The sequence below is a fragment of the Netta rufina genome, assembly GCF_964035555.1.
Source record: "Netta rufina genome assembly, chromosome: 28".
Classification (NCBI taxonomy): domain Eukaryota; kingdom Metazoa; phylum Chordata; class Aves; order Anseriformes; family Anatidae; genus Netta; species Netta rufina.
Window position 1 is genome coordinate 469983 of NC_140152.1, and position 140145 is coordinate 610127.

At 51.9% G+C, this 140145-nt stretch overlaps 5 protein-coding genes across 7 annotated transcripts; 2 read left to right on the forward strand and 3 right to left on the reverse strand.

Annotated features, from left to right (window-relative positions):
• The first annotated feature begins 9889 nt into the window (after positions 1 to 9889).
• LOC311219362 (acidic leucine-rich nuclear phosphoprotein 32 family member B) lies at positions 9890 to 18931 on the forward strand. 2 transcript variants are annotated; one of them, XM_084302468.1, is made up of 7 exons: positions 9890 to 10045; positions 13176 to 13325; positions 13785 to 13907; positions 15026 to 15224; positions 15558 to 15679; positions 16145 to 16199; positions 17058 to 18931. In XM_084302468.1, exons 1-7 carry the CDS (start codon positions 9992 to 9994, stop codon positions 17144 to 17146), a joined length of 792 nt encoding a protein of 263 aa, XP_084158594.1. In that variant the 5' UTR covers positions 9890 to 9991; the 3' UTR covers positions 17147 to 18931. The 2 variants fall into 2 exon arrangements, with proteins under 2 accessions (XP_084158594.1, XP_084158595.1); XM_084302469.1 differs by having other exon boundaries at positions 15561 to 15679.
• Positions 18932 to 20878: 1947 nt separating this feature from the next.
• Positions 20879 to 27229, reverse strand: ZNF414 (zinc finger protein 414). 2 transcript variants are annotated; one of them, XM_084302556.1, is made up of 9 exons: positions 27134 to 27229; positions 24801 to 24934; positions 24192 to 24293; positions 24005 to 24112; positions 23629 to 23734; positions 22798 to 23327; positions 22313 to 22363; positions 21574 to 21732; positions 20879 to 21266 (listed from the first exon to the last, which is right to left on the reverse strand). In XM_084302556.1, the coding sequence occupies exons 2-9, from the start codon at positions 24868 to 24870 to the stop codon at positions 21190 to 21192; spliced, it is 1203 nt and encodes a 400-aa protein (XP_084158682.1). In that variant the 5' UTR covers positions 24871 to 24934; positions 27134 to 27229; the 3' UTR covers positions 20879 to 21189. The 2 variants fall into 2 exon arrangements, with proteins under 2 accessions (XP_084158682.1, XP_084158683.1); XM_084302557.1 differs by lacking the exon at positions 22313 to 22363.
• A 1040-nt stretch (positions 27230 to 28269) lies between these two features.
• Positions 28270 to 42581, reverse strand: MYO1F (myosin IF). Its single transcript, XM_084302495.1, has 28 exons — positions 42486 to 42581; positions 38760 to 38897; positions 37332 to 37421; positions 36839 to 36933; positions 36246 to 36333; positions 35978 to 36067; positions 35704 to 35835; positions 35499 to 35633; positions 35283 to 35415; positions 34738 to 34934; positions 34531 to 34611; positions 34241 to 34327; positions 34001 to 34087; positions 33591 to 33758; positions 33437 to 33522; positions 33216 to 33297; positions 33020 to 33126; positions 32698 to 32796; positions 32483 to 32627; positions 32282 to 32396; positions 31543 to 31712; positions 31272 to 31417; positions 30904 to 31050; positions 30674 to 30822; positions 30324 to 30407; positions 30008 to 30209; positions 29639 to 29805; positions 28270 to 29558 (listed from the first exon to the last, which is right to left on the reverse strand). Exons 1-28 carry the CDS (start codon positions 42486 to 42488, stop codon positions 29482 to 29484), a joined length of 3300 nt encoding a protein of 1099 aa, XP_084158621.1. The 5' UTR covers positions 42489 to 42581; the 3' UTR covers positions 28270 to 29481.
• Positions 42582 to 46033: 3452 nt separating this feature from the next.
• ADAMTS10 (ADAM metallopeptidase with thrombospondin type 1 motif 10) lies at positions 46034 to 89901 on the reverse strand (the record flags this gene model as incomplete). The annotated part of the gene is made up of 24 exons (XM_084302940.1): positions 46034 to 46167; positions 46579 to 46735; positions 47840 to 48016; positions 48243 to 48447; positions 48652 to 48781; positions 49407 to 49533; positions 49962 to 50125; positions 51469 to 51549; positions 51960 to 52083; positions 52313 to 52446; positions 56493 to 56595; positions 57443 to 57506; positions 57941 to 58086; positions 63080 to 63187; positions 66033 to 66174; positions 67936 to 68082; positions 68249 to 68354; positions 69612 to 69655; positions 72486 to 72631; positions 73012 to 73095; positions 74319 to 74536; positions 76351 to 76510; positions 82352 to 82716; positions 89814 to 89901. 24 exons carry the CDS (start codon positions 89899 to 89901, stop codon positions 46058 to 46060), a joined length of 3330 nt encoding a protein of 1109 aa, XP_084159066.1. The 3' UTR covers positions 46034 to 46057.
• Positions 89902 to 125344: 35443 nt separating this feature from the next.
• Positions 125345 to 135538, forward strand: ZAP70 (zeta chain of T cell receptor associated protein kinase 70; the record flags this gene model as incomplete). Its single annotated transcript, XM_084302676.1, has 12 exons — positions 125345 to 125746; positions 127109 to 127269; positions 127889 to 128027; positions 129628 to 129706; positions 130337 to 130377; positions 131582 to 131630; positions 132145 to 132352; positions 133022 to 133228; positions 133499 to 133691; positions 134009 to 134149; positions 134966 to 135078; positions 135415 to 135538. The coding sequence occupies 12 exons, from the start codon at positions 125345 to 125347 to the stop codon at positions 135536 to 135538; spliced, it is 1857 nt and encodes a 618-aa protein (XP_084158802.1).
• Between the last annotated feature and the right edge of the window lie 4607 nt (positions 135539 to 140145).

Below are 140145 nucleotides of genomic sequence, written 5' to 3' on the forward strand. Positions count from 1 at the left end.
TTCCACCTGGACTACTGGTGGTGGGGAATTTGGCTTTAAAAAGCCCATCTGGAGAACCTGTGGCTCACAGACATATGCCTGCCTTCATTGCCCTGGTCAGTGTGGGGCTGGGACTGCCAGCAGAGGGGCCGGCAGGGTGAGGTGGGAGTGCTGGCGTCCCTTGTCCCAGCTGCTGTTTGCTCAGCACGCGTGAGTCAGAGCCCTGGGGGGGAAGGAGACAAAATAACTTAGCCCAATTCTCACAGCAAGGCAGCATGCGAGTCGGGAAGGGAACCCAGGCACTTTGGCTCCCTGGCACCCTGCTCCATCACTCTGCCTGTGTCCAGGAAGGGCCTGAAGCAGCCCAGACAGGCTCCGTCCTGCTGCCGGCTGCTTTGCTCTGAGTACATGTCTTTAGCTCCAGGGCTGCAATTTCTTGCTGTCGGGTACAAAAAACACAGGGAGGTGACCTGGGAGCCTTGCTAATGCTGAACAATTAGATAATCCCTGTCATCCACAGCTCCACGGGGCAGGAATTGCAGCTTCTGCTTGTTTTGGAAGCTGTTTAGCAAATCATGGTCTGGAAGAAATAACAGCAGCAGGAGACATGCTAAAGCTGGATGAGGTTTGCACAGCCAAATGAAAGCATTTGTCTCCATTGCTGCTGCACAGCCTAGCGGGAGCAATGTACCCACTCTTATTCACATCTGCAGAGCTGTAAATATCTGTGTTTCTTCACCACACAGGGCAGGGGCTCCAGGCAACCAAAAAGCATCAGTAGTGACAGCAAAGATGAATCGCACCCCACGTGAGGTGTGGCTTCCAAGTCTCAAATGTCTGCAACACCTGCTCTTTACAACATCGTGGTCCTGTCCTTGTGCAAGCCAGTCTCTGGAGGAGCAGGGCACAAGCCTTGTCAGGCTCTAGAGGGTTGTTCTCAGGGTCCAAGAGCAATTCCCCACCAATCCATCATCATTGAGCAATCTCCAAGGCACTCTATTATCTTCACTCCAGGCAGGATGCCATACCAGTCAACCCAATAGTCTTTGACAAGCTGACCACCCTGTGCTTGTTTTGAAATCCAGGCAGGTTTAGAACAAATGGTTTAATTGCTAATAGTAACAGCAATAATAGTAATAATTAAAGGAAGTTCTCCCAGTGCTGTCATCTGTCACATGCACCTCTCGGGGCAGCCATGTATGTGCTGCAGACTTCAGCTTGCGTAACTCAGCGGGAGGTGTGGGGTGTGTGGGTGCTAAGCTGGGGCTTTTCTCTTTCTTCCCTTCTTGTAGATGAAAGTACAGTCTATCTACATCAGGAGAGAGAAAATCCTCTTATTCTCAGCAACACTAACAGCTCCAGCAGGGCTCTCCCCACTCAGCTGCAGGACATGAGAGCAGCAAGGGCTGCTCAAGTCCTGGAAAGTTTCAAATTTAGCAGAATCTGAGCAGGGCAGCGCCTCTCACCAAATCAAGCCCCTGCGTTCTGCAACCTCTCATCCTTTCTTGGTTGGAGGAATCCCGACTCTAAAGAGACCTGAAAATGGAAAGAGATGAAGAGAAAACTCCTTTTTGCTCAGGCTGAGCCTGTAGCTTTACATCACAGCTGGCAGAAGCTTGGCAGGGCTTTGCACCCAGGTAGTTGTGTTTATCCAACGCTGCAATACTTTCTCAGAATGGTGCAAAGCTTTGGCAGGAGCAGACAGTGATGATCTGTGCAGGTCCTGTGAGACTGAATAGCAGAGTTGGCAACAGGCCTTGGGAACCAGGGGCTTCCTCATCCAGGGCCATCTCTGAGGGCTCAAGGGGAGACCCCCGGCCCCTTTACTGTTTACTGGGCAGAAAGTGGGAGCTGCTGTCTCTATTTCAGGCAGAAAGAATTCCCAGGGACCCCCTCCCCACGCACTGCACCTGAAGAATGACAGAGAATTTGTGCCTTTGTTAAAAATCCACAAGCCCCTAAGAAGGCAGATCAAAGGCTTGCCTCTGACCCTGTTGGTGGCAGGATCCATCTTCTTAAAGGACTATAAGGAAGAAGGCAGCACTGCTGGAAAAACCTCTTTGAAGAGTTTGTCACCTTAAATAGCAAAGCTTGAGAAGGGCATGGAAGTGCCACCAGTGCCCACAGAGCAGATCTGCTGGGAGTACTGGAGGGGCTATGTCCAGCTCTTGTAATTCCCAGTTTGTTGCCTGGCCTCTGAGACCATGAGGGAGACCATCTCCATCTTCTTGCAACCACTGCCTGGCACAAACTGCCCTCTTCTTTCCTAAAGCAGATGAGTTACTCTCATAGCAGAGAGAATCCTTTGCGGTTCCAACTCAGTCTTGACGGATAACAAGCAATGCCTGTGTCTTCCTATGAGTTATTTAACAGCCTTTGCCTGTGTTCCCATGTGCAGGCAGTGGTTTGAGTGCAACTGCCTGCACAATAAAACACATTCACATCAGGACCACTCCAGTCTCTTGTAGCCCTTCTTCTTGGTGGCCTTAATACCGAGATGGATGCATAACTGGAGGTGGCTCCAAATCCATGCACAAGGATCTGACACCATCCCATCGTGCAGCCGCACCTGGGGGGCACAAAGGAGAGAGTGGTGTGAAGGAGGGAGCCCACAGGGTCCTGCAGCTCTGGTACTGGTGCATGGCTGCTTCCTAAGCTCAGCTGTACCCCAAGCAGCACCCACATGAGCAGGTTTCTGCACACACCCTCTGCAGGGAGGGTGAGGGTTGCACAATGCCAGGTGACAGCGGAGGAGGCTGCTCTGGGAACCCAGCCCCCAGGCTAGGTCCTTGCCTATCTCCGCAGCGCAGCCCCACTGAGATTTGGCATTGCGATGAGAACAGGGAGATGGAGCCATCCCACCTCTCCCCGTGGCACCTGTGGGACTATTACCCAATGAGCAGAGTTTCCCAAATCCTCTTTGCATGTCTTGAAAACTCATGGCAGCCAACGTGCAGAACACAGCAGCCCCCATCACGCTTGGGGCTTTGCGGAGGTGATGAGGACAAGCTCCAGCACATCTGGAGATGCTCTTGTTGTGGTGTTGCTCCTGAGAATAAAAAGAACATTAGCACAAACTGCAAATCTGGGGCACAGGCAGCTTTGGCTGAGCTGTGCTGTGATAGTGGAGAAGTTCTGATTTTTCCTAACTGTCTGTAGAGGCCTGAAATTCAGACAAGCCAAATAGGTGGAGGGGCAGGATGCTTTTAAGCCTGAAAGCAGGACTTTTTGTGGTGTCAGAGACGAGGCATAGTGAGGGCTGTAAAGCCTGACCCAGGGAAGGGGATTTCTGCTGGAAAGACCCCAGGGTTCACACATCAGTGGCCACACTGCACAGAAATGGCACGAGCTGGCAGAGTCTGAATGCAGTCAAAGCACAGCCCAGGTAGTAGGAAAATGGTGCAGGGGCAGGGATGCAGTGGGTGTTACTAATATTTCAAAGGGTATTGTTTCAACTGTATTTTTTAGATACAAAGAAATGATCAGAGACATTTGAGAATCCTATATGTGGACTTTGTGTCTGTTTGTTTGCATGTGTCCTAAGTCTTCTGGGCTGAAGTGTCCAACATAGCTCCTGGGGGACAAGGGGTGTTTCACAGGGCAGTCCTTGAGGTGTCCGTGCCAGCAGACCCAGTCACACTTAATCCCAGCATTAGTGGTGCATCTCAGTGCCTGAGGCACCTGAAGTTTATTTCCTGTCTGTGTTGCGTGCTTTCTGTAAGCTCCTTGGGACAGGTTTTCTCTGTGGTCTCCCTGGATGTTGACTCCTCACAGGGGATCTAAAATCCTGTGGTGCACACAGCAGTAATAGCTATAATGATAGTTCCTAGTGCTGTTGCTGTTTGGTCAGGCTGAGCTGGGAGACATTACAGAGCTGGCAAAAACAGTAATTATCTGTTACCTTTTTTTTTAAGACAAGTATTGCAAACAGCCCGGGAGCGCCAGGGCAGCATGGAGGTGATAACTGCACGTGTAGGGTGAGGTGGGTGCTGCAGCTGGTCTGCAGAAAGCCCCATCTCCCCAAATCCCACCCCAGGCACTTCCCTGCTGCCTCTCCCCATTCTCCCTGCAGCTGTAGTGGAACACGTTCCCACCTGTTTCCAGGCGCTGATGGGGTGGTAATGATGCTGAGCTGTTTCCAGGCGCTGATGGGGTGGTAATGATGCTGAGCATAGCTGCTGGGAGAAGCTGGCCCGAAAGGCACTGGATCCCTGCAGGGTGGTGGAGGACAAACAGCTTCCCCACTATGGGGCTCAGCTTCCCTATCAGAAAGTTTGAACAGTGGTTGGCAAGGTGCCTCCAGATCTGCTTTGAGATAGGAGCTGGGTGATGTTATATGGTTACACTGGCATAACGATGCCAGTATCCACAGCTAATTACTGCAAGGCAAAGCTAATTAGTGCAGAGTAGAGAGAATAAACCATCCTGGGCTGAGCAACCCTCAGACTGTGATAAAAAAATAGTGTATGGAGAGAGTCCGAAGGAACCAGCAGGTGACTGCCACCTGCGTGTTTCAAACGATACAGCCTCTGTTGGGAGTTGCGGGGCAGGACAAATAATTTCCACAGAGAATGGCTGGATTTTCTTTTACACTCAGGGATTGGCAGACAAGGCACGAACTGCAAAGCTTTCAAGGCCCGTGCTGTGCAAAGAGCTCAGGGCAGACAGGCTGATGTCCCTGGAGCTCCATTAAGAGAATCACCAATAAAAGAGTAATGCTGCAAATATGAGAGAATTGTGACTTTATCTCACACCAGGGAAATACTATGCATAGGCTGGAGTGTCAGCCCCATGCCTCTATCTCTGCCTGGGGATGAATCCTACCTGCTTTTGGAGGCACAGTGTTCAGGTCACAGCCAGCTCAGGCTGAATCTTACTCTGGATGTGCCCTCTTCTCCCTTCTAGCTTTGGGAGCCCCCAGACAACAACTGTTTCAGGCACTTCAGCCCAGTGCCTGGAGTAAGGCTGGAGGGAGGCATCTAAATGCTTTGGGCTTGGATGTTGTGCTCCAAAAACCTTAGGGCTGCCTGGTGGGCATAGAAACATGGAATGGTTTGGGTTGGAAGGGACCTCAAAGCCCACCCTTTCCCACCCCTGCCATGGGCACGACCTCCCCAGCAGCCCAGGCTGCCCCCAAGGCCTGCCTGGCCTTGGGCACTGCCAGGGATGGGGCACCCACAGCAACTCGGGGCAGACTCGGCCAGGGCCTCACTGCCCTCAGAGGGAAGAATTTCTTCCTTCTATCTGTGATGTATGGAGTAATAATTCTTGTCAAGAAGATGGTTGATACTAATAAAGTAGGGGGAGATGTGGGACCGTGGCCACAGGGGTCGGCAAGCACCGTGGTTGGTGATAACATCAGACTCTTAACGATGAGGCCATCAGGACTGTAAAGAGTTTAGAGGGAACAAAGAAGGGTGATTCAGGAGACGCCATGCAGTCTCCAGTTGCTGTTCTCCAGCCATTAAGGCAGGGAAGTTTCTGTGTGTTTCCTGTTGCTGTTATATGCAAAGTTGTTTGACCAATGAAGAGCTGTTTTTGAAAAGGACTGCTGTGGGGAGAAGGGTATAAGAGGGGAGCCTGCCCTCAAGATGAAAAAGGCAACACGATGTAATCAAGTCATGTCACCAATAAAGAAGCAGGAAAAAGGAATGAATAGGGACCGGCTAGCAGAACGGAGACCAGGACGGGAACAGGCACATTGATCTCCTCATGAAGATAGGTTCGGCCAAACTCAGCAAACCACCCAAAGAAGCTCGTACAGAAAGTCACTGGAAATGGGCGCACCGGAGCTGGAGAGAAGCTCGAGCTGAGAGAAGCAGAGCCGCGCACACAACTGCCCCTCGCTGGTAAGCAGTTGCGCATTATGGGGATTATGGGGAATCATACGTCCTGAGGAACAAAGACTGCCCTGGTTAACCTTACAGCATATTCCCTTTATTAACAATCAGTTTATGATCCTGAAATATGGGACCAAACGGAGGTCGAGGTGTGGGATTCTGCTACTAAAAATGACAAGTTTGCGGTGGGATTGTTCGGCACCTGGTGAGCAGTCTCTGAGGCCTTAAAGAGCCATGTGGGGCCACAGTCAGACGTGTGGTTTGCCAGACAGTGAGGGAGCTGCGGGCTCATCCACTGATCCTTCTGCTACACCATTGCCCTACTGCCATCGCAGGCCTTTGCTGTTACGCCCCCTGGTGACCTGGACAAGCCTTTTGACCCAGGCCCTACTGGCCTTGAAGAGGAGACGGATGTTTCCCTTCGATCCGGGAAGAATAGGATACATAAGGCCTGAAGGCCTAGTTGCTTAACAACTTAAAGTGAGACATATTGTTCCCACGACTAGCCCTGGAATTCTCCGGTGTTTGTAATCAAGAAAAGGAATGGAAAATGGAGACTGTTATATGATCTGAGAAAAATTAATGAAGTCATGGAAGATATGGGAGCACTTCAACCAGGATTCCCAACTCCAACTATGCTCCCCCAGTCATGGACATTAATAGTAATAGACTTAAAGGATTGTTTGTTACCTTTTCTGATTGTACATATGTATAGGCATACTCGGGTTTAATATGTACAAGAAAAGGAATGGAAAATTGAGACTGTTCTGTATATTTAGAAAGTTCGATGTTCATCTACGTGGGTAGAGCAGACTCCCCGTGCACCCAGCGCTGTTTACTTGTCTTTCATAAATAGTACTAAATTCAGATTGAGTTGTATCTTCATTTATAACATATCTGATCTAGATCTCCCCTCTTCATTTCAAGCCACCCTCCTGCCCCCCTTGTCCTATCCCTACACCCCCTGACACAGGGTCCCTCCTCTCCCCATCTCTCCTGCAGCCCCTTCAGGCACTGGCAGGCCGCTGTGAGGTCTCCCCAGAGCCTTCTCTTTCCATCCTGTCCTCGTAGCAGAGCTGATCCAGCCCTGGAGCCACTGACCGCAGGACGAGGGTTGCAGAGGGTGGGCTGGAGGCACCAGCTCGGGCTGTATGCCACATCAGGACCGCTTTGCGGCTGCCCCACGGGGATGGCAGGGGCTCTTCCCACACAGAAGTGTTCGCTCTCGCTCCCACCTTCCTGGATTTTTCCAGGGCAGCCCCAGGCCCCTTTGGGGCCGGGGTTTAGCCTGCATAGGACCGCGGCCGGGCGCCCGTACCCGTAGCGCCGGGGGGATGCTTCCCTCTGCCGGCACCGCCGTGTCTCTGCAGCGAGGAGAGGACAGCGCCGGCCGGGGGCAGCACCTCGATCCCTGCAAGAGTCAGGGCCCCAGGTCCCATCTGGGAAACAAGAAGAAAAAAAGGAAATATAGCGAATTTCTTCTAAAGGCTGCCGAGGACTGGGTTAGCTTTATTTGCCTCCTTCTTGGGGCACACGGTCTCAGGTTTTCTACTCTCCCAGACCGTGCCTTATTTGCTTGTAAATCTCCAATAAAATTGCTTGATCACATCCTCTAGTTATGGGGGAAGATCCCTGCATCTTCCTGAGATCCCCAGAGGGTCTGAGGAATGAGATGCACTGGCAAACTGGCTGCATGCTTGTTCACACAGGGACCGTCTCTCCATCCGGGGCTGGCATGAAGGTGCCCATAGGAGAAGTTGTTGCAGCTGATTTGGTGTCCCCACAGCTCTCCTGTAGCTGGATACCAGTCCGTCCCAGCAGGACCAGCTGCTGGGAATCTACAGCAGCCGGCAGATCTGGGGGATCTCATTCCTGTTATGAGGTCACAGAAGCGTGATGTGATGTGGAAATCCTCGTGTATGGAGCAGTAATGGCCCAGTTGTACAGGATTCACTCCGTGGAGGCACTAGGCTAGGAATGAAGTAGCTGAAGCAGTGCAAAGCACAGACATAGTATCATGATGTATAATAGATAATATGTCATTCTGAGCATCTGTGCTCCAGCTTGTATGAAAAGTCCCAGACCTGAATTTCAACCCATGTCAGCATTTAAGGTCCAGCCTTTCAGTTGCTGTCACTTGCACAGTAAATTACCAGCTTCATGTAAATGTGCCCAAACACAGAAAGTTTAGATCAGTTTAAATGCTTCTACCAGACATCAAATACCAGACGCAGCTTTAAAATCAATTCAGTTAAATCAGAGCTGGGTTTTTTATTTTAAGACAAACAAAACGCAGCTTCTGAGGAACCCAGTGCAGTGAATCCCAAGGGAGGGGAGATAAAGCCACCCTGGGATGGGCGGAGGGGGGGGGACAGGGAGAGGGAAGCATTGTTTTCTACAAAGAACAGGAAACGAGCCTCAAAGAGTACATGAAAGAGACCTTAAAACAAATGCAGATCAGCAAGGGGGGGGGGGGGGGGGGGGAGAGCCTCTCCCCTCATCTCCCAGCTGCTCTGCCCAGGGGCAGCCTGCAGATCTGCTGCTTTTAGCGAGGGGGCTCCGGTTGGGGAGAGACAAGGGTGCTGGGAGCTGTTGTCCCCTCCCGGGGCAGGGCTCTGTGAAGCTCCAGAGGAGCCAGAGGAGACAGGATTCGCCCAGAGAAAGAGGGCCCCATGCTCTGCTTCACCCACGGGGATGCAATTAACGGAGCTTGGACAACACCGTGCTTCATGCCCTGGGAGGGGGCAACTGGGCAACGCTTGGGCTTTGCCACAAGGCTGTTCTTCCTGCTCGCCCAGTGCATGGGCACTTACAGTCCCCTGCAGCGCTCACATGCCTCTGCGCAGCTCTGGTGACAGGGCAGCTCAAGGAGAGGGGACACCGACATGGTGCCCACGGGCTCCTCGCCTTGTGGCAGAGAGCCTGGAGCTTTCTGGCACGCAGCAGGGCCAGAGAAATGGAGACACAGTCAGCAAAGGGAGATTGCAGAGAGGCCAAAATGTACCATCTTTCAATGCAGCTCTTCATGAAAATGTCCATCGCTTCTCCAAAATAGCCCTGCTTTGGGCCCCTTCAGAGGTTCAAGCCCTCTGCTGAACATGGCTACTTCCTTCTGCTACTCCTAATAAAACATGGTTCATGTTAGAGCCAACTGGCAGAAACTAACAGGAACGCACCAGAAAGCCATTTCCTCACATAGGAGGAGAGCCGGTGGCCCGCTGCCAAAGGGGACAATGAGGGACTCTAGGGCTAGTCCTGCAAGCCCTCGTGTTCCTGTTTACATGGAGCCCAGATAGTCGATCAGAGAGTTTTCCCTGCATATTTTTAAGGTAATGTTTAACAAAGTCACCCACAGCAGTGCCACATCCCAGAGGGATCTGCAGGCAGAGGCTGCGTGTGTGGCAGGCGCAGAGGGCAGTGCTGTGTCCAGGCCAGACATCGCAATCACTGGGACCCCGACTTGTCCCTGAGGCCCTGCTGGTGGTCCCTGGGGGCGGTGGCCAGAGCTGGGAGGTGAAACACCGTGGTGACCCTGTTGGCGACAGAGCGGTCCTGTGGTGACCTTGTGCTGGTTTGAACAGGGCTGGGGCAGAGCCCCACAGGGCCTCATGCACCCTGTGACCAATGCCAGCGGGACCGCCTGAGCTCTCTCGGTCAGACACAACCAGAAACAGCACGGGCGGGTGCCACAGGCCTGGAGGTCAACCCCCTACCCCCAGACACCATGCCTGAAGGACGGGGACAGACCCCGTCCAGCCTTCAAGCCCCGCGGGCCCCTCTCAGCATCCCCGCAACAGGATGGATCCACGAGGGCTGCGTGCGTGTCGCGGCGAGCCGAGATACGGGGACGGGGACGGGGGGGTGAAGGACGAGCCGCCCCGCATCGAACCCCGCTCCCCCCACCCCGTTTGGCCGGGGGCCGCCCCCCCCTGAGCCCCCCTGGCCCCGAGGCGGCCGGGGCCGGGCAGGGGGCGCTGCCGTGCGGCGGGGCCGGGGGCTGCGCGGTGCGGTGCGGAGCGGGGCCGCCAGGGGGCGCGGCGCGGGGACGCCTTTGTTGCCGTTGGCGCCTTCCTCTATATAAGCGGCGGCTGTGCGCGGGCTCGGCTCGGCTCGGTTCGGCTCGGGGCGGGGGTTTTGCGGCTCGGCTCGGCCCGGCACGGTACGGCGGGAGGATGGAGATGAAGAAGCGGCTCACGCTGGAGCTGCGCAACAAGAAGCCGGGCGAGGTACTGCGGCCGCATGGCGGGGAAGGGAGAGGGGAAAGGGACAGGCGCTGGGGCCCGGCCCGGCTCGGCCCCGCTCGGCTCGGCCTGGGGACCGCGCACCGCTGGGGGCGGCGGCGGGGGAGAAGCGGCGGCTGCGGGAGGCCAGAGCGGGGCCCGGGCTGCGCTACCCCGAGCCCCGGGGCCGCCGCTGTGCCCGTGCCCGGCGGCTCGCCCGGCATGGCTGCGGGCGGCGCCAGGCTGAGATGGCTCCCGCCGCTCCGGGGCTGCCTAACATGGCCGGAGCGGCCCCGCGCACGCGGCTCGGCCATGTTAGGGGCGGCCCCGGGGCGCCGCCTGCCCCCTCCGCCCTTCCCGCCGCCCGCGGGCGCCATGGAGGGGCCTGGGCGGGCCGCGGGGGCCCGGGGCGAGGCCTCCGGGCTGAAGGGGGGGGAAGAGGGGGCTGCTGGTGGGTGCTTCCCCGGACTCTCGGCCGCGCGGGGTGCCCGCAGCAGGCTGGATCGCCTCCGTGTGTGTGTGTGTGCGCCTCCGGGCTCGCCCCACGTTCTCCGAGCATGGCCATGCGCTGCTCCTCTGCCAGAGCCTCCTCCAGCTCCGGCCTGCGGTGCTGCCGAGCTCCCGCTGCGGGCTAGGGGACGGGGGAAGGCGCCGTGCCATCTCCTGGGGCTCTTCTGGCTAACGTGAGGGACGTGGGGTGCTTCCAGCCCCCGGGGTGCCGCTTCCAGGACAGCACAACGCTCCAAAGGAGCAGCGCGGGCTGTGCTTTCCCCACCGCTGGTGATTCACGGCTCCTTTGCTCCTGCGCAGAAGCAGCCAGGACTGCGTGGGCTCACTGCACGAGCTCTGCACGGGGTGTCCTGGTAGAGGAGAGAACGTGGCTGTTGACATCAGGGGTGGAAATTCCCGTGCTTGGACCATATGCGTGTGAGTGGAGTTTCTGAAGGTTGCCGGTCAGCTTCTCAGAGGGGAGGAAATTTGGTGCCACGGCAGGGACGTGAGGAATCATGGAGGTGCTGTGCTAAATCCGCCTAACCTTTAAAAAAAAAAAAAAAAAAGAGGTGATAGCTGAGCTGCATTCAATCACTTTGCTGCTCAGTTTCCTTTGCTGTACTTCTCCAATGCCTCCTTGGCTGAACTTTCTGCTTCCCAGTGCCTGCCTGTGGCTAGTATGTCCTTTGCACAGCAGAGGAATGATGTCCCCTCATCTGGTGGGGCCAGTTAATCTGCCTTGCTGCTGGAGTGATTAGATCGAGCTGTACACAGTGGTCAGCTGAGGCTTGAGGGTTGGGTTTTTGCAGCTTTCCAAAGTATTTGTGTTGTCCTTTCAGCCTCTGCTCCTGGGAGCTGGCTCACTGCCACTGTGCTCAGTGGGTAGTGCTTCAGAAACAAGGCCTGCCCTTATCTGAGGCCAGCCTTGTGGCCCCACTGGCATCCTTATAGCAAGATAGCTGTGGCTGTCACCTTGTTTTTGTGACAGATCGGTACGTCTCTGCAGCATGCTGCCATGGGCAGCTTAAAATCAAGCTGGAGCATAAGGAAAAAAAGGCTGTAAATGGAGGTTGTGGTAGAGGTTAAAGCCTTCACAGATGGTAAAGGAACTTGCAGAACAAGAATGGTTTGAGGAGTAGAAGTGTCCCTTCGAGGCTTCCAGCTGCAGGTTTCCTCTTGTTTGACACCAGGAATTTGAGTGAGTGGCATGCTGGGGAAACGAGCAGGCTCAGAGTGTGCGTGCCCTGCAGCCGAGGCTGGTATGAGCCAGTACTGCCACTGGAATAAGCAGTCCTGGCTGATCAGTCCTGTTCTGCTGTTGCACTGCCAGCTGCAGCATTTGTTCTGCCATTCAGGGCAAGGCGCTAGTCCAAGTTAAAGATAGTCTCTTCACAGCTAGGTTGGTTCTTAACTTAGTAATGTTCACTCTCACCTCTGTGGCTGCACCAATGAAGCAGCATCTGTGAAGTGCTGGCTTTGGTCCCCTTTATGTTGGGGGGACTGAGTCTTAGTTTAATCAGAGACTTCTGTCTGAGGAGCAAAATGAGTTCAACTGCAGAACTCCCAGTTGAGCTTGTTTGCCGCTGAGCTTAGAGCCCTGACCAGTACAGCCACTTCTGGAGTGTGTTAACTCATTCTGAGCTTTCAGGGCTGCCCTGGCAACTTCACAGCACAAGAAAGTCTGCTTCTAGTAGGGCAAAGTGAATTTCAAATGACTTCTGGCTGATGTGAGCAGGAGAGTTAAAATTGGAGAGCTGCAGAGGAGGAATTTGGAGAGCATCATGAGCTTTCTGGCCAAGACTAATTTTTGCAATGTGCTGTGAAGAATGTGTGGGGTAAAAGCAAGTTTTGGGAATGGCCCATGAGAACTGGAGCTGGAGCATTCTGTGCTTCAGGGAGAGAGGAGGGTGCCAGGTATGCCTGCCCTTTGGGTACGTGGAGGGGGGGGGAACAGATCACTGCTGTGCTTTATGGTTGTAATGCCACAAGGGATTTTGTGCTGAATTACCAGGAATAGATTACCTCTGTGTGTGTAGTTTGTGCTTGGCAAAATATCATATGCCATCAGTGGCCGCCTCATGAAGGGCCTGGAGGTTTTGGAGAGTAGAGCTTTTGCTCTCTGCTGAGACTTCTACTAGGAATATATGCTTTCAGTGAAACAAACCCTCTGGGGGCAGGTTTTCCAGTGCCCAAAGCAGATCTAGTGTTGTGGGGGGAGCTGAAGAGGACAGAACCAGGTGATGTTTGGCCTATGGTTAGTTCAGCCTAAAGTGCCACTCTGGAAGCTTTTTGAGGCCTTGTGTGTGAGATGCTTTGCAGTTTCATGGTTCAGCCTGTGAAGGTTTCCTAGTAGAGAAGGCAGACCTTGGCTGGAATCATATGATGTGGTACAGTGGTAGCATGCTGCACAGCTTGTGCTTAGAGGGTAAAATCCTTGCCACAGTTACAGATGCTGACTTTGTGCGCTTACAAGAATTATTTGGCTTTTAAGACCTTGGATGCTCCTTAAGGTGAGTAGGGGGGACCTTCAGATGTGCATGCTGCTGTGAAATGTCAGTCACTCCGCCTAATGTCAGCTTCGTAGACTTTAGGTGAGGCTTGACTTGGGAATGCAGTGACAGCTTCTGAGTGTTTCTGTTGGTAGGTGAAGGAGCTGGTTCTTGACAACTGCCGCTCGGATGATGGGAAGATCGTTGGTCTCTCTTCAGATTTTGAGAACCTGGAGTTCCTCAGCATGATAAACATCAACTTGCTGTCTGTCTCCAACCTACCCAAGCTTAACAAACTCCGGAAGGTGAGTCAAACCTGTGGTCCTATCTCTCAGTAGTCCTTGTTCTGAGACCTTGCTGCCCTGGTGAGAACTTCTTTCCCTGCATCAGCCAGGAAAAAGACCATTTGATTCTGCTCTTTCCTTTGAGGCCTGTAAGCTGTGTGAGAGGTTGTTTTCTAATATTTGAGAGTATTTTTGAGCTCATATTTTTAACATCATTTTTCTCTTGCTTTTGGTATGCGGCTGTTAAACTTCAGTAACATATTTCAGGTTTTAGAAATTGCAGTTAGATAGCAAGATATGTAACCCTGCAGTACACAAGTGGCTGGGAGTGCTGTGTTAGCTTGCAGAAAAAGGGTCTCAAAACTGGAACTGCTTCTCTAATGAACAGGGTTCTGTTGTAGTCTGGTTGTCAGGGAATTTTATTCTATGTGTCAGAAGATGAAAAACACTTTGTGACCATATGATGCTTCCTCCTGGCAGCTGGAGCTGAGTGATAACCGGATTTCTGGTGGCCTTGAAGTTCTAGCAGAGAGAACTCCTAACCTGACACACTTGAATCTAAGTGGCAACAAGATCAAAGACATCAATACTCTGGAGCCCTTGGTGAGTGAAAGGCTGTGCTGGGATCTAAGGGATGACGTTTCCTTTGGGGAGCATGTCTGTGCAGCAGAAGTCCAACATCTTGGTAACTGTTCCAACAGCACTTCGTGGTTCTGATGGGAACAGATGAGTGGGTCCAATTTGAGGCTGGGCTAATAGTTAATGGCTCCACTGTCTGGAAAACCAGCAGCCAGTTGCTAAAAGAAGCATGAAATTGGGCTGGATGAGTAAAACTGTGGATGCAGTGCTCAGTGTCCATCTGAGAAAGAAAGGACCGTTAATGGGTCGGATGCAGTTTGAGGTAGGTGGCACCTGGGGTGTCATGGAGATGAGTTGCTTGGACACCAGCGAGGGTTTCCATTGCATCAGTCCAAAGATGCTGTCCTGCTGGGCTGTGACCCTTGCACTCAGGGTGCTGTCACAGCTTGAATCGCAAGGTGTTCCTGTTATAAATGCAGGAAATGCATCCCTGGTGCATCTAAACTGCCCCAAAGGCGGCTCTTGCCTTGTCATCTAGACTCTGTAGTTTTGAAAGGCCTGATCTAGGGTCTTTGCCTCTGTAGCTATTACGTTTTGTCCCTACATCCATTCCAGAAAGAGCTTGCAACTGCTCTCCTGTACTTAGCCTGGTGCACAGTGCGATAGCCTGTTTGGAAGAGCTGCTGTGGCTGTGCTGAAAGGCACATCAGGTTTAGGCTGCAGATACTGCTTTGGTCTGCTGCCTGTATTGTGCTCTCTGGTATTTTGCCTGATGTTTTGGGGCAGAATGAGTCTGGTTCAGTGATCCATCCTGCTTTGTGAGAGCTGGGCACTGTGTGCTTGTTGCCTGCTCTGTCCTAGAGGAATTAAGATTCCCATGTGGCTTCAAAGGGAGCTGTCTTCAAGGAGGGGAAGCTGTAGGACAGGAGATGGATTAAAAAGGAGTTGTATTTTATTGTGAATGTTGTCCTACACTTAGTAAAAGCAGCAACTTATCTCCACCAGAAGAGCACAAGGTGAAAAGAACGCATGCAAAGACTGCTTTGCCATAGGTATGGTTAGGAAACCAGCTGTATTCTGATGGCTGCATGATCCTCTAATACTGTTGATTTGTAAATGATCTACTGATTTGATCTTTGCAGAAAAAGTTGCCAAACCTGCATAGTCTGGACCTCTTCAACTGTGAGGTGACAATGCTCATCAACTACCGGGAGAGTGTGTTCACCCTTCTGCCCCAGCTCACCTACCTAGATGGATTTGATGCTGATGACCAGGAAGCCCCTGACTCAGACCCTGAAGCAGATGGGGATGGACTGGAAGATGAATATGAGAATGGGGAAGGTAAGGATTTTCTCCTCATGGTTTTATTTCTGGGGATCAACTCCTTTTTCCCTTCTGTGTGATTGTGTTGCTAAAAAAAAAAAGCGATTATAACTTGCTGCTTAAGTAGTGGCTGTCTGGACAACCTGTCCCCATTCCTTCCTTTGGCAGGCAGCATGAGAAGTGAGACTTGCTGCAGGCTGACAGGGCTTGTTGCTGGCACTCCCTGTGCAAGCTTGTTTTTTGTGATTTCCGGGCTATTGCTCGTGTAGTGCTGGAGTAGGAGGTGTGAGCATACTGTCTGGGAATAGCAAGTATTTTGAAACTTTAATGCTTACTTTCATCTTTTGATAGAAGGTGAGGAAGAGGAAGATGATGATGAGGAAGATGATTTGGATGAAGAAGTCATTGATGAAGAAGATGATGAAGATGATGACCTTGAAGGTGAAGAGGAGGAGGATGGAGTAGATGATGAGGTGAGACTTTTTGTTGTCAGTGTATATCCACAGCAGTGAGTTGGCATGTTCAATAGTGCATTCATCCCTTAATCTTGTGACCCATCTGACCAGGTGTCAGATGCTTCTTCATGGGCAGATCCAAGGGGTCTGTCCTGCCCTTGGCTCTGGCTATTCCCATCTGGCTACCTTTTGACTCCATCCAATGAGTTTGCCTGTTCAGTATTTGTTTACTGCTTGGATCAATACTTCTGTACTTCAAGTGATAAACTGTGACTTCAAGTGATAAAACTGTACACCCCCTTACTCCTAAGGGGTGCAAGAGGCTATTGAGGAAACAGGAGCTTCTCCATGCTCAGCTTGTACCTGTCACCCTTAGGTTAGAGTAAGGCAGGAGAAGAGGTGAAGAGGAAAGGGTGGTAACAGAATTACACCTTGCTCATGGGATTGTGGCTTGTGTAACAAGGTGTCTTGTTTTGATTCCAGGAGGAAGATGAGGAGGAAGATGGTGAGGATGAAGAAGATGATGAAGCTGATGATGGTAAGTTGAATTCTAACAAACTGTTGGCAAAGCTGCCTTGACAGTCTTGCACATTCTTTGGATTCTAAGAGCTTCCCAAGCTTCTGCGCTGTGCTCTTGTTGCCTTCAGCTCTTCCTTGATAAGTGCAGTGCTCTGACTTGTGGGCACTGCTAAGCTGCTGCTTATGCCTGAGCTAACTAGAGTATAACATCTATAACCTAAGGGTCATGCGCTGCTGATGGGGAAACAAGTTTCAGTGCCTCTTAATGCTTACTGAGCTAAGTAGGTGTGCCAAATAGTAGAGGTAAATTGCCTAGGGAACCAGTTCTGAACAGTTTATCCTGATAGTTCATGCAGGATTAGGGCTTCTGTCATGGAAGCTCATGTTAGCAGTCTTCGTGAGGAGATGCTCTTGAATGCTTGTGTTCCTTTCTCCTATCAGCTATGGAGAGGGTAGTAAAGCTGAACTTGATTTGAGTCCAGACTCCTTTAGTTCTAACAGGGTGTAAGCACCTAAATTAATGTTGATAGAATATAGTGGCTGGCATGACTTTAAATGACCTTGTATCAGTTTGGTTAGAAATGACCAAATTCTACAGATCCTATACTTCTGAGAGTGTTCAACAAAAAAGCCTTTTGAAGCACTTGATGGAATGTGGGATGCTTAGAGGGCATAAAAATACTTAATGTCTCATATGAGTCTGTGCTTCTTAGTAGCATGGGAAGCTGAGCAGGGTGGATCTCTGTTCTGTAATGGTGAGAGTCTAGTCTGTGCTTGTTCACTGGCAAGCTGTGGCTAATGCAGCTTGTAGCCACAGTTTGAGTGCTGTTCCACAAGACTGAACAGGCAGAGCTTCATGCTTCACCTCTTTTTGCAGACCTTCCACGAGGGGAAAAGAGAAAACGAAATCTAGAGGATGAAGGAGAGGAAGATCCAGAAGATGAAGAGGATGATGAGGATGACTGATCCCAGCAAGCCAATCAGTTTTACAGACTATGACTGTGCTTGTCTTAACTTCCCCATTGTGTCTATGTGAGACTGTAAATCCCTGTCTCCCACTCCTCCCCCCTTTGTATGGCTGCAGCGTCCACAATATATTTTTTTAAGATGTAGAATACTGTAGGCATTCAGGGGAATCTTCCATACAAGGCTCTCTTTCTCACAAGTATCTCATGACCAAAGGCTTTCTCCGTTCTGTGGTTTGTGCAGCAGTTTGCAAAAAAAAAAAAATCCTCCTAGGGTATCTTTCATGTCTGAAATCAGCCTTGCCACACAAGAGCTCCAGCTTGCCACCCTGCCTGACAGCAAAGAAGGTGTTTGCTATCTGCATGCCCTCAGACCTGCTTTCTGAAGACGCTTGAGCCATCTTGAGCAGTGGGTGCAAATCTGGTTCATCTGAATGGACTCTAAGCAAATGATCACTGAGGTCTCTCTGATCAGAAAAAAATGGTGATGTGATCTCTGGAGATGCTTGAAGATACTTTAGTGCTGGGGATGTGGGGTGCCTGGGGTCTTGGATGGGGGGGTTGACTGTTGACTGCTTACAAAGACCCTGGTACCTCTGGTGATGCACCTTGCAGTAGCCCTGTACTTGCTTTCCTGTTTTTTTTTATAAACTGGAATATTTTTTTCCTGATGGCCACCTAATACCTTCCACTTGCACACCCAAGTAGGGCTGATTTGTGGCTGTGAGCCTCTGCTGTGATGAAGTTTCTCATCGCCATAGCAGCCTTTAGGAAGAGATAGGAAATAGCAGGTTTAGGGATACTGCACTTCTGTCAAACTCCATTTCGCACTGTACAGAACATGTTCAACCAGTATCACTGTGATGCACCTAACTCGGCGTTCCCCGGGAGACCGTGTTAGCCTATATATTCTCAGGGTCCTTCTGCTAGCCAGTAACAGCTCTGGACAGTTGCCTCAGCGCTAGCCTGGTGTATGCGTCGTCCTCCTTTTTCCTTTTCAGCATGAAGAGAAGTGCATTGATCAGAAGTCCAGCTCATTCCCATTCAGGCTATTTGCGCACTGCAGGAGTGCAGACAGCGCTGCGGACCGTGTCTCCCTCTGACCTGGGGTGTGTAGAGCGGGGAGGGGGGGGGGCTGAAATTGGCCAGGGGTAGCTCTCCACTGCAGGGTCTTTGGCCCTTCCTTCCTCTGCCTTGAGGTGTTCAGACAGCACAGCTGATAGCTTCTGGAGAGACCTGGCCCTGTGGCCTCCAGGGATGGGAACCGGTGGGTGTTGGGTGCTGGGACAGCAGTGCTTGGGCGGGGCAGCTGCTGCTTGGAGGAGCACAGTGCTGGGGCTCCGGGGCACTGGCACTGCGTGGAGCTCCTGGTTGTTGCTTGGGCAATCTGTCAGAACCCAGCACTTGGAGGTGAGGTTCACAGCGGTTCCTTCAGGAGTGGTGTGTGTTGCAGCACATCTGAGTCTCTGTTGCTTTGTTCTGTTCTTGCTGTTGTCTCTTGCATTGTACAGTAGCTGTAACCATTTGGAGAAGAACTACTCCTGTAAAATGCAAACTGAGTAACTTATAAATGTTAAAGGAATTAAAAAAAAAAATCAGAGCAGCAGTTACTTCTAATTTTTCCCTGCATTTTTAGCAGATTGTATGGATTTTATATTAGCCTAGTAACTGTCAGGTTTTGATTGGTCAGACTAGTCCCAGAAATAATGATCTCCGGCCCTTTTGTATCTTTTGTTACAAAATTTGGATAAAACTTTTAATAAAGACTTCAGTTTTTAAAAATCCATTGCAATGAATGTTGTCTTAACTGCCCCTGCTCTATGAACACCAGAGCTGCGAGCAGCCTGTGGAAGCTCTGGGGTGGTTTTTCTTGAGCAGCTGGATCTCATCAGCAGTGGTGACTGTCCTGTTCACCCAGGCATGGCTTTTTTTTTTTTTTTTTTGCTCTGAGCCCCAGCTGAGTGGATTCTTGGTAAGTGCAGCTTGTCTGTTCTTGCTCTGCAGGGCTGGCTTGGGCAGGGCTGTTTACGGGGTGGTGGTGGTGATATGGGGGCTTTGGGGTGGGGAATCACATTGGGGAGGGATGTGGATCAGCCTGATACAGCGGGGTGCTTGCATGAATGTGGGGGCTCTGTGGGGATGATGCAGCCTTCACTCTGTGCTGCTCCTGGAAATGGCCACAGCAAGGTTCATGGGTAGCTGCAAGAGCTGTTTCTTGGGGAACCAGGTTAGTGTGTGTCTGCTCTTCTGGTCTGTATGGAAAGTCTGCTTAAATGCTGAGAAGTCCTAGTTTTAAGACATTTTTAATATTCAATTCTGCTGGATGCTCAGCTCTGCTGAGGACAGGGCTTACAGCTCCAGGGTGGTGCAGGGTGAGGAGGAGGTGGGTGAGCAGCCCCAGCTCTGGGTTTTGGGGGGCTGCCCAAACCCTGCCCTCAAGCAGGAAGCTGCTGGAGGGTTCAGGGAGGCTGATGTGTGAGCTGTGCACAGCTCCCTGGGGGCTGGAGGTGCCTTTGCATTGCTGTGATCCTGGCCTGGCTCTGGTGAGCTGCTGCTGTGCTAGATCTGCACAGCCATGGGTTTTGCCTAGGGGTCTTTGCAAGGTTAGGGCGCCCAGCACTGTGCTCTGGGGCTAGTGTGAGGAGCTACGTGGAGGAACAGAGCTCCAGCTACAGGGCTGGTTGTGCAGAGACCCCCCTTCTGCTGCTGCTCAGCCTCCTCCAGAGTGGGGGCTGCCCCTTTTTACTACAGGCACAACCCCTGCTGGGGCTGCTCCCCTCTCCTCACATGCCTTTCCCTGCTCAGACAGAGGTGGGTGTGCTGGAGCTCTGTCCTGCAGGCAGAGCTGTACAGGGGAAGGTGGGAGCATGCAGCCTCCCGCCCACCCCCCCAACCCCCAACAGACAGGACCTGTGTAATGGGGCCAATGTGACTGGGAAAGCACAGCTCCAGCTGAGCTGCAGGAACTCCTGTGTGCATCCTGCCATGGCTGCTGTGTGTGGTGGGGGGAGCCTGGAGGTCTCCTGCAGGGGGGCAAGCAGGCTGCAGCCATCACTTGCAGCAACTCCAGCCCCTTGGAGCAGAGCTCAGCGGGTGAAGGAGGGACTTGGGCCTCCTAGCAGCCCTCCCTGGGTGGGATGCGTAGGAGCTGACCTAGAGGGAATGGTACAGTGCCATGGGGCTGGGCTGGATGCTCCCCCTGCTCCAGGGCTGGTGCTGGGGCACAGCACTGCTATTTTAGGCTCTTCTTCCCTGTTGTACTTCAGGCACTACATCCCTGGTACCAGCAGCCTAGGGTGGGTGCATGCATCCCCTGGGGCTGCATCCAGACAGTGCTGATGCAAGGGGCAGGGCTACCTTATTCCAGACCAAGGAAATCAAAATCCCTGTGCATCTTCCCCCTCCCAGGGTGCTGCAGGGCTCCCAGCCAGGCAGAAGGGTGGGGGCTGCCCCTAGACCTGCTTTGGTGTAAACCTTCCTGGGATGGTGCTGCCTTACGAGCCCTGTATGGTTTGGACCTGTTCACAAGGGGATACAGAGACCCCCCTGTTCCTCCATGCAAACCCACCCCTTCTCCTCCCTTCCCCTGTCTTGGGACCCACTGAGGGAGCCCTGCCTTCTTGTTCCCCATCTGCTTTTTTTTTTTTTTTTGGGGACTGGCACAACTTTGCCCATTGCCCCCCACCATGTGCCCCCACAGAGGATCCCCCAGCCACTGCTCCTGTATGCTTCCCATTTATTAACTTCCAGACCTCGTTTCAGAGAAGTCCACCACCTCTAGAGCATCCACCAGGCTTCCCCTGAGCCCCTGGGGCAATGAAAAACCTTTAGGAGAGGGAGAGACACGCAGGGTCCAGGGGCTTAGCATTTCCAAAAATAAAAGGGAGAGGGGAGTAGAAAGTCAAGAAAACAAAGGTTGTTCCCCCTCTGCCACCCCACGCTGGAGTGATGCTCCCCGTGCCCCTGTCCCAGTGCGGTGGCATGGGGTCTGCAGTGCCCTTTGCCCAGCCAGGGTGGGGGGATCCCCAACAGGGGCAAGGTCCCTCAGAGCTGCGAGTACAGGGAGTTCTCCATCTCCGGCGTCAGCTTCGAGTGGAAGGAGGCGAGGCCCACCCTGAAATCTGGAAGGAGAGGGAAGAGAGCTGTCAGGGCTGGGGCCGAGCTCCTGGGATATGGCAGGAGACGTGCAGCCTCCCTGGGGCATTGCTGCGGGTCAGGGGCACACCGCACCCCTGGGTGCTGCCCACTGTGGCAGTGACATGGGGGCAGGCACTGGGGCCATTGATGCCTTCTTTCCCCCGAACTGGGGGAAAATCAGCTCAGTTCAGCATCCAGAGTGCACAGAGCTGCTCAATCCCATATAATGAGAGCATGTGGGCACTCGGGAGGGACCCCCTGCATCCTCCCTGTTCTCCCCCAAGGCCGTACCCATGTCTGCGTCCAGGCGCCCGGGTGGCGGCAGGTTCTTGCGGTGGTCCTCGATGTGCAGTGTCATCTCCTCCCGCGAGGCGGTGGAGTAGGGGCACTGCATGCAGGTGTAGCGGCCCCGCGTGTGCTCCCACACGATGCGGCTGTTGGAGGCGTGCCCTGCAAGGGTGGGCAAGGAGGGAAGCACAGCGCTCGCTGGGGAGCCCCCGGGGGTGGGAGCCCCGTGCAGAGCGGGATTTGGGAGTGGAAGCCCATGCTCCTGGCCCTGTATACACACAGGGTACCCTTTGTGCTTGGGGGGGACCCCAAGGCTGGGTGTAGAGCTGGCTGTGGGCATTGTGTGAGGCTGTGCTGCTTGGACCCCCTTTGCCTATCGCCTATGCACCTGCAGAGCAAAAGCAGGTGGTTTCCAGCTTGGCCACAGCCAGGGAAAATGGGGGTCTTTTGAGTCCAAGCAGCAGCTGCACCCCCAGTTTGTGCTGCCAATACAGCCAGGCTCAGCAGTTCCTTGGGGGGGGGTGCAGCCAGTGACCCCCCCAGTCTCCAAGCCTACCTGGGGAGCAGCTCCTCTGTGGAGGGCTCCCAAAAGCAAGGGTGCCCGCCCTCCCCACTGTGCTCCGGGGAACATCACAGCCTCCAAGGGGCCTCTCCCCTCCCCTGTGCCTCCCCCTTCCTTCCCCCCCCACCCCCTCAGTGACAGAAAGCAGCCCCCAAGCAGCCCCAGTAGTGCCAAACTAACCTGCGGTCACTCCTGAGCCAAAGCATGGGAGGAGTGGGCTGACACTCACACCTGCGGAGGGAATCGAGGGGCAAGACAAGCATTAGGTCTTCCCCTCCCTGGTCGGGGGGAAAGTTGGGGGGGCAGGCCTGGCCCGGCCCCGCCCCTGCCTCACACCCCAGCATGCCGGGGAGGAGCAGCAGGGCCGGGTAAATTTGGAGGTTGGTTATTTATTATTATTTTTTTGGTGGTTGCTTTCATTTTTTCCAATCAAGCATCTCTTTAGGTGGGAGAGGAGGGGAGCAGAGGTGGGATGGGGCAGGGGGTGGTTGGGGTGGGGTGAGGGGAGCCCAGAGAGGGACTGGGGCAGCCCTGGGCTGCAGTGGCTCTGGGCTGGGGAGGTGTAGGGGGGGAGGGATCCTCGCTGGCCGTCGGTGGGTCCTCATCCAGGAGCTGCTGGTCAAGGCGGGAGCAGAAGGTTTGCCCTAATGGCTGCCCGCGCTCACCTTGGCTTTTCTTCCAGATGGCGTTGGAGACGGGGGGGCCGTGGCTGGGCACGAAGGGCCGCAAACGGGGCTGCGCCGGGGGTGGAGGTAAACCATAGGGCGACGGGTGCACATAGGACAGGAACGGCACTGAGGAGGGGGGTGGCCCCGAGAACCGAGTCAAGGATGATGGCCCAAAAAGGTTGGGCTCCAGCAGTGGGAAGGGGTGGGGGGCCGGCGAGACGAGCGGCATCGCCTCCAGCGAGCTGGGCAGCTCGGGCAGGCTGGCGGGCAGTGTGGCGGGTGCTGCCGGGGCAGTGTCCGCGCCGGGAATGATGGCTTCTTTCTCTGTGTTCTGGATAATGCTCGGGAGCTTGGGCAGCCCCTCAGCTGCCTTGGCCGGGAGCTCCTTCTCCAGGGTGGAGGTAGCGGGCGGGACAGGCTTCTCGGCTTTTTGGGGTGGTGCAGGGCTGCCGGCGCGGTCAGAGCAGACGTGGAGGTGCTTGAAGAGGGAGCGGTGAGTGCGGAAGCGCAGCAAGCAGTTCTCACACCTGCAGGGTTGGCAGGCAGCATCAGTGCCAGGTCAAGTTCCCACCCACAGCCCCAGGAGCAGCATTCCCCCCGCCGCACAGCACATGAACCACTCCTGGGGGCTACCTGCAATGGGGGGGGGGGGGGAGGGAAGTGAGGCAAGGCTGAAAAGGGGATGTACAGGGTGCTCAGGGTTGTCTGGGTACTGCAGCGTGTCCCCAGATGGGATTTGGTGTGGGGCCATCTGCAATACCTGCGAGGGCTCTGCAGGGAGGTGGCAGAGCTGTGCAGGATGGTGATGGGGACAGGGTGGGGACTCACTTGAAGTAGCGGTTTGGCTTGTAGTGCACCTTCATGTGGGCCATGAGGTCCTGCATGCTGGGGAAGGTCTCCATGCAGCCTAGTGTGGGGCACTGGAAGGTTTTACCTGCAAAAAGAGACGAGGCAGAGTCAGCACAGCCCCAGCCGCACTGCACCCCCCTGTGGCAATGGGAGGACCCACCAACATGTCCCTGTCCCTTCCCATGCTCTCCCCACTGCTGGCTGGGGCAATGCAGCATCTCCCAGGGGCGCAGGCACCTTGAGGACAACTTGTGCAGTGATCCCCAGCTTCAAACCTTGCTTTTCCCCCTCCTATCCAAACAAAGAGCACCCTGGAGCAATCACGGGGTGTCCCGGTGCCCACCATCCCCCTTACCCTCAAGGGACTGCGTTGGTCTGTAGTGGACCTTCAGGTGGTCCATCAGCTCCTGCATGCTGGGGAAGGCCAGCTTGCAGCCGTAGCTGGAGCAGGCGTAGTGCTTCCCTGGAAGGAGAAGACAGCATTGGCCTTGGTCATCGCCCCCTCATCACCCGTGGCATCGCCCCCACCGTACTCAGCTCACCTGAGGCCGGTCTGCGCTTCAGCAGCCGCAGGTCCTGCGTGGGGGCTCCTCCACTCCCCACTGCTGGCATGGGGCCGCCAGGCAGAGCCGCTTCGCTGCAGCCTGTGGGGGAGAGGCTGTCAGGCAGCAGGCACGAGTGCCCTGTGCAGCCGCCATACACCCATGACCCTTGGCCCCCAGCCCCGAGCCTTGGAGCTGGGTGGGATTCAGGTGTTTTGGTGCCGTAACTGTGTGCTGAAATGCAGCTGTGTGGTTGGACCCAGGTTTCTGTTTGCAAAGGGGCCAGTTCCAGTGTGCTCATTCCTACTCTGCACAAATGGATACCTTACATGGCTTGGTCAGCTTGGGGCTTTGGGGGGGGGGGGTGTCTGTCTTCCTGGAGCGTGGTTCCACACAGGAGACATGTTCTCAGAGTGCTCCTTGCTGGATGCTGCCTTCCTGGATCCACCCACTGGGAGCCTCTGGAGGGGAGCATGGGGCGATGGCACCCACATGGAGGCCACCAGCAGCCCCTCTAGTGTCACAGCTGGCCACCACCCCTAGGAGTTGCAGCAAATGGGACCCCCACAGCAGCCAGAGCAAAGGCCTTTCGCCTCCTGAGGGACTCACCTGCCCCCTCTCCAGCGTATTTACCCCCCAGCGAGAAGGCGGGCAGAGCCTCATCCTTCTCTGTCTTCATGGCCTGGCTGGTGGCAGGCACAAGGCCAGGGGTTCGCTGCCGATGGTGTCTTCTCTTGGTGATGCTGCACCCAATGCAAGGGACAGAGGTTAGAGCCCACCAGGGAGCGACAACAACAGCCACCACTTCCTTTTCCCCCTCGGTGCCTGTGGTGCTCCTGCCTCAAAGGGGCTTTGTGGGGAGAGAGGCTACCAACACGGTCCCTCCACAGGCGGGCAGCTGTCGAGCACTGAAGCTAGAGCCATCACCATCCCTCCCCACCTGTCACCCTTGGGTAATACCAAGCCCCTGTCTCTGCTCCCACTGCATGACCAGGAACATGGCGGCAGGGCCCAACGCCTGGCTGATGGATGCCTGGGGGCAATTCCTTCATGAACATTACAGCAGGCGGTCCCCCAAAACTAACTGGCTTGGCCTTACAGACCTGTGGCACCAGCCTTGGCCACACAAGAGCCAAACAATAGCTCTCAGCAAAAGGCATCTCATATCTCCATGACCAAGACCAGCACACCCATATCTGTTCTGCCCTGCTCACAGCTGGATATGCCTACTAGCGTCTGCTCTTACAGGCATTTTCTCAGCTTTTCTGGAGAAAATAATCTTTAAACATATTGTTGGGGTGTTGTGGAATTGCAAGCCCTATTGGGAAGCGCATCCAAGAGGGATGGGAGGAAGGTCACAGCCAAGCTGTAACACCTAAAGATGTTGCTGGGCTTGGTGCTGGAGCCCCCGAGGAGAGCGGGATCCGTGCCCCAGAAGCTGGCAGCCCCGGTACACCACAGCTTCCCCAGAATAATTTCATTATTTCTTGAAAAATGCATTTTTTCAAGGAGCTGTATTTGAGGAGCTGTATGGAGGTGCTGAGCAAGAAGACAGCCCTGCCTCAACAGTTTGAATGCTTTCTCCCCCAAAAGATTCTTGCTATCCTTTTTTCCCAGCAAAACAGTCTCTCCTTAATTAATTAATTAAATTAATAAAAAAAAGCAAGTTAATAAAGATTAATAAAAAAAGCAAGTTAACCCCAAACAAAGCCAAAGGCCTGGGGTGGATGGATGAATAACTGAGCAGAGAGGGATCTCCTCGACATCACACCTCTTGCAGCAGAGGTGGCTCCATGACATTGCTGCACACTTGGCCCCAGGCCCTGGATTTTGGGGAGCTGGTGGCACCTGCATCGTTTTGCTGCCATTTCTCACCTCTTATGGGATGGTGTCTGACACAACAGGGCACTTTTCGCTGTTTTGCAGCCCTGAATGTGATGCCCTGAGCCAAGCACTGCTGACCTGCTGCTGCCTCCATCCCTGATGACCCCACATGGCCACCGCAGCTGTGACCCCCCATCCCATCCCCCCCTGATCCAGTGCAAACCCTGCCCTGGAAACCCAAATCCTGGAGCCACCGCAAACCCAGTGCCACTTTTCACTGGGTTTTCCTGCTGCAGGGTCAGGCCCCCCAAAGCCTGCTGGAACCCACTCCTCCCGCTCCTGTGGGACCCCAAAAAAATCCCTTGTTGGGGGCTAAGGGGGTGAGCAGGGGGTTTGTCATCTGCTTGTGCCGATTCAGTTAATAATTAATAAAGATCATCTCCCTCAAGTGAACACGAGGGTTTATGCATATTGGCAAGAACAGAAGAGGTTCACAAATCCACCCGGGGAGATAAACGGGACAAATACTCCCTTCTGAGCATCTCTGCACGACGGCCAGACTTCCTACAGCAGCTCCTCGGCACGGGAGAGGAGACAAAAGGCTGGGAACAAGGGGCTCACGCGGCCACTCCGCTGGGAGATGACAGCTGAGCGAGCGCAGGGACCCCCTGGTTATGGGGGGGGGCCTCGGCTCCCCGCCCCATGGCCAAGAGCTCCCTGGTGAGCACCCCCACAGCTGGCAGCCCCCCCACGGCTAGTGGCTCCTGTCTGCAATATGCCCGTGGCTACTAGCCCCTGTGGCCGGTAGCACCCCCGCCCCCCCCCAGCAACAGAGCTGTGGCCAGCAGCCCCCGCGGCCAGTAGTCCCACGGGACAACGCAGCCCTAGCATCCCCACGGACTGAGCCCCCTCCCCTCCAAACCTGGTCTCCCCCCTCCTTTGGGGGAGGGCGCACGGCTTCAACCCCCCCCCCCCGCTCCCCCCTCCCGGCCCTTCCTCACCTCCGAGCTCCGCGCACAGCCCCGCTGTCGCCCCCCCCGGAGCCCTGGGGTCGTATGTCCCCCCCCCCCCAAAAAAATAAAAAATTAAAGCGTCACCCCCAGCAGGGCCGCACGTACCGAGGCTGCGGGGGGGCCGGAGCCGCCCGGGGCGCGCATCAGCGGCGGCGCGGCCGCGGGGCCATTTTCTGCGCGGAGCTGTCGCGAGAGCCGGGGGGGACGGGGGGGGAGAAGGGGGAGGGGGGGGAGGAGGAGGAGGAGAAGGAGGAGGAGGAAGAGAGGCGGAAAGGGGAGAGGGGGACGCTTTGGGGGGGGGGGGGGGTGGCGGCCTGGACCCGCCCCGGTGTCGTCGTCGTCCTCCAGATCCCGGTTCCTGAGGTGGGGGGGGGGGGGGGGGGGGGTCGTGGTTCGCGATGCTGGAGCATCCCCGGGGAGGTGGCATCCTGAACCCCCCCTTACAGCATCCTGAGCCTCTTGGGGAACGCTGTGACTTTTGAAGACACCCCCCCCCCCCCCCGGTCGTCTGAGGTTTCCCTCGGAGCACCCCAGGTTCCTTGGAGCACCCCCCCGAAGCACCCCGAGCGCAACACATCACTCATGGGCCCTAAGAGCTGCCCAGGCCCCTTGGAGCATCCCAGGACCCTCACAGCCCCCCTGAGCTGCCCCCCTCCCCCAAAGCCAGCAGGATGTGGTGGCAGCATCCCCCTTGCACAGCCCCAGCTCTTGGGGTGCTGTCCCCCCCTCCCCCCCCAGCCCCAAGGCAGGGTGCAGGAAGGAGATTCCTCCAGCAGCAGTTTCCAGAGCCATTTTTATTCAGTCAGATGAAAGCAGAGGCTCTCGCTGCCCCCACCCACCTCCCCCCCAATGCCCTTCCCAAGCTCAGCAGTGCAAGGACTCTAAAACTGCATTTACAGGAAAAAAAAAAAAAAAAGAAAGAAAAATCCCCCCAAGGACCACGTAGGTTGTGAAAACCCATCATGAGGGAGCAAAGCCACGAGGCTGAGACACCCGGAGCTGCCCCGGCTCCTGTTCCTCCCCCCCCCCAGCTCCGTGTGTGCCCCCCGGCCTCCCAGCCCCACATTTCCCCTTCCCTCCCCAGGCCCGGAACGTGTCGCCACGTGAGGATGCGCAGGACTTCATTTCCCAGCAGCCTTTTGCTTGCCGTCACCCCCACCCATAGGGTCCCCTGAGCCCTCCCCATCTGTGTGTGCCCCCCCCCGCCTCCATCTCCTGGGCAGGGGCTCTGCCCACCCGTGGTCAGCGGGAGCTGCAGGGAGGGAGGAAGAGGAGGGAGAGGCAGCGAGGCCGAGGGCTGCAGCAGGAGAGCGTCACTTCCTCTGGCCATCCTGGGTGGGGGATGACATGGATTGGTGGCGGGGGCGGGGCGGGACACCGACCGCTGCTTATCTCTGCACCCAGAGCATGGCGGTGGTTCCCAGCACCACGGGGCACAGGCAAGGACGGGCCCCGATGTGTTGGTGCCGTTTGTCCCTCTCCCTGCTGCAAACCTCATGCACCCTCAGTGGGAAAAAGCCTTCATTCAAAGCCCCTCTGCCCCCAGGGCAGGGAACATCACCCCAAGGGGGTGTGCTCGGGATCACCTCAGCATGGCCATGGACAGTGGCTTTCAGCCCCAGCACCCCACGGGTGAGACCCCCCTGCTTGTGATGCTGGGGCAACTCCATGTTTGCCACAGCAGGGGACTTGGGCCCGTCTGTGCCGCCCATGGCCCCTTCAGATCAGGATCCAAATACATGGAGCCACAGCTCAGTTCTCCCAGCAAGTCCTGTGGGAAATCAGGCGATGCGCTGACACGCAGGTCCTGCTGCGCCCCGATTCCAGGGCTTTGTCTCCCCGCTGCCCTGCAGCTCCTGGCCAGCACTGCCAGGTGCTCTGGAGCGATGCTGGGATGTGCAAGAGCCTGAGATGGGGTCCGGGGGGGAGCTGGTTCGTGTTCAGTATCTTCTGGAGGATTCGATACAGAGGGGATGGGGCTGCTCTGGTGCGCACCCACCCTCGTCCCTGCATGCAGACTCATCCCCCTGTCATGGGGACAGCCAGCGCTGGGGGCTGGGTCTCAGGGGGATCAGTGGGGAAACACAAACTCCGGGCTTGTTTTTTTGAGTCCAACTCAGATTTGCTGTGTTTGCAATGCGTGAATCATCCAGGAGCAAGGTCAAAAGCCCAAAGCCACCACAAGTAACTTAACTGCTATAATTATTGACGATAAAACTATTCATGCCCCAGAGTCACCTCAGCAGTTCCACAACCACCATACGAATAAGCAGCAAAGAGCCTGACCCTGCTCCACTGTCTGAAGTAGCTGCAGAAACCAGCGGCTGACACCAGGCCGGATCCAGCGGTGGCAAGGGGCTGAGGACAACAGATTGCTCGATGCTGGGGAGAGGATCCGCAGGGTTCCCCATGGCTGGCACCTACTGGGACCACCCTTGTCCGCTGTGCCCAGCTCAGATCTTCTGCACGTAGTTCCCAGGGAAAAGCCCCTCCTTGCCATGCAGCCGTCCCTTCCACCAACCAGAGATATCTGGGAAAGAGAAAAAAGAGCCCGGGTTGAGATGTGGAGCATCCACAGGGCAAGACGGGGAGCCAGGAGCCCGGCGGTACCTTCCAGCAGGATGTCAATGATGTCCCCCACATTGAAGCTGAGCTCGTCCACGTCCTGCCCGATGTACTGGTACAGCGCACGGCAGCGCGGCGTGGCCACCTTGGGCTGTGGCTTGGGGCGCCCGGCTGGGGGTGGCCGTTGGCCCACGCTTCGCCTCCGCTGCATGCTGGGGACCGGTGACACAGTGTGAGAGCCAGGGAAGGGAGGGGGTGTGGGACATCCCATGTCCCCCTCCCCAGCCTGCTCTGCCCTCCCAGGACTGCCAGGTTACAGGGAGCTGGCCGGAGTAGGAAGAGTGTCTCTGGAGCCTGCAGTAGTGGGAGGGGAGACTGGAGGACTCTGGTGGGCACATGGGTGCTGGACCTTACCCGGCCACCCCCTGGTCGGGCACGTTGAGAAACTCCATGTTCTGCTCAGATGGGGGCCGTGTCTTTGGCCGGCGGTTTGTGCTTTGGGTGGGCAGCACTGTGGCCGGTGGTGCCCGCAGCTGCTTCTGGGGTGTCTTGTAGGTGTCCCGCTGAGCCTGGCTGTTCCCACGTGGGAACTGGGGAGCCCCGTTCTTGAAGGTGCCTGGAACAACCCCAGGGACGGTCAGTTATTGCAGGGGGTCATCGCCTGCCTGCCCCCCAGCAGCACAGAGCCGGCTGGACCAGGCTGGGGCCCATTTGGTGCTGCCCTGCTCACCTTGGGGTGCGGGGGGTGCGCTCCGGAAGGGTGCTGGATGCCTGCTGTCACCTCTGCTCTGCGTCACCCCCTTCCTTGTGGGCTCTAGGAGTGGACACAAAACCTCATCAGGTGATGTCCCATGTGAGGGCTGACCGTGGTTTGCATCCCACCACTCTTGAGCACCTGGTGCTGCCCCATCACCTGAGCAGGTCCCTCCTGGGTGAAACACAGACTCCGCAGGGCACAGTGTCTCATCCTGATGTCCCCAAGCCCCCCCACCATTCACCGTGGCCCTGGAGCTCCTGTCTCCCCTCTCCCCCCTCCCCTCCTACGCTGCTCCCCCCAGGTGCCCCGGCACCGGCACTCACTGGAGTTCCTGGGGAGCCCGTCCCCGATGCTGACCGTAAGGGTTTTGCCTCCAGCTTTGAGGATGGCCACGTCGCCCTGTCCTCTCATGAAGGTGACATTGCGGGTGCCGCCACCGCCCCAGCCCTCCTTCTTCACCCGAAACTGTAGTCTAGGATGAGGAGAGGGGCCGTGAGGCTGCGGGGAAGTGGCCTCTTCCTGCTTTGCCACCTCTCCCAGCTTCCATCCTTACGTGTCTTTGAAGGTGAGTTGCAGCTTGGTATGGGTGAGCTCCTCATAGCGCTTGCTCAGCAGGCTGACCAGCTCTGTCTTGAAGATGGACTCGAGGAAGTTGTCGGCATCATTCTCATGGAGGATGAAGAAATCATCCTGCCGGGTGCTGTGGGCAGCCCCAGGGGGCTGTCAGGGGGGCAGGAGACTCTGCCAGGCCTTGGGGACCCCTGAGCAGACCCAGAGAGCACAGGGACCCCTCATCCCCGTGGTGTGATGCTCCAATGGCAGTGCATTGGGGCTGGGCTGGGGGCACCGAAAAGTGGGAAGGGTCTGGGGGGACACGATGGGTGAAGCCCGACCACACTGAGCTGGTACAATGGGACATACCTCAGTGAGACGCCGCTCACTGCCTGGATCTCCACCTTCTTCTTGAGCACCTCCTTGATTTGCCCCTTCTCAGGGCCTTTCTTCACCTTCTCCCGCCCAATCAGGTAAAAGTACTTGGGGGTGAGGATGAAGTCCCGCTTGATGGGCTGCGAAAGGGCAGGTGCAGGGGCTGAGGGGAGTTAGCTGGGGGGGGGGGAAAGAGGGGGGCACAAGCCCCACCCACATCCCACCCAAGGGCAACCACCATGAGCCATGGCTTGGCTTGTCTCACCTTGAACCTCCGGTCATACTTCGTGATGGAGTCGGCGAAGTCAACCCGCTCCCTCTTGGCTAGGAACTGCCGCAGCTCTGGCCGCTCCTCCATGCCCAGGTAATCGCCCACAAAATTCCTGTTGATGCTGTTCCTCCGCCGCTCTTTGCAGTTGTAGAGGATGCTGGAGGCTGCATGGTACCCGAAGTGATGCTGGTCGGGCAGGGCTCTGAGCTGGCACTCAGCCCACAGCCCCACGCAGCAGGAGCTGTGCTGGCCACAAAACCCATTAAGTGTCCCCAAAACCTTGTGTTGTGGTAGGGGGGGAGGGAGGGGCCCAGCTGCTTCCTTTTTTTTTTTTTTTTTTCCCTCTTGATTTTGCACTGTATGCTTGGGAGTATTGGAAATTCCCCATGGCGGGTGTCAGGTGCTGACCACAGGCCTTTCCCATCCCTCTACAAGCGCTGACCCATCTCCATCATTTTTGCAGGCAGTGAAATGCAGACGGACAGCGAGATGCTCTGGGTTCTGTCTGACAGCCCCACCCAGGGCTGAAAACAGGAGCAAGAAACCCACTCCCTCCTTGAAATGTAGGAAAAGCCCTCGAGTATCTTGTCCAGTCCCTCATCACCCTCTTTGTTGCAATTAGGAGCGGGGATGCTGCTCCCCCATTGCTCCAGTGGCTCTGCAGTGAGCAGGGCTGTCCCTGGCCAAGGGCACCCTACAAAGTGCAGGGGTGTCCCCGCCATCGCAGCCTTACCCTCCTCTCTCATCTGCTCGTATTTCCGGATGGCGATGTGCCGGCGCCAGGCCTTCTGGATCACCCGGGCGAAGCCGTCAAATTTCCGCTCCCGCATCTCCTCCAGGAGGAAGAGCTGTGGGGCAGTGGGGTACTGAGCCTGGACAGGCAGGGGCCGACCCTGGTGCAGATGCCCGCAACGTCCCCATGCCCCCAACCTACCGACTCTGGGTTCTTGACGAACACCTTGCTCCGTCCCATCTGGTACTGGTCTGGGTCCATGTTGACGGAGCTCAGCAAGTGCTGCACACCTTGCCGCTCATCCCCACGCCAGCAAGGCCACGTCTCGGGGGTGAGGATGGCATAGCTGCCGGGACAGGGGCCATGAGCGGCGGCCGGGCTGCAGACCCCCTCCTCACAACCCCATGGCCCCTCACCGTTGTAAGAATTTCTGGAAGAGGCGGCGGTAGGCGAAACCAGCCCTGCGTACGCGGATGTTCTCCTTCAGCCCCAGGTACTCGACTTGGTGCTTCACCCTGCGGGATTGGGAGGGATGTGCTCACCGTGGGATGGCAGCATGGTAGCATGGCTCTGCCCATCTCCACCACTTTGCCTGGGGGTGCCCAGGTCAGAGCCCCGGAAGGATGCACATGCAGAGGGATGTGTGTTCCTGCACGCTGCCCCTTCCCATCCCCTGGGTCTGGAGGAAAGGTACCTGGGCTCTGGGGCTCTGTGACCCATTACAGCATCCTCTGTTACCTGCTCTCCTCCCAGTCACGGGGTTTCTTGGTCTCGTTGGGCTTGATGCAGCGGATGTAGTGTGGTGTGCACTTCATTAATGTGTTCACCAAGTCGTTGGCCTGTTTCTATTGCAAGGATTGGCCTCTGTAGCGTTAAAGGTGTTGGTGGGAGCCCAGCAGCCCCCAGCTGCTGTTCTGCAGCCTCCAGAACCTACCTTGATTTTGGAGCCTGCAGTGGTTGGGCGGCCCTTTTTGTCAGAATCAAGCTTCTCCGGGAAAAGCATCCGGATGAAACCGCTGAAAGGCAGGGGAGAGCCCCCGGGTGAGAGCTGCCAGGCAGGGGCAGGACCAGCAAAGGTCCACATTTTGAGGATGCTGCCCATGACCCCAGCTCTTTTGGGATGACCCAGGAGACCACAACACCGCCCATACTCACTATTCGCTGCTCTGCATGAGCTCAATCAGGTCAGTGAAGAGCACGTCCCGGTTGCGCTCACAGAAGCCGTTCACATCGTAGGAGACCTGGGGGCAGGAGGGGTGCTCAGCCCCAGGACACTGGGGCCAGGGCCTCAGGATGCAGGGTGCCGTACCTTGCCCGCATAGTGGTGGATGACAAAGCCTGAGCTCCAGCTGTTGAAGTGCTCATGGGTGCCCACTGCTGCCTGCAGCTTCTGCAGCAGGGTCTGGTCGGCGCCCTCGCCGGTGGCATGCATGGTGGCACAGACGTCGTCCAGAACACTCATGATCCCAGGAGGGTTCTGGGGGATGGAAAGCAAAGCCAGGGGTGACTTAAGGCTGCAGGCAGGAACAATCCTGCATCTGGCTGCGGTAAGGTGCCCCGTGTGGCTCTAAGCTGCTTTGCACTCAAATGCAAGGACATGGAGCTGCAGCTCCCCCAGGGCTGGCTCCTGCCCCCCACCCCAGCAGCACCCAGCCCCACCAAGCCCCCCCAGTGCTTTGGCTCCCAAGGAAGCATCCTGCTGGGGGGACCCCCACTCACCAGCTTGTTCTCTATCAGGTCGCACACCACCTTGTTGTTGAAGTACTGGATCTGGGTCCATTTGATGCCCTCCTGCACGTACTCCTCCTACGGGGTGGGAGAACGACACACAAGAAGAGCTGGTGGGCTCCAGGTCTGCACTCATGGGACGTGCCTTGGCCAGGGTGCCACATCAGTGGGGTGCAGAGCACGGGGATTAGGGTGCTGGTGCAGCCCTATTGGGTTTCAGCTCCCTTGTACCTGTTCTGCCTTCAGGGTCAGCTCTATGAAGATCTGCTGCAGTTTCTCGTTCACAAAGTTAATGCAGAACTGTTCAAAACCATTTTTCTGTAAAATGAGGGAAAAGGAAAGAGAAGATGGGTCTGACTTGGCTTCTACTCAGGTGACCCCTATGGGTGGGACCTTTGGGTGCTGCTCCAGGGACCCTTCTTTGGGCCATTGACCAACAACCCCTTGCTCTGACCACCCTCGCTACTGGAGCAGGGAAGGAGAGCCCCCCAGCTGGGCTCCCACTGCAAACCAGCACCCACCTGGAATATTTCAAAGCCGTAGATGTCCAGCACCCCAATGCTGTACTCCTCATACGGCTTCTGCATGGCCCGGTTGATAGACTGCAGGGAGAGACGGCGGGAGCCGCCTTCATGGGGCATGCGGCTGCACACAGGAGCAGCCAGCCAGCATCCCCATGAGCCTCCCCTCATCCCCCTCCCCACAACCGTACTCCCCAGGGCACCCACCTCCACGAGGAAGTCAAAGACACGAGCGTAGAGCCCCTTGGCCAGGGCATCCCGGGTATAAGCTGCCTGCTCCACGTTGAGGGTGACGGTGATGGACTCGGAGCGTCCACCCCACTTGCTGTCCATCTTGCGGCTGGTGACCTTGCTGTTGAGGCGGTTGCGGTCGATGCCCAGCAGGTAGGCAGGGAAAGCCAGGGCTGGGCAGAAAGAGGGAGGTTAGGGCTGCCCCCCACACACTGCCCACCCAGCCCCAGCCAAACATGAGTGGGGCCATGGCATAGGGAGCAACACAGTCTGGGGGCATGGGATATTGCCCTCCCTCAGCTCCATCATAGCCCCTGTCCCCTGCCAGGCACTTGCTAAGCTCTGGCTGTGCCATTTGCTCACTGCCTCAGTTTCCTCATGTTTAACACAGGGAAGATGCTGATGTTGCCTCTCTCCTCTGCTGGGGGGTTTGTGCTACAGAGATGTTGCGATTCATTGCCAGGGGTCCCTGTAAGCGTGTAAGCTTCATTTGCTGGAACAAGGGGGGTTTGGCTACTCACAGTCGGCATTTTCCACCTGGGCATAGTTGCCCTCCTCCCGAAAGCTGATATTGCCCAGGTGGAGGATCCCTGCCACGATCTGCAGCACCAGCTGCTGGTCCTCGCCCCGGATGCCAATCACCTGCATGGCGTTCTGGGGGAGCCGGGTGCGTTGGGGTCAGCCCCAGTTTGGCCTCAGACAGGTTTCTGGATACCCATACTCCCCCAGACACTCACCATGGTCTCATGGAAGTCGTTGCGATCATCTGTGCCTTCTACCTGGTACGTGTCCGACTGGTTCAAGTAGTAGTAATAATCCGGGCTCATGATGCCAAGGTTCTGCCGCTGCTCCTGGGACGCTCCTTCGATGAGCTGCAAGACACCCAGGGGGCTGCAGTTAGCGGCTCCAGCCCCATGCCCGCCTGGTCCCATGCCCCCGTACCTGGTAGTAGATGTGGAAGTTCCTCTCGTGCTCATTCTGGCTCACCACCCGTGACTTCTCCAGCAGGAAGTTGGAGATCTTCCCCCCGTCGGGCTCGCCACCCCGGCTGAACTGGATCTCGAAGTATTTCCCCTGCCCAGGCACAGTGCCCATCAGCACCCAGCCCCTGGTTGTCCCCTCCAGCCATGTCACAAGCACGGCAGGGATGGATCCTGGCTATGGCACTGCAAGGTACCAACCCTTGGCATGGTCCACGCCTGCCCCAGGGACTTACAAAGCGGCTCGAGTTGTTGTTGCGGACAGTTTTGGCATTGCCGAAGGCTTCCAGCAGTGGGTTGGACTGCAGGATGATGTCCTTCACGTGCTGGTGGCCAGAGGAGGGCACGAGCCTGAGCAGGGCTGCGCACTTGTGCCCACTGCAACTGCCCGCCCCGACTGGGGATGGAGATGTGTCCCCAGCCATGGACTGCTCTGTGCAGGGGCTGGGGGAGCAGAGAGGTTGGGAGGCGAAACTCTAGGTGCTGGGGTGGGGGCAGCCCTACCTGCACCTTGTCGCCACCCCCGGACACTTTGGAGATGTAGCCCATGATGTATTTTGCTGCCACTGTTTTCCCGGCCCCGCTTTCTCCACTGTGTAAATGGCAAAAGGAGGGGAAAGGTGAATCAGGAGCCCCTGGAGTGCTCCTGGTGGGATGCTGGGGAGCCCCTGGTCCCTCAGGGCCTGGGGCAGCTGGAGGGGACAGGAGCTGTAGCTAATGATGTTGGAGAAGGGGCTGCAGGGGCTCTGGGACATGAACGGGACCAGAGCAGGGCTGAGATACAGGAGGAGTTGTTGGATTTCTTGCTGCTGGATTTTGGAGGGGAGAAGGGAGGCTTTGGAGCCTGAAGGGGAAGTCTTTGGCCTTACCCCACATCCTGACCCCTTCCCTTGCAACACTCAGCTGAAAAAGCATGTTGCACAAGGCTTGGTTCTTGCCTGGGACCACAGCCCCAGCACACCCAGATGGTGCACACCCGTGGCCAGCACTGGGCTTCAGCAACCTCTTGCCACTGCCTGGCCACCACATTTGGCCTGGACACCCCAGGGTGCTGGGGAAGGGGTGCCGGGGGCACCCAGCCACTTGCTGCCCTCTACCTGATGATGACGCATTGGTTCTCCCCGTCGATCAGCATGTTTCGGTACATGTTGTCTGTCAGCGCATAGATGTGGGGGGGATTTTCATACTGAGCCTAGAGAGGAGGCAAGGGCAGCAGTGCTGAGCAGGGAGCAGCTGCCAGCCCCCTCTGCAGCCCCCTTTACCCTGCCCATGTGGCACAGCAAGCAGCAGCATGCAGGATGTCTGCTGGAGTCCCCTCTGCCTCAGGAAGGATGTGCAGCAGAGCCAGGCACTTGGGCACTTCACCATGTCTGGGTTGCCCTAATGTGTGTTTATGGGATGAATTTTCCAGGAATGTGGATATGCTTCCAACTCTTGTTGCTGACAACACATTTGGGAACGCTGACCCATGCAATCAGTACCCAAAGGGCACCCTCATGGGACACCCCCCAGACATTTGTATGCAAATGCACCAAATTAAACTTAATTAACCCCTTGCCAGCCTTGCCAGCCTGCACACAGCAGCCTTACCGCCCCCTGGTACAGCTCGATCTCTCGGTCAGTGAAGTACGGCATCTGCTTGAAGGGGTTGACGGAGATGAGCACTGGCCCGATGTAGGTCTGGGCATCAAGTCAAGGTCTAGGCATCCTCTCCCATGTCCCTCCGTCCTGCCCATCATATCAGAGTATCCCTGCCTCCTTGTAAGGCAGCACCGGGAATAGCACGATGGGTTTCAGCTCACGACCTGATGCTGCCTCAGCCATGAGTTTCCCCTACATCCGCACGCAGCATCCCCAAATTACACAGGTGTGATTGGGGGGGGGGTTGGAAAAACAGAGGCCTGTGGCTGGAAATGGTGCATTGGGAGGATGGGGATAAGCCCCAGTGCCCTGGGGAGGATGCTGGGTGGGGAGGACATGGATGGTGCGGGGCCAGGGTCCCGCTTTCAGCCCACCTGTCAGCAGGGAGGGGAAGGCAGCCGAGGGCAGGAAGAGAGGGGCTTTTCTGGGAAATGCGGAAACATGGGGCACTGAGTCATGACTGGATGGGGGCCCTGCATGCAGGGCTGTGAAAAAAGGAAGAAAGAGGCTGCATGGGGTATTTTTTCCTCCTCCTTCAAAAAAAGCCAACCCTAAGCCCAACCCCCAAGCACATTTAAAGCCCTGGGTCTGCTGAAAGAGCGAGGCGGATGGCTGCGTCACTGCCAGCCTGGGACAGAGCATCGCCTTGTAAGGACAGAGCCGCATCTTCAGGGAAACCACAACCACTCACGTCCACGACAGCAAGTGGCTTTGCGCCTGAGCTCCCCACCACGTCCCGCTCTGCAGCTCGGGGAACTTCTCTTCTCCCTCTGGGGCTGGGGCATGGCTGCAGCAGGCATGATGCAGCTGGGTGCTGATCTGGCTGCGAAACTGAGCAGGGGCTGGGGGGGCGAGCTGGGCTCAGAGCCTTGGATGGTAGGAACGGCTTCCCCATCTGCACCAAGGAACCCGAGAGCCATCAAACTTCGTGCTTGGTGCTCAGTGGTGTCATCTCTGTGACAAAGCCAGTGACCACAAAAGCATCTGTGCTGGAGGACGGCACGTAAGGGACAGGGAGTTTTCACCCTGTGCTGGCTCAATGGTGCTCCAGAGTCAGTGCAGAGCACCCAGTGGGCATTGATGGACTGTGGGCAACAGCAGGAGGGGACAATGCCCTATGCAGCTGCAGGGTTTGGTGAGGAGGGGGCTGAACCTCTGGCTATAAACCAGCAGGATCATGCTGCCAACAAGGAGAAGAGGTCCTTCCCCTGGGTAATGCTGAAGCACATGAGCCGTATCAGCTCTGCACTGTGTAACAGGGTGTCATGGCCACCAAACCCATCCCAATATCGTGCAGGGATGGACATGCTGCAGGCTCTTGGAAAGCCTTAGAGTGTGGCCCTGATGCTCCCCATCCTGCTGCCCTGGGAAGGATACGAAGATGTAATCGTCCATAAAGCGCTTCTTGAGGTTCTCCACGATGGCCTCCTCGGAGATCTTGGAGAGCAGGACCATGTCATCCACCCCACTCTGCTTGACATTGTGGCTCTGCCAGTGGAAGCGCTCCTTGCTGCCCTGCAGGGAGAGGGTCACAGCGACTGTGGTGGGAATCTGAAACAGGCACCCTTGGGCGGCACTAAGGGGTATTTCAGCCACTGCTGCACATGGGCTTGATCCATCCCTCTAGCCAGATCCTGCCTCACCACAGGCCCTGCATTCCCAAGAGGCGAAGAATGGGCTTGCAGCCTGTAGGCAGGTTTGTAACATTTCCCCTGCTCTGTAAACATATGAGTAATGAAGCAATCACAGCACAGGCTCTGCATATCAAAGGGGTAGCAAAAACAACCCTGGGGAAAGGCAATAACCATGCCCCATGGGGCACCCCTGGCTGCACCCCCGTGTCTCCACTGCAGCGGGGCAGAGCTGGGAGTGTCACCCCCCTGCCCTGCCTGGGGAAACCCAAGCACCCATTTTCCTGCCACCCCAAATTCATGCTTGCAACATCCTCAGGGGCAGCAGAACAGAAGGAAGACCATGGGCTGCGATTTCAGCGATTGTGGGGCTAAGCACAGCCCCGGGCTGGGTGGGATTCCACTGCCCAAAAAGAAAACATCCTAGAGGGTCCTTGGCCCTGTTGCTGCACAGTAATCTGCCTGAATGTGCCTACGATACCTGGGAGGGGACACCCATGGCTGGAGCTGCCCCTGGCTCCTCTGTGCACTCGTCCTGTAGCCACCGGCCACACAGTTCCGCTTTCAGCCCAGTGCTCCTGGTGCCGATTTCACTTCTCCCCCCCAGCCTCTTACTCTTTCCATTTCCCTTTTCTTCTCTTCCCCTTTTGCTTCATTTTCCTGCCGATTCTCAAGCTTTCAGGCCTCAGGATGCCTCTGCCTTTGCACCCTCCCATCTGCCCCTGACAGTCACAGGCAGCCGCCCTGTCCCCCAGCAGCACCACGAGGGGTGACTGAGGGATGCTCATGGAGCAGGGAGGGGATCAGCAACATCGGGCTGCTCCCCCTGGCCACCCCCCATCCCTGGTGGGCTGCTGAGCTTTGTAACCCTGCTCACAAAATCCCAGCTACCAAATGCAGCTCATGGCCCTATAAGCAGTGAGGGGGCTTTCAGCTTCCTTGCCCCTTTGCAAGCAGTTGGGACGCATGGGTCTGGGTCAGCTCAGGGGCTCTGGATGGGATCGGGGCTGCTCACGGAGCTTCTCTTCTTCCTCCAGTTCATTGCATATGGTCCTTTTTCTTGCTTTCCCCTCCTCTTCTTCCCCTCTATCTTAATGAGCCTACGGATAGGCCACCCAGGTCACCATGCTGTCACCCAGGGTGCTGCTGGTAACCCCAAGGTTGCCACCCTGACCTGGCCAAAACCTCATGCTTTAAGTGGAGGTGAGCAGGTTGGGAGTAGCCCATGGGGACACTGACACCTTGGCTTCCCCGTCAGCCACTTATATCACCCCAAGCCCCCAGGAACAGGCACCCTGAGCTCATGCTTAGTCTTATAGCCCTGAATTAAGGCCAATGTAGGCATTTCCTGTACTGCAAGCTTCGCGCTTTCGAGCTGACACCTGAAGTTTCTCCTTCACTCAAATGACTGCTCAGAGCAGCTGGAAGCCAGCACATGCCTCCTCCTCTTCCTCAGGCACAGATTAGGGGTTTTCCTGGCTCAGCCCGGCACCTGATGCAGCACAGCTGCAGGGAAAGCACCATCTCACTTTAAACGAAGGTTTTGTTCCAGATGTCTGCAGGGTCGTGGGTGTTTCTGCTCTGTTTTGGGGAGCACAAAGGCTGCCCAGCATCCCTGGGAGCATCCTGTGACGTGAAGATTTCATGGGTCATGGCTTGATGTGCTGGGTAAAAGCCTTGCAAGAGGTGAGGGGCAGCAACCCTGTGGGGAGCAGGGGCTCCGTGCAGGGCAGAAGCTGAATTTGCTTTCAGAGGCATGGGTCAGGGGTTCCCAGTCCCTTCCTGCGCTGCTGGCCAAGGCAAGGGGTGAGCTGGAGAGCAGTGGCTTAACAGCCACTGCCACCAGATGGGTCCTGCCAGGAAGGGGACAGACGGATGGCCAGGACTAGACACCTCCACGAGCCATTTTGTCCTAGAGCCGAGTGGCAAGAGGCTTTCAGCAGCCCTTGGGCCGGGCATCCAGGCACAGTTTGCAGCCACTTTGTGCAAAGGGCATTGCTCTGCTGACAGTCCTGTACATGATGGGTGCATGTGTCGTGGCCAGGAGCCCACCAGGAGCCCCCGCGAGGGCTGCAGGACAGGGATTGTCACCACCACAGTCACCACCCATGACCAGGGCTGCGGATGCAAGCAGTGACCTCGGGAGCAGCCCTGCACCAGCAATCGCAAAACATTGTCTGTTTTTCTTCAAAACTCACATCTGAGCCACCAAAAAAACAAAACCCTTGCAAGTGCCAAAGGCGGAGCAGACGCTGCCCAAGGTGGCAGCTCTGTTCTCAAGATAGGGCGAGCCCAGATGCAACCAACACCTTTGAAACCACAGGAAGCCTTGAGAAGAGGAGCACAGGGTGTTGTATTTCTGTCAGCAGCCTGGCTGGCCCCTGATATGGGCACAAACAGCATCTAGGGAGGGGGCGTTCACCCCTGAGTTCTGGGGATGGAGGTTGACCCCGAAGCAGGGTCCCAGGGGGGATGTGCAGCCATGACCCCTTGTGAAACCATGAAACATCATTGGGTCTCAGCTGTCCATGTCTTGTGGGGACAGTGCTGGAGCAGCCTGTTGAAGGTGACAACTGCAACCAGGGGCTGCTGTAGGGAGGAGGAGGCTCTGCTTCAGCCCAGCTGCTGACCCTGCTCCTGGCTGGTGGGAAGCGATGGCCAGGAAAGGCAGCGCTCAGACATGCGGAGGGAGCAGAACTGTGGGCTGGAGGATGTGGCCATGGCCACACCGTGCAGCCCCTCACTCCATGCCTGAGCATCTTCTTCATTTTGAGAGCCTGCATCTTCCTCTTCTTCCTCCAGATCAACCTCCAGCTCCAGCTGCTACCCTTGCAGCAGCCCCGAGCCACCATCCCCATCTCCCTGCATGCACTGGGGTGTGAGGTTCGACCCCGGGTGCCAGCACTTGCAGGTCCCTCCCAGCTTGAGCTGGTCTCAGGGGGCACAAACACCCCTGGCAGCCCCCACCACACCACTGTGCTCTGCCCGCACCCTGCTGGTGCCATGAGCACTGAAATAAGAAGCGCTGGCAGGAAGCTGGGCCAAGAGGAAGACAGGGGTTCCCGTATGGGGACCATGCTGGCAAAATCAAGAGCGCTTTGTGCCCAGCCTGGCTCACCGCCTGCTGCCCTTGATCCTGCTCAGGTCAGTGCTCCCATGTGCAACAACCCTGCGGGATCCTGCACCCAGCACCCTGCGCCCATTCTCAGGCAGCTGCTCCCCAGCACCGTGCCCCACACAGCACCTCGCTCAGCCCCAGCCCTGCTCCTTCACCCTGAGCCTGGGCAGCTCCATCCTCTCTCCATCGGGGACATTGTGGGGGGCTCCTGGCACACCCAGTCCCAGCTGGGTGCAGGAGAGGACAGGGCTAAGATAGCCCCAAGGTGGCAGGAAGACACCCCAAGGTGACATCCAGGGCTCTGGGAGAGGACAGGGCGGGGGGGAGGCCAGCGAGGCCCCTGCTTGCACTCACCATGGTGTCCCTGCGTCCTGCCCCTGGTGATGGGGCGCTCGGGGCTCCTGTCACCGTGGGCACAGGTCCATCCCGAAGGGCTTCGCTTTGGTGTTTCTCCTGCAACTACAACTTGCTATGATATTTTTTTCTCCTCCCACTTCCTCATTTAGTGCCGGTTTGTTGGGGGTTGGGGTGGGGAGGATGAAAGCCTCTTCCCGCTGTCGAGGGGGGAGCCTGGGGTGGCCCTGCCCAGGGTGCCCCCACTGCCAAAGCCAATGGGTGCCAGGGTCACTGTCCTGGGGTTGCAGGTGGTGCTGGTGGGCACAGGATGCAGCTGGGCAGGGATGCTCAGAGCTCTGAACATTTTCCCCCACCCTGGGGGTCACTTTGATGCAGCTGGGGGATGCTCTGCTCTGAGGTGGTTTTACGAGCACGATGGTGTTGGTTGTTGCTTTTTTTCCACATCTTTTGAATTAAGCAGACCATGGTTAAGGAAGTGTTTTGGCTGGAGCTGGTTCAGAGACCATCGAGCTGCAGGAAGATCAGGACTGCCCGACGTCCCAAGGGTACGTGTCTCAAAACCTGGAGGTTTCTGTACATTCCAATTAATATTAAGGTAAAGAGGGCAGAATCAATGAGTGCCTATCCTTTGGGTTTTGAGCACTTACCTGCTGCAGCCCCTGGCCACGCTGCCTCTGCCTCCAACTCTGGCAAAGGCAATGTCAGATGTGGATGGGAGCTGGAGGCATCACTTGGGGTGTGGGGCAGAAATACAACCTGGGGCACCCTCGGCCTTGCAGCACCCATCCCTGTGGGTGCACCCATGGCCACGAGTGCTGAAGCATCCATCATGCAAATGGGCATCTTCCCCACTAGATGCATCGCCGGAGGGGCGCAATGCAGGGAGTGTTTGCCAGGCTGCAGGTGAAGGTTCCCAACGTGGGAGACAGCTGGAGAGGACAGGGAGAAGCATCACTACCACAACACTGCTGCTTAATGAGGCTGAAGGCACCAAGAGCTCAGCAGCCAAAATGCTCGACCTCAGTGGCTGGGAGCAAGGTGCCATGACCCATGCACACACGGGAACTCAGAGAAACCTTACTGTTCATGAGATGTTCATGAGGTGAGTGGCAGAGCCAACTGCTTCAGCTGCCAAAGATGAGGGCAGCAGCGGCTCCATTCAGAGGCCCCTTGGGAAGGGACTCATGCAGGATCCACACCTGGGCTGGGCTTTACTTCTGCATTGCTCAGGCTGAGCATTATGCCCTGCATCTGCCCTGCATGTGCTGCTTCATGCCTCAGGAGACAGGAATGGAAACCAGGAAATGCCATCAAGGAAATTGCCCTTGCAGGGAGGGCAAATGCTGGGGTTGGGGCTGAAATCTCTGCTCAGGTGGGCACAGCATCTGGCTGCTCCATGCCTTCCCTGCATCCTTAACCAGAAAGCTCGTGCTTTCAAGCATTTTTTTTTTTTTTAATATATAAATTCCTCCTTTTCTGGTGGTACATTTGGGGATGAACAGCAAAACTATACTGTGTGCAACAGCAGCTCCTCTGTCAGGACATCCCCTCCTGTAGGAGCTCCCCACATCACCCCATCCCTTGCACCACATATCTCTCAGGCTTCGAGCAAAAGAAACCCCTAAAATCCCAAACCAGCATTAGCAATATGGGGTTTACATGCCCAGGGGTGCACAGCCCACCCACTAGGGGTTTTCAAAGGGGAAGCCAGTTCCTTTGTGTCATGCAGCAGCTCTAGACAAATCCCCCAACCCCTTCTGGTCACTTGGGGTGCAGGGAACCCCACTGCTGCCCAAAATCCTCTTCTAGCATCAGCACAGGCAGCATCATGGCATGGGGCTGTCCAGAGCCAAGGCTCACCAGTTGAGAAACAACACTGGGACCAGAACCTGCACCTGGGATTGTAGCTACTCCTTTATTATAAATCATGCCGTTACGACGCTCCTCCTTAGAGTTAGTATTTTAAACATTTTTCATTATATATATCTATATAAAAAGGTGAAAACACCCCCTCCCAACATGTCAGAATGGAGCATTGCACTGGGAATGAAGACAAATTAATGCCCGCTTGCCAGCCAAAGGGGATTTGCTGAGCACCAGAGAAGCTGCAATCGGCTGATGACTGGGTAAAAATACAGACGGTAGAGTAACACATCAGGGCTGGCAGGGCGGAGAGGCTTGCTCTGGGAAAAGAGGGCTGATCTTGACCCTGCACCCTGAGGATGACCCTCAAGGGGAACAGAACCTGGCCTGGGACAAGGTTTCTCCTCTTTGTGATGCAGAAAGACCCAAAAATAATAATAGTAACAAAAAGCACATGCTTAGTACGTTGCAAATTCAGGTCTCCTCCAGCAGGCTGTGATGGCCCATTGGAGATGTGTGTTGGCCCAGATCTGGCCAGGAGGTGACCTGGAGGAATGTCAAGCCTGCTCTTTTCCCATCACTGGAGGTCTCCTGGGGGCAGTGGCATGGCACTGGGACTGGTACCCTGAGGCCACAGCTGCACGCAGTGAGCCTGCCTTTGGAGGCAGAGCACCATAGGAGGCAGAGCACCATAGGAGGCAGAGCACCATAGGAGGCCATGGCGTTCCCTGGGGAGGGCCCAGCCAGGACTGGGCACAGACTGGTCCCAGTTCATGGCTTGGCAGTGGGGATGCTGTGGGACAGTTCTCCTCCAGCATCCTCCCTAGCTTTGCTTCCTGCGGTCCAGCACAGCCTCAACACCCCGTAAGTGACTGTCAGGGCCGAGCATGCCTCAGCCCTGACCTCATCTCACGCTTTGAGGTGTCTTCAAAAGGAAAAACAGTCATAATAGTGATAAGGGCTTTTAGGAAAAATACAGGGACGCCCCAATCAAAGTAGGTTGTGAAGGGAGTTTGAGTAAGTCCCTCTCCCAGTTAAACTGGTGTCACCGCTCTACTCACTGAGTGACCTGTTCTCCATCACCTGCTGCAGGTCCCAAGGTGGCAGGATGCAAGTGAAGCAAATATCCCTGCTCCCACCCCACTCCTCATGGCAGCTTGTCTTCGTTCATCACCCAGAAGCTGATGGCTACAAACCATGCTCATCACATCACCCATGGCACCTGAAAATTCCTCTCTGTCTCCCTTGGGAAAGGCAGCGGCACCCAGGGATGGCTCGCGCTGCCCTCGGGACGTGAAGCAGTGTAGGATGAGGCAGGAGCAGGGCAAGTGGTACCACCTCAGCGCCTGCAGGACCTGGGTCCACTACTAAATAAATAACAGTATCAGAATTTCAAGTAATGTCCCTGCTGCTGCGCTCTGCCCAGCTTCTCCCTCTCCCACCATGGTGACTGGCTCCTCTCACGCTTGGCCATGGTCTCTGCAGTAGCCGGCAGTGGTTTAACTGGGATCTGCCATTGGGATGCTTGGGGGGCGAAGGGTGCGTGTCTTTGGGGGACAGGTGGGGTGATGCCGGCTCCCACCGGAAGCACGACCAGTGTCTGTGTTGGGCCCAGGGAAGGTTCCCGGGGCGAGAGGAAGAGCCCGGCTCGGCGGCCCTTCGGCGCAGCTCTTGCCTTCCAGTTTTCCCACAGGGTCACCTTGTTCCTAGTGCCCCTGGCATGTTTTACAGCACATCTGTCGGAAGTACGTCCGGCTGCAGAACTTGAACTTCAGGACAAGCGGGCAGTAGGCCACCTTGTTCACATCCTTGCACTCTGGATGGGTGACAGAAGGAAGTGGAGTTAGAGCTGTGCCCCTGGTGAGGAGCTCCAGGGCAGGATTTTAGCCAGTCCCCTTCAAGGCCCTCCCCTGTGGCACCCCGATGCCCAGCTCCTGGGGACCATTTGCCATAGAGGAGCAAGATGTGTTGGTACTGAAGAAACAGCTACTGAGAGCCTCGCTACTAAAAGCCTACATTTACAAAGGTGCAGTTACTTCATTTATCATGGTCACAGTGGACTGTTTTGGCCATGGACAACTGGGGACAGCATCAGGTCTGCCCCCAAAAAGCCTTAACCCACAGCTAGAGCCCAGCGCAGGCTGTGCTGGCTGCACTGCCCTGCCCCTTGTGGTCCCAGATGCTGGCAGGGCTTAGTGCCTCCCACCAATCCCGCTGCCTCCCTTACCTTCAGGGTTGTCCGTGGGTCCTGATTCGCACTTGGTCTCGCACTGCTGCATGCCAGGAGGCTGCAGGGTTTCCAGACAGTCGCCAGATGGCTGCCCGGTGTGAGCCAGGCACTGGACGGATCGCCTCTGCTGGCCAAAGCCGCACTGCGCAGAGCACTGCCGGGAAACAACGCAACACCCAGCTGCAGTGGCTGCAATAGCGTGGAGGCAGATGGCACAGCAGGGCTCAGGAGGCGCAAAATGTGCTTGATGCAATCGTCCCTTCCCACAGCACCCACACAGCTGAGAGCTCCAGCCCTGCTCCCCAGAAGGTTGGTCTGAGACTCCAGGGTCTCCAATCTAGCCCTAAATCACCAGCCCTAGGCAGCCCTCCTGCACCTCCTGCAGTGCAAGGGAGGACTTCCAGCACCACCCTGCTGTGGGCACTGTGCTGGGCAGACCGATGGTGGCCCCGCTTCCAGCCATCCTAGCCCATCACTGCAGCCCAAAGGCGCGTGGGGATGAGCTGTGTCCCACAGAGACACAGCCAAGTAGGGATGGCCGAGATTGTGGTGATCAGCAGGTGTCCCTGAGGCTGCACGCATGCTGTCAGTGCTCAGCTGTGCCCAGCCCTGACTTGGCTGCTGCCATGTCCATGTGCCAATGGAGCAATGGCTCTCTATGACCTGGGATCATGGAGCCTTCCCCGGGCTCCCTCCATCCCCACCAGATGTTGTATAGTCCCTATGTTGTGACTGAGGGGATGGGCACCCGTCCAGCCCCACTGTCCTGGCAGGACACCCCTGCTTGTTGGGCAGCAGAGAGGTTTGAAGTCCTAGATCTAAGGGAGCGTAGGGAAGTCAGGCAGGTTTCCAGAAAAAGTAAAGGTCCAAGTGCTCTGTAGGGACAGCACCTGGCCCCTTTACTTTTTTTTTTTTTTTTTTTAAACCTGTATTTACCTTTTTTGCTGCAGAGCAGCTGCAGTTCTCAGCCTCCATCAGTGGATGAGGCTGGAGGAGAGAGGCCACTGCTGACCAGCAGGGGCTGATCAGAATTTATGGCACATTCTGCAAACATGAGGTTCAGGGCATCCCTCCAGCAGGCTGAGAGCTAGCAGGGCTGGGAGCTGTAGGGACAGCCCTACGTCATGCTAACACAGTGACAGCCACCCCACCAAGAGCCAACACCTTGTGTGTAAAAGACTTGTGTGCACTGGGATTTGAGGCCGTTGGGCAATGGAGCCTTGTCCCGCAGTAAGCCCAGGGGAAAGAGTGTCCGTACCTCTCCCCACTCTCCAGTCACCCAGCGTGGGGGTGGGCAGCGCCGCAGGTTGCACCTCATGCTGGTGGGGGGCTTGGAGCCCTCGGGACACTGGGAGGTGGACAGCGTTGTGCTGTGGTCGCCGCTCTTGCAGAGCACGATGCGGTGGCGGAAACCCGGCCCGCAGCTGGGGGTGCACTGCAGAGAGGAGACGGGCAGTCAAAGACACGCGGCGAAGAGCAGGGACAGGCAGTCCCCAGCTCTCCCCGCCAGGGCTCCTGTCTCACCCATCTCCTGAGCTGTAAGAGGACACCTCCCCATCTTGCACTCTCCATGTGTGACATTACCAGTGCTCTGTCCTAGTGCCTGACACTGTTCTACAGACCAGCATCCTCAGAGATGAGGGCAGCAGATGAGCACGTACCTCGGACCAGTCCAGGGCAACCCACTCTGGAGGGCATGTCTGGTTATTGCAAGGCTCAAGCATCTTTGGCCGTGGCTGGGTGCAGGAGGCATCATCCAAAGTCTTCTCCTCAGTGGGAGAGATCTTACGCTTGCAGAAGACACTGCGCGTGCGGACACCCTCGTTGCAGCTTCGGCTACATTCGGACCAGTTCCCAATCACCCAGCTGGGGACAGGGAGAAAAGCAAAGCTTGCAAGGGACACGAGGGAGACAAATGCAACACCAGTAGAGCTGCCCCAGACAGTGTCACCCCTATGGACTGTAGCAGGGGACTCTTGACTTGAGACTGGCAGAGGGGGAATTACACCCTCTTCCACACCATATCTTCTCCCCACACTCCCTCCACCTGCTCCAAGCTGTGGTACTCACGCCGGGGGGCATGGCTCGGTGTTGCATGGCCTCTGCCGCTCTGGCATTTTGGTTTCAGAGTTGCAGAAATGGCTGGAGACAGTTAAGCTATCGGAGAGTTTCCTGCATACGACGGACTGGATCTGGCTGCCTGCCGAGAAAAAGAAGCAAGGGGGTGGAGCAAGCCTGAGGCAGGTGCTGAGCTAGGCTGCAGGTATAAAACCCATGGCTCTGCTCCCGCACAAGCACATGACAGCGCTGCCACTTGTCACTGCACCTTGTCAGGCATGAACCTGCTTCTCTATTCACAACCAAGGCCTCCTTGGCCTCTCACGTCTCTGAGAGGGCTGGGTGGCATGAAGGCTCACCAGCCAGGGGAGGGCTCAGCAGGGCCTGCAGAGGATCAAAGGGTTCCTGGGATCTCACCCTCAAAAAAAAAACCCGACCTAACCTTTGTCTTGTGAGGCTTTCCAGGCAGCCCTGGGGGGAACAGCCAGCAGAAGAGATGGAAACATCAGCCTCAGCTGAGGCCTAGAACAAGAGCAGGTCAGGGCCCTTAGTTTTAGACAGGAAACTAATGCCTTTCAGTTCCAATCAGACAGGAAATTAGGCCTTTCAAACTGCCTCTCTCTCTCCTTCTAAATGCTGGCTCAGTCTCTTGCAGCCAGGCTCTCCAAGAGCCATGAGAAATGGTGCTAACCCTTGTAACAGCCCATGGGATCCAGGGAAACATCCCTCCTGCATCCCTCCCCAGCTGACATGCAGTCAAACCTCACCTCCTGCACACAGCACTGAGCATTTGGTCCATGGGGTGTAGTGCCAGGAGTACTGGTTGGAGGCATCCCTGCTGATCGGTGCGTTGAACTTGTACCGGATCCCCTGCAGCTCTGTCCGCACGAGGACCTGCAGGGAAATGCATGGCCGAGGGATCAGTGCCGCTGAGTGCAGCATGGCTGAGACTGCATGGATGGTGTCCCATGACCCCAGTGCTTTCTGTGAAACGCAGGGCAGCTGAAATCTCTTCCCTCCCCTTTCCATTCCCTTTAGCACTGACATGAGAGCCACCAGTGGTGACAATGGTGCAGCCATGAAGGTGACATGATCAAAGGACAAGCCTCTGTGCGCTTACAGAATGAACTGTTCCAAAGCCTGGCAAATCAAGGGAGGGAGACGTAGGAATTTAGGGCAATTTACCTCTGATCTCCATGCCCCTTTTACTCTGGGCAGTGAGGACAGAGGCTGGTTAGCTCTAATTCCCATGCAGTCACCACAAGGCGTCTCTAGCCCAGGCAAGGCCTGGTGGGAGCATGCAGAAATGTGCTGTTACCAACCATGACAAAGAGGGTGACGTTGGTGGGTCCCAAGGCCTCCAGGGACTCAGGCTCGTCTGGGGACCTCCTGTAGTGGAATGTGGTGCCTGCGATGTCGAAGCGTCGTGGCGGGTCGATGGAGAGCTTCCCGTTGATGTAGTATTCGCCACCCTCCCCTCTCAGCGCTGCCAGGACAGGGGAGGAAGGGTCAGCAGAAAGGCTGAACATGTGCCCATGTCCAGTGTTGGCCACAGGCTTCTCATCTTCTGGGCTTAAAGCCCTGTTATGTGGGAGGGGAAATATCCTTGGCCTCATTTAACAGGGCAGGAATAGGTGGGGCAAAGAAAACAGATGCCTGAGTCAAAATCATGCAGAAAGTCACAAGCAGAGAGGGGACCAATGCACTCATCCCCTTGGTCTCAGCCTCCCTGTCACCACCTTGCGGAAGGATGATGCTTCAGGGAGCTGTGCCACCTGCGGCAGTGGGGACACCTGGCAGCACGACGAGCTGGTGGCCACAAAGCCAGGCTCAAATCCAGCTGTGCAAACTGGATCTTGGCTGCTGGGGCTATTGGAAAAGGCTGGTCCTCAGCTGCCTGGCTGCGGTTGCTGATGGGAGTCACTAGAGGGAGATCGACTCTTGCTCTCACCCGCTCCCACTCCCATTCCCACGCTTGCCCTGCTTGTGCTGCGCCACCAGCAGCGTCCACATCTGGCTGGCACTGCCATGATGCTCTGGGGCAGGGAGGGTGTTTGGGACTGATGAAGATGGAAGATGCACCTTCCCGTCCCACCTGGAGTACAGGGACAGCTCCTGCAATGGGAGACACTGGTGGCAGCAGTAGAAAGAGAGCCATGAGCTTGAGCTGTGCCTCCAGTACACAGAAATCCAACTCGGACAGCCATGAGGAGTCCCCAGTTTATCCAGAGCATCCCCAAACACAGCAGAAAGGGCCAGCCTGGAGGAACACTGCCAGGACAGCCTTGCTGCCACCTCCCACTGGCTCCTGATCCTGGAGAGTTGCCGCAGAGGCACCCGAGCAAGCTCCCTGCCCACCCCTCCACAATGGCTGCCCATCACACAGACGACAGAAAGGGAAGACGAGGAACGAAAAAAAGCCCGTTAGAAAAACAGTGAGCCAGAGTCTGGCTGGAAAATTGAGCCCAAGGAAAATGTGAGCAGGTCTATTTTTAATCCCCAGCCCAACATGCTGGCGGAGGGGGGAATGCCAAGGAACAACAGGCAGTGCCAGGAACAGCGGGGTGTGAGGTTTGCTCAGGGTTACGCTGCTGAACAGTAAGCGCAGGACAGAGGCAAAGCCATGGTGAGATGGGGCTGTGTGTACCACAGGCGGCCCTGCCAGCATACCCTGTTGCCCTCCTCTGACCCCACACCATGCTGGGACCCCCTAGCCCCATCCCTTGCTGAACAGGAGGTTTTCTGTTCTGGGCCTTTCTCATACCCTGCCAACAGCAGGGCAAAGGGCAGGCCAAGCAGTCTCTGTCTGGGATTTCAATCCCTTCTCACCTAGGTAGTTGATGGAGAGGTTCAGCTCCCGGATGTCAATGTGGACGGAACCCTTGGGAATCTGGATCACCTCCTCGTAACCTGCGATACATCATGAGGTGATGAAAAGAGATGTTGAGCCTCTGAGCCCACCGTCAACCCCATTCTGCACTAGATGGGAGTACGTGCCATCCCGTGACATGTGGGTTAAAACATTAAACAAGGTACTGGCAGTGACAAGGTGTTTGTTTAGCCACCCATCAAAACTAAACAGAATGGGGAGGAGGGCAGGAATTTGACACTTTGTGCCAGTGGTGGCTGGGACATGGCTTGGTCAGCAAAGGGTGATATGCTCCCTGCTTTCAGCCTGGTCCTACCCTTTGGGCTGGTTCCCTGGGATGTCCCTGCCTGTTCCATGTGTCCCTAGAAGCACTGAAGCCAAGATGCCCCTAGTGAGGAGGGGCCCCAGGATGGGTGACACTGGTTGTGCTGGCAGGGCTGCTGCTCCCTACCTCCCTCTGGCAGGGACTGGTTGAAGATGCCCTCGACGGTCTCGCAGGAACTGCCATCTCCCCCGCACACACGGCACTTGTCCTCCTTCACATCAGAGCCCAGGACACGGTCACAGCCCACATGCTGGAAGAAGGAGCAGCGGGCAATTAGTGAACCTGGTGGGGCCCTGTCCTCCCACACCCCAGCTGCAGTGTCCCAGGAGCAGGGAACTCCCTGGGCTCTGTTTTGCTCCCCTCCATTGCCCTGGCATGCCCCGGTCTGCAGACACATGCAGAGCAGAGGCATGCCCACGCTACCTCTACCCACACTGGCTCTGCCCTTGCCTCAAGCCCATCCCAAAGCCCGGCTGCACCTTGCACTCCCCATTGACACAGATGTCATTGGAGTCCTGCCGGCACGGCGTCCCATCCACCACAGCTGCGGCTCTCTCCGTGTAGAAGTTGAAGCCCTCAGCCAAGCAGTTGAGGGAACAGGCTTTCACACCCCCTAGGAAAGAGGTGGAGGTTTAAATGATGCCACCGAGGAGAAAGAGAAAGGATGTGGAGAGACAGACCTTGCTCTCGGTCTCCCCACGGGCTCATCCTGCACCTGGCCTGGCTGCTCAGCTCCAGGTGACCAGGAGGACGTCCCCACCATGAGGAGGGGCTCATGGAGATACCAAGACATCTTCATAGTGATCAGCACCAAGGCATGACCCTTGAACCAGATGCTGACACATGGTGAGACGCTGTCCTTTCTGCACATCCTGGGGAACTATGTGACGGGGAATGAAACAATCTGACCTGCTCTTACGTGGTATCAGTCACTCCTGGGCCACCTGGCACCTTACGAAGGCTGTTGTGGCACTCGTGCTCACTTTACAGGCAGGGAAATTGAGGCAGCAGTTCTAAAGCAACTTGTCTAAGATCAGGCCAAAAGCTAGAACTGAACTGTCTCCTTAGTTCCAGTCCAGTTTCTCAACCACTACACAACACAGCCAGAGAAAGCATTTCTTTCTGTCCAGAACTGGTGGGAACTGAGCCATTCACAGCAGAGAAGGTGACAGAAGTATGAGGAGGAAGGGGAAGGATGCTCAAGTTACAGCTGAAATACCTGCTTCATAGCAGCCTTTGCCAAAGCACCAGCTAAAGAACAAAAAAGCTGGGTATCTGGATATTTGCTTACGGTGCTTGGAAACAGGACTGGTTATGGAGGAAGGAAACTGGAAGGAGAGACCTGAGCACAGCAGTTTCCTCTCTGCTGTCATTGGATTTTAGTGAACAGCCCAAGGAGCACCAACAGCCTGCAGGACCCTGGCAGAGAGCAAGTCCTGGCAGTTTGCTCCTGCAGGCACTGGCTGCAGACACAAGCTGCCTCCCAGAGCTGGGAAGCCCCTAAATTGTAGCAACCGAAATCTTAAAAATCTGCAAGTCGTTATTGCACATCAAAGGGCAGATGGAGGGGAAGGGTGGCCCAGCTGTGCCTGGGAGCACCCGAATGCAGCTAGGGGGAAGGAAGAAGAGTGAAGCTGGGGGAGGGAGGAACAGGAGGAGACATGAGAGGGGAATTCAGCTGCTTGGAGGCATGCTGTCAAGCAGGATGCCTGGGCAAGCCCCTGGAAAAGGTACATCAACCCTTCTTCTGGAGAGCCAAACACTCTGCAGCACCCTGGGCTCTCTCCTGCCTCCGAGGGAGCACCAGAGCCACCAAGAGGGACAGCGCAGCAGGCATGGCCCTGAGAACTCACAGCCATCTGCCATGGCATGCCTGTGTCCCAGGTCTGCCCTGCCAGGCCTCAGGTGTAAAACATCAGTGGCAGGGTTAACAACACGATCCACACACCCGTAGCATCCACAGAGCACAAGCTGGTCCTCAGCACAAGCCTCTGCAGGCGTTCAGCAGTGGATGCGCAGGCTCTGCAGTGCCTGAACTATCTGTGCAGAGGTGGGTGCCCCACGGAAGAAGAGCCTACTTCCAGAAAGTTACTGGGACCTCCTCAGTGTGCCCAGCAAAAGTTACAAATTCACTGGCAACTGAGGAAAAAGCTGCAGACCCAACCATACTGCCCTGAGCAGCACATGATCTGCCACAAGCTCTGTACAAATCCCAGCCTGCTGCCCCCAGGTAGGTGAAACCCCTGGGCACTTCTCAGTGTGCTCCTTGGTTTTGGGATGAGCAGTGTGAGGTCAGTAAGAGCCAGGTCTGCTGCAGGTACTGTCTACCTGCTACACTGTGCCTCAGAGGATGTTTTGTTCCTCCTGCCTGCCCTGTCCCATAGAAGAATTAAAGTGCGTTACAATTTATAATGAGCAATCTCCTGTTTTCTGCAAGCCCCTGCTCCTCCCTATCCCTCTCCCAGCCCCATGAGCCATTTCTCTCTCCCTTGGCTCTTGCATCTGCCAAGAGCAAAATGAATAACTAAGCGAATAAAACAAAATAAACAAACAATTAAAGCTGCATTCCACAAGGTATCTGCTGACTGCTGGGCTCCGAAAGGCTGAGCTCAGCACTTCTCACTGGGGCTGTCTTTCGCTCCTGGGGTCTGGGCTCCAGGGCCGTTATAAATCACCGCCAGGAAAACATGCCGTACTGGCCCCACACAAAACCCAACCTCAGCGTGCCAGTGACCCGGCAGCTGGCGCCAGGCTTCCAGTGGTGGCTTCATCCCTTCCCAAATTCACCGTGGGACTGGTGCCCTCCTCCCCTCCCAGCTGCAGGGTGTGGGTGCTGTGTGGTTGGGAGGTTTCCCATCTAGCAAGGGACATCGCTGTGGGGCTGGCGTCTGATGGCTCTGATGGGTGGTGTACGGCGCGGGCACCCTCGCACTGCCGTGCCTTTTGGCGATGGGGTGGCTGGAGGGTGTAGCACTGAAGGCAGTGGCCAAGCTCAGCGGGGGAAGAGGCCCAGCCAGAGTGGTGAACGTCTCCTGGCACGGGGACACAGGCTCAAAAGCAACCTGCAGAGCACAGTCACTACCAGCTGGAAGGCAGATGAGTGCCCGTGCTGCAAAGTCCTGCCATATCACTCAGACTTGGGCAAATAAATCTGTTGGGAAGGGTGACAGTGTTGATCCTTTAATGCTGCCACAGTCCCAGCTGACCTGAGGGCCCAGCGTGGACAGCCCACACGAAAAGCTGATGCTGCTAATGCTGACAGGGGTCTGAGAGACAGGTGGGGGTCAGGGCACATCTCTATGAAAGCTGGGAGCTGGCACTTGACACCCCCCCCACACCTGACCAGTCTGAGGAGCTGCCACTTCCAGCCCCTTTACTTGTGTGAATGGGGACACATCACTTTCCTGCCTAGTGCTTCAGTTTCCCCCCTTGACACTGCAGGGAAAGACACTGATACCCTTTGACACCAAATAAGTGAAGTTTCAGTGCCAAATAACATATTCCCTCATGACCCTTAGGCAAAGCCAATCTGGATAGCTGACACAGGGAACTCCCAGATCCCTTCTAGACGTGGACACACTCACAGCCTCCTGAGAAGAGGACAGATTTCATCACCTTATTTTATAGGAGAGGAAGCAGGGAGAGGAAGGGGCTTATGTGAGAGCCAAAGCAGAAATCAGTCACCACCAGATTCAAATACAAAGGCCAACATGCAACTGTCCAGCTGTCCCCTGGGCTCAGGCTGGTACTCAGACCACTGGGGATGAGAGAGGTCCAAGCAAGGGCATATCCAGCCTGCGAGGTTATCTTCCACCTTGGCATCCATTGGGGTTTTTGTGTGACTTACTGCTTTGCAATTTTATTACATTTTTATTGATCCATCCCCTGCAGCCTTAGCACATCTGCTCCGGCTGCAGGAGCCCCACTGGGAGGTGTGCTTATTTACACAGCTGTGAAGGATTTCCCCAGTCAAGTTCATTAACTACATGAAGGAGACGCACTGTTCTTTCTCATTATTAAGAGATTTCGGCCACAGAGGCCTCCTCCCGCCCCCTCTCCTTGCTAGACGCTTTGCAGGACACACAAGGACTGACCTCGGAAGAGGGGAGCACTGCTCTCTGCAGGATCCCCCAGTTCAGATCCCCTCCGCTTGTTTGGAAGCTGAAGCTTTACCTGGCTGCCCCTTTCCTCCCCCACTGGATACCAGACACTACCAGGGAAAAGAGCCCTGGACAAAACACAGCGGCACTTTGCATTGCTTTAACAACTCACTTTTCTTGTTTTTGTGTTTGCTCACTCAATAATTAAGAACCAGTCAGACTCCAGGAAAGAAGCTAAACATCTCCAACACTGCTGGAATTGGTTCTGGCAGAACAAAGAAGTTAAAGAGCAAATTGCACAGAGCTGAGTGATAAAGGGCAGGGGCACAGCAGGACAGCCATGGCCCTGCACTGGAAGAGAAGCCTGTCAATCTGCAGTCGTGTGAAGGGAAGGCAATACGCCACAGGGACACAGCCTGCAGGACCTGGACCCACAGAGTGACTAGCTGCCCACCAGACCACTTGGACCACCAGACTTGTCCCTGCAGAGAGCAGGGAAGTCAAAGCCCCGCATGACTCTGGCCCAGCTCTGTGCAGCACCAGACCCTGCAGCACTCACCTCCCCGGTATGTCTTCCAGGTGTAGTACTTCCCTCGGAAAGGGACATTATCAAACTCAGCGCACTGCAGCTCTCGGAAGTCCTGGGAGCCCGGCGGGCAGTCCTGCAGCCACAGAGCCAGAGATCAGCATGTTGTTGAGAGCAGCTGCCTTATCTGCTAGGGCAGGAGCTGCTACAGGGCTCCCAGCAGTGACTACCACCAGCCCTTCAAGGAGATGGACACCAGCTCTGACAACAGGTCAGTGCTGTAGTATGGCAGGAGCAACCTCCTCATAAAGCTAAACACTATTTGAAGACTAATGGCATGAACTGTTGGCTCCCAGCTGGCCTGTCTGCAGATGCAATGCTTGCTCTTGCAAGCAGTCGTTTAAAAGCTAGATGCATTATGGAGGCACCTATTTTCCTTGCTAACAGCCCATGGACATTAAAGCTATCATTTCCCAGGTCCAAAGCTTAATTATGCTTCCTTGCAGCACAGGTATTTCTCCTTCCTCCCCTTGAGGAGGAAGCCCCGCCCCTGGGAAACCTGGTGTTATTAACAGTCTTTCATCAGTGGCTCTCACCCCACTGGGCTTGCACTCAGAGCACAAAGCAACCGCTGTTCTGTAGGTGCTGGAAGCCTCCAATCTCTCCGTGTTTTCCGTGTTATCTTTTGGGGCCCCTTTTTGATGCTGAAGCCCTGCAGGTCCATACCACCCACCTGCCCTCTGAAGGCGGTACTCAGCAGGCATGCACCGTCCTGCTCAGCTTTTCCCACCTTGGCATCGCTGCCAACACAGCACAGCTCATCCCCACCCAGCCCCACAGCCTTGTTCCTGGGTCCCACAGCAGCACCTAACACCCCACAGCCACATGGAAGGAGCTTATTGCTACCTCCCTGCTGTGGCACAGGGCTCCCAAAGGCCTTCTCACCCCCTGCTGCTCCTCTCTGCAATCCTGATGGTACTCACGTCGGTGTTACAGGACCGGTAGCGCTTCCGCTCTCCCAGGCAGTACTTGCCTCCGATCGTGGGCCTGACAAATCAAGGATGAGAGGAGAAAAGCAGCTCAGGAGAGTGAGTCAGTGCTAGTAGCAGTTGGCTGCTCCAACCCTGTGGGAACACCACGGCTTTTCCCTCCCTGCTCTGTTGCAAGGAACAGTCCTGCCTGGAGAAATCCACACGCTCAGCTTCAAGTGTGCAATAGAACTGTCCGAGCAGCTTTGGGTCTGTCGCTACAGACCCACTGCCAAATGTGACAGTAACAAGCTGTCTTTGAAAGCAGCACATGGGTAGAGCTGAAATTTACACACAGGAGCTGAGACTCAGCAAACTCAGTCCTCCCCAGTCTACACTGAAACTGGGCGCAGGGCTTTTGGGTGCCATCTTCCCCATCGACCTGAGCAGTGGTGCCACAGAGCCAGGACAAGGCAGGGCTGCACCAACAAAGCTGCATCAACATACACCTACCGCGGGCTGTCGCAGTGGCGAATGGATGATGATACGCCTCCACCACACGTCCTGCTGCACTCTCCCCAGGATGACCAGGCTCCCCAGGCACCATCCACGCCTTCTGGTCGGGTGCCGAAGGGCACACATTCCCTCTTGTAGCACCACTGGGGAGAGACAGAGCTTCAAAGACCCTGAGCACACGTTCTCCTACTCCTAGATAGCTTCCTGGCCTCCATTGGGCGTGGGAGGCTGTTCAGGGCTCCCATCTGATGATCCCTCAAAATCTGAACTCTGAGCTGCACTGGCCTTGGAGCCAAGTTTGTTGCTGCAGAGGGCACCAGCATCTCCCTGGGCACCTTCTTGTCTGAGTTACAGCGTCACCACATGTATGCGCTGCATACTTGGGGTTAGCAGGGATGCTCATGCAAACTTGCTTCTGAAATATTTCTCTTGGACCTAGAACAGATCCTGCACCCCCTGGAGTCAACAGTGATGCAAGGAGAAGGACATTGCCAGACCCGCTGCCGTTCTCTGGGCATGATGCCGGACACCATGCCTTGGGGGCCGAGATAATCCCAGGAAGGAAGAAACTGCTGTGTGCTCTTTCCAGGGCCTGATAACCCACCCTGGAGCTACTGGCACAGCCTCTCCGGCTCCTTTCAAGCCAGGCTCTCCACGGGTAGTGCAGTCAGCAGAGAAAAATAAACCAGGGCCTCCCAGGACGCCCAGCTGGCGACCCGCTTGTACAGCCGTGCACTTCCAAAGGTGTAATGCTGTGCAGAGATGCTCAGCAGGTATGGCCCTTCTGGGGTCCCTGCTGATGGCCTGGCTGCAGCCCTAGGCTACAGGTGCAGGGACTGCTGGTTCTGCAAGCAGAGCCTGGTAGTCTGCAGACCCCACAACCTCCAAAAGCATCAGCGATCAGCTCTGCCCCAGCGCTCTCTCCTGCAGTGAGCACAAAGACATGCATTGGCTGCAAGACCAGATAGGTCTCAGGGCACACCAAGAAAGAGTAAAGAAATCCAAAACAAAGGACATTTGTCAGGGAAGGACCCAGCAAGACCAGGAACCTTCTGTCTGAGTACCACAAACTCATCCTATCTCTCCTTTAATTTTGCATAACTTGATTGTTTTCTGCAACCTATTCCTTCCCTCCGTTCTCCTCAGCTAAAATGGGGGATGCCAAGGCAGAGCTCAGAGCTGCTCCAGCCACAGATGAGGTCTGAGGGCTCAGCGGGCAGGTGGGCACATGGAGCGGCTCCACAGGAGCCACCAGCCAGCAGCTCCTGCTGGCAAAGGTGCAGAGACTTAAAGCAAAAGTGCATTTAGTTACATTAGCCATGCAAATAAAACCACTTCTGAAACATGAATTAATACAAAAGGATAAACTGAAGCACTGGATGGTAACTGGGGGTTCAAACTGATTCCCTATCTTCAATGGGAATAGATTCTGAGTTCTGGGTGCTCTGAATACTTTCACTTCACTTATCCTAGGACTTCTGAGGAACCCTGGTTAGAAAACGAGTACGTGGGGGTAAAAATAGATATTTGAAAGAGGGGAAAGCTAGTTAAAAATCACTAGGAGAAAAAATTGCCATTGTATACGGTGAATCTCAAGCAGCAGGGATGTTCAGCCCCAGGAGCTGTCTAATCCCCTTCGACTGAATTTCCAGTAGAACTAAGCCAACTGTTTGCAAAGAATAATGCATTTGTCAAAGCCAGCTGCTTTCCTGCACACAAACTTCTCCATCTTCTTAAGGATTTTATTTTTTTTCTTGAATTTCTTGGGAATTAGCTTTTCCTCTAGTGGAAAAACATATGTCCATTTTATGGTGAATGTCCCAACCCTGATTCTCCATTGTCCCAATTATTATTTACAGCTTGCAAAGGCACTGTGAGTCATTAATACTTTGTTTTAATAGTTTCACACTCACTCTGCGCTGGTGCAAGTGGGGGTTGGAGCTACAGGGAAAGAGAGATGAAAGATTTTCAAGTCAAAACTATTTCAAAATACATGGCCATGAAAAATCCCACCTTCCTCTCTCAACTGAGTGTGAAAAATGAAGGTCTAACGATACCTAGCCTTAGTTTTTCACAGAATCACAGAATTTCTAGGTTGGAAGAGACCTCAAGATCATCGAGTCCAACCTCTGACCTAACGCTAACAGTCCCCACTAAACCGTATCCCTAAGCTCTACATCTAAACGTCTTTTGAAGACTTCCAGGGATGGTGATTCCACCACTTCCCTGGGCAGCCTGTTCCAATGCCTCACAACCCTTTCAGTAAAGAAGTTCTTCCTAACATCTAACCTAAAACTCCCCTGGCTCAACTTAAGCCCATTCCCCCTCGTCCTGTCACCAGGCACGTGGGAGAACAGGCCAACCCCCACCTCGCTACAGCCTCCCTTGAGGTACCTGTAGAGAGCGACAAGGTCGCCCCTGAGCCTCCTCTTCTCTCTGGGCTGAACAAGCCCAGCTCCCTCAGCCGCTCCTTGTAGGACTTGTTCTCTAGGCCCCTCACCAGCTTCGTCGCCCTTCTCTGGACCCGCTCAAGCACCTCGATGTCCTTCTTGTAGCGAGGGGCCCAAAACTGAACACAGTACTCGAGGTGCGGCCTCACCAGAACTGAGTACAGGGTCACTGTACTCAATCACTTCCCTAGCCCTGCTGGTCACACTGTTCCTGATACAAGCCAGGATGCCGTTGGCCTTCTTGGCCACCTGAGCACACTGCTGGCTCATATTCAGCCGACTATCCACCATCACTCCCAGGTCCTTCTCTGCCTGGCAGCTCTCCAACCATTCCTCTCCCAGCCTGTAGCTCTGCTTGGGGTTATTGCGCCCCAGGTGCAGGACCCGGCACTTGGCCTTGTTGAACTTCATGCAGTTGACCTCAGCCCATCGGTCCAGCCTATCCAGATCCTCCTGCAGAGCTTTCCTACCCTCAAGCAGATCGACACACGCACCTAACTTGGTGTCATCTGCAAACTTACTGAGGGTGCACTCAATGCCCTCGTCCAGATCATCGATGAAGATATTAAAGAGGACCGGCCCCAGCACCGAGCCCTGGGGGACGCCACTAGTGACTGGCCTCCAACTGGACTTGGCTCCATTTACCACGACTCTTTGGGCCCGGCTATCCAGCCAGTTTCTAACCCAACGAAGCGTGCGTCAGTCCAAGCCAAGAGCAGCCAGTTTCTTGAGGAGAATGCTGTGGGAGACGGTGTCAAAAGCCTTGCTGAAGTCAAGGTAGACCACATCCACAGCCTTTCCCTCGTCCACCCAGCGCGTCACTTTGTCACAGAAGGAGATCAGGTTCGTCAAGCAGGATTCGCCTTTCATAAACCCATGCTGACTGGGCCTGATCGCCTGCTTGCCCTGCAAGTGCTGCATGATGACTCTCAAGAGGATCTGCTCCATGAGCTTCCCTGGCACTGAGGTCAAACTGACAGGCCTGTAGTTTCCCAGGTCTGCCCTCCGGCCCTTCTTGTATATGGGCGTCACGTTTGCTAGCCGCCAGTCAACTGGGACCTCCCCCGATCGCCAGGACTGCTGATAAATGATGGACAGTGGCTTGGCCAGCTCCTCTGCCAGTTCTCTCAGTACCCTTGGGTGGATCCCATCCGGTCCCATCGACTTGTGCACATCTAAGTGCAGTAGCAGGTCACCAAACAGTTCTTCATGGATAGTGAGGGCCACATCCTGCTCCCCATCCCCTTCCACCAGCTCAGGGTACTGAGTATCCAGAGAACAACTGGTATTGCCGCTAAAGACTGAGGCAAAGAAGGCATTGAGCACCTCTGCCTTTTCCTCATCTCTTGTAACTAAGTTTCCCCCCGCATCCAGTAAAGGATGGAGATTCTCCTTAGTCCTCCTTTTTGTGTTGATGTATTTATAGAAACGTTTTTTGTTATCTTTAACGGCAGTAGCCAGATTGAGCTCCAGATGAGCTTTGGCCTTCCTAATTTTGTCCCTGCACAGCCTCGCTACCTCCTTAAAGTCCTCCCTAGTGGCCTGCCCACTTTTCCAAAGATTATAAACCCTCTTTTTTCTCCTAAGATCAAGCCATAATTCTCTGTTCAGCCAGGACGGTCTTCTTCCCCGCCAGCTCGTCTTTGGGCACGTGGGGACAGACCGTTCCTGCGCCATTAAGATTTCCCTCTTGAAGAGCGCCCAGCCTTCCTGGACCCCTCTGCCCTTCAGAACCGCCTCCCAAGGGACTCCACCAACTAGTGTCCTGAGCAGCTCAAAGTCAGCCCTCCGAAAGTCCAATACAGCGGTTTTACTGGTCCCCTTCCTGGCCTCGCCAAGAATAGTGAACTCCACCATTTCGTGGTCACTCTGCCCAAGACAGCTCCCGACAATCACATCCTCCACCAGTCCTTCTCTGTTTGCGAAGAGAAGGTCTAGCGGGGCACCACCCCTGGTAGGTTCACTAACCAGCTGCGTCAAGAAGCTGTCTTCCACACTCTCCAGAAACCTCCTAGACTGCTTTCTCAGGGCTGTGTTGTGCTTCCAGGATATGTCAGGGAAGTTGAAGTCCCCCACAAGTACAAGAGCTGACAATTTTGCAACTTCTGTCAGCTGCCTGTAGAACTCCTCATCCGTCTCCTCATCCTGGTTCGGCGGTCTATAGCAGACCCCGACCAGGACACTAGCCTTGTTGTCCCTGCCGATCCTAACCCAAAGGGACTCGACCTTGTCATTCCCATTTCACAACTACATATAAAACATGTTACTAAACTACCAACCATTCTGAGGAATCTGAGGCAAAATCACTCTTCTCGGGACACCCATGAGGCCCCAGCAGACCTGAAAACAAAACACTTGCCTAAAGCATTTGCCATTGCCTGACACTGCATCACTGTACCTCCCAGGTGAGACCGAGGAGCTGACTGGAGAAGGGACTTCATATACTGTATTTCTAGCAATATTTGAGTGTGATTAGGGGTGCTGGCTGTCCCTGGCACACCCAAGCTCTCTGTGCATTGCTGGGGAGGGTGGGGGTTCCTGCAGGCTCTTGAAGCCAGGGGGAGGACAGTCTGGCGGGCGCTCTTGAATCAGCTCCATGCTCATCAATGCAAACAATAATCACAGTTATTGCTGGACGAGAGATTCAACCACTGTCAACTCGCCACGGTGCCCCAGGCATCCTTACCCCCTTTTCAATGGTGTTGGTTTGGCATATGGTCCCCTCTGCAGCAGGGATGCTGTTGGTTATGCAGCGGTTGCTTTTACTCAGACACCATAACTCACTGCAGACTTCCTGCAAAGAGAGATTTTGGGGGAAGAGAGGGAGAGGGAGGAAGAAAGAGACAAAGACACAGAGCCAAGGTTAGGATTCACCCGTGCTGAGGCTGCAAGGCTGGGACAGCAGCACACTGGGGCAGCGAGTCCCCTCTCCAGGGCTCAGGGACATTTCCTTTACTGGGTCTTCACTCTGGAGGCTGAGCACAAGGGCCCGTCTGCAGTGCCTGTCCTGAGCATCCCTCTGCCAGGTGGATTCAGATCTGCCTCTGAGGGAAGCTGGGGATCCTGGGGAATGCGAGCACGGCACAGATGGCTTAATGTCACATCTGCCATCTCCTGCTTCAGGAGCGCACTGCTAGTCAGGGTTAGATCACCTCGTGTTCTTGTACTCTCCAGCCAGCCTAACAGTGCTAAAAGGAAGACCCATCTGGAAGATTCATGGCTGCTTTCAGGATAGTAAGAACAATGCCAGGTACTGCACTAGCTCCTGAGCAGCTCCAGAAGTGGGCATTTCAGCTTGCTGTCTCTGTTAGGTCCTGGGTGCAGCTGGGTCCACGGAGTGAAAAGGGCTGGGGACTCCAGACCTTCTTCACAGAGGTTTCCTGAGATGCAGATCCTGAGCTCTGGCCCATCCTGACCTCTTGGAGCACAAGCAGATAAAAAACTTCCCATGGCTGCTCCAGTTCGTCTATTAGTCAATTCAAAACCCACCCAAATATTAGGTCCGTGTCTGAGACTCTGAAAATTCATCACAGCTGCTAAACTAGAAAGCCCACGTCCTTTGAACCTGCTTTGCCACTAAATGGGCCAGAGTGGACTTCAAGTCCTGCAGACTGCAAAGGAGCAGCTAAAAAGCAGAGCTGAGTTTCAAGCCTGACCAACACCCTGATCTTATCTTACTGAAATAAGACTTTGGAAAACTTCCTGCTTTACAGAGAGAGCAGCTTGCTGTGACTTTGGTTATATTTGAAGGTATTAAACAGATTTGCATTGTCAATAAATGACATTGAGCCATGAGAGCAGAGCCCAAGCAGTCCCAGTTGTCGCTCATGTGCTCCAGCTCCCTGGGGCCACTGGCCATGCTGATGGTGCATGCCAACCTACTATGTTCTGTGCTGAATGCTTGGGTGCTGGCACAGCGACTGCCTGGCTGCCGGCTGGCTCCACAGCAGCACAACCCCACCACAGCCCTGCTGGTCAGGTAGCAGCTCATTCATTGCAGCTCTCAGGCTGGCTTTAGCCCTCCAGCAAGGAATTCCTTGGCCCCAACAAAGGCTGTGCTCTGAACAGTAACTGATACCCCCCATAGGATGAACTGATTCAATGACTGGGAATCCTCTGTGCTGGTACCAAGAGGGGTGAAAATACAAGCCCAGGAGTTTTGCTCTTCCCTCTTGTTTGTGGGGCTGCATGCACAGAGCGGCACAGGGTGATATAACTTAGGGAAAACACTGCAAGTCTGCACCACAGAACTCAGTTCCAAAACGCAACCGGGTTTTGGTTTCTACCTCTGTCACCAAAGCTCAGCTACAACTGGTTTTAACCAAGGAAAGGATTGTCTCTCCCAACTTACAAAGACATCCATCCCTTCATATTGTGCTTGTGGAGCCAGTACAACTATTGGGAAGTAAAAGCTCCTGTTTTTCTACTGTCACCACCAGAAAGGACTTCCAGCTTCAACAGTTACATCTGTTCACTTTGTCCTCATTGATTTTGTTAATAATCTGCTCTGTACTGGCATGGGAATGGAGTAGGCCAGGAAAGAAAGGTATGCTGATGTGTTTGCACCATCCCCCTTGAGTTCATTTATATGGGACATGGGATGAGTGGATGTACACATTTGCACAGATTTATATACTCTTGAGCCCTTCTGCTCTTTGGGCTTCTCCCAGACATGCATGACAGGCTGGGCTAGAAGGGTCATCACAAGGACATCTTGTGCTTTTGTGATCCTTGTGTATACACAGGAAGAGCCCACCCGAGTTAAAAATGATCTGGGAAACAAGCATGTAAACGTGGCAACTTTCCATTCCACTGCCTCTGGGTCAGATGAGGAGGGGTACTGACTGCAGTCAGCAGTGGGTGGATACATACACATTCATACCCATCAGACAAGACAGATGCCCACTTATCTCACTGCTGGATCCTCTGCTTTCTCTAGGGGAAAGTGGATGCTTTATGGAGTTCAGTCAGCCCTTTAGTGCACACACACCTCCCTTACCACTACGCTCAGATAGCTGGCAATGTCCTGTTTGTTAAATACAGCAAAATGTCAGGCTGAGAGGCAGGAAGACGCTTTCTCCTGAAACCATCTTTCCTTTCAGTGGTTTCCTGTATTCAGCTATCAGGGGATGGCAGTGTGGTGGTGGGGTGGCTTAGGTGGACAGCTGTCCCTCAGGCATACTGCAGCACATCAACCCGCCTCACCTAGAAGAAAGAAGATTCTCCTCCTAAGTCAGTGTGTGCAGTGTAATGACTTCTAGTAAGGCTTACAAAAAATACGCGTGTACTAAATCCCCAGTGACAGAGGAGTCTGGGGGCAGAGACTGCAGCTTGGCTTTCAGCTGCAGCCCTTGGGGTCCAGCAGCAACCAACGTATTAGGCAGAGGCAAAAGATCTTTTCCCATGAGACTAATCTGATGGAAACTGAGCTGTGGCCAACATTTGTGGACATGGCATGACCTCCTCTGTCCTCTCAAAGGGAAGCAAGGTGAAAAGCTCACAGGGAACGTGCAAAAGTGCCCTTCATTACAAGCAGGACAGAAAAGCGATGTGGGCAGCAGAGGAACGGCCCCATGGCCCTTTGCAGCCCCAGTCCTCCATCCCCTGGGAACAGATAGTAAAGCAGGAAGGCTCTCTACCCCGTATTTACACTGGCGAGATTTAACTCCGTACTGGAAACGGCACTGCTCATCTGCATCGTAGGCCTGTCCTGGAGCCACTGTTGGGTAGATAAAGTCTTGCTTGGGAGGAGCGTTGTTCAGACATAATCCCATCCCAGAGCTAGAAAAAAGAGACAAGAATCAGAGTGTGGAAAGGCTTTTGGGAAAGCGTAGTGGTGGAGGACCAGCAGCATGCTTGGCTCTGAGCTCTCATACTGTTTTGGGGGATAATTTTACTGGCTTCCAGTAAGAAAAACTCTGGGCATAATCAGTGCTGAGAAAGTGCTCTAAAATCTTTCTGTCTGCATCCTCAGGGCTGGGCTTTGGGAAGCACATTCAGCACACGCGACTCTAGAAGGTTTAATCTGAAGGTTTGCAGGCTATTGCCAGCCACCGGCTGTTCTGCCTGATCCAGGTCTGGCAGATCACACGTGGCAGCAGGCAGGTGGGTGCGAGCCAGGACTCCACGCTGCTTGCAGAGGCTGGGGGACTGTGGAGCCATTGCTCTCCCACCATACAGCTGTGGATCCTTGGCTGAGAGAGGCTGGAGGTGCTGAGCATGGAGAGCCCCTGCTCTCCAAGCCCATCCTGCATGCCAGAGCTTTGTAGGAATGTCCAAATTTTGCAAGAAAAACGCCTTCCCCCCCCCCTTTCCTCACTGTTCTAAGCGTCCCTTAAATCATGGCCCCTATCACCACTCCCCTGGCCCCAAGTCCCAGGGTCTCGCACACACCACGGTCCAGGCACAGAGGAGACTCCCCGGGCCGTGCTGTTGCGCGGGGGCGGTGAGAGTGAACCGCAGAGGAGGCCGCCATGAACTTGCCGTCCGCTGGTGGCCCCGCCGAGACCTCAGGGTTACCCAAGGACAACAGCCTCAGCCACGACGCTTTCCCGGCGCTCTCCGTGCAACACGCCTTGCCGTGCATCCAGTGGTCAAAGGCGAGGAGGGCAGGTTTTGCTGCAGCCAAACATGAGCCGCTGGATGTGGAATTTGGTGATAAGCTGCACTGCTCCGGCCAAGCCTTCCAGGACAGAGGGGCATAAAGCAGCCCCTCGGGAAGGTCTGCCATTGTTGCCCCTCTCGTGTTACAACAGCAATGTCTCAGCTTTGGTCTGTGTCAATAAGGATTTGGTATTCAGACATCCCTGCGTCTGCTCCTGTCACAATGACCCTACACACTGGCTTCTTCCAATTGTAATGAAAGTTCTGTCTAGTCCTTCTGTTACATAGTGCCTGTGTCCTCCCAGAAACCTCAGCAAAACTGCCCCTGACTGCTTGTTTTTTGATGGAAACCCTGGGGGCTGCCTGAACTTTTGACAGAGATCAGGGTTGCAGAGGTGTGACCCAGACAAGGTGGCAACATCACAACCTTGGGACTTAGGAGCCTAAATTCCTTCTCCTGAATCCTGAACGTGCTTTGGAAAAAAATAAAAAAAAACCTTAAGTGCCTTGTTCACCTTGAAACTCTCCTTCTCAGTGTCTGGAGAAGCTGCACACACATTGCAGAACCAGTCCTGTCTCCAGATCCTCCTTCCCCACCTTCCCTTTGATTTCTGGCTGAACTTCAGAAATGTCCAAATGCCTCCAGAAGCTACTGATTTATTTGTAAAGTTTCTGGAAGTAGGGAACCTAAATAAAGGTCTCACAGCTGCACTGTAAATAGGGTTAGTATTGTTAGCAGAAAAGTCTAAGGGAAGGAAAGAAAGCACATGCCTCTTGGGACGGGATTAGGTGCTGGGAGACAAGACAGAAGGTGCATGGGCTGTGTGCTTTGGGGGCTTTTCTTTTGCTTTACGCACTCCTCACAAGGGACAGTGAAAGGCTGGAGATGTGTACTGGTTGTGAGGTGGAAGGAAGGGCAAGGTGAGATGGATTTCTTACTCCAGGAAGCTGGTGATATAATCCCTGCTGCACGTAGACCATACAAATGGGTTGGTCTTCATGGTGATGTGAGCAGCCATCAGTTTGGCTGTTTCTTGCCCACGGGAGCCACAGCTGTTGCCGACCCCATCATGATTCATACCAAACCTAGAAAACATCACCAAGGCATTAGAGAGATGATAAGTTACTGTGTTTTCAACACATCAGGATCATCCACAAGGAGGATTTTACAACTCCCCATGGCAGGAACAGACCAACAGGAACCTTTCTCCATGATGGCCACCCTCAGGGACTCTTCCGGCACAGTACTCACGTGTGGCCAATCTCGTGGGCAATGGTGAAGGCTGTGGCCAGCCCAATGTCCTCATTGATGCTGCAGCTTCGTTCTCGTTCGCACATCCCACCCACAGGGGCCAGGCCTAGGAAAGCCAGATGGAAAAGTCCCATAGGGCCAGCACAAAGTATCTGTTGCACTGTGGGACTAAATGATGCACTTCATGCTCACTAACACCAAACACAGCATAACAAGTTTCTTCATACTGGTTTCACTGGTCTTTGGGATCAAGCCATGGGTATTACGGACTGTGGGTACATGGTCACTCAGCATTGACAATAGTTCGGAGAACAGGCTCCAAAATGCTAAAGATGGGTCAAAACCCACTGAATTTCATATCCAAACCTCTGTCTGTGTGCAGAGGAAGAGCAGTCCTTGTCACAGAACCAGCCCTGTTGGTGGGGGAACAGGGGACAGTTTTGCCAGGAACCTGGGATCAGCCACACCAGCACTTGGGCATCCAAACCCTGTCGGAGAAGCCTGGACAACTCCGTAACCTGGGATACAGCCTGAGCATCTGCATTTAGTTGTGGCTGACACCCACCACAATCAGAAATGCACCTTAACTCCACCTGGAGGGCTGGACAAGGAGGGTTGGGATTGTGGCAGTGGATTCCCCTGACCCCCTGCCCATACCCTGTCCCACTACCACAGGCTGCGCCGCACTGCTCAGGGCTGGGGAAGAGACAGTCTCCATTACAGGAATGGGTTGAGCTGTCACAGCCCCTCCAGCCTCCACCTCTCCCAGGTACCACAGCCGCACCAGGTCAGAGATCCACCAACTTTTCCTTTTTAACTGCAGTGATTCACAGCAATAATCCCTCCCTGACTGCTTAGTCTAGACCAGGGCAAGACAAATTAGGAGCTACAGCCAGAGAGAGCTGCAGGGTTTGTCTGTGTCTAGCAGCTTAAATAAAGAACTCCCTTTATAGTCATCACAAAGAAGTCTTATTTCTCTCTGCTAAGCCAGGAATACTCCACTAGGCTATGGACCAGCCCTAGATGCGAGTGGTTCTTAATCATCAGGCTGGACCTGACCCAGGGATATAATGGAGAAGCGTTCCAGAGCCCATCCGTTCTCCGGGTTGCTGCTTTTAGTGTTTACAGAAGAGAGAAGGCTACATGTCCTAGCAGGCTGGAAACTGTGTGCCTGTTCCTTACTCTGCTGCTGGCGCTTGTGGTAGCATTGGGCGAGTGCTTTCCCTTCTCCTGCTCATTAGAAAATGTGGGTGGCACAGCCCTCCCTCACCACACTCCTGAAGATATACATGCTGGTGAGAAGTGCTGCCGAAGGGACAGCCCTCATCACTGCATGAGAGTCTGACAGCAAAACGCTACCTACCCAGGGTGCCGCAGGGCTTATTCTTGTAGATGCAAATGTCGTATCTGCAAAGAGAAGGAGAAGACAGCATTAAGAGCATATACAGTTTTGGCGACCCCAAAATCTTTTGCAAACACTTCTCAGTTTTACTATTGCTTTCACATACAAATCAGCAGACATGGCTCACATGACGCTTCTGGAATAGAAAGTACAGACTGTAACAGGTAAGAGATGCCTCTGATCCATATTTTGCAATGCTCACTTTCCCCAGGCTGAGACGCACTGTGTTTTTTTAAGGATCCTGAGTATTCGTCACTTAACTACAGAGCAGCGCTGGATGGGGTCAGAGGTTCGTTTTTGATGAAATGTAGTGAGCCAGCAGGGACAACACCATTCCACCCTTGAAGCTCTGTGGGTTTGGCTGGATGGTCCAGCACTGCTCATGAGCATCCAGCACACTCCTGTGAGCCAGCCACTTCTCTTCGGGGAGGCATCAGGCTCACAGAACTGCCCCAGATGATGTGGACAGGGCCAGCCTCATGTCTGTAGACTTAGGTCTGTTAAAGTAAATTGTATCAATCAAATATGTAGTTTTGATTTTATTTTTTAAAACAAGAAAAAATTCAATTTGAAAATGTTTCATTTCACAATTCACTTTAGTTTCATTAAAATGCTAAAGTGATTTTTTACATTTTTTTTTCAGTTTAGATCTTTACTGAGAATTTTCCAAACAAATTCAATATGGCTTGATTCAAGATGACTCTTCCCTCTGTCCCTGGCCTCCACTTCTAGCCATTGCATCAAGGAATTGACTGTTTGCACATCATTAGCTGCATACAAGGAAAAGATAAATGAGGACAGCAAAGTAAAACCTCTTCCAAACCAAAATGCAGTGCCCTTGCAAAAGGACACTGGCAGCATCTTCAGAAGATACCCGTTTGGGCCAGAGGGTGAATATTATTATTTAACTGTGGATATGAGCTGCATGCTCTCCCTGCCTTTGTTTACATACCTTCTCCATGTCCTGCCCTGTCCTCAGACTCAAACATTTGGGTCTTTGTAAAGCCTTGGTTGAAAGAGGCAACATTACGCTCAAATCCACATGGAGTCAGCAGGCAGGGGAGCCAGTGGCAGCAGTTGGGTTGCTGGCATTGCTCCTTGACCACGAGGTGCATTTCAACCTGAGCATGAGCTGGGCTTGGGACAGCAAGGCTGCTGATGGTGGTGTGGGCCTGGGGGACTCCTGCAGGAGCAGCAGGACCTTCTGACACCACTCACCCCAGTGGACCCACGGGGCCAAAAGCAGGGAAGAAGCAAGCTGACAGCACATGACATATTAAGTGCAACATGTTCCTGATGATGGCTCGTGTCCCTTTGGTCCCTGGTGCTCTCTGGAAGTGTCCAAACCTTTCACCCCAGCAGGAAACTGAGTGAGTGAAAAACATTTGTTGCTTTCTTTCAGGCGGATACGTGAAAGCCTTCCGAGGCTCTGATTTGACACGTCTCCGCAAGAGAAAAAAGCCTGCAGCTCAGCAAGATGTTATCAGGAGACAGGAATTTATTAGTGATGGGGCCGGATGTGCTGGTGTTGTCCAAGCAGTCAGGCAGCGAGTTGCTGAGGGTTAGCTCAAACATCTGGTGCAAGGCTGAAGAATTCGGAGTCGGCATTCGCGTCCTGCACGTGTGGAGGAAAAGCAGAGGCTGCAGCCCTGGGAGGGTGAGGATGGGGCCAAGAAGGCCCTTCATATGCTCCCCCCTGGTGCTGCAAGGCTCTCAAGGGCTCCCTGGGATGCACACAGCTCCTGCTGACACTGGGAACCAGAGTGTGAGCATAGCACCAGCAAAAACAGCTGCTGCTTGGAGGCTCCCCTCTTCAGCACTTCCATTGTATGGTTTTCCTTCATTACTTTGAGAAGAAAAAGATAGTGCAAACAAATATTGCCTCTGGGGTTCTTCCTCAGGCTGTTGCCCCTCTGCCCAAGCAGCATTTATGTGGCCACTGGCTCTGGTGCCCAGGGTGCAGCTGGTGTCCAGGTGCTGAGAGCTGGCTTCCTGGCACCTTCCATCCTCCCAGCCATCCCCTCCATGTGCTTCATCCTTCCAGCTTTCTCTTCATCATCCTCTGCCCTTCCAGCCATCCCTCTGCACCCTCTGCTGTTCCAGACTCAAGCATCTATCTATTCTGACAGGAATTATTTGTCCTGCATGTGCAGTTTCAGATGCCTTCATCCAGCTCAGGAGGTCTAATCCAACAGCCAGCTTAATCTGCTGCCCTAGACTGTTGGCACAGGAGTGGAGAGAGACAAGAGTCTCCAGGACAGGACTGCTCTTCTCCCAAGGAAGATGGGATTAACTCACTTCAACAGTGATCTATCAGCTACCAAGGAGAGAGCTCAGCCCTACACACAGGCACCTAAAATGAGGTGAGGCAGATCCAGTACTGGCTGCAGATATTCCATCATTGTTGTGATGCTCAGGTCTCACTTATATCCTCTTCTCCATTCGTCACAGTGGAGGCAGATCAGGCTCTCTGTCTCAGTAGGATGCTTGATGTCCAAAGGCTCTGGGGTGGGTTCCCACGCACACCAAACACTGCTGTAGATTGTGCTCCATGGCATTTGCTGGTGCACAAATACCTGTGGCTGCAAACTAAGCTCCTTGAGAGCACAAGGAAGATGGAGGGAAGACAAAGGAGGAGGAGGATGGTTATCTGAACTGCAGCAATCTGTATCGCTGCAAGGGAACTGGCGCATGGCCGGTCTGAGGAACAGCCACTGCCAGGCCAGCTTGTGGGCGAGCATATGAGAGGGAAACTTTGGATGAACTGCTTGGACAGAAGCCAGCTGTACAGAAGACACCCCCCATGAGTGCTGCCAAGGCTGGGATCAGACTTACCTGGTGATCAGCACTGCAGTGTCATGGTTGGCTATGCCATTCTCGGGGATAGCATTCCCGTTGCCATTCCTGTTCACAATGGATTTCTGCCACTTGCAGAAGCTGTCCAGGGATTTTCCAGCATGGTGGTTAATCTCCAGTGTGGGCTGGAATGGAAGCAATACAACAGCATGTTCCCAGAGAAGCTCTGATATGAAGGCACTGATGACTTCCATGTCAGCACAGCACTGAAATCAGTCCAGATGCCCTCGGCCTTTAACAGAGGCCATGAGGAAGCAAGATTTTAGGGGGGACTAAAGCTCCTTAAACCTCCCTAAAGCTACCTTATCATAAAACCAGCCCTCAGACACCCAGAGGTTCCCAGCCCAAAGCCTAAAACCAGGCCCCAGCTGCCTTTGGGAGGGTATGGTGTACCCAGCAGACTGCACTGGGGGGACCTCCTGGGGGTGCCATCCAGGAAGAACACATAGTCCCGCAAAGGGAGTGCAGCAGCATGATGGAAGCAGCTTGGCAAAGCCCACCTTACCTGATCCTCAGTGAGGAGAATCAGCCGGGTCACCAGGATATTGACAATATTGCCCAGACTCGAGTCCTGGAAAAGTTTGGCAACCTGACCTCCAAGAAACAAGAAAAGACGAGTCTTAAAAATGAGCTCACTAGCTGAGTGGCGGTGCAGTCAGCTGTGAGCAGGCACATGTTGGGCACCCGCCAGAAGCAAACAGCGCTGATCGTCTGCATGAGTTGTAGGTCTAAACACAATCCCTTTTAGGAAGTAGAAACAGAATGAGATACCATGTTACTATTTGAACAGCAAAACTTTCTAAACCACATTCAGACCGTGGTGTTTCCTTCTGGGAAGCCTGCAACAATGAAGGTGGGAACCCGCAGCACCTGCTCCTTGTCCATAGCTCAGGTGAGGAAGCCCTGTGGTTCTGGTATTATGCAGGTATGGGGATGAAGCTTTGCTGATTGCCCATCAGCAGGGAACCAGACAGCACACGGTGGGTGTTTTACAGCAGATGAAACAATTAGAAACTGTATTGTTTTAAAATCTGGCATCTGCTTTAGAAATGCAAACTGAGGAAGCCATGAAAAGAGATCCTGCAGAGGACAGGACAAAGAACTATCACAGAGGAGCTTTCATAGGTTTGATGGATAACCTCTAAGCCTATCTCACCTCACAGGAGGACTCACAGCATGACATTATTCAGGCTGTTAATGCATCTAGCCTGGTATCCTGTTGCCAGCAATGACCCAAACGTGATGCTGCAGAGGAAGCTCCTCTGCAGTAACCCAGAGACATAGGCAGTGCTGTATGGAAGAACAGGGGGTATTTCTCCTTACCCTTCATGCTGATCAGACCCCAAGCGTGAGAGCTGACTGTCCTTATGGTTTCCCATGTTTCTCAGTTTGGCTGGCCCCATTTGCAACGCTAATTTGAGATGAGAGATGCTGTTCAAAGAAAGGGCTTTGTTCTCCCAGTCCAGATCTGGCTTGTAGCATGGTCAGACAGGCCAGAGTTTACCACTCCTGAGGTGCCTCCCCCTGTACAACAGAGTCCCTGTAAGCTTTGGAGAATCACTGCTCTGGAGCAGTGGCAGCATGTCAGGATTGCTGCCCAGGAAGAAGCCACTGCAATCCTGAAACAGATAGATCTTATTTCCACACTGTTCTCCCTTCATCCTACTTGTCTTGCAGGAAAAGCATGTGGTACCCTTTGCCAAACCAAGACATTTGGGGTTCAGAACAGGATTTATTCCAGATTGCTCTGTGCTGATGGGTATATGAGCCCCTGAGGTCTCTCAAGGTTCATGATGTGGTTATAACACTTACAATATTCATGATGGCCAGGATGTACTGCTCTATGTCCCGCCGGCCGTGGTACCCCACCATCATTTTGTCAGCCACCACCAGGGTCTCCACGTAGCGCTCCGTGCTGACGGATCTCTTCAGGGGCAGCTGGCCTCGCTGGCTGTGGTTGCCTGATGGCTTCAGTGGGGAAGGCTTCAGTGTCCGCAGCCACCAGTGCCTCCCTTTCCAGGGCTTCTCATCTGAGGAAGGAAGGAGATTTTTCTGTTACCTTCCAGCAGTGTTTCAGCAGCATATAGAGGTGAGAGGTGGACACTATTAAGCTCAGTTTCAGTGCTGAGAAGGAAAGGCATTGCAAGGCTTATTATAGCTTATAATTATTATTAATAGACACACTAGACCCAGCAAACACACCCAGTCCTGGTCCCAGTTTGATGAGCTCTTCCTACTGCAGACCAGGGCCATGCCCACTGGTATCCTGCTGCCTGTGTGCCACATGGGAAAGTGTGTGCCCATCCTGCTGCTGCAGGCCAGCACCACCACCTCCACCATGTGCTTTGCTGCCTCTGCACTGCAAGGCCCTGTCCTCAACTCGTTCATAGGGAAGAACCTGTGGATTTAGATACTACACAGACATAATCTGACAATAAAGCCATTGCAGATCATTTCCTCTTTCCTTTTCCTGCCAGAATCTGAATTTAGGACTTGGCTTTTCCTCCACAGACACAGCTGCAACCTTCAAAGCAGCAGCAGGCTTGTAGGACTTCACTCCAGGCTTCAAGTGCTATCAAACTGACTGTAGAGATGTTCCCAGCAGGGCCAACAGCTCTGGCCCCATGGCCTGGCTCCTGCTGTAGGGCTGGAGAGCTGTCTGGGAAGGTTACAACAACTGCTGCTGCCCTGTGGGGAGGCTGAATCAGCATCCTCTGCTCTGATGCTGATCAGATACCCAGTGAGACTGGGAAGATGGACACATCACAGCTCCAGCCCTTTGGGATGATCAGAAGGAAGAACCCGTGGTGTGCACTGAGCTGGTTGTGACTGGTCCAACCCACGGGGCAAGGGAACAGGTGTCCTTGCTGGGTTCAGTTGTGCTGTGCTTGTCAGAGAACTGTACCTAGCCTGTGGCTCCTATTGCACGGTCTTTCCTTTCCAAGAAGCAACTGGAAACAGGCTGACTTTTGTCTGGAAGCTGGAGAATGTGGCAGAGTCAGGAGAAGGGGAGTCTGTTGGCACGGTGTAACTGGGAGCTGGGACAGGAAGAGCTGGGTCAGGGAAGCTCAGGTTGTCTCCAGACACGCTGGCACATCTGGGGACACTGCTTGCTGCTCTGCTCAGAGCAAGCTGGTCATGCCCTGGTGTTTGCAGAGACTCCATCCCTTCCAGCAGTGACTCCTCATCTGGTCAAGCATCAGCACTGGGACACTGGATGAACAACTCAGGGGACACACAAACCTGCTATGAGCAACTGGGAACAGCTCTGGTTCTGCAGTCTTGTACTCTAACCCTGTAAAAAGCTAGCTGACCCATGTGCAGAGCCAGAGGAAGCCTCTGTAAACCGAGGGAACAGCATCATGTATACACGCAACATTTGGATAGACAGAGAAACTTCGTACATTCACAGGGGCAAGCGATTTCACCCAGGCTCCGGGACACAGACAGATTTCTGGCAAGGACAAGAAGGGCACAGGCGTGTGGGAAAGAAGCTGAGCATGCGTGAACTATGATTTCTCAATACCTTTGAAATTGGCCAAAACCGGGAGGATTTTTGTCAGAACAATAAGAGAGAATTTTTTCTCTATTCCACCCTCTATTTACAAATCTAAAGGCCCTGCTGTGAAGAAGAGGGTATAAGAGCTTTCCAAAGACCAGGCCACCAGAAATGCTTTGCATGGGTAGAAGTAAACACATAAATAAAACTTTCTTAAATGCAAGAGAAGAATTTTTTTTTTTTTTTTTGCCATAGAGGGTAGTATGGACTTTCACAGTCCCATCTATTGGAACTTTCCCGGCCTGCACTGGGATGGACTGAAGATGTGTTGGTGGGCACAGATACCTAGCACGCCGCAGGCTGCATCCATGTGTGGGTACTGGAGAGACGATCGCTTGTACACAACGTGGGGGCTGCCCTTGCCCTCATTCCCTGTGCTGACGTTGGCTCCCGGGCTCAGCGGTTCAATGAAATATTCTTCCTCATCTGCGACTATCACCCCATGCTGTGAAAGGAAAGAGAAGGAAAAGAATAAAACAAGTAGGGAGAGAAATGGGAGACATACTGCTATTTTCTGAAAATGAAATTTCTGATGATTAGCCACTGTATTTCTGGGGACTGACAAACAGCTTAGAGCATGTGCAGGAATCCTTCCTTTATACACAAACACTGAATCATATGAAGCTATGGACCAGAGCAAACTGAGCCAGCTGCCCATGGATGCCGTGCGGCTTCTCTGCTCATTAGAGTCCTCTGAAAATCACAGTATTTCCTTGCAAAATTAAGTTGTTTCCTATTCCATGACACGCCTTGATCTAACTGAGAGCTGTCTGTGGGATCCTAAGTATCGTATCTTTAAATATCATCATAACTTAGCATTCAGATCTACTTCCTGTGCTTTTCAACCTCACCAAAGAGCCCTTGGAAGCAGCTCAGGAGCTTTACCACCAGCTAAGAAACTGAGGCATAGAGCTGCAGAGGACTGCAAATGTTCAGAGGCTTTTGAGAAACGTATCAAATCCTCACGACCTAAAATCTCATTTTCAGGGTCAGAACCTTTCTCTGCAGCCTAAAATCTGGTTTGTTCTTCTCAACCAGCACTGCCCTTTTTACACCCCAACGAGCCATTTCAACCAGATGATCTTGTTTCTGCTCCCATTTTGTTGATTTAGCTATTCACATATTTTGTTGTCGTTCTCCCTTGTTTTATTCTGTGACCAAAAGAATCTGGGCTGCAAGCCCAGACTTTGCCCTGTGCAAATGCACCTCCTCGTGAGACCATGACGATTGGCAGGAGAGGGAAATAGCAGGATGAGCAGTCCAATTCACCAGCTGCTTGCAACACATCTCCTTTGTGGCTGGTCCTATCCTTTCCTATCCTTGCAGCAAGCTTTGCCTCTGGGTAAAAGGTGTGTTCTAGATACCAAGAACCAAGACGGTTCTATCAGCTGAACTTCACCAGTGAGCAACTGACACACAGAAACTGCCTGACTTTGCTCAGGCAGGCCAAGAAGGATCCCAAAGGTCTGAGACTCACATCACCTGGCTGTCCTCCCGCTTCTTGTGCGCAAGCATAGCTCTGGGTGGAGAGCCCCCCCGATCCTGCCATCCACTCTGCACTTATGCTGCCCATTGGATGTCGCAGCCTTTCTACACAACAGCAACAAGAGCCCTGATCTACCAGGGAGGGGCATGGGGAAGCAGGTCTCTGTAAAACATCTTGAGGTCCTTGTGTGGAAGGAACCATCTATATAACAGTGTTACTGCTGGGCAAGCAGGGGAGAGCCTCTCTGGGGTGGATGCTGCCTCCGTAAGAGGTCTCTCCCCACCTCCCTACCCGCTACAAAAGCTGAATCGGGGCAGTGTGCACGCAGCGAAGTCCCCATCTCCAGAGTGCCGGGGGATTTCCTCCTGCACCAGGCTCTGTTGCTCTTGGCTCCGCTCCACCTTTTCAAACACAAGCGAGGTACTGTGAGGTTAGCCTGGCGAGGGCTCCGGCGGAAAGCCGAGTGTCGGCCTGCGAAGCCAGCTGGCTGCCGGCTTTGCGGGACGGGGAGAAGGAGGTCACCGCCGGCTTGGGGCAGAGTAGCAGGAGGGGAAAGCACGTCCTGCTTGAAAACCATACACTTCTAGAAAAGGGCCCTTCCCAGCTCAAACCTGGAGCCTCTGAGGAGCACACAAGAGGCAGGAGGCTCCACAACCTGCCTGATATCCTGTGGGAACGAAGCTCTGCCGTCACAGGAGTCTGAAAACTCCCCCACCACTGAGCCCAAAACTCAAGCGCTGAGGTCTGGGTGGTGGACGTGACACATACGTATTGAAAGGGGGTGGCAAAAAGCCCTTAGAGAGATCTCTGTGGTTTGTGGGGGAGCTAAGCTGGATATCCTGTCTGTGATTCACCCAGGTCATCTGCAGAGCAAGGATGGTTTATCCTATTAACTTATAACCACACTTAGGAAAGACACAGCTTCATACTGCAGCTCAGCTCTTCCACCTCCTCTTACACACTTTAACAGCTTGACGTCAGCCTCAGCAGTGGGGCCATCTGCCGAGCTCCAAACATCTCATGTTCCCGCTGATTTCAGGAGGGCAATTCAGACGAAAGCAGAGTTTCAGCATAGACACAAAGGGCTGAAAACCCAGCCTTTAAAGCGGCCTTTGATGAGCTCTGACGCAAGAGGTAAGACAGGGACATTTCTCTCCTAAGGCTGTTTATGCCTAGCTGCAATTTTGTTGATGGGAGGACACGAGTCCTTGGGCTCTTGTGCAGCCAGTGGGCTGAAACACAGCTCTGCTTAACTCAGGGCTTCCAGCTCCTGGCCAGGCAAGAGCTTCTCAGGCTGCTCCTGCAGGCTCCAGCTGCTTCATGTTGGGCCCTGCTGGCAGCTCGCAGCTCTGCATGTTTTGGAAAATGGGCCATTTTGCCCTTCACTTCCGACAAGTTAAGCCTGGGTGACTTCTATCCTGCTCAAGCTGAAGTGCAGCCGCGTGGGTTGCTGCCGGCTGTGTGCCAGGCCAGCTGCGCAGCAGACGTGGAGGGTGGGCGATGTCTGACAGCGCGTGGCCAGGTATCGGCAGCCTAAAGCTGGTGTGTCCTAAGGTGCGTTGCATTTGAAAACAAAGTGGTTTGCAGAGATATGCCTTGCAGATGCAGAAATTGTAAAGGGATGTGGGGAGTAGAAGGGAAGGAGGATAGCTTGAGGCTTGTTACCCGTTCTTGTGTCTTTGTGTTTGACACTTCTCTGGAGTCTTCCCCTTCCCTCTCCTCCACGCACAGGTCACCCCATAACCAGCACTAGCCCCAGCCTGCGTCCATGTAACACCACATTACGCAGCTCCCTTTGCATCATCTGGAGTTAGTCTGTGCAGATGTGGGTTGCAGTGTCCAGTCCCCTGCTGACAGGTGTCAGCACATACCTGACCTCACGTCCCCTGAGACCCTCTTCTGTCCCGGCCTGTCCCCTGCTAAGCAGACCTGGTGCCTGCCTGAAGGGGCGCAGGCTGGAGGATGGCAGGAGTGGGGCCAGGAGTGCTCATCTGCTTATAATCAGCCAGAGCTCTGCACAGGTCTGCTCAGGTGGCAGGTACAGACCTGTAGTGGGTTTACGTGGCAAGGTTTTGGTAGCAGGGAGCCATAGGGGTGGTTTCTGTGAGAAAGATCTAGAAGCTGCCCCATGTTTGGGAAGGGCCCCATTGTTTTCCAGATCCGAGCCAATAAGCGATGTTGTTTTGCGCCTCTGTGAGAGCATATTTAAGACAGGGAAAAAACGCTGCGCCACACAGCAGCCGGGAGACTCAAGGGAGTGAGAGAACAGCCTTGCACCAAGGTCAGTGTAGAGGGAGGGGGAGAGGTGCTCCAGGCGCCGGAGCAGAAGTCCCCTGCGGCCTGTGGTGAGGACCATGGTGAAGCAGGATGTCCCCCTGCAGCCCATGGAGCACCACGGTGGAGCAGGGTTCCACGCTGCAGCCCGTGGAGGAGACCACGGTGGAGCAGGTGGCCCTGCACCGACGGAGGCTGCCGCCTGTGGAAGACCCCTGCCGGAGCAGATTCCGGGCCGGACCTATAGCCCGTGGAGAGGAGCCCACGCAGGAGCAGGTGACCCGGCAGGAGCTGCTGCCCGTAGGGGAGCCAGGTTGGAGCAGTTTTCTCCTGAGCGATGGACCCCGTGGTACGGACCCATATCTGGAGCAGTTCTGAAAGAGCTGCTGCCTGTGGGAAGCCCACGCCGGATCAGTTCATCAAGGACTGCATCCCGTGGGTGGGACCCCACAGCACAGGGGACGAGAGTGATCGAGAAGGAGCGGCAGAGAAGAAGTGCTGTAGACTGACCATAACCCCCATTCCCCCGTTCCCCTGCGCCGCTCGGGGGGAGGAGATGGAAGAGGGTGGATGGGGGGAAGGTGCTTTTTGTTTTTTTTTTTTTTCCTTTGTTTTCTCACTTCTCTCGCTTGTTAGTTGTAGGCAATAAATCTTACTATCTCCTTATGCCGAGTCTGTTTTGCCCGTTACAATAATTATTGCGTGATTTTCTCGTCCTTATCTCAATCCTTGAGCCCTTTTCACATATTTTCTCCCCATTCCTCTTTGAGGAGGGGGAGTGAGAGAGCGGCTGTGGTGGAGCTCGGCTGCCCACTCGAGCGGAACCACGACAAGACCCCACTGCCAACTCCAGCCTCACCTTGGCCAAATTCCCGAGCCTGTTGTCCTCACTAAGCCTGAAGACCCCCCTCCTTGCTGATTCCTGTAGCTCGCCACAGCAAGAGGACAGAGTTCAGGAAAAGGAGAGGTTGCTGGATGACCTCCTGTATCTCTTTGTGCCTGGCTGCTTTTTCCTCCAGACAACCCCTGGTATCTCTCCAGAGCAAAACAGTCTGTGGACTAAAATATCCCAGTGCAAGTGCTGCCAGGTCATTGCTTGCCCTGGACTTGGTGCCCTCTGAAGCATGAGGTAAGCTAAAGCTGGCTATCCTTTCTGGACCAGCAGTGTCCAGCTCACCCTTCAGCTCTTCTTTTCTGAACATCAATAAATCATCCAGGACTTCAACAGAGGTCCTAAATCTAAACAAAAGGCTAACTTCGGAACCAAGACTTTATGCAGCTCTGAGTTTTGGCTGTGAGATGGAAACATTAGACTCTCTGATATAATGAGTCAGATTCTCATTTCTGTTAATAACCCACAGCACTGTTTTGGCAATGTAATATAACAATAAATCAATGTGAATTTATTCCTGTTTGGAAGCTCTTCCACACTGCTAAGAGGTGGGGCTGTAGCATAAATATAAATTTGGCCTACGGAGTCTTTTTCTACATGTTACTCCTCCAAGAGAGCCATCATCCTTGGGATTCACTAACGGGGTATGTTTGCTCCATCCCTCCATCTGGCAGGTCTTGAAATGCTCTTTGTGAGCCAGAAATATCAGAAAATCACAGAAAAATAAGGATGGAAGTCCTTAACCTATTCCCAGTGCTGAAAGAGCTAATGAATCATACCTGGAGTATTTTTGAGAGGTATTTGTCTGGCCTGCTCTCAAAGATCTCCAACGATGCTGGGGCCATGCACTCTTCAAGCAACCTAGTCGCAGCTATCCTTAGCACTAATGTCTACCGTTGAGCTTTCCTGCTGATATTTAAGACCATGATGTCTAATCCTAGCTGTTGGGAACATGCAGAACAGATAATTTCCTCCCTCTCTGCAGCAGCCTTGCTGGTTCTGACGAATGCCATCTTGTCCCCTCCTGATGTTCTCTTTTTCATACTGAAAAACACTGACTAGCTTAGTTTTTCCCCAGAAAACATGTTTTCAGCTCCTGGAATCTGGACAGAAGTGACTAGGAACCCCAGGAATGTATCTGCAGTTACAAGGATCTGAATGCACTTTTGACATTTTTGGTCATGCAGTGAAATTTCTGCCCTCCTGTGCTTCTTCCTCACTAACACATATGATATGTTTTATATCTTTTGCTGTTGCTGTTGGAAGTGGACTGGAGAGTTCTGTAAGAGCTAGAGTAATGGTCTAGAGCCTGGATTATCCCATTCCAGTTAAAATCAATGGAAAAACTCTCACTGACTTTGGTAGAAACTGGACTACAGTCCCAACATGGATCAGGAACTCCTATAAATGTAATGAGGGGACATGGCCTTCACCCTCAGCTGACTTTTGATGTCACTGTGCAATATTCTAGTTTGACACCAACAGGCCTTTCCCACCACCATGGATCCATCTGCTGGGACCCAAACCAGGTTGCATTTCTACGGCACAGATCAAAGAAGCTGCAATCTGCTCTGCTTTATAGGCAGCTTTCATTGTTAGTAGTGCCCTTGGCTGTGCAAAATTCAGGAACTCACCAGTCCGTTGCAGTTGCTGATGGCGACCTTTGAGTTCAGGTACTGATCCTGCAGGTGGCCTGCATAGTGGCAATCCTCGTGGAAATCATGTTGCCAGTCCACACCATCTCTCTTCCAGTATTCAACAGTGAAGTGCTCAGCCAGCAGGTTGGAGTGCAGTGTCAGGTTGAGAAGGAACTGGGTTCGATGGGCAGAGACTTTGTAGAAAACCTGCTGCTCAGATGGCTCGTAGGGCAAGGAGCCCAGACTGCGCCGAGGGCGTTGCTTCAGCTGGCTCCTCATGTCAAAGGTGAGAAAGTCCCCGTTTTGGTCCACTTGGATGGGGAACGCAATTTCATAGTGATCGAGGCTGGAGAGGAACTCCTCTGGGGAGGAAAAGCAAACACAGGAGGAGTGACATTTTGCAAACAGTCAGAGCAAAACAACCAGCAGCTTCAGCTAAGAGCCAGCTGTGCCTGAGCACCAGCGCGGTGACAGCCAGGGCAGGGCAGGCAGCATCCTGACCCAGGGAATCCTGCAACCCAGCCATCATGCTGCCAGCATTCCCAGCTCACTTCTGTGAGTAAGCGCACAGCTCACGCTGCCAACAAAATGCACATCAGCAGGTCACCAGCTCACTGCTCAGCCCCCTGCAACCCTCCAGCACTCATCTGCCCTGTGTGGACCTGGATTAGCCAGGTGGCTTCCTGCCAGCCTGACAGACTGACCGAGCTCACTTGTGACTGCTTGCAACAGACATCTCTGAAAGCAAAGATGGGCAGAAGGACAAGGGGCCTCTAACTACTGCACAATGAGGATATGCTACCTGTATTCCCTGTTCTGTTCAGGCTGCATGATCCTTGGGGTATTCTTGAAGGCCTTCAGCCTACAGAACTTAATATTCCTTTGCAGGTGACAAAGAGAACCAGACTGGTCCAAGGGGCTGTTCAAGACAGACAAATTCTGGCTCCAGACCTGGACTGTCCCTCACTGGCGGCTAGCAAATGTGACGCCCATCTACAAGAAGGGCCGGAGGGCAGACCTGGGAAACTACAGGCCTGTCAGTTTGACCTCAGTGCCAGGGAAGCTCATGGAGCAGATCCTCTTGAGAGTCATCATGCAGCACTTGCAGGGCAAGCAGGCGATCAGGCCCAGTCAGCATGGGTTTATGAAAGGCAGATCCTGCTTGACGAACCTGATCTCCTTCTGTGACAAAGTGACACGCTGGGTGGACGAGGGAAAGGCTGTGGATGTGGTCTACCTTGACTTCAGCAAGGCTTTTGACACCGTCTCCCACAGCATTCTCCTCAAGAAACTGGCTGCTCTTGGCTTGGACTGACGCACGCTTCGTTGGGTTAGAAACTGGCTGGATAGCCGGGCCCAAAGAGTCATGGTAAATGGAGCCAAGTCCAGTTGGAGGCCAGTCACTAGTGGCGTCCCCCAGGGCTCGGTGCTGGGGCCGGTCCTCTTTAATATCTTCATCAATGATCTGGACGAAGGCATCGAGTGCACCCTCAGTAAGTTCGCAGATGACACCAAGTTAGGTGCGTGTGTCGATCTGCTTGAGGGTAGGAAGGCTCTGCAGGAGGATCTGGATAGGCTGCACCGATGGGCTGAGGTCAACTGCATGAAGTTCAACAAGGCCAAGTGCCGGGTCCTGCACCTGGGGCGCAATAACCCCAAGCAGAGCTACAGGCTGGGAGAGGAATGGTTGGAGAGCTGCCAGGCAGAGAAGGACCTGGGAGTGATGGTGGATAGTCGGCTGAATATGAGCCAGCAGTGTGCTCAGGTGGCCAAGAAGGCCAACGGCATCCTGGCTTGTATCAGGAACAGTGTGACCAGCAGGGCTAGGGAGGTGATCGTCCCCCTGTACTCGGCTCTGGTGAGGCCGCACCTCGAGTACTGTGTTCAGTTTTGGGCCCCTCGCTACAAGAAGGACATCGAGGTGCTTGAGCGGGTCCAGAGAAGGGCGACGAAGCTGGTGAGGGGCCTGGAGAACAAGTCCTACGAGGAGCGGCTGAGGGAGCTGGGCTTGTTCAGCCTGGAGAAGAGAAGGCTCAGGGGTGACCTTATTGCTCTTTACAGATACCTTAAAGGAGGCTGTAGTGAGGTGGGGGTTGGCCTGTTCTCCCATGTGCCTGGTGACAGGACGAGGGGGAATGGGCTTAAGTTGAGCCAGGGGAGTTTTAGGTTAGATGTTAGGAAGAACTTCTTTACCGAAAGGGTTGTTAGGCATTGGAACAGGCTGCCCAGGGAAGTGGTGGAGTCACCATCCCTGCAAGTCTTTAAAAGAGGTTTAGATGTAGAGCTTAGGGATATGGTTTAGTGGGGACTGTTAGCGTTAGGTCAGAGGTTGGACTCGATGATCTTGAGGTCTCTTCCAACCTAGAAATTCTGTGATTCTGTGATTCATCTCTCCATTTCCAGTGGGCAGAGGGACTCCAGCCTGTACAGAGCCATGCTCTGTGGTTTGGAGGGTTATTTCTGACTGGATATGTTCAGTAACAAAGCTAACACTAAGTTAACTTAAAGTCACTTAACGCATACCTGAACACAGAAGGGACAATTTCTCAGGAGATGACAGTCTTGCTAAGAAATTGTGGGATTCTTTAGAGTATCTGCAACTGCCACATGGACCTGTTTACCCTGCATTTTGATAACTTGCATAATATCAACCCTACACTAGCCTGTTGGGTCACGCATTTATTAATGTCTTAGGCATGAGACATCCGTTAAAGAGGCAGCAAGACAATGTCTTTGCAATCAAAGTAACAAAAAGGTAACCAGAATTCCCCAGCTGTGCTAAAAAGGTAGCAAGAGAAGGAGTCAGACATCCCAACTCATCAGCCAGGCATCTGTCTATCGCCCCACCCTGCCTTCCCAGCTCACCAGCCTGGTGCTCTTTATACTATTGGTTTGGCTTAGCACCTCCTCTTGGGGTACTTGAGCTTTTGAGGCTGTCTCATACCACTTAGGAAATGTACTCTGACAAGGTCACTGTCCAAAACGTCTGACTGTGCTCGCAAAGCAACACAATGCTTTTGGCTGTCAAAGAAATTGGCACTCTGCAACCGCTACAGAAATCTCGTGTTTTATAAGCAAAATGTCACAGGGATTGTCAGAGTGGATCTGATCAGTGGTCTAGCCGTCTCTGTGTGCCTCAGTACTGGAGGTTTTAGCAGAAGATGAAAAAAATAATAAAATACAGTGGACAGGACAGCTCCCCCCATCATATTGTTTTCTTCTTAACCCCAATGGCTGGAGGTTTGCTCATGGAGTTGGAGAGGATTTGCCCTCTTCATGCTGGAAGAACGTTGCTGTGCTTCCTGCATCCTATGCATAGCTGTTTCCTAAGCAAACAGGGGAGGCCAGGCTGCTCCAGGGTGGCTGCTTTTTGCCTGGCTCCACAGCACCCATCTTCAAAGCCTTCCCAGCCATCACAAATTTGGACTCCAAATTATACTCTCACCACATGGCAGCACTGGAAAGTTTCCTTTTCCTCTAGTGTGTTTTCCAGTGTGGGAGTTTGACCGAGTGGTTTCCTTGGCCACGACTAATGGGACAGTCCTTCCCACCAGCTGGGTTTAGGGGTTAGCTCCCAACCTTCCAAACCATAAGCACTTCTGGCACCTCTCCCTTGGCTCAACGAGCCAGAAGTAATTATTATTTTTTTTTAACTTCCTGTGCTCCAGCTTCCCCTGCATCACACCGCCTCGTGTGTGATGCAGCAGGGCAAACAAGTGTGACTACTTGCACTTAAGCAATGACTTCAGGCTTGGAACAAATTGCTATCAGAAGTGTTTTGTTTTTCTTTTTTCCTTTCTGCAGTCCATGTGGGCTGCAAAATAGTGACTTGGAAGGAGGTTTGTGCACCCAGCATCTAGAAGAGGGCCTGGGACCCTGGGCGGCAGTCTCTGATCCTGACCTGCAAGATACATCCAGGAGGGAAGAGTGTCCAGGGCCTGGCGTCAGGCTGTGTGTGATAGCCTGCTCTTGCTGCAGTGCAGGCCGCTGTGCATCCGCAGGGATGTCACCCTGGAAACCGAGGCACAGGAAGAGCAAGCTGAGAGTAGTGCCTTGCATCACACAAATGTTTTATGAATGGATCCTTTAGAGTAGGGATGCCAAAAATAAGGAAGATAAACTTTTAACACAAGGAAGAAGACAGTGTCTTCATCCAGCATTACAATCTGGCTCCTTCCTCTCCTCTAAAAAAGTAAGATTAGACAAGGCTCTAAGAGATTAGTATCTCTTTACTCCCTAAGCTTGTGTACTCATTTCATGTCCATCCAACAGCATCACAGATGTTCCCTAACTCCCTCATTTACTCATCCCTGCCTTGGTCATGCCACTCCCCCATACTACGGATCACACTAGGAGCTCCCAACATCAGTAACGGCACTATTTTGCCCTTCCTTCCACCCAGAAAAGCCATCACGTTCCTCTGCCCCCTCAGCCACTCCATACTGTAATAATAGATCTTGGCTTGAAATGTGTCGTGTTGCATCCACTCTATTAGATGGGTTTTCACTGGTGATAAGCAGCCTGGTGTTTCCAGATAGCTGTCGCACTGCTTCAGAAGAGATACTATAAAAAGCCTTTCTGTAGGAAAAGCTGCCCAGAGCTGGGCACCCAGGGAGCAAGGGAGAGAGCTGGGAAGCTGAAACTTTTTTTTGGGGGGGAAGAAGGGGGATGAAAGGCACCTCGCTGCACCACCTCCTAATGGAAAGGGAGCATATGTCTATAGGGGCAAGAACAGCACAGAACGGAAAGGCAGCCAGAAAAGGAAGCAAGAGCCCGGAGATGGTAGGGGATAAGCTGAACAAAAAGAAGAGAAGGAAGGTGAAGGCCAAGGAGGGAGGATCTTGTTCCCTCCTTGTACATTCTCATCACTGCCTCTGTCATTACAGAGCCACTTGAAGGATGAAAAGGAAGCAGATGTTTGCTCGTCTTGTCAAAGAGGAGCCCCAGCTGCAGCCCAGACAATTCACAGAGGATGGCTGGGGAAAACACTATGGGACCCGGTGGCTTCAAGCTGCCCTGGCACTGTGGCAGCCTTGACATATCTTCCATGGGTGCATTGATTTGTAAGTGAGTCAGGAGCAGTGACATTAGCCTCATTTAATGTTCTACAAAACAGAGAATGTATAATCACTAAGATTAAACTAAGGCACTAGAAGAAAATTTCCTTTTGATTAAATACCATTCAGCAACAGCAGGTATGTGCTGAATCCTTGCTCAATTGTTTCAGCTGCAATTCTCTGTGCTGTTAAAAACCACAGCCTGAGTTTACACAAGATGTTGTTTAACTTCTGAACCTTGTTACATCTCTGCTGACACGGAGAGACCTTCAACATTGGGCTGCTGTTTCCCACATACATAATTACAGCTTATGACTGTAATACCTTAATCTTTTTCCTGCACAAAATAAATACACTGAGCTGGAGTTAGCACATGGGGGACATGAATCCTGCTCCATTGCTAACTCGATGGATTGCCTGGGCAACTCTTTCTAACCAAAAATCGGTGGCTTGTTGACAACAAGCTTTTATCCTCCGTGCCTCCAACTACTATGAGAAGATAACATTATTTCACCCTCTTGAAAGGGTGTTGTGAGGATTATGTACTTACTGCCTCAGCAGCACAGAGAGAAGTGCTGAGTATCATTAGCGGCCTGACACCAATGGTTCAGGATGCAGGGAGCCTAAAAAAGCTCTCTGACAGTGAGAGGGGCCCATGGGGAAGTCTGGCCCATGGGGCTGGGCAGTAGCTGGGCTACACCAGGGTGGCGGTTGGACCCAATGATCTCTTGGGGTCCTTTCCAACCCCTACAATTCTGTGATTCAAGCTCTGGCTTGACTGCTGCCTGCCCTCCCCTATGGCACTGCACTCCCAGTGGCATCAGGGGCCGAGCCTTGTCCACTGCCCAGTTTGGGATCTAGGACAGCGCAGACATATTAAGTGTCATTTCAGTGAGCCCATGGGTTCAGACTGAGGTGTATTAACAAACAGTTCAGGGACTTGTGAGTGAAAGAGGATTTCAGCTGTGAGTCAGGATGGAGGCGATCTGGCAGCTAAGTCCTCGCCAAAGCGTCGCTAGTGCAGTGAGCGCGGCAGTGCAGATGGAGGGAGGTGCGAACTGATGGATGCAGGAGGCCCAGAACAGTCACAACAGGCACTGCCAGAGGCTTTGGCTAGAAGGACCAGAAACTGTGTTTGTTTCAGATTAAAGAAAATCTGCCTGTGTAATGTTGCACGTTGCACAGCGCCTGCACAGCGCACAGCTCTGTGTTTGACTGCCTCTCATTTCACCCAGACCAAGTTGCAATATGATAGTGCTGCAGATTTAGCAACAAGATGGTGCTCAGACCCGGACAGTACGTGGCTTTGGGTTGCTTTTGTTCCTCTTTCCAGTTTGGCTTCACAAGACAACCCACAGCCATTGTAACTACAGCCTGATGACACTGTACTATGCAACGGCCTCAGACTACCACTGGCTCTGGCTCTGCTGCAGTTAACCTGGGCACACGCAGGATTTCAGAATTATGGTTGTGCATTGATATTGCTGAGGTATTAACACCTTGTACGGATAAATGTCTAACTTTGCAGCTCTTTCTGCTTTTCCCTCTTACCTCTAGCTCCTGATGGTAGTGTTCATATTGTCTCTTCAGAAATGGTTACAAAAGCTAGTTAGTATTAAACAATTTAATTACACTGTTAGTATTAAGCAATTTAATTACACTTTAATTAAAGCTACCAACATGCAGGAGAACCATATTCCGCTTTCCTTGTGATAACTTGTGTTATCTGTATTAAAAACTTGTGTTAAAATCTGTGTTAAAACACAAGCTATCTGTGTTTAAACACAGGCCCAACAGAAAGATGCAGATGTAAGACAGGTATAAAACATTTATGCCAGAACGGATTTGAATGTTTGCTAACAGTATCACTTACAGAAACACATGTGCACAAACTCAAACTACTCCTCCAGCAGCAGGTACCTGTCCAGGCCCATAGCTGTGTCCAATGTTTCTACCTCCAGCAGAGACCTCTGTCCCTGCACATGCAGAGGACCACTTGCAAGTGCACACAGACCTCTTACGCATAGCAAAGTCTCTGCTCATGCAAAGGTGCACTGCTCCAGATGCCTGGAAGGGGAGCCTCCCCCATTGCTACCACAGGCCCTTCTGCCTCCTGAGCCTGTACATGGCTCTCATCTTACACAGACCCTACTGCTTGGTCTCCTGCAAAAAGTCAAGGAGCGTAATGTCTGAGAGCAAAGCACATGCTTTCCTCACAGGCCAAAGGAAAACACCTGCAAGTTCAGCAGTAGGCGTTCTGCTGCGGCACACTGAGCAGAGGTCAGGGTGCCTCCACCCACTCCCCAGCATGTCACCCTAATGCCTCCCCTGGGGCCAGCACTAGGGCTTTCTGCTCCAGCTGATGGAAGCAGATCCAGTCCCCTCCCCACAGCAATCCCTACCTTGCGACTGGAACGTGTAACCCAGAAAGTTGCAGAGGGCTGCGGTGAAGACGACTGTCCACGTGAGAAGCCTCCAAGCGATTGCCATAGTTAGCGACGCTTGTCTCAGTGCAGGGAGTATTGTGCCAGCTGGAAGGGCGCTGTCCCAACATGTCTCTCTCTCGGCCACCGCTTATGTAGAGACAGGAGTCCTCAGTTCCTCCACAGGCATCCTCAGCCACTCCGCGTGCTCCCCAAAGCAGTGAGGCCAATAGTGTCTTTGCAGTGCGCTGTGCTCAGGCCGGTGCAATGGTGTCAACATGGGCTAATTGGAATCAAAGGTTCTTGGTGGCATTGCCCCTGTGGAAGAAAGGGTGACAAATGAACAGGAGAGGAGGGGAGAGGGGAAACAGGATGGAGTAGAAGGATGCATGGGGTAAAACAGTGTGTGGATGAACAAGGAAAGCCAGGACCTAGAGAAGGGAAGAACAAGAATACAAGAGATGGAAAGAAATTAAAAGGGAGAAAAGGATGTGAAGAAAATGCAAATTCAGCTAACTGAGCCAGATTGCGACATCAGAAAGTCACAGTACGTTGTGCACCCCCGCACTCTGCCAGGGGTGAACTCTGTCACAGTGCAGCCCTGCGCTGCTCCGGCAGCCTGAATTGGGATTGGAGCTGGTGTACACCTCACACTGCAGGAGGAAAGGAGGCTTGGAATAAATGGGAACACTTTGTCCTGCTAATGATGCCCATAAGGAAGAACAAACAGTTACCGGATCTGTTACCTGATTTCTTAAAAAGGAAAATATGAAATAAAAGCATTCAGGGTGGTAGCAAGTGGTGATCTAGAAATTCTATTTCAATTTCCCTGGCTTTAAAGTACACTTTAGGGATCACCACTGCACTGAGAAAAGAGCACTTGCCCTCTGACAATACTGGCTAAACCTAAAGAAGAGACTCAAAACAATGAACCCATTCAGTGAACTCACCATTACCCTAAGCTCTATCCACAAATGGATCGTGAGATTGTATCCATTGTATCCAATTGTATTTGTTATTTAAAATGATTTGCTAATTGCTTCAGTGAAAGATTTTTGGCTTGCAGATAATTTCCCCTCAGTTTGAGGCAATTATACAAAACTCACATAGTGCTGGAGAGCTGCATAAAGCTGTGTTTTTTTGTTTCTATCCAGTGATTAGATGATGTATGCAATGAACATAGCACATATCTACTGCCTGGAGAATCCCAAGTATCTGAAGAGCAATACTGTGCTTGGGAGAAGCCCTGTATCAAAATGCAGACATTCCCACAGAAGAACTACGGCAGTGTCATGGCTAAGCCCATACCAATGTCTGACTTCAGATCGGTACCGCAGCTACAGCTCACGTGGCTCCACAGCAGCACCTGGGGCTTGAGCACTGCAGGGTGAGGAGGGGACACTCTGGAGCTCACGGAAGATGTGCTTGGGAATGTGCATGATGCTCGGCCAGAGGACGGTGGTTTTTGCAAAGGTGTCAACAGGGATGGCCTCTGTGTGGTCTTCATTCCACTAAGGAAACACTGGGAATAATGTTATGAACCAGCACCCCACTCTGCTCTTGCACGTTTAGAAAAGCAAAGGCGAGCTACTAGCTAGGCTGCAGGGCATGGGAGACCCATCCCTCCTCACTCCTGCCACAGACCCCTTCACCTCCTGTCCTCAGAGGAGTCTGCAACTTACTTCTAGTTCTGTTTTCCTGTCTTTACTATGCAGTTGGCATTATTTGGGCTGTAGAGGCTTGGAGTAACACACATTGCAGGCCAGAATACACAGGTGAGGCATGGTAAGAAATCAGAGGTGATTCCTGCCCCAATATTAATCAAAAGGAATCTATCCTAATGGTATTTCCCTGCCAGACAAAAAATGTTGTGAGGATTAACTGTGTGTCTTTAAAACACACTTTTGAGCTCCATAATTTAAGCATTAAGATTTTTAACTGTTTATTTACAGTTTATTTAACTGTTTATTATTATTTATTTATTATTATTTATTTGTTTATTATTATTTTAACTGTTTATTTACAGTTAAAAATGGCCAAAGACTATCAGTGATATCAGGTTGGTCTCCCCAGCCCAGAGCAGGACACTCCCAGCAGCTGCCCCAAAGACTGTGTACACCATCAGCAGCCATAAGAATCAAGTACTTGACTGGAGAACAACCCTGTAAGGCTAAGGCCTCATCTCATGCTGCTCTGCTCAGCAGCGATGGTACACGGAAGCAGAAAGTGGAGGCAGGAGGGCTGGCAGGACTTTCTACCATCTGCCACCACGACACAGGAATGCCAAGAGCAGTACAGCCCCAAGACCACAGTCACCCAGTGCAGGCTGTCCTCCACCGTGCCACCTCCTGGCAGTGCTGCAGAGGGCAAAGCGAGGGCAGCAGCTGTGCATAGCTAAGCACCACAGACTGGCTTGTCCTCATTCCCTACAGGGCTGCAGAAAGTGAACCAAGAAAGGCAGAGTCGAAACTAAAGCCCAGTGTGCTGCGGCACTCTCCTAAGTCAGCATTTTTCAGAATCTATTAAAGCTTGAGATTCCAGCTTTCAATTTCTGTCACAGCTCCAAGGTCTGCGGACAGAAAGCTGCTCAGCTGAAGTATATTTTCTCCTGCGCTTTACACTACTAATTTTTCGTGTTTTTCAGCTGTTGAATCAGCTTCCTCAAGGATGTCATTATTTCCTGTCCTTCCTCCTCTCCACGACCCCGAACGACAGCAGCAGCCTCTCCTCCCCTCTGCCTTCCCTGTGGCAGCCCCAGGCCCTGAGAGCTGGGAGGGAGCTGCCGGCGCCAAGAGCCTGCAGCCCCCTGACCTCGGGGAAGGAGCTCTGGTCCGACCGCCACATGTTAGGAATTACAGCTGCAAAGTTCCCGTAAGCTGCCACGGGGGAAGGGCCCCAGCTCTGATTCCTGCACATGGCAAGGGGAAGACGGCCCCTCTCCAGCAGCGTTTGACTTGCAAGGCTCCAATGAGCCCGTATCATGCAAGACAGACCAGAAACACAGGGAAGGCCGAGGGCTCCACAGCTTCTTCACCATGCACAAAGTTTTCCATAACCTCAGTTTTCACATTTCGCCTCCCGAAGGGCAGTGGTCGGCAGGCGCAGACACTCTCGGGGACCCCAGGGTCCTGCGGGACGGACCGGCTGCGGCTGAGGGAGGCCCAGGGTATGGGGTGACCTCTCCCGGTCTCGTGCCTCCCTCGCTTGGGCCGGTTGTGATTTGCTCCTTCCCGAGGAATTCGTTGTCCTTGGCAGGCGCCCCGCGAGCGGCTGACGCTCCCCGCTCCCAGCGCCAAGGTGGCTTCGCTGTGTGAACCCGTGGGCTGAGCCGCCTGCACGAGGAGGCTGCTGCCTGCCTCGCTCTGCAGGAGCGGCAGGGACAGCGGGAGCACAGAGCCGGGCTGACGAGGACCACGGAGAGGTGATGCCACGCGAGCTCGCGGCTGGACTCAAGGTTTCCTCTTCCGACACTGAAAACACTCAAGAAGGGGGGAGGAGAGGGGTAAAATTCAAGCTGGAATAAAGAAAAGAGAAAAAAGAAAAACAGATGACAACTGTTACTAATTTCAACATCAGGGCTGCAGACAGAATTCCCTGAAAGCCTGGCTTTTTGGCTGGTGAGGCAGCTTTATGGGAAGGTAATAGGAAGCAGATGGGCCCTGGCCGGGGCCAAGAGGAAGGTTCAAGGTGCCTCCTAGTGCAGAGAAGAGGAATTTAAATGCTTTTAAAGATGCAGGACCCAGCGGGTTCCAGGTTTCTCATCCAACTTTTGCAAATTATGAGCTCAGGTGTCCTTTTCCCTTTTTGAGAGAGAAATAAATACAAACACAGCTCTCTGCTTCCAGCATGTCCCGGTGGGAGGAAATACTTGTGATGCGCCCCCCTCCCTGCCCTGGCCCTTCCACCGACACATCCTCCCCGATGTGCAGCGTCAGCTGCCGCGAACAGTGAGAGCAGAGCTGCGGCGGCACAGCTTCACCCAGCAGAGCAGTTCTGGGCTCTGCTATTAGCGATGCTGTTAACAAATGAATGAAAGTAGTTGGCCTGGTCCTGTGTCCTTGCAGCAGCTGGCTGTAGCAATGACACCAGGGCACAGCCTTCGGAGAGGGACAGCCTGGGGGGTGAGGGCCGGTGCATGATTTATGTGACTTGGCTGTTACTTACATCTTGCATCACCTTGGACAATGTGCTTTAAGCTGAAACCACTCAGATCCCCAGGCACCCACCATCCCTGAAACCTGGTGCTCTTGTGGATGTGGCCTTTCTGCTGTAAAATGGGACTAACAGCACTTCCTAGCTGCACCAGGGTCACGATGCCACGTCCCACAGCACAACCCCTCCCAATGGCCAGCACACCAAGCCAATGTGTCGGACATCCCATGGGGGACAGCTGCCTGGCCGCAGTGCACAGCCCCACACATGTAGAGACCTCTCAGGCTTGCTCACCACTCTCAGAGACCCACTGCTCCATGCTGCAAACCTCGCAATGTCTGTAGCTCACAGAGACTGATCCTAAAACAGCCATGTTTTCTGTAAAAATTTTTCACCTTTTCACCTGCTCTTGTTGCTTCACAGAGGCCCACAAGTTTTGGCTGGAAATCCTTGGCTGAAATCTGCTTCACAAATACTGCTGCAGGGCAGGAGGATAACTCCGTGTGGTCTCCATGGACTGTCCCAGTTCCAGCCCACGTGCTTTGCTCAGGGGACATGACCTCAACTAACAAACTGCCACATCCCTGCCACTGCCTGACCTGCGGAACTGAGCACTGCTGGGGACAAGGCAACAGAGGCACCCAGACCGATAGCTCCATCTCCAGATGTGTACAAGAGCGAGCATGCACAGGTGGCAGATAAAGTGCAAGTGTTGAGGAAATTGTTTAACTGGGGACTGGAATGCCTTAGAAGCCCTGGTGAGCTTTGCCAGGCAGCCATGTCTGGGTCTCCTTTCTGCTGACCCTCTTTTCATAGCTGACCCTGCAGCAATCCCAATTTACCAGAAAGGAACGCATCCCAAGATCTCTCCCTGTGCCAAAATCCTGTGCTGGGATTCTCATCTTTCACTTTATCCCCATGTTGCGTGGTTGGCTGCTCTGCAAGCAGCTGCCAGCCCCTCACCAGGAGGCCAGGACCCCCTCCGTGACCGCAGGGACCTTTATTGGAGGCAACCTGGGTGCAGGGCAGAGTGAAACGGGCGATTTGTGGGGGTGACTCTTGTGTGAGCAGCACCTGCTGGGGCCGTTCCAGAGAGCAGAGCACAAGCAGTCAGTGCCGACACCAACATCTCCTCCTTGTGACCCAAGAAAGCTAGCAAAAAGCCACCCAGGTGACCCAGGTCAGGCTTTTCAACATAAGAAAACACAAGGGCAGATGGCTCCAGAAAGAGATAGAAAAAACACAAGCCCAGATGCAGTGCCATGCAGTGCCTTCAAGGAAAATTATCTGCCTTCTTGCACATGCAGCCAAGCCTATCAAACACCAACTTTAACGCAGCAGATCTGCATGCCTAATTCAACGGCTTCTTGGTCTAGATTGGAGGAAAGGACAACGTTTGCCAGTCACTACTGCAGAAAGCAATCAGAGCTTAGCCCTCACAGCCAGGCACAGCCAGGTCCGCTCACACTGTACAGCCAAAGGGGACATCTCCTTCCTCTCACCCCACTCCCTCCTGGCTCCTCTTTGCCATCCATGGTCATATGGAGGGGAAGCAAAGGGAGCAGGAAACAAGAAAAGCCACGGGTGACAGAACTACCTCCTTTCCCTATAAACTACTCCTAAATCACCTCTCATCATTGCTATCTCCCCTTCTCATCTCCTCAGGCTCTGCACACCCCAAAACTTTCGAAATAGGCGGGTTCCTCCCTCCTGGCACCAGGATGCAAAATGCAGCTGCGTGTTTGCTCCTGGCCGGGGGCTGCTGGCCCTACTGCACTACCCTGGGGCGGGTGCTTCAGGTGGGCACAGTTATCTCCCCAGCACTCAGCAGGTTCCTGCACATTCCTTAGGACAGAGCAAACACTGTTGCTCCCCCTCTGCCTGCCGCATGTCCTCCAGCAGGAGGTGAGGGGCGAAAGGTTCCCAAGACCTCCCAGCTGTGAGCAGGAGACTGTCCTGATAGTATCTGGAGGGACTGCTCAGTTGAAAACAACCTGACTTGCAGATGGCAGAACTCTTTTTGCAGCCAGCCTGACAGCATGACAGGGCTTCCAGTGGGAAGTCATTTCTCGTCTCTAGAATAAAGTTATGGGTTAAAAACAGAAAATTCAGCATTAGCTACATGCCAGCTCAGTGCTAGGACCGTGGGCTGAGGAATGAGAAAAATGGGTTAAAGTCACAGATCTGCAAAAGTGAAATCAAGAGCCTGAACCTTAATCAGCTTTGCTGCTCCAAGACAGGCCTCTCTGGGGGCATGGCAAGCAAAGAATTAGAAACAAACGTGGTTATCATCATTCACCAGAAAGCAGCAGGCTCCAGCCACAGGATGGTGCCATGGCTGCAGCCCACCTCGCCCGGAGGCGCCATGCCATCCCACCCTTGCAGCACCACTTCGCAGCACCCAACCCCAGTGACAATGGGGCCACTTTTGGAGTTTGCTTGAAGGAGAGGCGCTGCTTTCGTCAGCTTTAAAGTAAGACCCAATCCTGTCCAAAGGTGCTTACCATCAACGCGGGGAATCCAGACTGATGCTGCCAGTTGGAACCTGAGTGGTGAGGGACACGAGCCCGGGTCTCCGTGGCCCTGTGAGCACCCCCGTGCCTGGCTCTGGCGAGCAGGGGAACAGCCTCACTGCCTTCCCACCACCGGCTCCTCCTCACGGCCTCGCTGCTGCGCTCTGCATCGGGCCCTGCCGTGCTCTAGCTGGGCACACCCTTGGTCCCTTTGTACAAGCAAGCTTCATAGGGTTTTGGGCTCCCTCCAGTACTGTGTGGGAGTGTTTTTGTTTTTCTTTTTTTTTTTTTTTTTTTTCCTTCTTTTTAAACACACAAATTGTTTTACAGTCAAGCCTATTCAGGGTGATCTTAGTGAAGAAAGGAATGACTTACCCTTTGCTCCCTCCAAAATGCAGTGGGATCTTTAATTTCACCAGCAAAGGGATAAAAGAAACCCATCACAAAGCAAGGGCATGGGAATGGAGAGTTGGGAGCACCAGCTTCCCTCTGACACCGACTGCTTTGCTTTCTGGAAATCCTATCTCTCTGTTACATAAGGATCTGGCCCTATCTGGAAAGCTGGGGTCATTGCACTTCTCCAAGTGTGGTAAAATGCTCGGAGGTCCTCAACAGGAAAGCGTAGAGAAGCGCCAGCTCGTATCATCATCAGGATGAGCCCCACGGATGAACCCAAACCTAGCTGCTAAACCAGCCAACTTCAGCCAGGGGCAAGGTGGCTACCAAGCAGCACAGCACTCCCAGCCTTCGAATTTTTTTCCTTTAAGGAGACGACTCCACCGGTTCTCATGCAGGTCCGCTTTCAGACGGGACTTATGCAATGGTTTGGAGCTGCTCCATGTGACCCAGACTTGCTGGCCCCCTGCCACCGCTCTCCTTGCTGGCTTCAGCCATGGACAAAACAGCAGCAGTAAAAAGACGACTGAGCAGTCATTAAAAGAAATTGCACTTTGCCTACCATATGGTGCCCTTTCCAATTATACACATATACCATACATATTAAATACACACATGCTGGCCACGTGCACACAGACTAGGACCACAAACATCTGTGCACAGCTGTGCAGCCCACGTGGGTGGATGTCACCGCTGTGTGCAGATACATACTACCCGCATGCAGGTTGGTGCTTGGTAGCCACACATTCCCTGCACATGCTGCCTGCACGCTATCAAGCACCGCTGATAAATCTGGGCCTGCCATGAACCTATGCCGTTTTCATATCTGGCATCTCCGCGTCAATGCAACTGTCTTCTGCCTTCGTATAACTACTCTCTGCGCACATTTTGTGCCCATGTTTGTATAGGTAGCAAATGTCCGGAATTACAGGCACGGGATATCTGAAAGTCCACATTGGAGAGCATTTCAGAAGTCAGCCACTCGTGTGCACAGGCACATCAGCAGCATGTAGGGGAGTGCAAGCTTTAGAAAACATTCAAAAAGTGCAAAAAGTCACTTTTCCCAGTGAATCCCGAGCCCCAACACCAGCTGCGGGCTTTTTACAGAATTGCCTAACCTTCCCCTCAAACAAAACGGACCGGTAGGCTGCCTTCTAGTCAGCAGCTCAAAGGGAGAATAGCTCCTGCATTGGTTCTCAACCACCTGAGCTGCACAAGAGCCATCAGTCCCACTGCAGACCCTCCTGCCTGCAGGGTCCAGTGTGGTCAAGAGAGGATCCAAAGTTCCCAAGCCTCAGCACAAGCAGCTATACCTTATGCAGACCTTTTACAGCTGACACACCAAGTGTGACACCTCCTAAACGTCTCCTTCCTCAACCTGGCCTTAGGGTAGGGCTGTATCCCACACATCCTGGTGCTGCACCAGCATTAGAACACTCCAAGATGGGTCTGGATCATCAGGATCATGTGCTATAGCCCCCTGTAGCCCGGCTCCTTGCCCACCACACCACCTACATCCGTGGCACAGCGCAGTCTCACACGCTGAAGCTAGAGAGATAAGAAAGGCCTACCAAGCTTCCCAAGGAGGACACCTGAGGTGGCTCCTGTTACCCAGAAGGGCTGTGAGAAGTGCTGCGGAACATGCAGTGAATGCAGAGGCAAGCAGCTCCTACCACCAGCACAGCATTCTCATGGCACAGCAGCATCCAACTCCACACCAGCAACAGCACAGCCCTGGACAGGGAAGAACTCACAGCATTGCTTGTCTCTAACCCCCACTGCTGATTTGGTCCTGCCACACTGAAGTGAAGAGTAACTGAGTGACCCACAGAGATCCCTGTTCCCATCTGCTTCTCAGAACAGGGTTAACTGACAAAACTCAGGCTGTCCCACGGGGTCACACACAGGAGCAGCTTAGAGAGATGAAGTGAGCTGCAGAGGAATACCCAGAAATGGAAAAATAAGTTTGGACCAGGCTCTCCTTCTAGGAAATCAGAGAAGCAGCTGCATCATGGCAACACAGAAGAAAGGAGCCCGGTGAGCAGAGCCCCAGCTGGCCAGAGGCACCTTTCTCCATCTGCTCTACCTGCCTTGCTGCCTGCTCAGCTGTGTACAGTCAGCACCATGGGGCCCAGGCTGTCCCCTGAACGGCAAGCACGCAGCCTCAGCCTCCCGGGGCACTAGGAGCACAACACTGCTGGCACACAGCACAATGCACCCCCAAGACCCTGATGGCTGCACCATCCCACTGCCTTACAACCGTTCCTGTATCCCCAAGTCTCCCTGCAGCCTCCCTCTCCTCTCCCTACTGACTTCATTTCACAGCAGGGCAAACCAAGGCAAAAAGCAAAGCGAGTTGACCACAGCTATGCAGGAAGCCCACGCAAGGGCATGGGGGTCCCCCCTTGGTGCAAGGCAGCACGACAGTGACAGTGAGCACCCCCAGGCCCCCATACACATTTCCACAGAGAAACACACTGTGAGCTCTGCACTGGGATGAGATCTTGCAGACTACACGGGGCTCCCGATTCACTCCAGCCCTCAGCTCTGGAGGATCTGCAGATCGCTTTTAGTCTCTGGCTCCCACGAGCGAGTTCCAAGAGCTCTGCTGTGCAGAGAGTTTATGGGCACTTTTTCCCCTCCCTCCAGGTTCTCTCTTCAGGGAAACATATGGCCCAGATGGTTTGGATTTGGTGGGGTATGGCAGGGTGCAGCAGAATGTGCCATCTCACAAAAACATGTGGCTTTTCCTAGTGAGGAAGTTGCAGTCCAAAGGTCACCCGGTACATTTATCCCTGCCTAGATGCAGAGGAGCTGCCCAGCTGCTAACCCCAATGGGGCCTAGCTAGTGATTTTCACTGTGGTTTTAAATGAAGCCCACAGGGTGATGTCTTGGTCCTGTAGAGGTCAGTGGCACAACTCTCACTGCAGGAGGCCAGGATTTCACCCTTAAATTCAACTGGAAGAAAGATTTATATATGTTTGAGTTCAAAAGAATTTGCAGAACTACACAGGAATAGATTAATTTGAACTTTTAAAACATGGAGCTACAGTGGAAGAAAAGGAAACAATTGCAGTAATGGTGGCTTGGGATGATAAACAGGAGCATAGAGACGCTGAACACAGCATACCCCAAGCATGTCTGTTCCCCATCTGGGCAAATGCAGTACATAGGAGAGCAGCAGCAACAGAGCAGCTGGACGGAGACCCTGCACTTAATGTGTGCCACTGACATTGCTCCACTCAAGTCAGATGGACCTAAAATATTTTGGCACATGTTCTCACTGGAGAATCTCCCAATACTTGAATTGTTTGCAGACTTGATGTAAGGCACTCCCAGTAACTGAGATGGTAAGATTTGCCTGATGATATCCCTTTAAAACTCCCTACAGCCTTGACAAACAAGTCTGTACCCAGGCTGGTGGTATTCTATGCTTCTCACCCTGCAATAGCTGCACATGAGATCTGACCTGCTTACAGATTCCCAGCAAATGTCTGCAACTACTTGCCCTGCAAATATTTCCTATGGGTGCTGGGGTCAAGCAAAGATCTTTTTGACTTGCATATCTCTAGCACATTTGAACTGACATCATCCAAATCACTAGTGAATTGTTTCTGAAAAATTGACAAATTTTATTCAAATTCTGTTTATTTTAAGTTAATTTGTGTTAAATTGAGATCTAGGCAGGACAGGACGTGACAAACACATCCTGCGGTGTTTCTGGCTTAGAATGAACTAATTGCTGGAAACTTGGCAAGAAAAGTGGTTTTTGGAGTTGGGGGCTTCAGATAAGCTTTAGATGAGTGCTTGAACAGAATTATCTCCTGTGTGGGCCTGATGCAACCTGCACTGAAAAGCCCTCTATGGCAGCAGAGCCCACGCTGTCCCCAGTCCAGGGCTGTATGTGATAAGCACACTTATTCCTCCCCACAACAGTCTCTGGGTGGCCTTGAGCCATCAGCGATAAAAGAGCTCTCAAGTTACAAGTTTGCATGTTGGTAATTAAAAGGCCTCTCGCATGATGAGGAGAAACTGTTTATGTTGAGCAGGCAACACCTTCCCTTAGGGTTATACTTCACCCCATCGATAGCTCATTTACTCACAGCTTATTGGAGCACTGCTCTGCCAAATGAAACAGTTCAGCCCCGAAGTCTTATCTGGAAAAAGCATGATTTAGAGGAGATGACAAGGCCTTTCCCACTCCACCATCAAGCAGCTGCTTGGGGAACGCAACAGCAGACGCACCTACAATCACCGGAGGTTTCTCTAACGAAGGAGACGGAAACTGGAGGGTGCTGCCCATGGGTGCTGCTGGTGGGGCCAGCCCAGAACAATGGGACGTCAGGGATGGAGCAACCGAGACAGCCTGCATGAGCCTTATATGGAGAAACTTCGTGACACTGGAACCATCTCCCCAGAACTAGAGGAAGACTCTTTGGCTCAGGCATTTAAAGCTAGTCTGGGCATGGCACTGGTGAGTAGAGGGAATGCTCCTGCAGTGGCTAAGGAACTACCTGGGCAGCCTGACAAAGCATCTTCCCTTCCACTGCCTGTGGTGTGAGGGAGACCAAGAATGAACAAAGAAAGGCTTCAAAAATCTTCCTGCTATCACCCATCATGCACTCGATTGTGTGCTGTCACCATGCAAGCTCTGCTAACAACAGTATTAATGAGCAGAATAAGAAACAGATCTCCCTGGCATGTCTGAGTTATCTCCAGCCAATGCGGGTATTGGCATGGACTTAATTAGGAAAACAAAAGCCCCCTGAGGTTCACAGCCAAGCATACACTTGATCAGAAATGTGCCCCTAAATGAGCCTCGGTTTGAAATACTAAATTTTGCCGCCCAGACGCAGCTGGCGCCAAAGCAAGGTACCTGCCCTGGAGCGCAGCACAGACCAGAGTGGCTCCGCGCTTCTCTCCCAGGTGGATTTTTCCCCTCTGGAAGATTTTTGTCAAGGTTATTTTATAAACTCCTTTCTATTTATAGTGCAGCTCCTTCAGCTCTAATGAGATAATCTTCTGGCATTTCACCATCACTAATATTTACTTTGATGTTTAAAATAACATGTTCTGAGAGACTGATCTTATTAAAAACCCCTTCAAAATATAATCAGAGCAAAGAAATATATGACTAGTGCAACAGGGCCAAATGCCTGGTGATGCACATGAAGTTAATGGCTTTGCAACTTTTTCAGGTCAGACAGTTTATAATCCTCTGCCCGCATCGCACAGGAGGGAAAGAGGCAGCTCCTGAAGATGGAGAGAGGCAGCAAAAGAGGGAGAAGGAGTGCAATCCACGTCTATTCACAGGAATGAGGACAGCATAGTTCTGCAGCAGTGACTGTAGCTGCTGCTTTCTGTAATTAAGACTTTCACCCACAGCAGCTCTGCCTAAGAGAAACCTATTTTAAAGCAGCAAACATGCAATCAGATGGCTTAATGCAATAAAAAGTAGAGTGGTGTGGGGAAAGGGGGAGGTGAGAGAGACAGCGCGCGAGAGCAGATGCCTGACTCCTGCCGTCTGCAGACACTTTGAAACACAACCCTGCGTTTTTATGGAAACTCTGAATGTTGGAGAAGGGTGAACATGGTTTTCATTCTCATAAATGTTTTTCCAGCATGCAATACTCTTCGGGCTCATTCCTTCTCCAGGGAGACGGTTCTGATTTCAAAGAACATTCACATTCCCTCTACTCCAGACCACCCCACTTCAACCTCAAAGAGTTTTCTCTGGAAAAAATATTTTAAAGACTGTTTTACCTTTTTCTAGCGTTTTCCCTTCTTTCTTCTTTTTCCCCTTTTAATTCTTTGAACTTCTTTTGTTTTTCTTTTTTCTTTTTCTTTTTCCCAGCAGCAGCCAAAGGCTTCTCTCTCCTCCTCAGTTCTGCGGGTGTCAGAAAGTTTCCAGGCTGAAGGTTTATGTTGCCTTCCTCAATAACCTTCTTCTGTCAGACCCAGGCAGCGCTGGACCTAGAGACTATGCTAAAAAGTCTCCTTTCAGGAAGTGAGCAGTAATAAGAGAGAGGCTCGGAGGCAGCATGTATAGGGGCTGCTCAAAAAAAAAAAAAAAAAAAAAAAAAAAAAAAAAAAAACTTTGCTCAGGAATTTTGCCAGGATTATCCAAAAAAATCCCAAACCCACAAGGCTGTAAAAGTCCCGCCCTGACTGCTGACATCAGTGCAGAAGGCAGGTCTTGCCTGCAACAGTATAAAACTAATCAGCTAAACCCTCTGCAAAAGAGCAGGCAGCGATCCTCCCAGGCAGACAGAGCTGCTCACAGAGTCCCAAAGGCAATGCGGGCTGGGGCCTTGATGGCTCCCTGGCCAAAAAAACATCCCTATAAAAGCAGTAAAGCACAGGGGTCACGCTGACGGCAGCACATAGCAGACAGAACAGATAAAAACAAGCCAGGATTCCCCCCTAACAACAACAACAAAAAAAACTAACACACAAATGAAATTCCCATCCTTCATTATAACTAGCTTTCAAAATGTTTTTAAAAATGCATGTCTGATGAAATTGCCTTAATAACGACAGCTGTGCTCTATAGCATGATTAGGTATTGGCTTTAAATTTAAAAAAGCCATGAAGAATTTGTTAGTGTTTTAAGAAGTCCATTCCCTCCCAAGTTACATCATTTTCGCCCTGTTGGCTCCTGTGAGGCATAATTTCTCTTGTTCTGCTGCCACCGTGGAGTGTCCCACAGAGGACAATACATTTCTAAAGAACAGAATAAACACTGCAAATAAAATAGTGGTTTTTTTTTTTTGTTTGTTTGTTTTTTGTTTTTTTGTTTTTAGGAAAAAAAGGCCTTTCAGGACACATAAAACAATAACCAATAAACAATAAAGGGCAGGCACTCATTTCTTTCTTCTGTCTGAAGTCTTCTTTGAGATCAGAAAGCAGAATGTGCAAAGCCTTGGCAAAGAGAATTACCTGGCCATCCTGCAAATATAAAAACCAACCCTTCCCAATTGCCCTGCTTCTGTCTGGATAGAGAAGGGCCCTGGGAAGGACATGAGAAAAAGACTGCAGCATCAGACAGCAGAGCCCCAACCTGAGCCCCTCTCTGGGTCAGACAAACCCCAAAACCCTTCCCGGGGAGCCTTTTGGCATGAGAGGATTTGCATGAAAGGCAAGAGGGTGGAAAGGAACAGGGGAAGGTATAAGCCAAGTCTACATCTGTACAGAGCCAAAGCCACAGGATCTGGCCCTAAGGGCAGACCTCTGCAGCCACAGCTTGTGGGGAGGGTGCTGGGTGCCACCCAGGCTGACCCAGGGCAGGCCTGTGAGCACACAGCTGTTAGATGAGAATGGAGGACAGGGAAAGTCACAGAGTCAGACCCAAGGCCTGGCCAGCCCTGTGCCTAATCTGATATTGGTCACAGGATGCTTGAGCAAAAGGATTAAGAAAAAAAAGCAAGAAGCCATCATTCCTTTTTTTTTGCAGTATATCCTCCCATACCCTCTGCTATCAGCAAGCACAGGGCTGAACCAGAGGCAGAGACTATATCCTCGCATTTCACAGACATAATGCATTTTCTTCTACTGGCTGAAGCCCTCTGAGATCCACTTCTGGGACGGAGCAGCAGCATGATCTGAGCAGGAGATGTCCTGGAGGAGGAGGAAGCTGTGCTCCAGCACCTTCCTTCACTCTCAAGGAGCATGTGACCACAAGCCAGAAGTGTGGCTGCAGGAACTGAAATCCGACGTGTACCTGCCCCTGGATACTGCCTTGGATAGTGGCCACACCAAGCTCCTGTCCCTGCAGCCAGGGCACTGCAAAACAAGAGCAAGGGCCACTCCTCCTCACAGCCTCTCACCCTGGAAGGGCCTGGCTCTCTCTGCTTGAAAACGGAGTTCAGAGGAACTGCAATTGTTGGGCTGGATTTTTGGCCACTTCCCTAGTTGGGTGGAAAGATTGGTTTCCTTCCTTCACAGGCCACGCTAGCCATTGTCTGAGCCCCCACAGCACGTACAAAAAAGAGCAGCTAAACAAAATATTTGGGGTTTAATTGAATGGTGCCGCTTCTGGCCAAGGAAAAACTAATTGCTCAAAGCATGGCCTGGTGCCATTCTAGGGGCTTTCTGTCTGCTGCGGCTCGTCTCCAAATACACTCAGTGTGTAATTAAGAGGGACTGAGGCTGCAAACATCCATCTTCCCTGCTCTGTGTTACCTATCCCCTCTCCCTCTTCCAGGCAGGTGGTCTCCTCACCTGGGGCTGCAGTCCCTCTGGGACACTGAACACAGCACTAGAGCCTCCTGGCACACAAACAACCAGATCCCATGTGTATGCCTGGAGCAAAAGCCTCCACAGGACTGTACCTGAAAACAGTACAGCCCTACAGATCTTGTCCTCAGACCAGGCCACGTCAAGTCCTCCACTCAAGAATTAATCTTAACTGAGCTCCAGCTTGGGCCTGCCTCTGGAGGGGTGATGGAGTCACCTCAGAGCTGCACACATCTTCCCAAGCCACGGCCTCAATCACAAGCACGAAAGCCTGGAAAATGGAGAAGGGTAAAGGGACATGATTTAACAACAGAGGGGACATGAGACCCTGCCTGAAACAAGAGTTTCAGGGGCAACCAACAGCGACTACAATTTGCCTCCAGCATCAAGCAGTGACAAGCAGCCGCTCCCTCCTTCTAGGATGAGGAGTTGAGGTTGCATTTCCAGGAGATGCCTGAAATCCTCTTGCCACAGCTCCCCTGCATCCTCCCTCACCCTGAGGGTGGAGAGGAGCCCTGTGCTCAGCAGAGCTGCAGGACCCTGGCCCCAAGGCTCAGCAGCCCAGGGACACTGCACCCTCGTGTGGCTACATGGAGCAGAGGCTGCACATTCTGATCCTGCGAGGTCCAGACTCAACACCATGCAGGTAGAAACCCCCAAGGGGACGCTGCACCCAACCCAGAAGAAACAAAGAGCAATGACTGCAGACAAACACAGCACATTGCTTCTGGGCAATGCTGGCTGATGCCCAAATGCTTCCAGCACACCCAGCTGCAGCACCAGTTTGCACGACACTGAGGCCAGTGCTCATTTTAAGGCTTGTAAGGCTGCCATTAAAGCACATAAGGGATGATGCTGAGGCCTGATGGGGTCATTTTGTATAACCATTTTGTACATAAAACAAAAATAAAAAACTCTTGCTACGTCTAAACTGCAGGGCCTGGGCAGAGTTCCCAGCTCTGGCTCTACATCAGAGCCTGGCCCCATGTCCATGTTGGGACTAGCTACTTGGCCACAGACTAATCCTTTTTATGTTTGTACAGTACCTAACACAACAATCCTCCATTCGGTCTTTTAGCTACTGCTGTAATAAACAAACTGCTCTGTTTATTTGTAGCCCAAATACTGCAGGTTGAGAACCTACAAGTAAAACCAGCTATAAACAAATGTTTCTGATTTTCCACTAGTGTGGAAACATGCAAACTAATTGCTCAACAGTGAAAAACAGTTTAATTAACCCCAGGTGTTAGATAAAATTGGATTGGTGTCTCCCAAACTTGTCACTTCAGCTTGAATGAGCCACTGCTAGATTTGAAAGCAAAGCTGAAAAAAAAATACCAAAATGATTACACAATGCCTAAAAACTTTGTGAGTGTTCTGGGCAAAGGACAAGTGTGCTAGTGAGCCTTGCTGTGTACTCAGGAGCAAGACCTCTGCTCACATTGCAAAGGTGTGTGTTGGGACACCATATTTTCACACTTTTAAACTGCCTAGGTGACTCATCTTCCATCTCAGGATCTCACTTTGTGCCTGCAACAACCTTTCATATTGATTTCTGAGTCAACATTATGTACAGCCCCATACCAAAAATATAAACAAAGGGCTCCTTGAGGAGATTTGTCCATGAAATGCCACAGTCAAATAATGCAAAATGCAAGGTATCCTTGAGTGTATGTAATCCTACCACAACATCTTTTTTCCCAGCCTTCAACATCAGCAAGCTCTGCCTGCCACAGTTACAGCCCCAATCCTGACTTCTTCTACAATGCAGTCTTCCACCTGCATCACTGAGACATTTGGGGGATTCTCCATCCATGCATCTGTTGGAGAAGCTCTTTGCATTCAAGCACTCAAGTCACAGCTCTGCAGCACTTCTTCCTGGTCACCTGTGATTTGGCGCAAAACTCCAACCCTTAACCCATTTCTCTCAGCCTAATGAGCTGTCAAGTTGTAATGATCTGTTTATCGTGGCTGGTGATGAAACATTATTTCCTCCTGGAAAGGGAGGCATGCCCTTGAGGAACAGCTGAAAGCCCTTCCAAGAAAAAACTACATTTGGTAGGACTGGTGTTGGATGGTTCCCAGCTGTTAGTCTTGTGGCTGTTTTGGCTCTACAAACAGTTAACTGGGAAGCTGAGCAGAAAAAAAAAACAGCCTAAGAGAAGCTTCTTAGGTTCCTGAGGCTAGGTCTTGACCATCACACACCATCACTTCAAAGAAGCCCTGAACAGAGGGCCTCTCATCCTGGGCTGGATGTGAACAACTGAGAGAGGCTAAGCTCTCCTGACCACTTTGTGACTTCCAAGGGACATACCATATCATGGTATGGCAGAGATGGGCTTGTGCAAAAGGGCTCACTTCCCAAGGAACATCTGTTCAACAGGCAAGCAGAAAGCTGTACTGCCAAGGTAACGTCTTCGCTCAACACATCTGAACAAAACCTGATCTTCACCACCTTCCTCTGATCTGTGTTCTCCCACAGAAGACCTGGCACTGAGAAGGTCTCTTAGCTCTTTCACTCTTCGAGGTTACACAGCTTTTATTTTCTCTTCTTTCCTTTCCTGTGCAACAAGGAAATAGGTCACATTTCAAAGAAACCAGTTAACGGAGGTTAGCAAATGCCAGACAGCTCACTGGATGGTGTGGCCTGTTCCTCTCCTATCTCCCAAAATCAAGACATTTCTCACTTGCCAGAGAACGTTTTTCCCCTCCTTTCCTTTCTCTCTTCAAAATTGCCGCAACGAAGCCCTGACAAGACGTTTTGCCCATCTATAAACCAGGTAAGACGTACTTTTCTGCTGTCAGTATCTTCGGTAGCTGTTGCGCGACATGGCTGCTTTGTTCCTTGCCGCACACCCCTTAGCAGCGGGAGGGGAGATCCCCTGAAATGCTGGTGTTGATAGGCCCAGCTTAATTCACCGTGAAACTGCTCTACGTCTTTCTACTGACTGCTCCAACAGCATAGGAAAAGATCGGTGTGATGTTAGGGGGCATTGTTCTCTTTTTGGAGTTGGGGCATTTAAATCATAATATAAAATAATAGCTTACAGGCAGATAGTTGGGGTCAACAATTCTTTCTTTTATCTCTGGACACAATGTCAGAATTTGTCTTATCTGGAATCTTCTTGTTAAACTGAATGTGAGCCTAAGTGGCAACGTGGGAAGACTTAGGGTCTTTGGAACTCACTGAATAATGCTCCACGTAGGAGGATCCTCGAGGAGGGCTTCAGAGATTTCCTACTGACAAATACAAGAGCAAATATACTCAAAAAAAAAAAAAAAAGAGGCTTCTGCCAAATTCACATTTGCTTCTCTTAATTTCTTTGCCATTTCATCTGTTATTGCTCTGCATTTTTATGTGAAAACAGGCACAATTCCAAGTCCCATCAGTTCAAGCACAGTTCATGGTGTGATGGAATAAACTAGAACAAAGGAAAGTTGAGGTTAAGCCTCAGAAAACATTTCCTAATAGGCAGATCTATGGAATACACGCTGCAGGGATGTGAGGGAAACCCATCACATGGGCAGAACTGTAGAGGTGACTGCAGAAGAGAAGGGATCAGGGTCCCTCACTGGCAGTGGGATGAACAAACAGAACTATGCGGTTCTGCTTTCTGATATATTTATAGCTTTTGTATTTGCAACCTTTCATTACCATTTTTCTCCTTGAGCAGAAAAAGGGGCCCAAGTCCTAGTAGAGGTTGCTGATGCTCCCAGGAATACTTCTTAAACATGGATGATACCATAGCAGTATTAGAAGACATACAAATAAATGCATGTGGGTTTTAATGAATTTTAAAAAAAAAAAAAGGTTCAGATTGAAACCTTAATCAGAAAGAGGGTTTCTTGAGAACTCTCAGATAACAGGGATTATGCTGCAGTCCTTGTACTGCCCTCTAAAGCAAGAGATTTCACATGGAGCAGACAACCTTGGAAACACAAGGCTTTGTACATGACTTAAGTCCACTGAAACAGCTAAAGAAAGCTTGGCTTGAGCGGTTAAAGCATTAGAGGTCAGAAGGGGCAACAGATATGTTAGTTGTGCCAAGCTTTGATTCCAGAAACCCTTAGCAGGTGGGACCACCAGCACAAAAGCAGAGATGCCAAGGGCAAAGGACACGAATGAGATGAATTTTATCCACCCCTGTCTCTGTGGATCTGACAGGACTAGGTACAGAAAAATGTGAAACCCCTGTTAGTAGGGCAATGCAGAAAATGACAATTTCCCACCCTCCAGAGAAGTATACTACAATTTAAAGCTTTGCATCCTTTTTTTAGCACATGTTTTCCCAGGAATCACTGCTAACTCATGTGGTAGCATTAGATGGGCTTTATCAAACATACTAGGTTCAGAATTAAAATACCTTTTATTCCTTTCCTTACCAGGAGTGCAAGAACAGGTATTTTTAAGTGATTTTAACCAGAGTGATGATAACTTATGTTCATAATATCCCCAGAGGTGTCAGGAAAGGCCTTGCTGGGTCTAGCATTGAATGGTCAAGGAAAGGCTAGAAAGAGCTCAAAACAGACAACAGATACCGGGGCTATGGAGAACATGGGCAGCTTTCTGCAAACTCCATACAGAGCCAGCATGCAGAAAGCTGTAGCCACTCTAAGGGAGGTAGGCAGGATAAAGCATAAACCATGGTTTTATGATAACTCTACTTCCTATTCCCGTTCAAGTGACTAGAACAAAAAGCCCTTGCCATTATTAAAGTAAATGAAAAGCCCTGTGCGGGCCCAGTCCAATACTTTTGTGCCTCAGCTCTATACTTGGAAAACAGAGATAACAAGCTGCCTGTTAGTAGTGCATTTCAACACTCAGAACAGACCTTTTCACATAGGAAATGCCTGATTGTGAACGTAAACTTCCATTACCGCTTGCAGGTCACACGCTTTGCTCAAATGTATGCTGGTCACGTGCAAACACATACCTACGCTTCAGAGCTGATATGCTCTTGTAAAAACAGATGAACTAGTGAAGTCCAAGTCCAACTTCCCCCTGCCTCCAGAAGTATTCATTTTTCTTTTCAAAATTTCTTCAGAAATGTCTTCTTATCACCTTGTATCCCTGTGCAGTCTGAACTGTTTAATCCTCTTAAAATATAGTAAAGGAATGGTCTTGCTCTACTCTGAAATAGTGTTCAGAGACATCCTGAATGGTGCTAAAGCAAAATTTGCCCTCCTGCTTTTATGAAGATGTAGTGAGGCCTAGCAGCTCACCCCCAGGATAATATTTTAAACATGATGCTCACTATGGCTTTGGAAGATGAGCTGGATCTTGCAGAATTCCTCTCATGCTGGCAGTTTGGGTTTTGAGCTCAGATTCATCTTTTGCCCTTCAAAACTCAGAAACACTGCTCAGTTAACCTTTGCTGTTGAGTTGGAGGTGACTGTTAGGCTCTGAGCTGTCATTTTACTTTATCGGTCAAGCAGTGGAACAAGATGCCCTGTGGTGGAAGTAGTGGAGTCCCTATTCCTGGAGGTATTTAACAGATTTGTGGATGTGGCAGAGGAACATGATTTAGTGATGGGACTCAGTAGGTCAAGACAATGGTTGGACTGGATGATCCTGAAGATATTTTCCAACCTATATGATTCTGCAATTTGCCCAGTTTACAACCTTAAGCCAGGACCTGCCCGTGCAGTACCCCTGTCTCAAGTCGGACAAAGCACAGTTTGCCTGTGGTCTGGCCCTTTTCTACAGATTTGCGAAGGTGTACCATATGGTGTTAAATCTGCCCTTGGCAATACAAAAATCATCTCCCACTTCCCTGTGGCTACTTTAGTGAGCAGCAAATGCCAACGTGTAAGTGCTGGGGCCTTAAATTCAACACCTAACAGAGCACTTTCAAAAGGTCTTGGAAAAGCATGGCCCCAAACTGCTTCTGACTACTGACTGCCAATCCTCTCCCAATTCATACCTGGGCAGCTTTGCCCAAGACCTCGTTTCATAAGCCACAGGACCGAAGCCTCTTAAGACAGCCTGCATAACAGCCTTTGTCTTCCAACAGGACTGGGGTGCCTGAATTTCTGTAATTCTGCTGATCAATGCCCACCTGTGCTATGGTGCATTCACAGCTGACTTGAGCACTGGAAGCCCCAGACTGTAGTCATCCATAGTGTGATCCTACTGCAGTTAATCCAATTTCTGGTGACTAAGCTTCTCCAAAGATCATTGCCCCATACAAAATGATTGTGCCCTGCTACAAGCACATGAAGCTCTCAGCCCCTTTGGGGACAGCAAGTATTAAAGGCAGCCACAGTTAACCCTGCTCTGTGCCCATGGCTGGACCCTGCATGAGGTGAGCCATCAATTCACCCAGGATCTGCAGCAGAATCTCTGGAACCCAGGGATCCTTTGCAGCTATGCTGTTCTTTGGCACTACTCCCAGGCATGCATAAAAACATCTGCACAGGACTGAAGAGCTAGTCTGGACCTGAAGGGATGACAGGAGGCTTATGAATCTCTTGCAGCTGATGACAGAATTAGTTTAGCAGGGACAGTTGCACACAAGCCACACAGCATGAATGCAGCAGAAGTTGAATCTTTTAGGCAGGGCCTGTTGCTTGTACCTTGGCACACAGGACATACGTAGCTCTTTATTCTGGAGGATCCTAAAGTACACCAGAAAGCAATCACTTCATCTTCTTGGTGACACTGAGGGGAAAACACAATTCAGTTGTTAAGGTGAGTTAATGACTCAAGCAGATTTAGGGAGCCTGGAACAGTAAATGGGGTAAGAAGCTTCAGATAATGCTGTATTTTTCTGTAAATTCCACAGGATCTTAAAGCATCACAAGAAATTTCTTTTCTGAACCTCATTGGGCAAAATAAAGCATGCATAAAGATAATGAACTGACTGTATTTTTCCAAGACCCATCCTTGTTCATCTAGATATAGTGTGCTTACTGTGGTAGGCAGCATAACATAACAGCAAGTGTGTGACTTGGCAGAAGTGCAGTCCAGGGCATTACTGTGGTATGAGCTCTTCTGCCTGCCTTGTATTCATCAGCAGGAGAGGAATCATAAATTTCATCCCTTATCTGCCCAGAAAAATAAAACTGAAAGATGGCATGTGGATGCAGAGCACATTCAGGATCCAACGAAGGCATGTTTTCAAGGCCCGAAGTGTGTACTGTTCTTGGCAAAACCTGGGGTAAAGCCTGTGAATGGGCAGGTAAGATCCTGGCTGTTAGGGGAATTTCTTACTACCTGCCAGACTTTCCAGCAGAGTACTGATGCATAGCAAGGTTACAAAGGAGATGAGGAATTTTAAAGTTTTCTTGCACGCAAACTGAGAAAATTATATACTGCAAGAGTTAAACACCAAAGCAGAATATTGTGCCTTCTATTTCATCCACAGCAAGCTTTGGCAGGGCTGCTCGGTATTCCACCAGCACTGCAGCAGGATTTGAGGATTTGTCCTATTTATTTGGTAAAAGTCACTCTTCCATAGCACTGCTCTGATAGCTGCTGCTGCCACCTATTAATAACAAACGGACAGAAAAGTAAATGAAAGAGACAAATCTCAAGAGATAGACCCATCACCTACCAATCATTGACTCAAATTCAAACTAGCATTCCAGAGGAAGTACTTCTGCATCTGAGATGCCCAACACAACCAACTTGTGCCCAGATTTTCTCTTCTTTGAGTTTTTGGCCAATAAGAAAATAACACTTCAAGGATTTAGCCAGATGAGTGTTATAATCAGTTATGTATTTGTGCTTCTGAAAAGCTTCTAAATAACTGTCAGTACAGTCCATTATGTAAACAGTTATGGACAGGTTGGGTCAATTAAGAACAGATTAGTCAGTTTTTCCTTGCTCACGGGCTATCCTCTTCCTACCTGCCGCTTCACCTCATCAGAAAACTCCCAGTGCACATCTCTGGAGCAGAACCATACCTAAAAAATTGTTGACATCTGCAAGGCAGATGGAAAATAGAAAGATATTTTGAGTAAAAATCATGACCCTCTTCCCCTTAGATGTTTGCAAGGATCCTGAAGATTATAGGTGCAGATGTACACATATGGCTTGCCCCTCTTCTCTTATCTGATGAGATTACAATCTGTCATGCACAGAGCTAGAAGGCAGAGGTGAAAGTACGCTCCACAGCTATTACTTAACAACTACAGCCTTATTAAATTAATACAGCCCTAGGGAGCAGTGTGAGACTATTCCACTCTAGGACAATGCAAGAATCTCTCTCCCTAGTCCTGCATCAGATGTTTAAGGTCCTGCAGCCATCATCATGTCAAGTTAAAAAGGACAGACGGATGTTGGCAAGGGTCCTGCTGCAGCCGGAAGCGGTACAGACAGGCACAGCAGACTCCACTACAGTGCTGAGCTGTGAAAGGAGCCAGCAAATACTGCCCCAAGGAACATTTGGATGGAGGAACATACAAGAGCCTAGAGGAATGACCTATAGTCACAGGGAAATGGGGAGATAGGTGCCAGAGGTACAGGCTGAACTTTCCAGGGTGTTCAGCTCTCCGAAGTCACGCTACAAGGGCAGGCTTAAACAGCACTAGGTTGTTCTGAGAACTCAGCTGGACCCATGCAGGGCACAACATGCCCTGTACAGCTGCCAGCATCCTGGCTCCCCTGGGACCTGGGGAGGGTTTGCACTCTTTCTTCTGGGACTGCCAAAGAAAAGCATCTTTGCAACTAATTGTTGCTGCCGTGACCCACCCACTATGAAACAGGCTGTGAGACCAGCAACAATTCTGCCAGCAGTGCCCCAACAGCTGTTAGACAGGAACATCCAGCCTGTCCCACCACAGCTGGATGCAATCCAGCAACCTGAAGAGCTCTGCAGCACAAATCCTTGTCCTTGGACCATAATGTTCTCCTTGGAGAAACTGTTTTGATGGGTTATTAGCACCCCACAGCAGAAGTAACTGGCATGTTCTGCTGACAAGGGGAGGTTGCAGGAGAGTGAAGCAGAAGCTGAGCGATCAAAAGGTTTTCTAGAAGACAGTGTTAACCCTCTGCTGCTCATCCCAGGGTCTTATGTTCATGGACAAGAGAATGGTGTTTGTACGTTTAACTACAAAGGTTCAAAGTTAGCTTGCCTGGTGGAAAAGTTATGGGAAATGGTGCATTTTGCCCATGGTAAGAAGCAGGGACTAAGCACAGGTAGATATTAATATAACCTCTGATCGATAGCACAGAAAGAACAAAAGCTAAGAACTTATGAGACCATGGAGAAAGAGCTATTTTTTCACCTCAGTAGCCATATAGCTGATCAGTTAGCCACATTAAAAAAAAGTGCAGGAGAACAGTAAATATTGCCCGTATAATAGTCTAGTGAGCAAGCAGAAGACTTCATTCTTACTTCAGACACTGATGTTCAACGGAAGACCAAAAACATCAACAGTGTAAGCAAAATGTTTCTGCATTCAGTGTTTCTGTATTCCATGGAGCCTTGGCTGAACTAGAAATTGCATTGGCCAGAGAAAGGAATTGAAAGTGCAATTTTCCCTGAATGGAACTCAGAATTGCAGAAGTTAGATATGGGAAAGTCCTATTAGCTCATCCCAGTTTCTTCCTTCCTGTACATGATTGTTCCCTACAGTAGTGATCCAGTGTTAAGTGACTAGGAATGGGACTTCCACTATTCTCCGTGGAGACACTGTTCCACATCCTGATGGATCTTATTAGGAAATGTTTCTCATGAATCCGTGGAAAATCTGGCTATCTTCTCCTTTATCCCCATATCTTACCAATTCCTAAGAGGTGTTCTCATTAGCACATCAGTCAAGCCCTTCAATTATTGCTCCATCCCAAACTTGGAATGTTTGCAACACTTCCAGTATCAAAACACCTACTGAACTAAGTAACCTCAGTGGTGTCAAGGTACCAGGATCATGTTCACTACTGGTACTGAATCACGTGGGTGGGTTTGGGGTTTTTGTTTGGTTTTGCTAGTGTTTTTTTTTTTTTTTTTAAAGCTACAGTAACTTTGTTCTGATCTGTTCCATGTAAACAAAACTCATCTTTTTATATCTGAGAAGCAGTGAGCGCACTCAGTGCTCTGCCAGCCTCTTCCCCACCAGCTACTCTACTTACAGTAATATTTTGTTCATAAAATCAAGCACTAGGGCTGCAGTTCCAGTGGCAAACACCAGCTGCCCAACACACTCATTTGGTCATGTCTGGATCTGCTGCTAGCCCCCTTTGCTTGGGCATTCAAAATGAGATTGAGAAATCTCACTGACTCATGGCCATTTGAAAGCCCATGGCACTTACTGCAAGCACAGAGAAGTTGCTTTGGTGTCTAAGCCAAGTTCTGAGTTTAACATTTATGCTCTGCCTGCCTAAATCCCCTCTAGCAGAGCTATGTAAGGTTTAAACCTTTAACCTTTAAAGGTTTCCCATTTTAACATACCATTGTGTCAGCACTGAAGAGCAGAGTTACAGGGCAGCTTGAGCACACTGAAGCCTTCCTCCTAGCTAATGTTGAGGGCACCAACACACACTACTGATACAGCACCACTACAACCTGCTCACTACCCTGCTCCCCTTTCTTCTGCCTCCCCTCCTGACAGGGACTTCAGGCTCTAGTTATGGCTTCAGACCAGGACTATAGAAGTATGATTCTGAAGTGCCTCATATGCACAGAGATACTGTCCAAAGTAAGAATACCTTAAAAATATAGCTTGTATTATAGACCAAGGAGAAGCCAGGCAGTTTTGGATGGACCAGCGCAAAACAGAAGACCAACAGATGTCTGATAATATCTACAACGTTAAATGGTTCCATTACGAAAGCAGAGGCAAGCGGATGATCAGTATAGAGAGGACACAGTAACTGTTGCTTCTCAAAAAGCAAAGGCAACAAGATTAAAGAACTGAAACCAGGTCAGCAGATCAGCCTTAGCCTGCATACATGCCCAGCGCAATGCACTTTCACTGAATCAACAGGTTTTAACCCATTTGAGAAAAATCTCTAGCTGGAGGGTGGCCAGCAGGTGGGTGAGCCCACCCTCCCATGTTATTCCCAGACAGCCTGCCTCCCTCCCCAGGATAACTGATAATCCAGTACCCTACCAAGTAGGGCACAAAGTCGACACCCATCAGGAAGGGATTGCAGCCTAGTGGCTGCAGAGCCCTGAACACCAGGAGTAAAGGAACAAGACTCTGGAGCTCTTCACCCGACCTGACAGTAACTGCACACACAACTCCTCTCTCCTCAGTTTGCCTGTCTCTTCTCCATCTTTTCTGCCCTGAAAAAAAAAAGCTCCTAAACTAAGCTCAACTATAATACTTACCTTACTTATCTTTAAATGACAAACCCAAAGCATTAATGCAGATGGTTTTTATGTAGAAAAAGACACCAGGCTCCACACTGGGTCCTTTTGCGGTAGGAAATGGAGTTATCAGACACTTCACTGCTGGGAGCCATGAGACGGGCAGAGGTGAGGGCACATTGTTCAGAGCAGCACTGAACCTGCTCAGCAGGTTCCAGTCTTTCCAGAAAAGGTACCTGCTCAGAACCATCAGAAGGACCCAAGCCAGTGCAGAACATGAAAAACGTTTCCAAAAATATCCATCATGGCCAGCGCCCTCACAATTCTGCAGCTTAAAGCCTTGTCACACTTGTAACGTCACCTTTACTGCACCCTGCTAAGGGCTATGCCACCAGCAGTAGTGCCAAGACTTAAGCCACAGGTTAGTTGCAAATTGCTTATGTAAATCTCATTTAACCTTTCTTCACCCTGCTGCTCCCCACATGCTCTGTACTGGAAAACTCTAGGACCACAATGCTGCAATAAGCTTTTACCTCAGCAAAAACCTTTTGAATTAATGCAGTGAGGCCAGGTAGAACCAAGCAACATAACAGCTCTCAACATATGCGTGTTTTATTGCATTACTGCAGTTTGCTTTTACTGGCTCCATGAAAGCATCTGCTATACCAAAAACTGGAGAATCCTGCTGGAGTACCAGCTCCTCTCTCCAGTTTGTCATCAACCTCAGCTCCACCTAGGTGGCAGGTAAACGTAGGGACAAGTTCTGTGCTCACTCATCCTTAGGACGCCTTGACATCATTGGTTTAGACATGATGACCCATAGCTGAGTTACCAGACCACAAAAGCACTCAGGAATACCAGGCAGTGAACAATGTACTGTGTTTAGCTATGTTAGACCCTGATTAAAAGCTGTTCAGGATGAGTGGGTCCAGGGCCAGAAGTGTTTTCAGTGGCTCTACAAAGGATCAGCAGGGTGTTTTCACAGCCTTCCAAACTCAATCCACACGCAACAGCTGAGGACATGCTGCCTTAGGACAGAGTTACTTTGCTTTACCCTATCACACAGCAGTGTCAGCCCTACCCATGAGCCCATCACCCCTCCTATTCCACAGCTGCCCCAAGAGAAGCTGCCCACATTTGGATTATGAGAGGATGCTATTACAAACCAATAGCAGGTCCAAGGGTAGCTGTGGGGGACCAGAACTCACGTTTCTGTTCCTGCACATCCCAGACACCTTAGGGTACTGCAAAGCTCTCTTCTTTGCTATATAGGATACAGTGGCCAGGTTACTTGGGCCTGTCCACATCACTGCATTTTCCCCAAATAAAATCAGCTTGAGTTTAAACAAACTGTCACATTCAGTTAAGTTTTCTGCGCCTTTTCTTATATGCAGCATTTCTAAAAACTTGGTTCTGGACCATGGATTTATCTGGGTTTTCCAGGCTCCTACCTACAAATAAACTCAGAAATCTTTTCACCGAAAAGAAGCATTTTATGAAGAACCAATGCCCTTTTCTTTAGGGAAAGAGCCAAGTATTTAGCCAAAACACTGCTATAGTTAGTTACAGAACTAATTATTAAGTCCTGTAGCCAGTAATCAACCAATGTAAAGAAGATTAAGAACAGCCACTTGTATTGCACTGAGCTGTCATCCTTGGACACTGAGGAGCACACCAAGATCTACATGCTTGGCTGTCTTTCCATCTGTACTCCCCAAGTAAAGCACAACCAGATAAAAAGATTTTAGAGAGAGTCAGGTGCACTTTGTTAGAAAGAACATGTGACACAACAGACCTGACCACATGTAAATAGGAAACATGCCAATGTATACAATTTTCTTGTGTAAACCAAATGTAGGAAAGCCACCTGCATGTGTCCATTAGAAACCTACTGGTACTTCCTACTGCAATACTCAGAATATCCCAAATTGGAAGGAACCCACAAGGCTCATTAAGTCCAACTCCTGGCTCCATGCAAGACCATCCTGAAATCAGACCATGCCTGATTTCACTGCTGAAATACTTATGGAACTCCAGCAGGCTTGGTGCTGTGACCACTGCCCTGAGGAACCTGTTCCAGTGCCCAACCACTCTCTTGGTGGAAGAACCTTTTAGTAATATCCAACCTGACCCTCACCCACACACACCCTTGTCACCATTCTTTCAGGTCCTGTCGCTGTCCCCAAAGAGCAGAGCTCAACACCTGCCCCTCCGCTCTCCTTGTGAGGAAGCTGCAGGCTGCCATGAGGCCTCCCCTCAGCCTCCTCTTCCCTGGGCTAAGCAAACCAAGGGACCTCAGCCACCACTCACACATCTTTCCCTCCAGACCCTTCACCATTTTCATAGCCCTCCTTGAGAGGTTCTCTGGTAGCTTTATGACCTTGTTATACTGTGGTGCCCAAGCCTGCATGTGGTGCTCAAGGTGAGGCCACAGCACGCAGAGCAGAGCTGGACGATCCTTTCCCTTGTCCAGCTGGCAATACCGGGCCCGAGGCACCTCAGGACACAGTTGGCCCTGTTGGCTGCCAGGGCCTGCTGCTGACTGGTTCAGCTTGCTTTCAGCCAGAACCCCCAGAGCCCTTTCTGGGGGGCTGCTCTGCAGCCTCTCATCCCCCAATCTGTACATACAGCTAGGGTTATTCCATCCCAAGTGCAGAATCCAGCACTTGTTGAGCTTCATGCTGTTGTTGATAGCCCAGCCCTCTAGTTTGTCAAGATCTCGTTGTAAGGCATCTCTACCATCAAGGGAATCAGTGTCATCTGCAAACTTACTTAGTATACATTTGAGTCCTGCATCCAGATCAGTTACAAAAACATTGAAGAGAATTGTCCCTAAAATGGAGCCCTGCAGAAAGAACTCCACTAGTGATTGGCTGCCAGCTTGCTGCAACCCTATTTATGATAGCTATTTGAGTCCAACCCATCAGCCAGTTGTTCACTCACAGCATTTTGTGTTTATCTAGCTGAATGCTGCACATTTTGTCCAGAAGGATACTGTGAGAAATAGAATCAACAGCTTTGCTGAAATTCTGAAAAATTACATCTACTGATTTCCCTTGGTCAACTAGGTGGTAACTTAATTTCGTTTCCTTTCATGAGATGACCGTTTTGGCTCAGGGGACCACACTCTGCCTGATTATATTTCTATGGCACTGCAGAAAAACCTGCCCCAGCATCCTGCCGGGAGGCACCAAGCCCTGCCTCCTGTTACCAGAGGCAGCTGCACCGTTGGTTCACAGGCATCAGTGAAAAGCTCAGAGGAAGCAGGCTAACACCAGAAAACTGCTTTCTGGGAACAAGGCAATCCTGGCCATTAAAGCAACAGCTTGAACAAAAGAGGCAGATAGTTATAACCACCAGGGCCCCAGGCAGGTGGCCTTCCCCCTCCCCTGCCCCCTCCTTGTCTCCTGCTCTCAAGGAGAGAAGAGCAAATTGCTTCCGCTCATTAGCATTTGACAAATAACCACAGAAGGAAAACAAGTCCCCAGCAGGATATGAATGAGCTCAGGCCTTTATTGCCACCTGACTGCACCAAACAAGCGTGTCATCAATTTTCCATGCTCTGTTGCACAGTTTCTCCCTTTCTGAGAAGGATGAGCAACCTCACCCACTCAGGCAGGTTACGAGTAGCCAGCTTGAAGCAAAGCAGCAAGAAGCAGCTGGGAGCTGCAACAGGAGCAGAGGTGGCACACGACCACTCCTGCACATTTGGGTGCAGATACAAGCATCAGTCTAGCTCTGAAGGAGGGTCTGCAAGCAGCATGCTCAGACATCAAGCCCTTGAACGCAACCTGCTTGCGAGAGTAAGTGCTTTAAGAGAGCTGAGGGACTCAAGGCAGCCTGGCTAGTTCTGATCCTAGGTGGAAAGAGGAACAGGAAACCAGCCAGCAGCAGCCCTGCCGCTGGGTAAGCAATGGCTGCTTCATCATACAGGTACTGTAACACCAAGGCACAAGCATTTAAACAGAACTATCACCTGTGTTTATTTTAAATCTTCAATAATACTGTGATGGGGTGGCACTACGTCTCTGGCCAAGAGGTTGGAAGGGGAGATCAGAACCCTTCATCCCCAATCATGGTACCAGCTTTTTTTCAAAGCTGGTACATCCCTGTCAGGAGCTTTTGCATTAAGTGTATCCCAGCAGTACCAGGCCCCTGCATGAGGCCTTGCAAATAATACTGTGGAATTTAACATCTTTATTCCAAAAAGGACTGTGGACCCTCCCTGCGGCCAAATGAATCCCATGTTTCACTTCAAAGGGGCTGAGGTGTATGAAGCATGGCCAGGGATCCACAGGCAGCAAGGGGCAGTTTGCACTTACCTGCTCACTTCAAGGACAGCAAAGGGCAAATCAGGTCGTTTGTAGAATTCAGGCCACAGGACTCCAGAGCAGGGAGCTTTTTCTATGGAGTTTCTGTAAATACAACCATTTCAGGTAGGACTGAGTCAGTAATACCCACTGACAAGTACAGAAGATTATTATCTTCAATATAAGCAGAAGACATGCTGTTTATGAGTATGAACAGAAATGGGCTCACAGTTTCATAAACTCCTACTCACACATAGCTCAAGTGTTAATAAATGATTGTGTAGTTGAGGTTTTAATATGCAGTCAGCAGGGAGGCTGGGAAAGCAGTTAAAGCAAGGAACACAAGTGCTCATGAGGAAGCTTTGGGAAGAGCTGCTATGGAATGCACAAACGCAAATTTAACATTAATCAAGAGCAATTAGAAGAGTATAGTAAGGCCAATCCAAGTCAAGGTTAAAGTTTTCAAGCACTTTTTTAAGCACTTAAAGTTTAATCAAAGTTATTTCAAGTCTATTGTTAGAAGACTATATGCCCGCAATCCAGGAATCGTCTCACAGCTCATCCTCTTACATTTTACAAGCGACTCCTGGGATAAACGACTTAGAAAGGGAACTTGTACACTTGAAACATTTTTCAGTCCTTCACCTTCAACCAGGCTCTTCACTATAAAACCAGTTCTTAGATCAGAGCAGGAACAACAGAAGGGAATCTAGGAGAAAGAACTGGGCATAGCTGCTCCTCCACAGCCCTAGGCAAGCCAGAAGATGGCTGGTATGTGCCCACAGCCACAGGGAAGCAGCTACTTATGATTTGTGCCATTTACCCTACTCTTTGTGCCATCCTGCTCTCTCCTCAGCCCTGCCTACACCTTTCCTCTGCCACAGCCTCTGTACCCAGGCTCAGCCCCACACCTCCACAGGATCAGCTCCAGCATCAGACTCCTGGAGAGCTCAGTAAACACCAAGCAGGTCAAGATAGTACGAGGTACAAAGTTTTACCTGGATTTTCCTACAGCACCAAAAAAAGTGCTGCAAACAGCATCACAGAAGAACACATTTACTCTTGCACTAGCTTCTTGCAGCAGGGTGAGACAAGAGGCCTGCATGGAGCTCTGCAGAGCCTCACCAGTGCAGTGAGAGGCCAAGGGATGCCAGGAGAAGCTGCAGGGCTGAGCAGCTGGCTGGGGCAACCTAGCCTCAACCAGCAGCAGCCTCCTGCAGGGCAGGCAAGCCCCGAGGTTGGGGTCATTCCCCACTCACAGCCCAGGGCAAGTGAGTGGCACAGCAGCTCTGAGCCGCTAGCTCTCCCCAGCCAGACCTTCTGCATCAGCAATGCCACATTCACCCCAGCAGCTCTTACCTTCAGTTGCCTCCCCTCAATTAAACACCTTTTACAGAGTTGCTCAAAAAAAAAAAAAAAAACAAAAAAAAACAAAAAACCTCCTCCCCCACATTGCCACCATACACCTCAAAACAGCAGCTCCCTGCACTATCCCCTCCTCCCCTCCCAGCCCATTCCCAGCCTCCATCCCTCCCAGGGTCCTCCACCTCCGGCCAACCCCTGCCACCTTAAAGAGACAGCCCAGGCAGCCAGGGCAATACTGTGGGGCTTTGTCGTGGCCATAGTGAGACAGAAAACATTCTCCTGTGGGGTGCTACAGTTTGCCACTGCTTCCTCCGGCTGCCTCTCATGGACTGGCACCAGTACAGCACAAATTGGACCTGCTCTTCTGGGAAATTATAAAGTCAAACCAGTTCCTGATGGTTCTTGTCTGATCTAAATAGAAGCGAGTAGCCAGCTATATATAGATCTGATTGACTGACATGTCAATAGTTTCCTGCACGACTTTCCTGTGTGCAGATCTGACTCTACTTTTTACGTGGGCGATGTTTTCTTCAGTGCATCCTCATGTCACAGTACCAGCTTGTAGATGTGGCCATAACTGCAGAAGGATTTAAAAGGTGCTGGAAAAATCAGGTCCTGCTGCTTGAAGATGGTGGTTAAGGGAGCCTTTCACAGCTTATTCCAGCCACTAGTTTATGTCTGTAAAAGCCATCCATGAAATCGGTTCTCATTTTCATTTGTGCTTTACACTGCAGAAAAAACAGAGCGGCGTGAGGTTTGTTTGAGTCTGCTAAGGTTGTGCCAGTGTTGTTCAGGCCCACCCAGGGTTCACTCTTGTATCTCCTGTGAGGGTCTCTGGACTCTGCTTGTAGAGAAAAAAAAAAAAACAGTCTGTTTGCAACACAACTGCCTGTGTAAGCACCTGGAAACTTTGTGGGAGCTCACTAGTGATTAGCTTCTGCAGTCTCACTTTCACCTGACCGATTTTCAAACATGTTCCATTTTCTGTGATGTTTTGCTCCTGAACTTTCCAGAGAAGGGAATCAGCATGTTTGGGTGCATCATCCTTGTACCTAATTGCTGTTTATCCCAGGTAGCCAGTGGAAATTAGTAGCACATGAAGAAGGCCATCAACCTTCCACTGCCTACTCAGCGCTTTCACTTCCTACACTCATGAACATGATTGATGGGCCTGACTCTGCAGTCAAAACCAAGAGCTGCAGTGCTCGCTTCTGACATCCTTCAGCGCGGGACATTCCACCCTCCTGGGACCTGCCCTGGCAGTTTTTTCTGTCTCTGGGCAGCTCTGATGCCCGGAGCATTTCAAATGACCAGGGAGGCCATTCGCCTTGGTTCAAAGCACTGAACCCAGTTCAGGTTTTTAGCTACAGTGTGTTTCCATTTGCCTTCTGTCTCATACTGGCAGGTCCATCAAGACCCCAATTTGTTTCATTTGTTGAATTTGATTAGGGGGCTTCACAATTCAGGCTTAGTTGTGCTGCGCTTGACAGGGTTTACACATGTCCCGCATGCAAGCTGCAAACACCGCTGACGGCTTCCTGTTGTGGTTTCCTGCCTTAGCTAAAACATCTCCTTCACCAAGCCTGCTCTCCCTTCCTGTTCTCATCAGAAGGCCACTTCTGGGCTTAATGAAGACAACAAATAGGTAGAGAAGACTCTGGTTGCCATAAATCCAGTTCCCCATGGGGTCTTCACTGTTGAACACTGAGTAGAGCAGGGTTAACACAGAGAAATGGTTTCTCCTCAGCAGTTTCCTTCTAACCCCTACCCTGTTCCTACTGACACAGAGCACACATCCAGCCAACCCTTTCATAGCTCAGCAGGGCCAGAGACTGGCAGGAAGCAGCCCCCTCACTAGTTTTGCTGGGTAGGCACAGGGCAGGCAGATGGCCAGTCAAGCACAGCTCCAGCCACTGCCTGAGAGGCTGCTTCGGAAGCAGCTCAATAGGACCAAACAATCAGGCAGTGACTTGTTCCACTGTGTTCGGAAATGAGGGTGATGTTTGGAAGAATCATGGTGAATAGCAGAGATCCAGCCAAAAAGCTGGATGCCTTTTCTGTAAACATGAGTTATGCATTTGTGGGAGATGGGGAGGGAGACAATAATTCTTTTTGGGGTCAGCATCTACGCAATGACAAAACCGAAGATTAGGCTCCAGGGAACAAATAAGACCCTCCAAATCTGGTAATGTTTCCACTAAGCACCGGAAATTGGCTATAATTTGTGGGTGGGATTTTAGATTTTTTGATAGAACTCCTATAGCTCTCTGACAGGAGAGTCTCTGCAATATCTCAGTCAACAAAGTGACATTTCTCACTGGGTTCCCACCAAGAACTGGCGCTGCAGCATCACGGCGGTAGGTTTGTTTCTGGTTTTAGGTTGTTCTGAGCGGGGAACTCCAGTAATGCTTGCACATTTCAGCTTCACAGAGACAGTGGGATTAAATTCATTTTTCAGTGATGGCTGGCCATGTCTGAGCTCCGTCTTTCTCAGGAACATGTGAAAGAAGTAGAAATAGGAACTGCCAGTTAGGATCGGAGTGTTGGCCAAATTCAGAAACCAGCCGGTCAGGTATTGTAGGAAAAAAAATCCATACAATTTATCAAGAGACAATTAGAGTAAGGTTTCTCCTTGCTGCTGTCAACAGATAGTTAATGTCTGCCTAGAAGCACTCAGCTTATAGTTGCCTCCTTCTGCTGTGTTTGGTGCAACCATATATCTAGATGTTCTTTAGACAATTAATGTTGCTCTCATGTTTTAATCTTAATTCATGTAAGATTTTGGCCTAATAGACCCTCACAGCAAAACCAATTTATTCAGAGAGGAAAAAGAGTTTGCTTTTATTGCTTTTATTGTGAACAGGACTAGAGAGAAAATAGTAGGAAGCCAAAACTAAAAACTTTGGAATGGATTTAAGAAGCACATTTTTAATAGTGAAGGTAATCAATGACCAGAACAATCACTGTAGAATTTGGTGTATTCTCTATTACTTGCAATAGATCTAGATCGGGTGTATTTCTGCTTTCTAGCAGGATAGGTGAATTGCTGTGTGGGATTCTCTGGCCAAAGATATGAACGCACCTGTTCCTACTCTCCATGTGATATTTGAGATGTCCCTACAGACTGTCTTCTGGGGGCTGATCAACCCCTAGATAAACAGGTTTGAATTCCAATTAAACATGTTTGCAAAAATTCAATCAGTGAAGAATTTTGGTTCTCTCTTCCAGATCAAGCACGAGCTGCCTGTGAGCTGCCCCAAGCAATCCCAGTAAGTGCGCAGCAATGCCGGATGCTGCTGCTCACCTGCCCTTTTACTATGGCAGCATTGCCAGGTCAGAAGCGGAGGAGTACCTCAAGCTGGCAGGCATGTCGGATGGGCTGTTCCTGCTGCGGCAATGTCTGCGCAGTCTGGGGGGGTATGTCCTCTCCATGGTATGCAACCTGCAGTTTTATCATTACGCCATCGAGCGCCAGATGAACGGTACCTATGCTATTGCGGGGGGCAAAGCACACTGTGGGCCAGAGGAGCTCTGTGAGTTTTACTCCAAGGATGCCGATGGGCTCTGCTGCACCCTCCGCAAGCCCTGCAACCGCCCCAGTGGTGTGGAGCCCCAGCCTGGTGTCTTCGACAGCATGAGGGACAATATGGTGCGCGAATACGTCCGGCAGACGTGGAGACTAGAGGTACTGGCCATTGCCAAAGGCAGTGTGGGACTGTGCAAGGGGTGTTCTCTGGGGGATTACTGCCACTTGCCACCCTGACCTCCTCTATTGCTGTCTTCCCCCTCTTATATCACATCGTGGTGAAGCAAGGTCCTCCTTAAAGGCAGCAGGCACTAAAAGTAGTCTTAACTCTCACTTTTTCAGTTGCTTCTTCAGAAACATGTCTAAACATCATCCCAAAACTTCAGGTTATTTCTCTGAACAGTTGCTATTGCACCTGCTCTGCAGGGCGTTGGGATTCACCACCCACTTCACAAGCATTTCGCCATGCACCATTTGCTCCCCTGCAGCACACAGAACACTCACTGCAGTTAGACCAACGCTCTGCACGTGAAGTGTCTGTGCCTCCATAATGCTGTGCTGAAGCTGAGATGAAACCAGATTCAAAGTCTTGCTCAGGTTTTCCTTGCTCTTTAAAGTCATTGGAGATTTTGCCTATAAGACTAAGGTACTGGGTACTGCATCTAGTCTGTCTATTATTTCAATTTAAAAATAGCTTCTGTAGTTGGTTGTACACAGAACTATATATAATTGAGACAGACCAAGCAAAACTCTCTAAATGGTCACACTGGCAGCTACATAATTAATTTTCTTTTACCTGCTGTCAGCTCAATAGTGCCTACTCAGCCCCTTCCAAGTGAGATAGCTCAGGCATTCTCCCTAGGAAGTCTTTCTATGAGAAGTCTCTAAATGTGGTCTGTTTTATACCAAAGGTACCTGACAGAATGAGGTCTTCAGTAGGGTTTCTCCATGAAGCTGAACCGTGAACCCTGGCAGATAACACAAAGGACATTGCCACCTACTGGCAAATGAAAACCTGAATTTGTTTATGAAAAGTGTACGGCCAGTAAAATTAATCTATGGTACCCCACATGATTTCCAGATTGCACTGCCCTTGATAAGCTGTAGTGCCTGGGGACAGCAAGCAGCCAAGAAGGCAGAGGCACCAGAAAGCGGTCCTGCTCTTCAAGGAATGCCAAGCGGGAAGGCACCCTGTGAGCCTGGCATCAAAATCCCTTATGTGAACACAATGGCTTCTCTCTTCCCTTACCAACAAATCAATGGACTTCAGATGGCTTTGAGGGCTGGGAGCAATTTAGATAAGCAAGTATTTCATCTCGAGTAGTTCTGCAAGTAATTCCGTAGCAGAACAGAATCCAACCCACTAGTGCTACAGGCACAATTAATGTCACAGGCACTCCAGTTACGAGGCTGTCCAAGTTTCCTGCCTCAACTGTCCAAGGGGGTGCAAACTAAGCCATGCTGAAGCCACACAGCAACACAACAGTGCAGCAGGAGGTCTCATTTCTCACTCTCTTCCAGGGGGATGCACTTGAACAGGCCATCATAAGCCAGGCTCCACAGGTGGAGAAGCTCATTGCCACCACAGCCCATGAGAGGATGCCCTGGTACCACGGCAACATCAGCCGGGATGAAGCTGAACGGAGGCTCTACTCTGGGGCACAACCTGATGGGAAGTTCCTGTGAGTGTGCAAACCCTGAAAGATAGTCCTTTTAGCATTTCCCCACTTACTCTCTAGTTCTTTGTTTCATGTGGCAGCGCCTGAGAGGAGGTTTAGCTGGGCATGGTCAGACTGGGGTTACAGATCTGTGGGGTCTGACACCTGTCATTTACGAAGCAGTAGCTGGCCCTCATGAAGAGCGAGTCATAAGCTTTATTCATTTCTCATGTTTAGATGTCTGTATGAAGCACGCTTTCTAATGCACAGGGTGATATCAGATACAGAGTTCAGTAGACAGAGACATTCAACACTGAAATGGAGGCACTGTATGGCCAATAAAATATAGAAGAAAGCACTTGCTGTGCTAGAAAAACACATGCATCTCGCAGAAGTGAGATGGTCCTTAATTTAATTATCTCCTGAATGAGTTGGAGAAAGAAAGAATTAGCTGGAGAGGGTGGAGAAGAGGGGCAAGAGACAGAAGGTGAAGGATCTCTCCTCAGCCTCTGCAGAGGGAAGGTGGCAATTCTAAGAGGGGACTCCTTACCAAGCGCCCACCCTGCAACCCACCACCACTGCAGCCATGGTAATTTGCAGGGTAAAACCTAGAGTTACTTTCAATAGTTCTCCTTCTGACCAGGCTGAGAGAAAAAAAGGAAAACGGCTCCTACGCTCTCTCCCTTGTCTACGGCAAAACAGTGTATCATTATCGGATAGACCAGGACAAGTCCGGCAAGTACTCCATCCCCGAGGGGACCAAGTTTGACACGCTCTGGCAGGTACTGTACTGTGGGACAGTGACTGCTGTTGTCCTAATAAAGCGAAGGTACTTCTCCCTTGTTGTTGCTGCCCATGCCTTGGGGGAAAGGGAAGGCCACTTGGAGCTTTAAAGACTTTAAGACCATATGTGGGTCATTGTAGCCCCTTCCAGAAAACTCTTATGTCCTCTGGGTCTGGTTGTCTATCATCTCACCTCATTACGTTCATATCTGTGCACCATTGTGCACTCCTAGCTATGTACAGCTAGGGCTGGGTTATAGCAGCTCTGAAGTAGCACTGGTGTTGCCATGCTTAACACCAGCCTGGTGCCTCTCCAAAGAAACAAGAGGATCAGTGCTTTTCACTTCTAGCTTCAAGGCAGGATACTGGCAGATGGTCATATTAATTATGTTTGCACCCCATCAGCAAACATCACACATTCAGCCACAGCATCTGCATGGGACCTCTTCCTGCAACAAGCACTGATGAAATTGCTCATCCCAGGCTGTGTCTCCTGTGCATCCCCCCTCCTGGCTTGGCAAACCTTTAGGTGCTGACTGCAACTTTATTTTCCAAGTGGCTGACTAATATGCAAAGAGGGAGAAGGTGTGTGTGGGGGGCAGAACTGCCAACAGTGGGGAGCCAACTGCCAAAACCTTGACATGACCAAAGATGTACCATGAGACTAGGAGACATGTCCATGTACCAGGAGACAAATCCTATCACCCCACAGGAGCTGCAGAATATGTTCAGATGCTGCATTGCCCCAGCAGTCCTCACAAGGAGGGGACAGGGTTTTTAGGGAATGTGATGAGGGCTTGAAGCCCAAGACCAGCACAGAGCCCTGGCACTGCTGGGAGCTGCGTGCCCCTGGAGCCTTGCTGGGTCTGTGTGCACCATGGCCCTTCAGAGCTGCCTCAGGGAAGGAACACCGCTGCTTCCTCCTGGGTAAAGCTGTCTGGGGATGGTAACTGTTTTGCTGAATTTTTCAAATTCCCAAGACTGTCTTTATACTGAATTTAAATGAAAACAAAGACTTCTGGGCATTTTAATGGCAACAGAACTGTGCCAGTCTCCCAATTTCAGATGAAATCTGAGCCACACGGGAGGGGAAGAGAAAGCCTAGTCCACCCTGTGGTCCAGTGGCTAGGGCTCAGGTGGTCAACTCCAGCCAGCGTCAATCCCTGCAGTGCTTGAACTGCAGGGAAAAACTGCCCAGGATCCAGAGGGCTAGCCCTGGGGTTCCTCCAGGAAAGCCAAAGGTTTCTCTTAGACTATCAAACAAAACACTTCTTGAAAACCTTTCCGGCTGTGACAACAATGACATTACACTGAAAATGCCCTACCAAGCTGTACTACTAGAGATTTTCCCTTTGTCTTTTTTTGGTATTTATCTAACTTCCCAAATTCTTCCCAGCTCTGGCGTATACCCAGCTATGCAAATGCTGGCTCTACAAGATCCCTGAGTGCATAGTTAGAAGAGGAGAGAAAGAAATAATCGGGTCCCTCTCTGCCATAAATCTGAGAGAAACCATTACCATAAGCCACACATGCTACTTGCAAAAGAAAAGATGATTTTCTGCTTGCATTAATCTCTTTTTCGTCTGATTCCTTTCTCAGCTGGTGGAGTATTTGAAACTCAAACCGGATGGTCTGATTTTTGCCCTGAGGGAAAGCTGCCCCAACCCCAGCATGCCAGGTGAGCTGACATCTGCGAGTGCCATCCCTGGCCCCGGTTGAGGCCACTTCGAGCCGTGCTATCACAAGTGTCCTTTACCATGTCCGACCCAACTTACGCAGGCTCTGATGGTTAGGGAATGGCACAATTTCAGCTCCTGTGGCAGGCTGGGCAAGGCCACTTTGTGCTGTCTGTTGAAAGCGGCCTCACTCCTGGCATGGCCAAGGGTGGCCCAAACACAGCAACAGACAGGGGAATCTGTGCTCCAGACAAATTAGGGGCTTTGGGTGCCAAATGCATGGCTTCTGAAAAATGACCTGCTTTTTAGGCACCAGGAAACAACATGACCCGAAGCCTGGCTCCTGGTGCATCTCTTGAGCTGAACACTCAAAACCATGTGTCACTTCTCCTGGCCCAAGTGTCACAAATGTCACTTCAGAGCCTGCCTGTGGGATCCCTGAGGTCTCTGGAGGGCTGGCCTGGGAACAGCCCCCTTATCTAGACGTGCTTCCACACCGTTTACAGCTAACACAGTGGAAAGGGGTATTTGTGTGGGAGGGATTGGACCCCACAGTCCTTCAAGGACTGATGCTCTGATTCTGCTTAGGGCACACACAGACTCCAAATAAAAGTTTCTCTCTTGATTCACAGCCTCTGCAGCACCGGTTCCACCAACCCACCCCTCTGTGAGCGTAAGTTTTGGGAAGGGTCTGTTTTATTGGTACCTCAGGGGCTTAATTGCATTTCAAGTTCACTGATCAAACTGCTCTTTTCTAAAAGGCAATAACACAACTGGAATATATTAAGGCCAGCTGCAATGTTGTCCTCTTTCCAGCTTGGATGGGGACAAGGAATAGCTGGGCACAGCTACCAGCAGAGTCGAAAATGGTTTCCATTCACACCGCGCTCCTTGCAACATGTGGGGATGTCCTCAGGGAGCCCTCTCCCTGCTGCCCTCCTTGCCAGGCAGGAGTGGGGAAGACATGGTCAGATTCTGGGAACGCCCAGCCTTGCAGCCAGCCTCTGGCCACTGGCCAGGTCTTTGTGCTCCTTCTGCATCCCTGGCCTCAGGGTATGTCTGTGCTCAGTCACCACTGCGAGTGCTAAACCGTGTTGAAACCAGCAAGTTTGGGCTATGAGAGCAGCCCATCCCAGAGCCCAGCAAAGCCCAAATAAAGGTCTAAGCATTTACCCATGTTCTCAGAGAGCTTTCACAATCTGCGGTGGGCTCCCATGGTAACTTTGCTGCAAGCAGCACTGGAGTTCAAAGCTGTGCTGGAGAAGTGTGTTTCATACAGCAGTCGTGGCTTTGTCCCTGTCTGATTTTGGAACAGTGGTTGCAGCATCCATGGGTGCTCGTGGAGGTCACTCATTGGCACAGCCAGCCAGGCAAGTGAGCTGACTGCAAGCTGAGCTGCCTCTGGGCTTCCCTTCACTCGCTGACTCTGAGCTACAGAGCTACAGAGACTTGGCCTGGGATGACCCCCACTGCTGCAGAAGACCTGTAACTTCAGGATGGGGGAAACAGAGGAGGCACAGAGCAAAACACAGTCCTGCATGCATACTCCCCGCTGCTAGAGAACACACAGCCCCCTTGGCACCTCACCCTGTGCAGCCCACAGAGCAGGTCACTTAGCTGCAATGCTGCACACAGGCTCTGCAGTGAATCCCCAGGGTCAGAGCCCTGCTGTGGAGCTGCAGGGGCTTCACACCAGCCAGGACCAGACAGCTCGACACTGCACCAGTCCCCTATGCCCAGCACAGGGCCTTTTAGTGGAAGTCACCAGCTGGGGCTCTGTTGGGCTCCAGAGGTTCCCCATCCCTCTCCTTGCCCATTTCAAATTGAAATGTTTTCCCCTGGCTGCCTTATCCACTTTAACCCTGTTTCTTTTCCAGAGACACCTTGGGGCTCTCAATGCAGATGGATACACGCCAGAGCCTGTAGGTGAGCACCTCTAAAAACCTTCGCCTTGTGATGGGAGGAGATAGGACCTGGGGGTGCCACAGGAGCCAGGGGGCTTGCCATCTCTATCACCTTCTGGTCAAAGAGCTGTGCTGCAAAGCTGCTTTTCTACAAAGGCACCCACTTACTACTGGGCCCTGAGCCAAGAATATTGCAAAAGTGTTTACCCACACTCTGTACCCAGTAAACCAAGCCCTGTCCTATTCCCCATCTTCTATACTGCCTACAAAATACTCGGTGCATTCAGTTACATTTCACTGGGGAGAAGCCAAGCATGCAGCTGGGACCTGCTGGGACCTGTAGTGTGGGAGTGCTTAAACACATCTCTCCATCGTGGGTCTGACAGTGTAACTCAGAGAGGCCGTGGGCTGTGAGAGGAAGGGAGATGCCCAGGGGAAGGCTTAAATGATGGAGCTTGAAGGAGAATATGCCAGGAGGTTAAAGAAAACCTTCTTGATCAATGAGGGAGGGGCAGGGAAGGGTACATCACTTATAGCTATAAACAAGTTTACCTCCTGTGAATATGCAGGAAAGTCACGCTTGCTACCCATGGACACCAGTGTCTATGAGAGCCCATACAGTGACCCTGAGGAACTGAAGGATAAGAAACTCTTCCTGAAGAGGGACCACCTGATGATTGATGAAGTGGAACTGGGGGCAGGAAACTTTGGCTGCGTCAAGAAAGGAGTCTACAAAATGAGAAAGTGAGTGCTGCCCTGAAGGATGCCGAGGAAGAGGGAAGGGGGTGCTCAGAGATGTCCCCAGACATCCTGTTTCTAGCTAGATGGACTCTAGAGTGATAATGGGGTGGAGGTATAAGAGGCTCTGGAAGGTCAGTAGTAGCTTTTCTGGGACTTTACCAGTGTCCTGAGAGTATAAGCTGCATCTTATGCTCCTATGCATAAGACTGCCACTTCTGGAGGCATTTGCCGGGCTCAGAGGGGCATGTCCATGTTCCTGAGGTCATCTTGGTCCACATCAGAATAAAGGAGTGAAACTGAGTAGATGTGCAATCCTTGGCTCTACCTCTGGTTCTCTGCATGTCCATACAGATGGCTTTTGCTCACTTTGTGCCTGAGACCCTCCTTGAAAAATGGTGATGATGATGCACATCTCAGTGTATGAGGAGCCTTCAGATCTACAGATGACAATCACTACTCTACACTTACAAGGCTGAGGTGATCCTTTTCTCTTGGGCCTTCTAACAGGCCTGGGATAACAATGTCATACAGGGCTCCACCAAAACAGGCTATGGAGGCTGCATTTGAGATACCAAACATTATCACATGTGGAGTAGTTTCCATTTCTGGCTGATACATGAATCCAGGTGCTGTTTAATTCATCCACATTTGTTCCTCTTGTGTCCCGTGCAGGAAGCAGATCGATGTGGCCATCAAGGTGCTGAAGAGCAACAATGAGAAAACAGTGAGAGATGAAATGATGACGGAAGCCCAGATCATGCATCAACTGGACAACCCTTACATTGTCCGCATGATTGGGGTCTGCGAGGCAGAGTCCCTAATGCTTGTGATGGAGATGGCTTCTGGAGGACCACTCAACAAGTTCTTGTCTTCCAAGAAGTGAGTACTGAATAAAATGTGTCTGGTATTCTCTGCATTTCTCATCTAACTCACTTCTGCCAGGGAAGCCTGGCTTTGTAGGTGGAGGGAGGCTGCTAATAACAGAAAGAGATTATTTTTTCATGTAAGTCATAGGGACTGATGCTTCTGGAACAGAGCTCATTCTCCGCTGCAGCTAGAGAGCTTAGAGGGGACTGTGGTGTACAGAGTAATGACAGATTCTTGCTGTCCAACAGTTTTATTACTGCATTGTCCTTCCATCCTCCCCAGAGACGAGATTACAGTCAGCAATATTGTGGAGCTGATGCATCAAGTATCCATGGGGATGAAGTACTTGGAGGAAAAAAACTTTGTCCACAGGGACCTGGCAGCCAGAAATGTCCTGCTGGTCAACCAGCATTATGCCAAGATCAGTGACTTCGGACTCTCCAAGGCTCTTGGTGCTGATGACAGCTACTACAAGGTAAGTGTGAGCACAACAAAGGATCCAGATAGCTAGCAGATTCGCAGCCTCCTTCAGGCTAGGGGCTAAGACTCCCAGAGATAGGGGCTCTGAGTTCTTCCCAGAAGCCTGGCTGCACAACCACATCACATTCTGTCCAGCCTTGCTGCTGTGACATTAAAAGGGTCTTTACAAAGCTCCAGGAGGGAAGGAAGAAATGCAGACAGCATTTTTTCAGCAGTGTGGGATTACACTTGGCAGAAACATTTAGCAAAACAGAATTCAGGTTCAGCTCAGAGCAGGCTCTCTCTCAAATGTTCATTTTTGCTTTGCTACAGGCCAGGACAGCAGGAAAGTGGCCCTTGAAATGGTATGCCCCGGAGTGCATCCTCTATCACAAGTTCTCCAGCAAGAGTGATGTATGGAGCTATGGTGTGACCATGTGGGAGGCCTTCAGCTATGGGCAGAAACCGTACAAGGTGAGGCAAAGTTAGGCCTATCATGGATCGAAGTCACAATCTGGGCTCCCACTCTAAAACTGGTTGACTGACACACAATGAAACTTCGATTTCCATTCCCTCGAGTGGATGCTTTTACGTCTCTTAGGCAGGGGGCAACACAACAGGCTCACTTCCACTTCATGGAAGGCACAGATTGGATTGCTTGGATCCTGCAGCATTGTGTTCATTTTAGGGAAAGGAAACAGAAAACAAAACAAATTCATTTGGATTTGAATCAAAGCAGACCTTCTCTTTGATCCTTCCACCCACTTGCAGAGCTGAAAAGTCAGTTGCTCAGCCACTGCTCTGCCCAGGGTTGGGATGAGGCCCTGGGCTGTGAGGCAGTGTGAGACACCACTGCTGGGTGCAGGGGCTGAAAACAGACACTGTATGGGATGTGCTGTGCATGGACCCAAAGTACTACCCCAGGCCCAGCTCTAAACTGCCTCTACTGACCCTGTTTCCATATCCAAAACCATTAAAACATTTTCAGTCATTTGTGGGGAAAGGACAAGAGGCAATGGCCACAAAATGGATGACAGGAAGTTCCCAGCAACATAAGAAATGACTTGTTCATGGTGAGGGTGACGGAGCACTGGAACAGGCTGCCCAGGGAGGTTGTGGGGTCTCCTTCTCTGGATATATTCAAGGCCCGTCCGGATGCCTCCCTGGGCAACTTGTTCTAGGGAACCTGCTTTGGCAGGGGGATTGGACCCGATGATCTCTTGAGGTCCCTTCCAACCCCTACAATTCTGTGATTCTGTGAAAACATTTTCCCACTTGATCTTCTCCTAGAAAATGAAAGGCCCAGAGGTTATTAGCTTCATAGAGCAAGGGAAGCGCATGGAGTGCCCCGCGGACTGTCCAGCAGAGATGTACACTCTCATGCAGCAATGCTGGACCTACAGGTAAGGATTTCTCTTGCTCTTCTCTCTGCTGGTCCATCAGGGCAGCACACACTCTCTGGACAATACGAAATGAATGGTGTCTCATTCCCCAGACCATGATGAATAATACACATAATTCTTTATTATCATTCCATTCAATTTGCCTGTAAGATGTCAGAGCTTCTCTGCATTTGCACCTCTCCATCCCAGAAAAGTTGCAGCTCCTTCCCTGGTACAGCCTGGTACTGCTGGGCTGCTGTTCTCTCCCAGGTTCTTCTGTGCCTGGTATCTTCTCCATTGGGTCAGTCCACTGTTGTCCTTTTTGCCAATTCTTATTTTTCTTTTCTGCCTTTGCAGATGGGAAGAGCGTCCAGGATTTATTTCTGTGGAAAACACAATCCGTGCCTACTACTACAGTATTGCTACCAAGACAGAAAACGGTCCAGAGACAGAGGACAAATCAAAAGCAGCTCTTCCTTGAGTTTCCCTCTCCGTCCCTCAACACACATGCCCTGGACTTCCTGCACAGGACCTGGAAAGGCTCTTTGCAAACTTCTGCTTTAATCTTTTAAACAATGGTTTTGTTTCTCAAGCAGCTCTAGAACTAAGATCCTGGGAGGCAATACTGTCAGCAGACAAGGGCAGTCAGCTACACCTCGTGTCTCCAAACAGCCAGCCATGATGTACATGTACATCTTCAGTCTGACCATCACAGGACAGTACAGGACAGTATTGTGGTTCCTTCCTACCCACCTCCAAAAAATATCCCAGGACCTCAAAGGTTTAATGCCTACCTCGCTTACTAGGGATGAACTGCATTAGCTCCAGCAGATCCAGATTTCTCCCAGGCCCCCAGAAAAAAATGTACACCGTAGGGCATGGTGTACGTCCCCCCTGCACTGCCACCACCCTCCAAGCTGGTTAAGGCTCCTCATACAACTAAACTCCCAGGACCCATGGCTCATCTTCTGGATCCTGACTGGTCCCTCTGTGCTACTGAATTGAGCAGTTTGCTTCTCAAACCTGAAAATCGGGCATCCTATAAATAAACGATTCTATATGTTTAGCATCCTTATGTCTCAGACTATTAAACTGCCTTAAATGTTTGCAACTACTTCACACTGAAAAGAAAATAATCGTAGTTCCCCTCCAGTAAGCCATGGTTTCCCTCACTGATGCTCTCTGTAACCCTGCAGAGTCACCAACCCAGTCACCTCTGGCTTCACTGCAGATCTGCTTTCTTGCAGCTGATGGCACTACAACGCTCAGTTGAGTCCACTGTGGAAATCTAGCCATCTGTCGAGGCTTGCACTGGTCTGCCTCTGCCCTGGGTGTAGTGGATTACCCATGCTGGGGGGACTGTGGTCTGCAGAGTTGCAAAGAGCAGAGAGGAGCTGTGAAGGCACGGTGGGGGGGGGGGGGGGGGGGGGAGGAAACAGAAGATCAGAGCCTTGAGATACAGTGAAAAGAAAAGCTTATCTCTCACCATCTTCTGCTATCAGAAAGCCACACAGCATCTCACAAGTGTACCTTGTCCAGGAGGTAAAATAAACAGCTACAGCCCTGGCCAGGGCACAGCCCTTATCTAAACCTTAATGGGAGGTGCGTTTGTTCTGAATGCAACTGTTCTGGGGAGCATTCAGGTATGGGGCCTAAATCACCCCCTCCATATAGCCTGCTTAAGCCATCAGAGAATGTAGGTCTGATGAAAAATAAAAATTATCTGATGAAAAATAAAAGTAAGCATTCCCCTCTCCTTGTCTAAGCTACAGCCTCCAGTGACAGCAGCTATTTACACACCAAGGCATTTTCTTTCTCAAGCCCATTAGCTTGCCCTGTATGCTTGAGAACTCTGGACAACTTATCTTTACTAACAGAGGGTAAAATAGAGGCATCAGAAGAGAAAGTGGCTTGGTCTTGGTCGTGTTTGCACAGTGAGTTAGTGACAGAGGTAGGAAAGAAATTACCTCCTATGTCATGTTTTCCTTCCAGAGAAAGTGGCTGTTTTGCTGGAAAAAAAGGTTTGATGTGCTGCGGGTGTGCTCTGTCTGTTCCAAGAGCATCACAAAGTGTCAGGACTTGCTGTGGGGGAAAAAGGGAGTGAGATGAGCAGGACCTGTGGTCAGAGGACTTTGTGACTCAGCTCTTTCTGTGACTCATCCTTTTGGCATGCACAGGGTCTGACAGTTCCTGGGGGAATCTGCTGTGACTTCAGGCACTGCCTCCCTCCTGGGCACCAGAAGTGCCGGCAGGCTCGGTAGGATCCACGTCCCACAGCGCACTTGCCCTGCAGCCACGGACAGCCGCTCTTCTTCTCCACCCACAGCATGGATACATCCAGTTCTGTCCTCTCTCCTCGCCCACTGCAGGCAGGTCCAAATACTAAAACAGTCTGCAGGACGTTCCAGGCAGTTCACTGACGAATCTCAGAGGCACTGGTTGTTTGAGCAAAAGTCGCTGATAAGATAATGACAGAGGCTGCAGTTAGCACAGAATGAGTTCAGTGCTCTGTGGTCAATTCTGTTCTATTAATTCCCTCAAATCCTCTCTTTTCTTGCACACTTTTTCTCCTTTACTCCTACTCTTAGTCACCATTATTTTCCTAGGTTTTACATAAATGTTAAAGCTCTTCTAACTTACACATTCTCCATCTTGCAAGGGAAAAGCTGAACATCTAACTTTAACACCCACAGTGATAACAGGGGATGTGATAAACTATCAGTAGTCCTGTCTGATCAACACTGTGTAACAATCTATCATATTGCCAATGCAGATCTATCACATTCCAACCTATCTTATCACCAGCAAGCCTATCTTATCACCAGTACATGCCTATTTATCAATTGCACCATGATATCACAAGCGCACACTCACCTTTCTATCTCTTTCAGCTATATCGGCATTTTCATTTTGTTCAGTAGCATAGCAGCTATGTGACTAACACAGCTGTGTGCTCATCGACCTTTCTGTCTCACCTCTCAGTAATTTACTGAACCAAGGTAAAATATATATTTGAAGCCAGGGTTCTTTCCCATCTCTCCCCAAGAAGTGCTGTCTGTGTGGCTGCTCAGGGCACAGTTCAGCATTGCCTGGGGCTGTCCCCTCTGTTGTGAGCTTGGCCAGCAGTGAAATTCTTTGGGTTTGGCTGCTTTCTGCCCACACAAAGCAGCTGCAGGCATTTCTGTATAGCACAAATGGCTGAACCAGAAACACTGCACAGAGAGGGGAGCAGCCCTGGGAAGAGCACCGTGGCAGCTGCCTCTGTGCTGCCCTTGCTGAGCTGCATGACTGAAGCACTCGGATTTGATCCAGTTTGGGGGAAATTGCAGTTTGTTTTTGCAAGATCTCAGCCCTGCTGGATGGCTCCGGCTGTTGGCAGTCTGGAGACACTGCAAGGGCACAGGCCTACTCACCCTCATCACCCTCCTTGTTCCAAAATGTCTGGCAGCCATGAACTTACAGAATGCTTTTGTTCTGCCCTGGTAAAATACATCTTGGAATGATGGATTTCTCACTAAAAGTCAGGTGAATGACTGCTCCTACACTCTCCCCTTCCTTCCCTCCCTGGTAGGAAATCCGCTTGTTTCTAGTTACAGCAGAGGCAAGTGAAACAAGGGAAGGATATGTCTTGCCAGTGTTTGCATAGGGGCCCGTAAGGAAAGCTCCCATCCACCTTGTCTGTTTTCACACTTTCATCTCCAGATGATGTTTTCTTTTTATGATCAAAGGCCTTCTTGGTTCAGAGACACTGAACAATCCCCAGCACAGAGTACCATCACATGCATCAATACACAGTAGAACAGAAGTAGCTAACCTGTTGCACATGAAGAAAAAAGGATGTGCAAAGCGCTGAAAAATGCAAAACTAAATGAAAATTATCTTCTTCACTGACAAGAGGAATGCAAGTGATGGGGCTGGCATTCTGTTTTAGGTATTAACAATGTGTCCAAGTCCCGAGGAAAAGAAACTATATTTTTACAGCAGGAGGAAATTCCTTATTTTGCTGTCAAGGAATCTGGTAGGACAGGTAAGACCTGGACTATCAAAGGGTATTCTCTTTGTTTTGCCTCTAATTTTTTTAATGTTAACTTGGTTTTGCCTGTCAGATAGAAGTCAGATAGACTGCTGGCAGGGCAATCTGTAAACACATCTTCATGGGTGTTTTTTTGATCAGTAAGAGGAATCTTTGAAAACAAGTGAGGTGCTGGTGCTGCCTGAGAGGCTGTTGGGGAGCGGTAGGAAATTCAGCATCGCTCATCTTCTGGCTTCATATGATCCCACGCAAGACAGGAGCACGCCTCCGGTGTGCAGATAGGCAGTGGGACGCTGCCTGCCTGGCTGAAGGAAGCAGCAGCACAGAGCCAGGCAGCGCAGGGGCATCAGGAACTCTCCATGTCATGAACAGAGGTTATTTTCATCCCTCTGCCAGAAAACAGCACAAGCAGTGACAGGTGGTTTTGGCAGCTAATTCTCTGGGCAGCCTGTAGTGGCCTTATGCGACTGGCTTTGGTCAGTGTAAGATGTTGTGCTGTTTGATTTCTGCAGGCAGATCAGGCTGCAGTGGCTGGCATTTCCACTGCTGCTCACAAGGTCTCTTTGAGGCTGCTGCTCTGCTGGGATGGCAGTTTCAGGGCCTGCTTCACAAAGCCTGGAGGACTTATGGGCACCAAGAAATCTGACTCTTGATCTGAGGTCTGCTTAGTTCCCATCCTCCCTGTCCTCAACTCGCAGACCCTCCCTGTCTGTGACCTCTGCACCCTGCTTCCACTTGTAGCTCTGGGACAGGGTGAAGCTGCCTTGCACAGAACAAAGAAATCATGGTCCAGAGAAAATAAGGTGTTGAAAGGTTAAATAACGGAATTCTTTGTTAAATACATTTTCTATTTAAATTAATCAATTAAGTACCCAGCCAGTTTGTAGTTGCCATTGCTGAAAAGGGACTGCTTATCTTCTTTGGTAGCCTGGCTGGGGCATAGGGCTGTCTGCTGCATTGTCTGGACAACAGAAGAAAAATAGCACCAGAGGGGAGCTGGGAGCTTTAAAAAATAAAATGGTATTTGATCCTGACCCATTTCTGTCCCCTCCCCC

Excerpts from the sequence above, each read along its gene's own strand:
- MYO1F (XM_084302495.1), bottom strand. Across the intron at positions 35,836-35,977 it reads ACAACAACTCGAGCCGCTTT|GGGAAATACTTCGAGATCCA; the intron begins GTAAGTCCCTGG and ends GTGCCTGGGCAG. Across the intron at positions 35,634-35,703 it reads ACTTCCACATCTACTACCAG|CTCATCGAAGGAGCGTCCCA; the intron begins GTACGGGGGCAT and ends GGTGTCTTGCAG.
- LOC311219362 (XM_084302468.1), top strand. The coding sequence starts at position 9,992 with ATGGAGATGAAGAAGCGGCTCACGCTGGAGCTGCGCAACAAGAAGCCG. Across the intron at positions 10,046-13,175 it reads GCAACAAGAAGCCGGGCGAG|GTGAAGGAGCTGGTTCTTGA; the intron begins GTACTGCGGCCG and ends TTCTGTTGGTAG. Across the intron at positions 15,225-15,557 it reads TGAATATGAGAATGGGGAAG|AAGGTGAGGAAGAGGAAGAT; the intron begins GTAAGGATTTTC and ends ATCTTTTGATAG.
- ZNF414 (XM_084302556.1), bottom strand. The coding sequence starts at position 24,870 with ATGAAGACAGAGAAGGATGAGGCTCTGCCCGCCTTCTCGCTGGGGGGT. Across the intron at positions 23,735-24,004 it reads ACCAACGCAGTCCCTTGAGG|GTAAAACCTTCCAGTGCCCC; the intron begins GTAAGGGGGATG and ends CTCTTTTTGCAG. Across the intron at positions 21,733-22,312 it reads TGGCTCAGGAGTGACCGCAG|GGCACGCCTCCAACAGCCGC; the intron begins GTTAGTTTGGCA and ends CCACCCTTGCAG.